We start from the raw sequence: 138,118 nt of genomic DNA on the forward strand, positions 1-138,118 counted from the left end.
TCATCGTACAATTTACGACGAATTACGACATTTATACATCGATAACGAGAGATTTGATATCAATTGCAAAATCATCGTAAATTAGATGTAACATTACGACGAATATACGACGACTTGTATTCGATATACACTTACGACGATTTTACGTCGATAAATAAGTTAGGTGAAGAACATTTAAAACATGTTTACCTAACTAATGTCGAAGAAAGATTTTATCGCATAGTCGACGTAAAATCGTCGTAATAGTATTGTTGAATGTAAAATCGATGTAAAAAGTCGTCGTAAAAGCGTCGTAAAGCCCAAAATTTTGTTATAAATAGATCTTCATTCCTTCTTTCAATCACAACACATCATCATTCAAACATAAGAGCATTCATCATCCTGGAGACCCATTGTAGGTCTCTTAAACTTTAGTATAGTGTTGTAAATCCTGATATATTGGGTTGTCCATTGCTGGAAACCCGAATTAGTAGTTATTTCTTTGCAAAAAAGAAGTAATAATATTAAAATGTTTACTCCATTCACGTGGCTAGACGTGACACAAGAGACCAGCTCTTTTATTGTCTAATCAATAAAAAGAGATAGTATTTTGAGTTTATTTCAAGATGTCTATATACGAGCTAAGAAGCTGGATGTATACGCGAAGATGGGGCGTTGACAGAAGAGTTCAAGAACGGGTTATAAATATTTATGTATCAGGCTACAAATATGGAGAGAACGAAAGATAGCGGGAAGATGTTTTGTCCATGTTTGAAATGCAAGAATACGAGGTATACACTAACCAAAACCGTGTGGACGCATTTATTAAATAGAGGGTTTATGCCGCAATATTTTGTTTAGTATCTACATGGAGAAGGATATGGCAGTAATACTCATGGGAATGCTGGCAGTAGTAGTAATTATCAAAGTTATGTTGATTTTGATGAATCGAATTATGGTCATCAACCTAATCAGTATCAATCTGATCAAAGTCTAGATCATGATAGGATGCATGAGATGGTGACTGATGCATTTCATGAAACGCATACTGGTAATGCTGTTGAGGAACCTAATGTAGATGCCAAACGATTTTATGATTTGTTAGACAATGCTAATCAGCCAATCTACGAAGGATGTAAAGAAGGTCTGTCTAAATTATCGTTGACAGCTAGGATGATGTCAATTAAAACAGATCATAACCTGGTTGAGGTTTGCATGGATGATTGGGCTGATCTTCTGAAAGAGTATCTACCGGAGGATAACTTGGCAGCGGCAACATACTATAAAATACAGAAGTTGATTTTTAGTCTTGGTCTACCTTCTGAGATGATAGATGTATGTGTTGACAATTGTATGATTTTTTGGAAAGATGATGATCAGTTGGAGGAATGTCGATTTTGCCAAAAACCAAGATACATGCCGCAAACTGGTGGGCATAAAAGGATATTGTACCAACGTATGTGGTATCTCCCTATAACTGATATGTTAAAACGACTTTATCAATCTGAAAGGACAACTACATCAATGAGATGGCATGCGGAACATACACAAGTACATGGAGAAGTTGTTCATCTATCAGATGCATAGGCATGGAAACACTTCAATATGGTATACCCATATTTTGCTAAGTTCAAACGGAATGTCTATCTTGGTCTGTGCACTGATGGTTTTAGTCCATTTGGTATGTCTGGTAGACAATATTCATTATGGCCAGTAATCCTAACTCCTTATAACCTTCCTCCAGATTTGTGCATGCAAAGGGAATTTCTTTTTCTAAGTATTTTGGTTCCAGGTCCCAATCATCCGAAGCAAGCTCTCGATGTATTTCTGCAGCCACTCATACATGAGTTGAATCAGTTATGTTATACCGGCGTTCGCACATATGACTGTTCTACGGGAAAAAATTTTACTATGCGGGCTGTGCTTATGTGGACAATAAGCGATTTCCCCGCTTATGGTATGCTATCATGATGGACTACACATGGGAGGTTATCTTGTCCTTATTGTCTTCATCAAACTGATGCGTTTCAGCTAAAACATGGTAGAAAAACTTGTTGGTTTGATTGTCACCGGAGGTTTTTACCGGATAACCATCCATATCAACAAGAGGTTATTTATGAAAAACAAAAGTGTACATGTCTCTCCACCCGTAAATTTAACAGGAGCTGATATACATGCGCAAATCAAGCATTAGGGGGCAGAGGAAACAGTAACGCGTGGAGGAAACTGGCACACTCCTGCAAATATGCCTGAAAATTATGGAGTTCATCGTAATTGGCACAAAAAAAGTATCTTTTGGCAACTACCCTATTGGAAAGATCATCTGGTCAGACACAATCTTGATGTCATGCACATTGAAAAAAACTTTTTTGATAACATCATGCATACAATTATGAACGTAGCGGGAAGAACAAAAGACAATGGTAAGTCAAGATTGGACTTGCCTGATTTATGCAACAGAAGTGAGTTGCATATACTGAGAAACGGGAAAGCACCAGTTCCTGTATTTCAGTTGAGTGCAGATCAAAAGTCAGCATTGTTCAGATGCGTTTCTTCTGACGTTAAATTTCCTGATAGGTATGTTTCTAATCTTTCTAAATCTGTTGAGAAGGGGGTCAAGTTTGCAGGGATGAAAAGCCATGACTACCATGTGTTTATGCAATGATTATTTCCATTTGCATTTGCTGAACTCTTACCCAAAAATGTCCATGAAGCTGTTGGAGGCATTGGTGCCTTTTTTCGGGATCTTAGTACACGAACATTATCAGTTGATGTAATATCACAACTGGCATCGAATATTCCAATCTTGTTGTGCAATTTGGAAAAGATCTTCCCACCATCATTTTTTGATGTTATGGAACATCTTCCTGTTCATCTCCCTCACGAAGCAGAGCTCGGTGGACCAGTTCAATACAGGTGGATGTATCCGTTCGAGCGTTTCATGAAGCATCTTAAGGGTAAAGCCAAAAACCTAGCTAAAGTGGAAGACTCAATTGTGGCGGGAAGCTTGACGCAAGAGACTTCGCACTTCACTTCGTACTATTTTGCACCAAAAGTACGAACACGCAAAAGAGCTACTCGTCGATATGATGATGGAGGAGCTGGCCAAACATATGCAGTTGAGGGTGTACCTGACATATTCTCGCCAATCGGACGTCTTAGTGGAAAACTAAAAGAAGTTTGGTGGTCGAATGAAAAAAATTATCACAGTGCACATACGTATATCCTGCTTAATTGCGAAGAGTTGTCACCGTTCGAAAGGTACTTTTTTAATTACAGAAGAATAATATATTTATATATATATATATCTGTGATCAGTCTTAATTAATTAACTATTTGTTGTTTTCTCAGCACATTCATTGATGAGGTTAAAGAATGCATATCTGGGGTTTCTGAAATTGAAATCAATGATCGTAAAGATCAACACTATGCCCAGTGGTTAAAAGCGCAAGTACGTATATATCCAAATGATCCGGATGATTTTCCAACATTGTTCCATGCAAAATTAAGAAATTAAAGCAAGTTTTTTTCTTATTAGGTGGACCCGAATGATCCGGATGAATTTCCAACATGGTTCCATGAGTTACTACTAGGTCCGATGGCAAAAATAACTATAGCCTCCATGTATCTCACTCGGGGCTATGTTTTTCACACATATCGTCATGGTGCAAAGCGGGCGACAACTAACTATGGAGTTTGTGTGAGGGGTGAAATAGATTTTTATGGAGTTCTGCAAGAAATAATTGAAGTGGAGTATCCTGGATTGTTAAGGCTGAGAATTGTTCTCTTCAAATGTGATTGGTTTGATCCAACTGTTGGAAGAGAGGTACGTTTAAACAAGTTTGTAGTTGTTGACGTGAACAAATCACGACTGTACAACAGGTTTGAGCCATTTATATTAGCTTCTCAAGCAGAACAGGTAACATTTCTGCCATACCCTCAAGTTCGATCAGCATGAATCTTATGGTTACCTGTAGTTAAAGTGGCTCCGAGGGGCAAGATTGTAGGGGTTGAGGATGTTCCACTGCAACAGGATACTTGCGTAGATCTGACTGAACCAGATGTTGATGAGGAGATTTTCTTAATTGACCCTCGAACAGGCAAGTTGAAGATCTTCCCGATGATACAGAAGAAGAAGGTGATGATGAGTTTGCTGAAACCGATGATGACGATTTGGCGGAAGACAACGGTGATGGTGACGAAGTAATAGAGGAAGATGAATCTGATTGATTTTCATGCATCGTATTTAGTGAATGTTTGTTATTATGGAATTTGTAACTGTGTTTGTTTGAATTTTTTTAATGAAAAAAATTTCGATTTTACGACCGTTTCAAGACGATTTTTATAAACCCTATACCCTAAATTTAGGTTTTAAGCCCTGAATGAATAGGGTTTAAGCATTTCGACGACTTTACGACGATCAGTCGTAACATCGTCGTAATATTACGACGATTTTACGACGCGTTCACAGGTCAGTCGTAAAATCGTCGTAATATTGAAAACCAAGATTTTGAATCTTTTATATCTGATTGGTTGTAAGGTATTTCACAAATGTTTTTGATTAGTTATCTTATTTTATATGAAAAGCTGTCAATCTGATCAAAATCAAAAATTTGAAAAAAAACATACATATTTACAAGTTCATGCATGTTTTTGTAAATGTTAAGTAAAAGGTTATATATTAGATTAGATGATTTCAATATTTATTATCTCATGTACTAAATCCGCCATACATGGAAAGTTATGAACCTATTGTTATATGTTAGGATAAAATAAGCTTTGCGTTGTTCTTTATGCAATAAGCCATTTGAAAGATTTAGGGTTTGATAACTTTTTACATAAACATCGTAAAACCGTCATTCTATGGTCGTAACGTAACGTTACGACGGTTTTACGACGAATGTTCCTTAAACTGTCGTTAAACCGTCGTAACGTTGATGACGATCATACATCTGACAACCCCCGGATTGGCTCCAGATTCGAGGTACGAAGTTATAAATGTTGGCATATTACGACGGTTTTACGGCGATGTAGGGTTTAGTCATCGTAAAACCGTCGTAACGGTCAAACGCTGTGAACATGACACGTGTCATGGCATGCACTGGCCCGATTGTTATACAACCAAATCATCGTAAAACTGTCGTAACGTTACGACGATTTTACGACGATTACAAAATCTATATAAGGGACGCGAGTTTTCCTCCTTCGTCGCTCATTCCTCTCTTCTCTCTCTCTCTCTCTCTACAAAAATCTCTCTCTCTCTCTAGCTCTCCCTCCTCTCCCTCCTCTCCAGCCTTAATTTGTAAGTTTTTTTTCAAAATTTTTTCATTATAATTTATATTTCGTTTAAATTTTAATCCTTAGATAAATATAATTAGGAAATTTAGGGTTTAGGTTCGGAATTCAGATAGGACCGGAATTTATAAATAAATGATATAATTAGTAATTATATTTCCTTTAATTTTGTAGATTACTCAGATATGGTTCCTCGGGCAAAGAGGTTTCACTACCGACAGATGGTAGATCCGGACGGTACGGCCCTGTCCACCTCAGCGACAGGGTCCGTCATCCCAGAGTCCTTGAGACACAACGAACGGTTTCACAACCGGTCGTTGTACCACAGCCTGCACCGCCTCCACCACCACCAGCCGAACCAGCAGCCCCAGCACCAGCCAAAGCCTCGATACAGCCTGTACCGTATGCCCAATTTACGGTACAAGATCTTCTACGCCAACCGGGTCGTGAGAGTATGAACAAACTCGATCCGGATCAAGCTCCGGGGACATTTTGGTACGAGATTTTTTTTTCAATTTTTTTTAAACAAATAATATTTATAAGTAATTGAAATTAACTTAATTTTTATTTGCATTTGACTAGGTTTACGACCGACAACGCGGTCGGTCGTAACGTTGCCGACATCATCAAAGAGTTTTTCATACAACCCATACCAGCTAGAAGAAGCTGGATCAGGCAACTCTTGACACTTGGTTCAAGTGTTTTGCGGTAAGTAATTTTTTAAAATTTTAATTTATATTATTATTTTTAATTTTTACAATAATTACTAACTTTTTGTTTTTTTTTCTAGCAAAACTGACATTGGGAAACTTCCGCACACGGACATGTGGAGACGGCCTTCAAAGAGAAGGTCAAGTTCCTCCTCAACAACACCGTTTCCGACTGGAAGCGGAAGTGGGAGGTCGACGGCGACAAGGCCAAGCCGGCGTCAATGGCCGATACCGTCTGGCAGGGTCTGGTCCAGTATTGGTTACTCCGCACAACCAGACTACTGCCGCCAAGTGTTCCACATCCAGGTATTTTAATTTGTGTTTAGATTAAATTAAAATATGTGTTTTCCTCCTTAATACATTCTAATTAATATATTTTTCAGGAACGCTACTGACGATACGGGAAATCGGAAGAACGTTCCGCACACTTCTGGTCAGATTCCTTTTGCCGGGAGACGACTTATGATGGTAAATTTAAATTATTAAGTTTTTGTTTTTAAATAATTAACTCTTATTTGTCTTATTAATAATTTCATTTTGATTTTGTAGGTCGAAGAAAACGGGGGACAACTTCCTCCGACGACGAAGGTCTTCGCCGAGACCCATAAGAAGAGGAACAGCGAATTCACGGATCCTCGGGCGGAGGAGATCTACAACGCCGCATGTGCGCAGATCGAGGAGCGACAGACGCAACTCACTCAGCAGGCGCCTCCGGCGTCTCCTGGAGGTAGCTCGGTCCAATCTACCCCGACGCTGACGGTGGCGGAGATGGACCAGATTTTTGAAGAGGTAAGATCTTTTTCTTATTTAATGTAATTTTAACTTTATATTATACTTTTTAACAAAATTTATTTACATATTTTCAGGTTGCCCCTAAGAAAAAGGGCCGGGTTTTAGGGATGGGATCCATCCGTGATAACCCCACTACAAGAAAACATGGATTTAGCGACTACATTTAGCGACTGAACTATAAGTCGTTACGAGTTCCGACTATTTAGCGACTAATTTGCCTTTATTTAAAAACTAATAGATATCAGAATCGGAGTAGTCGCTAATTAGCGACTAAGATAAACAGTCGTAACATAATCACCAAATAACGACTAATGTAGCGACTAAAATGTAACAGTCGGTAATTTGCGACTGATTTGTGACCGCAATTAGACCAAAAAAAAACAAAAACGTAATTAAACCCAAAATCAGCCCAAAACGTAAACACGTAACCATTTCTTCTCTATCGTTTTTTTCAATCCAGAAACCCTAATCCCCTTTCTCCTTCAATCCAATTTCTCCTTCGATCAAATCTGTTCGAATCTGTTCGAATCTGTTCCAAACCTTAATCCCCTTCGATCGAATCTGTTCTCCTCTCTCTGAATCAATTTCATTTCTTCTCTAAAACAGTTTCCCCTCCATTTAATCGACTAAACCCCTTCTTCCCCTAACCCTAATCGATACAATCGATTTCCTCTCCTCTCTCTCAATCTATTCGCAGATGGGTGCCGCTGGAAGGAAGAGAGGACGAGGAAGAGGAGGAAGAGGTGGTTCATCTTCTTCGCAAGCCAGAACTCCATCCCCTCTTCCTAATCGGTACGATTTCACTCCGGCGAGAACACCAAATCTCCGCCATCACTTGTGCGCACATGCCAACCATCGGTCTCGGTGAGGGATTATCCACCGCCTAATCAGCTTTTCCAGCACTCACAGAGTCAACGCCGGAGCTCGGAGTCTCAACCTGCCAACTCTCCACGGTCTCAACCTCGTACCTCTCCGCCGCCTCAAACATGAAGCTCTACACACTCTCATCACCGACCCTCTCCAATGTCTGAAGAGGAAACTTCTCCAGCGTTTGAAGCTACCAATTCTGAAGCGGATGAAGGAGCCACCTTTGAAGAAGAAGAAGACCTAGTCCCAGCCAATCTCGCGGAGGACCAGCTACAAATCCTCAATGCTATGCTCACTCAACCTGGCAGAGAAGAGTTTACGACAGTCCTCTCTCCAATAAAGAGGCCGAATACAACATGGTATGCCTCTCTCTCTCTCTCTCTTAACTTAGGCCGAATACAACTTGGAACGATAGATTCACACATATATGTAGGATGTGTAGCTTCGTGTAGGTTGGGTAGCTTCGTGTAGGATGTGTAGCTACGTGTGATATGTGTCTTGTTTGAAACTGATGCCTGTTTTGGTTATTACTAGTACATATGTGATATTGTTCTCATCGTGATATTGCATATGTCTGTGTATTGGTTATGTGACATGTACTGGTGCATTTGTTGTGATATTGATATTGCATATGTTGTAACTGATTGTTTCTCTGGTTGTAGGTTTAGTCGCGACAAGTCTTCACTGACCCGTAAGATAACCAAAGTCTTTACAAACAAGTTCGATGGTCCTTTTTATAGCTGGACATGTGTGCCTCGGGAAAGACAGGAGCGGTTCTTTGTTGAATTCGCGGTAATGTATTCCCTTTTTTGTAACTTTGATTCAGTTTTTTTATCTTTTATGTTTTCTCACTAACATCATATTCTCTCATTTTTTTTGTAGAAAACACACACCTGGGATCCCTTAATAACTGGTGTTGTTCAACAAAAGTTTGAGAGTATATGTCAACAAAGGATGAAAGATATGGTAAGCAAAGTAACGACTTCTCGGGAGCAACCTAATTGGATAGGTGATACTCTCTGGAAGCAAATGACCCAGTATTGGAACACTTAAGAAGCCAAAGAGAAGAATGCAACCACATCAGGGGCTCGACTGTCTGAACGTAAGGGTCTTGGCCCTCACATACACGTGTCAGGGCAAAAATCATATCTACAAATCCAACAAGAAATGGTAAGTACTATATCATCGGTTCTTTTGAACTTTTAACTCTTGCATCTTGCATCTTGTTCTTTTAAACTTTTAACTCTTGCATCTTGTTCTTATCATTGCAGGAAGAAGAATTGGAAAGACCGGTGAGTCTTGGTGAAGTTTTCATCAAGACTCACACAAAAGCAGATGGGACCTTTGTAGACCGAAAGGCAGAGAGCGTGGCTGAAAGATATAAGAGGAACTTCGAAGCTAGAATTAGTAACCAAGGGGCACTAGACTCAGATGCTTTAGAGGAGCTAACCGTAGAAGAGGAGAACGACCTCTTTCTCCAGGTAAGTCCTCGTTTTTTGTTTGTTGTTTGTATTTTATAATATAGTGTGATCGTTTGTTTTTTTTTTTTTTGAATCATTCTTTTGTTGTTGCAGTCGACATTCACAAATGAAAGAGGCATTCCATATGGAATTGGAAGCCTTTCACAGTCGCATATCAATGGAAAGAGGAAGTACCCGGGTAGCTCTTCAACATACAAGATTCTGCAAGAACAACTAGAAGAAGCTCAACGCAAAATAGAAGAACAAGCAGCTGAGAATGCAAGGCAAAAGTCCGAGCTTACAAGAGTTTCTGCAGAGCAACAAGCCAAGATCGACAAACTCTCCCTGGTCGAAAGGTATTTGGCTGCAACTGATCCAGGGTTTTTAGACTTTTTGGCCGCAAACAACACCTCTGAAGAGCCAGATGCTGCACCGATGACTTCTGCTCCTCAAACCATTATTCTCCCAGAATCATAGGTTACTCTACCTCTCTGAACTCTTTTGGTCTCCTTTGAACTCTTATCAATGGTGCTCTCTAGTAATCTCTCAGAATCTTAGGCTCTAGAAATTTTTCAATGACTTTGATCTCGTTTTGACTTATCTCCATTGTTGTATATAATAACTCATTTTCCAATGGAAGTTACTATGACATTTGACTTTGTATGTGATCTCTTTTTTTTTTAGAAGAACATATGTAATTTAATGTTTATATGCTTCTTCTTTTCATATATATAGTGTCAAATTATTATGTGAAACAATTTTTTTTATAAAATCTATAAGTGGATTCAAATTACAAGGTATAAAGGAGCAAATTCGTAATACCAAAATGAATTTCATTATGAAAACAGTCACAATGCAGTAGTAAATCAGTCGCAACGTTGTCGGGAATTAGTCGGTACATAGTCGTTAAATTACACCAAATTACCGTTTGAAAATGTAAAAATAGTCGCTGTTAGTCGCGATTGAGTCGCAAATGTAGTCGTTATTCAGTCGCAAAATTACCGACTGATTAGCGACTAATTTACTTCGAGAGGCTTTAGTCGTTAATCAGTCGCTATTTAGCGACTGATTACCGACTATTTTATTTAGTGACTCAATATTGGCGACCAATTGAATTAGTCGCTAATACGTCGTAAATGGACTTTTAGCGACTACATAGCGACTGTTCTTGTGGTCACTAAATCCATGTTTTCTTGTAGTGCCCGGCCGCTACGGCAACTGGTCATGTCCGGGCACCGGATCCGCTTATCCGCTAGGAGATCGATCAGATGCGGACCCAGTACGAGACGAAGATCGACCAGTTGTACGATCTCTTCGAGATTATTGGGGCCGACAATCCGGTGCTCATGGCGCAATTGGACAGGCTGCGGGCAGCTGGAGTTGTCAGATCATCTGCGTCACCTTCTAGGAGGCAACCACCGGTGCAGACGGACGAGGAGATGTTCCGGTCTCTCGAGGTTGATCCTCCTAGAGCCGGGGATCAGGCGCCGGAAGCCTCCAACCGAAGACCCAGGGATCAGGCGGCGGAAACCTCTAACCGAAGACCCGGCAAAGAACATGTGGAGCAGGACGATGCGGAGCAGGCCGGTGACGGGATCGACCTTAGTTTAGATTTAGATCTTTAGGGTTTTTTTGTAATTACTAAAATTAATTTTTATTTGAATTTTAATTAAAATTAAAATTGTAAATTAATTCTTTTTTAATTTAAATTTTAATTCGAATTTAATTTTTTTTTAATTTCATTTATACAAAACGTTGTATAATCGTCGTAATATTATTATTATTATTTTATTAAACCATCGTATATTCGTCGTAACTCGTACGACGAAGTTATGACAATATTATACGACGACTGATACGACGAATATACGTCCGTGTTTTAAAATATTTTACGATTGAATTACAACGAAACTTGCGTCGTATATTTTACGACGATCCTACGTCGATTTTTAACACGACTTTACGACGGTTTCAGTCGAAGACCAAATCGAGACAATCCGATGTAAAGTCGTCGTAAACTGTACGACGCGTTTACGACGATCTTTTTCCATCGATGTTACGACGAAAATAAACCGTCGTAGATTATACGACGATTTTACGACGATTTGTCTATTACAGCGATTTGAAAATCGTCGGTAGTTTGTCGTAATAGCCCTATTACGACGAATTAGCGACGATTTTGACCGTTGTAAAACGGTGTTTTTCTTGTAGTGTTAATTTTTTTAAAAAAATCAGTTAATCCTATGATACTGTGTCCAAAAACACCTACCATAGAGATGGTCTTAGTGTACCACTTGATTTAGGTTTTTTAACTCATCACAATCAATTTTGTAAAGTTTTGAAGTTTTTATTGGAATTCAGGTCATATTAGTTATCTGAAAAAGATTTTGCTCTGAAATATCAGAATTCCACTGATTCGCATTCAACCATTTTTTAGTGACGTTCAACATATTTCTTAATCTTAAAAGTGGGTGACTTAGAATTTTAAAAAAAAAAGAAAAATTAAAGAATAATTATAACAAATGACCATCCCGACAAGACTATTTGCAAAAATGACCAAGAGCAGCAGACGACACTGTTCAATTTTTTAAAATACCCTTTAGCCCATACTCATCTATGCGACTACCTACACTATAGAGGAAATTTTGTCAGATTCCTCAAAAATAAAATATTGATTATAATCTAGACTCTGTCCCTACGTGGCATTAATTTGGGAAACTATTCAATTGTAACACCTTTTCAAACCAAAAATTCATCTGGTGTTTATCTTTCTGGCAACAGAACCGACGTTTACAAAAGACATCATTTCACATATTTTTTATCGGCTCTGGAGACTGTACAAATTTCGAAATCGGGTGAGTGCTCCTTTAACCAAGATGGAACCATTGCTGCCGAAGAGAATATCGCCGCTAGCGAAGAACCAGGCGGCAAGAGAGTTAATTGCTATCACCAGTATGATAAGTGTGCATCTATCTGAATTGGTTGCACACTGATATAGTCACCTGATTTCTCCATCATTGATCAAATTAAATTTCTTTTCTGGTTTTTTTGTAAGGAAAAACAACTTCGTATTCAACTGTTAGAACGATGATGATCCTATTAGATTGATGCTAACGTATATAATAGTGTGTATTTATCTAAATTACTTTTATAATTTTATTATTAGACTGCTAACAATATATATAGAGTGTTATATATATTTGTAGCGTACTAACTACAAAAATAACATCTATAACAATCTAGATAATTTATTATTGTTATCAATCTAACATATTTTTTACCATGTTAACTATAAGGTTAGACATTAATTTATATGTTACGTGCTAAGTATATCAATAACATCTTTAATCATTTATATAACTCATTCTTGTTAGCAATTTAACATATTTTTTATCTAGTAAATTATAATGTTGGACATTAATTTATATGTAACATGCTGAGTATATCAATAATATCTTTAATCATCTATATAACTCATTATTATTATCAATCTAACATTATTTTTATCGTGTATATAATAATTGTTAATCTATATCAAAATATGTAACTTGTTATTATAATGTATATGATACGTCTAGGAAAAAAAATTTGTATGGCTGTAATTTCTTGCATAAAGATATTGTCTACTCTATTTATATTTTAGTCCCCTATAAATTGTACCATATTGTCAGAACCTGCTGTTCATGTTAAGCTTCAGTAAAATATTTGAGGGTAAGATTGTCATTACTGATGACCATGAACACAGTGATAACAATTCTTGGTGGGCCTTTGGTCATGCAGCGAATTTCGTTCCCCATTTGATATATTCACCTAATTCACTCAAAATTAAAAGCAGCACCCTCGAGAACTTTTCTATGGATTGATAGCAAAAGAGGCTTTAAATAAAACTGTTTCAAATTAAGCGGCATTTGACGTTGATTATTATTAATTTAATAAAATAGTGTCGTTTTATAAACTGTCTTAATATCGTACGACGTTAAGTATATTAACTTCATTTTTATAAATGACATTTACTTCTACATCGGAAAAATTGTGTCGGTTTTATTAAATCTAATATTAGTTTAATTCTGACTCAAGAGTCAAACCCTCTCTTTTTGGATCATTTATAAACCGACATATATCAAAATTTTATTTTTTAAAAAATTATTTTTATGCTATTTAATATTGATAATAGTAATTCAAAATTCACAAGATAACTCGAATAATCAAATGTACTGTGACTTTTTAAGTTCAAATTACTATAAATTTGTTTTGCCCAAAAAAAACTCGAATAATCAAAAAACTCGAACAATAAAAAAAACACGAATAATCTAATTGATCAAATACAGAAATCTGTTTTACATAAAATACAAACGTCACTAAAACTATAACATCACATCTGCAATCTTATTATTTGTGTATTCTTCTATTCTCCTCTTCGTATTATTTGGTGCTTTTGTAAGTTGTAACCTTGCAGGCCTGCAATCATACACAAATTTTGGAATTATATAAATAAAATAGAATACAACCTATAAAAAAAATTATGTAGATATGGTTCTTTTTTTTTGTCGTCATGTAGATATGGTTCTTACATGGTCATTTGACACAGTAGACATTTACGAAGAATGTCAGATTCTGCTGGTTGAAATATGTTGTTAAGCTCATATATCCCCACAATTTTCATTCACCTGTAAAAGTAGTAAACTGTGTTACCTTTTTCTTCTTGCCTAATACAATTCAAAGCCAGCTTAGCAAAGAAAATCGAGCAACAGCATCGATGATGAATTTAATGAAGAATGCTAGCAAATACACAAGCACAACCAAAGCCACAACATTCAGATGAGTAGTAATATTTACCATAATTAATCAGCAACATTACTAGGTCCCTAAGCAGACACTACGAAACTAAACACTGATACCATCTCACAAACGTTCATAATCAAATTAAATCATCATTCCATCGGGTTTGACTAAAATAACTGAAACATTCGTGAATAACTTTTTACATACATGTAGTCACATAGCCATTTAGAACCAATCTAAACAAAAACACTTTCTATTGTGTAATGAAAAGGAAACAGAACCAATGGTTTACCTTCTGTCACTTGGCCAAAGTTAGAGAAAGCTTGCTAAAAGGAGTTCCCCCATGAGAGACTTGAAAGCAAATGTACATACACAAAACGTTAAAAAAACTTATCAAATCAAGCAAATGTGCAAGCAACAAAACCAGTAAAAGCAAGGGAAGATATATAAACCTACCACCAACAAAAAAGCTTGGTGACATGTAACGGAGATAGTCAAGCATAGATGTCACTTGAACATTTGAGCTTTGAGAAACCCCTTGCTTCAAAATATCATTAAGCTTGTTGCAGAAGGCCATTTCAATAAACCAAATCAACAAGCCACTACTAATAATCATTTCCAATTTTGAGATGTCTGAGCAGGATAAACATAGAAAACGATAATCAAACAAGCTATAAGCGATAATCTGGCCAGTTCCTCATTGTTCAAATAGATAGCATCTCCTTCGAAGCTTAACGAGACCAATCCTAATTTCAAACTCTTCCACACTGGCATTTCAATTTTCCGCATCAACCTTCACGATTCCCATTACCTTATTCAATGTCTAATGACCTAACGGCGAATCTGTCTGGTCATGTTCCAAGTTAGAATGCGATACCTGAGTTGGCGGTTTTGATGAGCCAGGATGCTCGTTCCGTCTCGATCCGTTAACAGAGATCATCGGTTTTAGTTATGCTTCTCCGCCTCTGAGCTTGATTCCAAACAGAGACTGAAATCAACAAAATCGGAAATCTCAAGCAGCTTAGATGAAGAAGATCGGAAATAGAAGAGATCGGGATTATCGGAACTTTGCTATGAAATTTGTTGTGTAAATTGTCCCACATCGACAGTTGCTATGAAAAAAGAATCTGAGAACTCAATATAAATAGGGTGTTGTGCTCTCATATTTGTACAACGAACAGACCTCTATCAAAAGCCCATTAGGATCTGACTATCTTATTCAAGGAGATCTATCAAGTTAAATTTTGTCACTAAACCGGAAAGTAATCGGTTTTAATCAATTTGCTGGGCGATAAATCGGTATAATATCGGTCTACGGTTTGTTTGACCGATTCGGTTCAGATTTCAGCGATAGGGCAGCGCTGGGCGCCTAACAGGCCGGTAAATTTGTTAGGCACGATATCTTCTGTCTGCCATGGATTCCAATCCTGCTTCTCTCGCTTTGAATCACTCAAAACCTCCGATTGTTGAAGCTTTTAATGGTTCATTGCCCGAAATTAATGATTCTGTAGCTAAGCCTGAATTATTGCAACCTTTATTATCGGAGAATGCTGTTAGCAAGACATTGAATGATAACAAGGATCAATCTGGCGGAGAGGAAGAAAACACAAGCCGGAGAAAACGTCGGAGCCGGTGGGATCCTCCGCCTACTCAATTGGTTAATAACCCTATCACCGAAGGTGGTGGTGGCGGTAGTGATTCCAATACTGGGATGAAGAAGCGTAAGTCTAGATGGGCAGATGATGAGCCAAAACCGGTAATACAGCTACCTGATTTCATGAAGGATTTCACCAGTGGTATCGAATTTGATCCCGAGATTCAAACTTTGAATAGTAGGTTACTTGAGATCAGTAGGATGTTGCAGTCTAGTATGGCTTTAGATGATAGACCGGAAGGACAAAGGTCTCCTTCACCAGAACCTGTGTATGATAACATGGGAATTAGGATAAACACTAGAGAGTACAGAGTGAGAGAGAGGTTGAATAGAGAAAGACAAGAGATCATCTCTCAGATCATTAAGAAGAACCCTGCTTTTAAACCTCCGGCGGATTATAGGCCTCCTAAGCTCCAAAAGAAGCTTTTCATTCCGATGAAGGATTTTCCCGGTTACAATTTCATCGGTCTTATTATTGGTCCCAGGGGGAATACTCAGAAGAGAATGGAGAGGGAAACAGGTGCTAAGATTGTGATTCGGGGAAAAGGATCTGTAAAAGAAGGTAGGCTCCAGCAGAAGAAGGATTTGAAATATGACCCTTCGGAAAATGAGGACTTGCATGTTTTAGTCGAGGCTGAGACTCAGGAAGCTCTTGAAGCTGCTGCTGGTATGGTTGAGAAGCTGTTGCAACCTGTTGATGAGGTGCTGAACGAACACAAGAGGCAACAGCTCAGGGAGCTTGCCACCTTGAATGGAACGATAAGAGATGAAGAATTCTGTAGGCTGTGTGGTGAGCCAGGACATAGACAGTATGCGTGTCCTTCTCGTACAAATACCTTTAAAAGTGATGTTCTTTGTAAGATTTGTGGTGATGGTGGACACCCTACTATTGATTGCCCGGTGAAGGGTACCACTGGAAAGAAAATGGACGATGAATATCAGAACTTCTTGGCTGAGTTGGGAGGAACTGTCCCTGAATCTTCACTTAAACAGAGTCCCACCTTGGCTCTTGGTCCGGGAAGTAATCCTCTGTGGGTTAACAATGCGGGGAGTGGGGCAAGTGCGCATCCTGGTTTAGAGTCAATTTCGGTCAAACCTTCTAAAGAATATGACGAAACAAATCTGTACATTGGGTTTTTACCTACGATGCTTGAAGATGATGGCTTGATTAATCTGTTTTCACCTTTTGGTGAAATTGTGATGGCAAAGGTAATCAAGGACCGTGTGTCTGGTTTGAGCAGAGGCTATGGTTTTGTGAAGTATGCTGATGTCCATATGGCCAATACTGCCATTCAGGCAATGAATGGTTACTGGTTAGAAGGTAAAACACTTGCTGTTAGGATTGCTGGTAAACAGCCAACACCATCTGGACCTCCAGCTCCTCAGCCACCAACTCAAGCTTATCCTCTTCCAAACCAGCCACCCAGTGCCTATCCTTCACAACAATATGCCACTGGTGGGCAACTGCCAAATCCTCCCTACTCAACAGCTCCAGTTCCTTGGGGTTCTCTTGTTCCTTCCTATTCTCCATATGCTCCTCCCCCTCCGGGTTCTTATCATCCTCCCCCTGGTCAACATATCTCTCCTTATGGAATGAACTACCCACCACCACCTCCTCCTCATGTGACACAAGCTCCTCCACCTGGCACCGTTTTTAGTGAAAGCCAACAAAGCTTCCCACCAGGGGTACAAGCAGACAATGGTACTACTGCTTCATCTGTGCCAATGAGTGTTTATAGTAGCTCTTTGCCTGGACAGCCTCCGTACATTAGTTATCCATCTTATTACAATGTTGTTCTACCTCCACTGCCACCAACACCGGCTTTGTCTACTGATCATTCCCAAAGCATGGGTTACAACATCCCACGGGCTAGCAATCCTCCTTTGTCAACATCTGATCACTCACAAGGTCTAGGTAATGCACCTTGGGCACCTAATCCTCCTATGCCACCTTCTGCTGAATATTCGCAGAGCATGGGAAACATACCATGGGCTCCCAAGCCTCCTGTACTGCCACCTGCAGAGAATCCATCCTCTGCTAAAGATTCTGAGTATGAAAAGTTTATGGCTGAGATAAAATAGCATGTGTGTTTAGAGGAGAAACTCCTTAGGGGAGAAGGTAAGATATCCTCATTTAATGTTTTTGTTTTGTTCTTCTTAAAGGTATTGAAGCTCAATTTTGAAATTGAATCTTATAGCATTAGCATATGATAAAAAAAAAATCTTCCTCAAAGTTTTTCTGCGATTTTAAAAATATATTTTCCCAAAATCATTTTTTAGACACTTGTAATTGCAGAATAAACAAAGTCGAGCATGTCTTGCCTTGTTTCCTTCCTTTTTTTCATAAAAGTTTTTATGCTTATGTTTTTTTAATGTATTTCTCTGTTTATAGTTTTGTCACATGAAAACTAATTGTTGTAGCTCATTTATCTTGTCACAGTGAGCAATCACACAGCCTAAAGGTGCACCTATTCTGATATCCGACACTGAAACATAGAACTCTGAAGTTGGATGTTTGAATATTTGTCAATCTAACCTGAAATTTTTTTTCCTCACCACTATTTATCAAGTAACTCCTAATGTGTTATCTGTCCCATATAAAATGCATTTGTTTTTAGTAATTCCATTTGACAAGATCTAAACTGCTTCTAGCATAAGTTCGAAAAGTTTGTCTTTGTTATTGTATATGGCTCATTAACACAAATCTTTGTTTTCTTTCTACTGTTTAATTTTTTTTTCAGGCGTGATGTTTCTTGGAGTTCTTGTACCATGATTTCTTTACACCTTTCTTGTTGGAAGTTTGGGACTCACATCTTAACCCTTGCTATGCTGTTGTGAAATATGCAGAGATTCAGGCTGAAAGCTCCCCAAATTCCATAATTGAGAAAGGCGATAAGATTTTTATTTGTGTTACTGATAATAGTTGCTGCTCTTTTGTAGGACTATATATGTTTCGGGTTCATGTTTTATTTCACAATACTCATATTTACCGGTGACCAGTGTGTTAGATCTGTTTTGAGCTCTCTCTCATTTACTCACAATTGCTTCTCACAATTGCTTTTATCAAATACCCAAATTCAAATTTGATGCAATCATTTCTAGTAATTAATTAACAGAAAATTCGACAATCAGGATTAGCTAGAAAAAAAACCATCAAAAAAAAGAGAGTAAATAAACACTTGAAACATAGTAAGTTTTTGGAAATCCTAAAAATCACTTCTTTAAATGAATTTAGGCAGAGAGAGAATAATTGTTACATTGTTGAGGAACTTACTGACGAGCTGAGTAAGCTGCAAAGGACCAGCACTCTGGGGAATATACATAGCAGAACCTAAATGAGTCTGTTAACAGACACATCACCATGTTCCCCATCCCTGCCTCCAAGTTCATCACGACGACGAAGGAGCTTAGCGAGAAAACTCCAACTTTGTAAAGATGGAAGAGGGAGACAAATGACGACGACGAAGGAGCTTAGCGAGAAAACTCCAACTTTGTAAAGATGGAAGAGGGAGACAAATGAAGTGTGATTTTCTAGGGGTTTGTGCTAAAAATCACACAAAAAAATAAACAATAATAGAAAAAAAATATATTATGGATCAATGAAAACTTGAACCACCATCTGTGGGGATGAACCCACGGCCAAGGGATTAAAAGAAACTGCAAAAGCTTGAGTAGAGGAGAAGGGCAGAGAAAGAAGCTGCACAAAGAAGAGAAACAGAGATGAAATAAACACACGATGCCAAGAAGAAGCAGAAGCTTGAAGAAAGTTCTCTTGTGGCTCCTAAGCTGTAATACCAATAGTTCACTTGGAAAGAAATCACTACCGCAACTTCATCATTCTCTGAAGATCTAAAGATTGGAATAGGAGCTTATGGTGCTGTTTACAAATGTAATCTGCATCACACAATCGCTGCCGTCAAAGTTTTGCATTCAGCTGAAAGTAACCTATTCAAGTAATTCGATCAAGAGGTACACAAAAATCCAAAAGTTTTTCTTGTTTGAAAGTTTTCTTTTACTGACATTTCTTTCTCTCTCTTAGCTCAAAATCTTGGTTCTCTTTTTTTAGGAGCATGCCCTGACCACGGTACTCTAGTCTACGAGTAGATGGAAAACGGTAGCTTGGAAGATAGACTGTTCCAAGTCAACAATAGCCAACCAATATCATGGTTCGTCTGGTTCAGAATCGCTTGGGAAGTCGCATCAGCGCTCGTCTTCCTCCACAAATCAAAACCAAAACCAATCATTCACCGTGTTCTTAAACTGGGCAACATCTTACTTGACCACTACTTCGTCAGCAAAGTAGGAGACGAAGGTCTCTCCACAATGATCCAAGTCGACCCCTTATCAAAAATTCATAATGTACAAACAGACAAGCCCCATTGGAACGTTATGCTATATAATCCTGAATATCAACGAACTGGAATGTTATCTCCGAAATCAGACGCCTATGCTTTTGGTATGATCATTCTGCAGCTGCTTACCGCTCAACCGGCTATAGCACTGATGTATACAGTAGAAATAGCCATGGAGAACAACGACGACGAGGAATTGATACAGATTCTTGATAAGAAAGCAGGTGATTGGCCAATTAAAGAAACCAGGCAATTAGCAGCTTTAGCCTTGTATTGTACAGAGCTCCGTGCTAAAGACAGGCCTGATCTAGAGAATCAGATTCTTCCAATGTTGGAGATCTTGAAGAAAGTAGCTGATAAAGCATGAAACTCGCTTTCTGATTCGTCGAAGCAACCTCCAAGCCATTTCATCTGCCCCTTACTTAAGGTAACAATAACTTGTTTCTTACGTTATCTGTTTACTTGCGAGAGAAGTCAGGTTAGTTTAAGAGAGTAATGTTGTTGTTATGGTATGTTTGCGGGATGTGATGCAGTAGCCATGCGTTGCGACTGATAGGTATACTTATGACCGGAGAGTCATGAGGAGTGGATGAAGAACCACCGTACTTCGCCGGTGACTGATTTGCCGTTACAAAATGTGAACCTTTTGTCCAATCACACTCTTTTATGCAGCCATCATCGAATGGATACGATTCTGACGTAAGAATCAGTAAGGCAAACAAAAGAAAAAGCGTGGTCCGTTTTGGTTCATGTTCTTGAAACTGCGTAGCGTTTTAAGCCTATTTAACCAGCGAGATGTTCTCACAGCCGTTTTTTGCGCTCATTTTATTTTTGTGGGTCAACATAAATTCATTCATTTCTTTAGTAACTTATTACAGTACAAGATTACACCTCCGGTTTGTAGGTCTCAACAAATACACCATAACCATATTGGTACATAATTACTTAACAAAAGATAAAGAAAAGGAATTGAAGCAAAATGATAATGCTCTCTCTTTTGTGCGATCATGTGTATTTATAAGATTGAGGTTTTGGTTGCATTTGGATTTTTATTTTATTTTTAAAACGATGTTTACTTTGTGGAATCGGATTAAAAGTATAGAAATGCATACCATTTCTAAGTGATACTGATTTGGATCAACTGATGGGATGAACATTTTGATCTTAATCCGATTAGCTTCTCGTGATCACAGGGTTTGGTTTTATTTCAGCCTCCATGTCGTCTAGGTTTAGATGCAAACCAAAATCAGAAATCAGTTTTGAACCACTTTTATCTTTGTTATAGATACTGTGAATATGTTTAGTATGCACACAAAACCATATTCAATTGTGTATGCTCAAAACGATAATAAGCATGGAGATATTTTCATCTAAAACAAATCATTTGGTCATTAATGATATGCAATTTGAGCACATATTACATTTTACACATATGATTCCGATATATTTTGGATTTGATTAGTCAGTCAGATTAATATAGAAATAATAAGAAATGAGGGCTATCATCTAATAGTAAAAATACTCATAGTCTAATGATTGGTGTTAGTGTTGTCATTGTGTCATCATCCGGATTCAAACCCAACATAATACATAATACATGTTATTGATATTAAGAAAACAAATCCAAAGGTTTAAAACAAAAAACAAAAGCAATATCAAAACCTGAAAAATAGCATTCAACTTATTAATTATTCAAAATATTCTTCGAAATTTTACATTTTACATCTTTACGCTCTTACAAATAATTTTGTTATCTCTTAACTTCTTACAATACAGTATAACGGAAAAAATATTAATCTGCTGAAACTAATTTTCTACTGTTTCATGGCTATTCCGCAGAAATGTATTTCATGTAAAGCTTTTCAATCATTTGACTTCCTCACGGACCTCACCATTGTACATACTATTCATCTTATATACTTTAAAATATGTAATAAACAATAAGAGAGAAAATGATTGAATGAGTTTTGAAAACGTTTTGTCTTATCCGATAAGTAAACACATATCAAAAGAACATAAATTAAACCGGACTAAAACATGTACTATATTTTATATCTAAATAATGTATATTGATTGACTTTTGGCCAAAAGTCGAGTAAACAAGTTTTGATCATTAACACGACTCAAAAATAATTAATTAGCCTTATAATCACGTTATTGGTTAGATAACTTAAAAATTATTTCACAACCAAATTCACGCGTAGCTTAGCGTGCGTGCAAGTATCCATTTGTTTGGACTACAAATTTGTTACTATAATAGTTTTTTTTTCCGACGAAATTGTTACTATAATAGTTTGGATTTAGGATCTTACCCAAATTTTATAAGAGTTTGTGAGAATTATGTTACATGCATTGACATTTTTTATACATACCATACCACTATACCATCTTAATACATAGAATTTTGAAATGACTTAAAATCTACAGTACTTAAAAATCGAATATCATCATGACACATTTAATCACTAGACCAACATTGATCTTTAAAATCAATTAAATAATAAGAAAAATAAAATCACATAACAAACTTTCGTTGTCCGAAAACAAAAATATATGATTCGTTGTCGAATAAAAATACCCTTATCGTTTTGTAATTAGACATCATTAATAGCCAATAGGATAAGAGAAGAAGGGTGATTACGCCATCAAAGGATCAGTTGTGGATCCCACTGAACATCGACGGATATTCGGATCCACCCAATCGGGTTTTTTCTCTTAGATCCGAACCCGAAACGAACAGATTCTTTTTATATTGACTTTTTCTACACGTCACCGTCCACTCCTGTCGTCGTCTCTTTGCCTTTAAAAGGAACAGTCTTTACCATTCCGATTATTTTCATTTCTTCTCCATTGAAATTAAAATTCGAAGGTTTCTTCTTTCGTACGATATTCCATTAATCAAAATTCGAAACTTGTCCTTTATATATTCCCTTTTCTTCGGATTTCGATTTTGTTCCATTGATTCCTTTCGCCGTGTATTCCCTCTTCGATAAACCCTCATTTGATTCAGATTTTTCAACATTTGGGACTTCTCTGAAGTTCTTATTTGATTCCTAAACACCCAATTGAAATTTTCAGAAAACCCAAATTTCTTTTTTTTCTGAGTGGGTTTTTCGATTGATTCAGATTTTCTCAATTTGTGTCACTTCTCGGAAATTCTCATTTGATTCTTCAAACACCCAATTGATATTTCAGAAAACCCAATTTTCGTTTTTTTTTTCTGAGTGGGTTTTTCGATTGATTCGATTTTCCAGGTGATTCTCCGATGAAGATTTATGTGATATTCCTTGTGGTTTCCTTGTTTTCTTCGGCGTTTTCCGACGAGCCGTCGATTCTCGAGTATCCGTCGACCCGGCACAAGAATCCCGATGACGGCGGCGACGAGGTCGATCTGCATTGCACGAGCTGGAGATTCGCGGCGGAGACGAACAACCTCGCGCCGTGGCAAACGATTCCGGTGGAGTGCGCCGATTACATCAAGGACTACGTTTTGGGTAAAGGCTACGTCACCGATCTTGAGAGAGTCTCTGAAGAAGCTTCGAACTTCGCGAGCTCCGTCGTCGAATCCTCCGGCGACGGCAAAGATATTTGGATTTTCGATATCGACGAGACTCTCTTGTCGAATCTCCCTTATTACATTGACCATGGCTTTGGGTACACACCAAATTATTCACAATCTCTCTCAAAATTGCGTTTGGTTTCTCAATCTTGTTCCTTTTGTTTGATGTTGAGCTTTTGATTCGGGGATTTTTTGCAGGCTTGAGCTTTTTGATCACTCGGAGTTTGATAAGTGGGTAGAGAGAGGAGTAGCACCAGCCATAGCACCAAGCTTGAAGCTTTACCAAAGAGTTTTAGATTTGGGGTACAAAGTTTTTTTGCTTACAGGGAGGAAGGAGAGCCACAGGCTTGTCACTGTTGAAAACCTCATCAGTGCCGGTTTCCAGAACTGGGACAAGCTTATTCTCAGGTATAAGTAACCATACTTAGTCATAGAAACAAAATGTAGCTCTTTGGTTTCTAGGTCATGCAATGTTTAATGCTGGTGAATCAATCATAAGGAGTTTTGATCTATGGATTGTATTGTTTATTGCCCCATTTGCAATCTTTTGTGTGTTCTCTTAAGACATTTTTCTTTCTTTGGACTTTGTGTATTCTATGAACAGATCTCCGGATGAACAGCACAAAACGGCGACGTTATACAAATCTGAGAAGAGGGATGAGATGGTGAAAGAGGGATATAGGATTAGAGGCAATTCAGGTGATCAGTGGAGTGATTTGTTGGGTTCCTCCATGTCTCAACGATCTTTCAAACTTGCAAATCCAATGTATTACATTCCCTGAAGAGTGAAGACAAGGGAGCTTTATTTGAATAACTTGCCTTCAAACACATTTTCTTAAATCGTATATACTTTTACCAGAGAGTAATCAAAACTGTTATTAAAGGTCGATTGCCTCCGCTTGTAAATTGTAAGCAATTTAAATTTATCAATGAATGAGAATGCTTTGTTTTCAGTAACTTGTTTCACTTGTTTCATTGTTCCAAGGAGAAACCGTCAAGTTAGGTTTGTGTATGTATTTCTAATCTTGAATTATTTGATAAAAGCAACACCCTTCTTACTCTGATGTTTCCTCTTTCTGGTGTACTCCAAGCTTGGCCTTAGCCATAATCATTGAGGTATATGCATTTCCCTTAATTTTCTAGATTTCCTAGGTTTGTTTCGTCCTTGATACCAAATGTGTTGCTGGTTGCCCAAAATGTAGAACCAAAGAGAGAGAACAGAGAAGCCATAATTTTTTTCAGGTGTTAATTAACTGAAGAAAGGTTAATATACATATCTATGAGCCTTATTATTTAGATTTTAGATAATGGTATGGGATTATGAAAGATGGAAAGCAGCTATTAGAACTCTTGAAAACTTTTGGGTATATATTCCAAAGATTGCTATACTGTGCTGATGCATAATGAATTAATGATATTATTGATATGATCCGTTTAAATTCCAATCTCTGAAGGCACATGGATATTATGCCTCTTCTTTCTTTACGCAATACTAATGTTTTTTTTTCTATTAGACTATTAACATCACAACCTCGATACATATATTGACTTCACCCTTCTCTTTTTGTATGAAATGGAAAAATAGGTATTTGTAATTATGACTTTCTGTTTATATTCCAAACATTCTCCAACAATCAAGTTTTGATCTAGATGTATGTTCATTTATGGCATATAAATGTGATGAACAAGGATATCACGGGAGAAAAAAAACCTTGAAAAAAAAAGAGAGCTAGACGCTTTTTTTTCTTTTGAGTTTTATGTTGATTTTCTGAGTCATCTGTCAATCAATTGTAGGGTACTTAAAACTTCTCATAAGGTGTCAACTGGTGAAACTAATATTCTGTATCAAGAAGATTCTCGTTGTCGCTTCATGTGATTGATATCTCAAGCACGCTTCTTTAGCATTATGTAGATTTGGATGATCGCTGATGATTTCTTTTTTCATTTTTTGTGTTCATTTTTAAACGGTGCCACGGGTAAGAGACGTAAATATGAGTCTGTCTCTAGTCAACATATGTCGTTGTTACCATGATAGTATTGTTAAATTTTGAATCTCATGGGTGCATGTGGGGTGATTCGGGTTATGTTAGGTATGTTTAATCTTAGCAACGGTTAAAATGAATGTCAATGAAGACCAGTGATCCGACGGTGGTAAGTATTCCCGCCTGTCACGCGGGTGACTCGGGTTCGATCTCGAGCAAACGGTGCCAATTGATAACTAAGACTTTTTAGGTCTTGTGCAAGGGTTATCAATCCCTTTTTATTGTAATAATGAAGAGGTATCAATCCATACTTGTGGTTAGACACTAGTTTAAGATGCTTTGTATCTTAAGTCAAGCGTAATCAATAAATGGGTTTTGGTGTCTAAACCACTTAAAGTGCAAGCAAATGAACAAAAACAAAAAACAAGAGACTTAAACTAAAGCAGAAGCAAATAAACAAACAAGTAAGCAAGATAGATAATCAAATGATGATATAAGCTGATGAAGTAGAGATCTTAGACAAGATAAAAGACTTGGGTGCTTCCATATTAAACTAGTGAGTTAATAAACCAAATGATTAAGCAACTTCATTTAACATGAACTCAATATCAAGATAATCCTCTCATGAAGGTATTAAACTTCTATACTAATCATCTTTTATACTAAAATCCCTTTTGAGAAGCATGAATCAGCAAACATTAAAAATCGGTTCAATGAGTCAATTAAGAGAAGCAAGCTATCATTATCATGATGAAAGACCCTTAAACCTCTACTAAACCTGGTTCAGGTATTTCAGCGAACACTTCTCAGGCGTGAAAATACCTCAGATCTAGACCACATGTGATGTTCATGGATCCAGCATAGAGATTTGTTTAGTAGAAAATAAATGATGCAGATCTAGAACCTAAACTCGCTTATCAAGCATTTCAGCACCCTAATCTATCTATCTAAAACCTCATAATGGAACTACTCACTAATTATGAAGAGCACACTTAATCCTTTGCAAGATGTGATGCTAGACATGATTAAAAGCTTTAATGATGATGAAAAGAAATAAAAGAGAACAAGATCCTTTACGTAAAAACGAGATATCTTATCTCTTATCATGTTTTCTCTTAGAGACTTGCCTCTTTTGTGAAAACTTGTTTGACTTCTTATGTATTATGTGTTCATTTTTAGTGCAAGAGTGGTGTGAAATAATGATGATATGATATGATCTATATATCTATACAATGAAACTAATCAAAAATTTAATGTTTATTTATTTGTTTATGTTTATTATCAATGGAGCTTTGTAGATTTAGTCCCTTGATTAAAGATTTCATAGTTTAATGACACTTCAAAAATGATCAAACTGGATAAAGAAGAATAGATAGGGAAAACAAAAATCTCTAACAGGACAAATTAAACAAATAATAATTACACAGAAGATTAAATCCTTCATAGCTCATCGGCTTTTATCTCGACTGTCGATTATATGGGCAGAGATAACGATTACAAAACAAATCAACAGAACTCTTTAAATCACAAAGCCCCAAATTTTCTTAATAAATATTTGTTATTTTTATCGCTCTTAATTAAGTATCTAAGCAGTGGAAGATTAATCATCACTCATTTTGAACACTATTTTCTTGTATACTTGGAGTACAATGGTATCCTATTAGTAATGAAAACTTTTGTTTTTGTTCACCCAACTCCCACCCCTCCAACTTGGCTCTGTTTTGTGATATTTATTTTCTGGATCATGTAGATTCTTGCTGTCATTGGTTTGATTTTTTGTCATTTGTTAAATCATGTTATAGATGTGAAGGAGTGAAGGGAATTTCAAGCTTATGATGTGATGGAAGCTACTACATATATCAATTAACATAGATCATGTAGACTTTGATGATCGCTGATGAAGCTAATGAAGAAATTTTATGCAATTTGATTAAATGCATTAAACCACTCACTTAGTTTAACTTGTTAAAAATTGGATAACTGTTGGTGGTGTACTTCGCACCCTCGGTTTAATCCGGTATTAATCGAGACCGGTCTGGAGAGACCTTGGTTTACGAATATTAGAATTGAGGTTATATCGGGTGGACCGACATACGACTTTCTAGAAGGTCCATTAAACCCCAGTTTACGAAACTGACCGACCTTTCCGAATTTTACGGAAGATTTCCGGAAATATTGAGGAAGAAAAATGTTAAATCCCATATCGAGAAAGAAAAGGAAAGTTCTTCTCAAACCGCCTTAGAATTTGTATAAATAGGGAAGGACTTCATTAATTCGAGGCATCCGCAAATCAAGAGCAGAGAGACCTTTGAAGAACTTTGAGATCGTCAAGTTTATTTCGAGTTTTCCCTTTGTTAACGAGGTCGTCGACCTTAACTCAAGTTGTATTTTTCCGAACTATCTTATAATAAAACGAGACTTTTGATTTGAATATTACCTCTTTTGTTTTAAATGAGTTCGGCGAAATTCATGGACCTTTTAGCTCGGTTTGAATTGAGACCGGAGATAACTTGATGGGAAAAATCTTTTGTCGCTCTATTCTTGTGCCACTTGGCACAGTTCCATCTTTAGATCGTTTTCTTGTACGGACTTCAATTAGTACAGGCTTTCTAATGGGCCTCAATCCTTTATAAATACTCCTCTTCACTTTCACTTCTTCACTTCTTCTCCACCACTTAAGGTATAAAGCTCTACTTTCTCTCTAGAACTTTCTCTCTCTACCTTTTTTTTAGTTCATCTTTCTTTTATATATATATTTTCTCTCTTGCTCTTCGCAAAAAGAATGAACTGCTCATATAATTAAGTTCGGTCAACTCAACTATGTGAACCAAACTTTAATTGAGTTCGGTTTAATTTGGGTGACCATCCTCCTTCTTTATTTCTTCCACCTCTCCTTAATTATGCTGCGACCACTATTGACAATATTTTTTTCCCCTTTCTTTTTTATTTCTAGAGCTGGGCTTGAATCAATTCTCATTGAGCCCATTAAACTCCACCGACACCTTTTTTTAATTATGCTGCACTTACTCACCATCCTTCTCCTCCTTTATTCCTTCCTTCTTTCTTTAAAATAATAAATCCAACTCCCTTCTTCCTCAATAATGGTGATCTTCCTCCTTTTTAAATAGTGTCGACCTTTTTTTTTTTTTTAAATTATGCTAAGTTTCTTTTTTAATTAAGTGAGTTCGACCTCCTTCACATCGACCTTCGCCCCTATTAGCTGATCTATTCCAAGTGTTGTCTTAATTTTCGAGATCTACTCTTTATTTGCCGAAACAAGCTTCTCCTTCTTTTAAGCCAACCTGCACTTCTTGAAGCTCACCCAGATCTGCACTGCTTCTCTTCACCGACCTTCTCGATTTGAGTTCAGATTTTTCCGACTGAACTACCTACTTCGACATTGTGCACCTCGTCAACATCGTCGGCAGGCTGAGATGGGCTGACCTCCTCATATATCGAGGAAGAACTAGAAGAGGACGGTGAATCAGACGAATCAAGAGCAGAAGAAGCCACACGTTTTCCTTTCGGATCGTTCTGGCTCGGCGAGGATTGAGAAGAGTTGGAGGAGCTAGATGAGGTCGGATCGGATGGAGCGGGTGCAGGAGAAGCCACTCGTTTTTCTGTAGGATCACTCTGGCTCGGCGAAAAATCAGGTGGGCTGGAAGAGCTTGTAGAATCTGACGAACTGGAAGAACTGGTAGAATCGGTCAAGTTTGGAGGCATCTGTGAGATTCGGTGAACGAAGTTTAAAAGACACATCAGGAATAAGGAAGATATGTGAGAGTTCGGTATAAGTAGAAGCAAGGTCGACAAGGAAATAGAGACCATAAATTGGTGAAGAAGAGATTTCTAAAAATACGAACAACTTTACTTGGAAAACGAAAGGAAACAAGGAGAATATTACGGCCAGCTTTTGGAGAGAAAAGAAGAAGTTTTGAAACCAAAATAAGTTGGTCGGCTGTGACGATGAAGCTCGGTTCCACTAACTAAAAGGAGATCACACAGGTCTGCGTTTTAATAAAATTATTTATTAAACTAAGAATTAAAGAAGGTCGGTGAGCATTACCTCGTCAAGAGGAGATCGGCTGTTAAGAGTCTGGAGGTTGGCGAAGAGAGCAGTCCGGCGGGAAAAACCTGAACTCAAATCGAGAAGGTCGGTGAAGAGAAGCAGTGCAGATCTGGGTAAATTTCAAGAAGTGCAGGTTAGCTTAAAAGAAGGAGAAGCTTGTTTTGGCAAATAAAGAGTAGAAAATTAAGGCAGCACTTGGAATAGATCGGCTAATAGGGGCGAAAGTCGATGTGAAGGAGGTCGAACTCACTTAATTAAAAAAGAAGCTTGGCATAATTAAAAAAAAAAGGTCGACATTATTTAAAAAGGAAGAAGATCGCCATTATTGAGGAAGAAGGGAGCTGGATTTATTATTTTAAAGAAAGAAGGAAGGAATAAAGGAGGAGAAGGATGATGAGTAAGTGCAGCATAATTAAAAAAGGTGTTGATGGAGTTTAATGGGCCCAATGAGAATTGATTTAAGCCCAGCTCTAGAAATAAAAAAGAAAGGGGAAAAGAGATATTGTCAAAAGTGGTCGCATCATAATTAAGGAGAGGTGGAAGAAATAAAGAAGAAGGATGGTCGTCCAAATTAAACCGAACTCAACTAAAGTTTGGTTCACATAGTTGAGTTGACCGAACTTAATTATAGGAGCAGTTCGTTCTTTTTGCGAAGAGAGAAAGTTCTAGAGAGAAGGTAGAACTTTATACCTTAAGTGGTGGAGAAAAAGTGAAGAAGTGAGAGTGAAGAGGAGTATTTATAAAGGACTGGAGAGACCTTGGTTTACGAAGATTAGAATCGAGGTTAAATCGGGTGGGCCGACATATGACTTTCTAGAAGGTCCATTAAAGCCCAGTTTACGAAACTAGCCGACCTTTTCGAATTTCACGGAGGATTTCTGGAAATATCAAGGAAGAAAAATGTTAAATCCCATATCGAGAAGGAAAAGGAAATTTCTTCTCAAACCGCCTTAGAATTCGTATAAATAGAGGAGGACTTCATTCATTCGAGGCATCCGCAAATCAAGAGCAGAAAGAGACCTTTGAAGAACTTTGAGATCGTCAAGTTTATTTCGAATTCTTCCTTTGTTAACAAGGTCGTCGAAACTATGACTATTTTAACTCAAATTGTATTTTTCCGATCTATCTTCTAATAAAACGAAACTTTTAATTCGAATATTACTGTTTTACCTCTTAGTGTGATATTATATATCAACAATAACCAATCACACTAAGTTAAAATTGTATTTTTCCAATCTATCTTTTAATAAAACGAAACTTTTGATTCGAATATTAGTGTTTTACCTCTTACCGTGATAATTATATATCAACAATAAACCAATCAGACCAAATTCAATTTTGATGGATCTTTTTGTGAATACATATATTCCATCAAAACCTGGTTGGCTGCTATGATACTATGGAGTTTATTTGCTTTTCAATAATGATAACAATTCTTTAGTGCCTTTTTTTTTATAAATGACTTTGAAAAACCTTTACGAGACAAATACGAGTGCCCTCACTTACACTGAATACATTATTACCATATATCGGGTAAAATATATTTCTGAAAAAAAGTAATATTACCAATTTCATTATGTTAAGCAAATTAATAACTCCTGAATAAAAAATGTAAATTAATAACATCCAAAACGAAACAGGATTAATTTAAACTGTTAACATCCAAAACCAAAAAGGATTAAGGACCAAAGAGTTCTTAAAAATGAGATCTGAGACCCAAAACTCCTCAATGTGTACACTTTTTTTTTGTTTCTACTTAAATAATGGATATATGGGTCTTCAACTTTTGAGCTGTTCGAGATAGGTATTACAGTTGTTCATGGTTCGGGCGTCAAGAAGGCCATGGTTCCACAGTTTCACCATAAACACTCTCCAGCACCTACACAAAATACTCACATTTATCAATAAAACCCACTTTCTTCTCTTGAAACATTTGACAAATTAAACAATGGAGAAAACGAGACTTAATTTACCAAATCAGGTTCGGTGTTCGAATCATGACGGGTCCATGTAATCTCGAGAACGCCTCACATGCCCATGGAATGTGACCATCTGCTAATATTCTGCAAAATGGGTCAAAAACCAGTGTCAAGGTAATGGATGGTTACACATGCAGGAATATCACAAACTGTTACACATGTACTGAGAAGAGATAAGACATACCGCTGCTTCCTCACAAACGAGTTCCACATGTGCATCATCTGCTTCTCATCCTTGGTCACATCAACGAAATCATCGAGCATCTGAAAGAAAGAAGAGTTTCATATAGTAAAAAGAAAAAATCATTCACTGTAATGTAACGGGGAATCAGACAAACTATTTTAGAACCAAGAACAAACAGAGACGTTTCGTTCTTTAACAAGTGTTATATAACCACATTACTCTGGTTTTGATGTCTCTACCATACTACCAAACTACTGAACTTTATCTAGCAGATGCAAGTTAAATGAAAGTAAGCTAAAGCGGGTGAAAATGTTAAATTGTAAAACATACCCTTCTATCTTCAAAATCTGCCACATCATCATCAACTTCATCTTCACTATCTCGGTCCGAGAGTACTTGTTCTAGAGACATGGGCTGCGATAGTACAGAGTATATCACAATCAATTGTAATCTTCATAAGCAAGAGAGCTAGAGAGCTAGAGAAATAGATCACCTGAGCTCGATGAGAGTGGAAGAACTGTCTCTTCTGAAGGAGGCTACGGCTGGAGGAGACAACAAATGAAAAACTCACTCATATGATTTGGGATACTTGTAATACATCTAGGATAGAAATTTCGAAGAATGAACCATGTGTAGTAAAATAGAATCAAAGACAAAAGAAAGACAAACATACTTCCTCAAATCCGACCGTTCTATAGATAGCTTTCTCGTTTTTGCAAATTGCAACATCGTACTTCCATCTGTCGACTGCACATAATCTGGATCACCGCATGATTGCACATCTGCAGGACTCGTGCCAGGAGGAACTCTTTGACCAGACGACTCAGCACCCCCAGTTCTTTCGTGAAGCTTTCCAGGTTGTATTCGGCTCTTCTCACTTCTAGCAGAATGAGCATCTGAAAAGAAAAATAAAAAGCTAACTACTCGTAACTATAAAACTAAGACAGGCTCTCATCGCAAAAGAAGCCAATACCACAAATCCAAGTAACTATTCATTACAATCAAACACATACCATCAGTCTTCTCTAGCACCTCGCAACCTAATCCAAGATGATTCCCCTGCTTTGAGCTTCGTACCTGACTCTTTTGCCTCCTACGTCTATATTTCTTTGAACTGTCATATATTGTAGAAAATTTATGGTTTGGATAACTGACAGCGAAATGCTAGTAAGATAAGTAAAGGCAACAAAATAGGTTAGATAGCTTACGAGAAAAAGAATGGTTGCTTGTTTGGGTCAACACCGTCCTCATTAATCTGAGAAGTTTTTTTATGAACAGTGTTAAGAGTAATCATTAAATTGGAAAAATGAAGGAAATAATAGAATGTAATATAGCACCAACTACTTCAAAAAGGTTTGTCACTCCTATCTGTAATTCAGAACTTTATTCTACAGTCTAGCTTTGATGGACACATAGGTTAAGGGCCTCAGCGATGTTACTTTGATTTTATTCTCTTCATTTCATTAAGGAAAATAGCAGAGATCATAATGTGGCAAATAACTATGAAACATTCCAGTTCTCCTATTTAACCACTCAAAAGTCAACAACTCATTGAGGAGACTAGTTTGGAAATTGAAATTTTCATAGCCTAAAAGGTCTACAGCAGAGACACTAATGGACATAAATCAAACAAACAAGGTGCTCTTACCTCGGTGATCATTGTCTCCGTCTTGAGAGAGACATTTACAGCCTGATATTCTTCATTTACCTATAAACCAAGTGGAGCAAATTAGTGGCACTATTAAAAAAAAGAAAATTCTAAAAAAGAGCAATAGCTAACTGAACTTTGAAGTTACAAACCCAAAACTCGAAGTTGAAGAGATCATGGGTTGCTGGCAAGTGATATCTTAAGCCCTACAACATGATTGAGAACAAAAGAAAACATTGCATCACTAAAAAGACTAGTTATTACAGCTGTATCTTTGACTGAGAGGTATGAATGAGAATGGAAATGAAAAAGTCCACCTTGAAACTGGCACATTTTACTAAGCACAATGGACATGTAAAGTCTTCAGTTACTGCAAGAAAAAAAGCAATAGAATCCAAAATGTAATGTGCAACACGAAAGATAACACATATAATATGATATATCCAAATAAATTGGTACGAAACAGGTTAGTGATTATACAAAAATTACCTTCAGTCCTCTGCAATTTGTTGTTATAGTATCTGTAATTGAAAACTACATTCCCTGTTCTCAACCTGTGCGAGGAACGTAGCAGAGTGACTTAGAGTCAACACGAAGAGATAGACATTATAAACTCACAACTATTGATTAAGGGAGATAGCAGACAGGTCAACAGAGTGTATACAATTACAACCAAAAAAAAAAAAAAAATCATAATGAGATGAGGTACGTAGACTAAACTGACGTTACCTAACAATTTGCAACAGTGAAGACGAAGCGATGTCATTATATGAAAATGAACTATAAGGAGATTTTTCCGTTGCCCCAACCTCTTCTGCAGATATGGTGACTTGCACTTGCTGCGGTGAGCTCTTCAAAAACAAGAATTATAAGAATTGTGAGATACTGTTACATAATAGTTTCAGAATAACAGATGGAAATATAGCAAAGTGAGAAAAATTACCGAGGTGAGGGGATTGCTGGGAACCTGAATCGAGACACACTTTTCCTCACTCAGAGACTTTAGCTGCAGAATTGGACAAGTTTACGAGTAATATTTCATTTATATGGTCAAGACTGTAAACTTACAGCAAAAATAAATTCACATTAGCAATTGATTGCAATTTACTTTTTCAAATTACATGAAAGAAGTTAAATCCAGAGTCCTCATCTCACTACAGGGAATAAGGAGTTGTCGAAAAGAGAAGAGCATAATCTACTTAAAGAGTCTATTAAGAAAATGATTGAGGAAATATTACCTTTATGAAGCAAGGCTGCATGTCAACAAGAGAGACTGAGTCTACCCTCTGTCCCAAATCCATGTTTGGAGATTTCTTCCACGATGCATAGAGCGATTGCAAAGGTATTTTGCTCCATAGACAATGTCCTCCTATATTTCCTGCCAGACAAAAAAAAAGAGACTCTCATGATGATAGAGTTAGAGAAGAACGAGACGCTCAGGAACTCTTATAACTAGAGTCAAAGCATCCCTGATTCATTTTGTTATGAAACAGGACTGACTGACTGAGGTTTCTATATGTCCACATTATGACATGTAAACATATGGTATGTCCAAATAGACACACCCCCTTTTTAAGTTAAAAATGTAAGATCAATGAAGAATGCAAATACCTGAGTGGATCTTGCCTGAATCAATGCCAAACTGAGAATTTTGCGCACCAGCTACAAGAAAGAAAACAATATGATCAGTTTATCTGGATACTTTACATATATGAATTCCTTCAAATAATTCTGTACACCAGTCAATCTTAATTACCAAAGCTGATAAATAAGATAGCGAGTGATCCTGATTTTGCCTCCAACGCGAGTCTGTTCATATCAGGGAGAAGAAAGTTGGCTTGGGCTTGACTAACTCCATCAACCCCCAGGACACCAGTTAGAATACATGCTCGGCTGAACCTATATACTGCAGAATACTATAATTTGAGAATTTCAAAAAAAAAAAAAGAAGTTAGCTATCAAAAGATAAGTTACAAATGAAATCAGATAAATATCAATCCAGTTTTTTCTGAGGTTTAAACGCCTACCTCGGCGACAGGCTTAAGGGAAACGAGTCTTGCCAACAGAATATACAGAGGGAACAGTTTTTGAGTTTGTACCCCTGCATCTATAGTGCCCGAAAGGAACACAGTCATTTGTATTCTGCACAATAGTAAACTATTCATTACTATCCACCAGTGGGTAAACTCTTAAAAAAAACATCTTCCCAAACAATGGTTGAGGTATAATCTAGTAATTGCACAACTGTAATGGAGATTCTGAACAAGAACAGAAAAACAAAAATTTACCTCCTTTTATGTTTTGCTTCAATCTGATAATGCAAACATCGCTGAAGAAACAAGGGCTACAAGGGAGAAAGAGAGATAAATGGTTAGGATGGTCTCTAGCAAGAGAACACATGCTTGCTTATACGAAACGAAATACACGCAAACTACACTTCCATGGGAATTATCTACATCAAAAGTAAACCAGAAACTGAGCTATATGTCATCACACATGGTTTATACACATTCCTCTACAGAAAAGAAAACAAAAATAGGAGACAGGCAGGCAAAGAAACACATACATTCCCTTTATAACGCCGCTGAAGAATATTGTAGAGTTCTACAGGCTTGCAATAGGCAGCGAGGCTCTCTTCAGCAGCGATCTCTTCCTCTTCAGAAATATGCACACGGTGGTCTTCATGGCACATCTGATCTGTATCTGTGCTTCTTGAACAACTGCGATTCATACACCACCAAATTGTCAACTATTGTACCAAAGAGTCCATAAGCATACTCAGTATAATAGAGATGGTCTAGATTTCACAATGCCAATACATAATATAACAATTTGGGGGAAAATGGAAAAAGGAAGATCCATTCTTCAAAGATTAAAAGAAAAGCCTTGAGCTTTGAAATTAGTATAGTGAAAGAGAACATACGAAGAGGTTTCACGAGTGACGAGAGGAATGCCTGGCATTCTCGCTACGAGATCATCACAAATACCATCACAGACAACAAAATGCTTCAGCTTCAACCTGCGAAGAAAACAAAAAACAACAAAAGAGGGTCATTTCATGATTTTAGAAGCAGAAAATCAATTTCACGCGATTAGCAGGAAACGAAATGGGTGAAATTGAACAGTGACCTCGAAACTCCTTGAAAATGAGTTTATCGGACTAATTCAAAAATTCGGAATTGAGAGCAAATAGGAGGTAGAATCTGGGAAGGAAAGCTTCGAATTGCAGAGGAGATTCAACGAATTGAAAGAAGAAGGTGAGGATCAAAACAAAAACAAAAAAGCCCTAATTTTTGAGAATTATCTTAACGCGGATACAGAGGAGCGCTTTGGAGCAATAAAGAAATAGTGACATTTGTGGAGCTCAAAGACAGTAAACTTTTTTCTCTTTTTATTTAAGAAAAATGTCTGATTCTTACCAACTCTCTGACGTGAAGATTTTGTTTCGGAAAAACTGTCTGAATTGCTCTCCAAAAAAAGTTTTAAAGTGGTTATCACTAACACTTTAAATCTTCAAAGCTACTATTATCATTAATTTATATATGGCGGCTCAAATTCAAAATCTAATTTTAGGGTTTATAAAATTAGGTTTTTAACGTTTTTAGTATAAAATCTTCTAAATGCAAATTTAAAATTTAGTTTTAAGATTTATATAGAATTAGTTTTTTCACGTTTTTTAGTATGAAATCTTCTAATTTATAAAGAAATCGTATCAAAACTTAACTTTGAAATTGACAGCTATTCATATTTTAAATATATCGTGTATGAAAAGTTTAAAATATTGATAACTGCCAATATTTAAAATTTTTTGATGCTGTTTCCCTTTTTTAATACTAAGTAAAACTATAATATAATTTTATTTGGATAAATGATAAAATGTTAAATGGAAAGTGCATACAATAAAAAATATTGAAGCATTTGGCATCAAAAAAAAATAACTAAAATGGTTCAAAATGCATGTGGCATGGTAAAATAAAAATTTTAACCTATCGGGCCAATATTATGTTATACACACATTTTGGATTAGAATTTTTACTATATGTTAATTGAGAACTATATAAAAAAGTTTGAAGAACCGATCTTTTCATTTAATCAAGTGGTCTCTTCTAGAAAAAAGTCAGTTTAAGTATATCATTGATGCAATTTGGAAGGTTGTTTGCTAATTATACTTGTGAGATTTGTTTGGTACTGAAAAGTGGAAATGAACTGGTTTTAGGGGAAAAACCTACCTGAGCTGGTCACATGTTTTGGTATAACAACTCTTCTCTTGGCTATAGTTTGCTTAAGATACTAGAGAAGTTTTTGAGTTGACAAATTGCAAACGCCAATGAAATACCCTGCAAAATGCTTAAGAGCTTAAGGAGGAACCTGAAATTGTAGAGAAGTCGAAGTACAACGTATTGACAAAGTCTTTTGGACTCGTGTTTTGTGCAAGTTACATGACACTTTGCTTCGTGAATATATCAGGTCCAAGTTTTCTGAATCATAAAAGTTGTTTATTTCTTTTATATAGCTTTGAGGATCACTGTTGTGTTAAATTTGGCAGGAGCGTAGGCATTGGCTGATCGTAGAAAAAAAAAAGGCTTTCAAATTAGAGAATCAGCTCCTTATTTTTTTTATACATCAAGACTTGGTTCTCCTAAGGTAATAACCACTCTGAAAAGAAGGCTAACATTATGAAGAAAGAACTAAAATGTGTCTCTCAAGGGATGTTGGTGTGACCGTATGACATTATGGTCTTGTCAATTTTGGCAAAAAGGAAGACATATTTTGACCGTATGGCAAACTTGGACCGTAGTATTATGTGTTAGTTAAAAACTATATTAAAAAACATGAAAAACTAATCTTTTTTTATCAAATCAGATGCTCTTTCTTAAAAAATGTCAGTTTAAGTATATCATTGATGCAACTTGGAAGGTTGCTTGCTAATTAGGCTTATAAGATAAGTTTGATACTGAAAGAGCGGATATGAAATGGTTTTGGGGGCAAAAACCTACCTGAAGTCACATGTTTTAGTATAGGCAGAAGCAACAACTCTTCTCTTGGCTATAGTTTGCTTAAGATAATCTTGGTTTGTAGAGAGAGAGAGTGTTTGAGAGTGAATCACTTGTTATGGTAAAAGCAGTAGCCAAGCCTTTTAGAATAGCCAAAGCTTCAAAGCATATACCAAATAAGAAAATTGTTTAGACCAATCATTACTTTCAAGAAAAGGCAAACCAATCAATGTGCCGATCTTATAAACAAGCAAACTTCTATATGTTTCCAAACAAGTGTGTTGTTAATTACGATTTACTAATGTGTGTTTGAGTTAGATAAAAAAAAAAAGTGATACAGAAGAGCGTCTTTAGCAAAAAATATATAATGATATTTGTGGAGCTCAAACACTGTAATTTTTTTCCTTTTTTCTTTTAAGAAAAAATGTCTGAATCGTACTAACTCTCTGACGTGAAGAGTTTGTTTTGGGAAAAAATGTCTGAATTTCTCCAAAAAAAAATTATAAGTAGTTGCCACTAACACTTCAAAATTTTCAAAGCTAAGATTATCATTAATTTATATGACTGCGCAAACTCGAAATCTAGTTTTAGGGTTTATAAAATTAAATTTTTCACGTATTTAGTATAAAATCTTCCAACTTATATAGAAATCACATCAAAATTTTGAAGTTGGCAGCAATTCATATTTTAAATTTATCTTATATAAATTATCGATTACTGCTAATTTTTTTTTAAAAAAAAATTGATGCTATTTCCCTTTTTTAACACTAAAACTACATTATAATTTCATTTGGATAAATGACAAAATGTTAAATGGCAAGTGGATACCAGTAAAAAATACTTCACAAGATGCATGTGGCAATGGTAAAATAAAAATAAAAATTTTAACCTATCTGGCCAATATTATGTTATACACACATTTCGGGTTTGAATTTTTGGTATAATTTAGTACTATATGTTAGTTGAGGACTATATAAAAATGTTCAAAAAACTAATCTTTTTATCTAATCAAGTGGTCTCTTCTAGAAAAAAATCAGTTGAAATATATCATTGATGCAGCTTGGAAGGTTGTTTGCTAATTAGACTTGTGAGATTGGTTTTGGTACTGAAAAAGTGGATTGAAATGGTGTAGAGGCAAAAACCTACCTGAGGTCACATGTTTTGGTATAGGCAGAAGCAACAACTCTTCTCTTCGCTATAGTTTGCTTAAGATACTCGAGAAGTTTTTGAGTTGACAAATTGTAAACGACAATGAAATGCCCTGCAAAATAATTAAGAGCTTAAGGAGGAACCCGAAATTGTAGAGAAGTCGAAGTACAGCGTATTGACAAAGTCTTTTGGAATCGTGTTTTGTGCAAGTTACATGACACTTTTGATTCGTGAATATATCAGGTCCAGGTTTGTGAATCATAAAGGTTGTTTATTTCTTATATATAGCTTTGAGAATCATTGTTGTTTTAAATTTGGCAGGAGCGTAGGCATTAGCTAATCATCGAAAAGAAAAAGACTCTCAAATTATAGAATCAACTCCTTATTTTTTTGTACATCAAGACTTGGTTCTCTTAGGATATTAACCACTCTGAAAAGAAGGCTAACATTATGAAGAAAGAACTAAAATGTGTCTCTCAAGGGATGTTGGTGTGAATAGTCTTGTCAATTTAGGTAAAAGGAAAGACACATTTTGACCGTATGAGATATACAGTACTTTGGTCTAATTTTGGCAAAACTTGGATCGTAGTACTATATATTAGTTAAAAACCATATAAGAAATTAAAGAACCGATCAATTCATCTAATCAAGTGGTCTTTTCTAGAAAAAATGTCAGTTAAGTATATCATTGATGCAACTTGGAAGGTTGCTAGCTAATTAGACTTATGAGATTGGTTTGGTACTGGAAGACTGGAAATGAAATGGTTTTGGGGAAAAAACCTACCTGAGGTCACATGTTTTGGTATAGGCGAAGCAACAACTCCTCTCTTGACTATAGTTTGCTTAAGATAATCTTGGTTTTTCAAGAGAGAGTGTTTGAAAGTGACTCACATGTGTTTTGGTAAAAGTATTAGCCAAGCCTTTTAGAATGGCCAAAGCTTCAAACTTCAAAGCGTATACAGTACCAAATAAAAAATTGTTTAGACCAATCAGCACTTTCAAGGAAAGGCAAGCCAATCAATGTGCCAAACTTATTAAAAAAGCAAACTTCATATGTTTGAATTAGATAAAAAAAAGGTATGTTTGAGATATTGATGTATAATCTATAAATACATATATATATATATATATTATTGATGGTTTAAATAATTTGATACGGTGAAAGTGAGACCAAATATATCAATGTTTCAAGATAACTTGTAGATCAATTTTGTTTTTGGATTGGGATTCAGTTATTCGAAAATGAAAATGAATCTGTTTATTAATCAAATTAATATGTAATTTGATTTTCATATTGATTATTTTCGTTTGGGTAAAACTTCTTCCACTTTAGTTTTTTTTTTCTCCCTTAGCAAACATTTCTGTAGCGGCGTAAGTTAGCCTCTGCAGTATCTGGCCGAATAGGCGCTAACGTGGACGAGTAGCATCCCCATCATCAATCAACAGAAGCCGGAGAGGGTTTTTCACCTAGGGTTTTAGATTTCGATCATTACACTCATTCAATTTCCTTCCTCGATCGACTGAAAACCACAAGGGCTTTCTCCAAATGTTGCCCAGATTGAGTCGAGCTGTTACTCAAATCTCAAAGCTTCGATCTTTATGCACAAATGGATCGACGCAAAATCCCTCCTTTTTCTCGCGCTATGGGTACGCGACTGTAGCTCCGGCGGCTGAGAAGGATTTCCCCAGCAAATCTCCGGTATGTTCTCAAATCCCAACATTTTGTTTACCCAGCTGAGAGATCTCGTACCCAGAACTAGCTATTACTGGTTTCATTTTCAGTCTATGATCGATCATTTAGTGCTTGATTCTATTGATGTTCATGTCGCAATATAGGATTCGAAGCTAAGCTCGTTTATAAAAATGTCTGTTTGATGCGGATTGTTTCTATGTTAATAGAATTGCAATCTTGAGCATCAGCTGAATCTGGACTATGTTTGTAGTTTTGTTGGATCTATTTAGGTTTTACCTGTAAGCATTTACAACGAAGATGGACTTGGATTCACCTCTTTTAATGTTGGAGTTTCCATTAGTATATAGAGAAATCTATTTGTTATTTAGATTCATGCTCTTTCTTCTACTGTTCTGCATATTATGACGAAAAGTATTTGTTCTGTGGTTGACAGATAAACTTGGATAAGATGTTTTTGTCAAAGCCATGTTCATTGGCTCTGCCCAAAGACTCTCCTCTCAGAATCGATGAGCCAAACTATGAAGGGATTCGTCGTTTCATACTAAAGCTGCTTCTGTTCTACAGCAAACAGAGCATATCTATCCGTGGTGCAAACGTGATCTACAAGCGGATCGTTTCACAAGTCGACAAACCTGCTATATATGAGGGTAATTTATTTGGTTTCCAACACAATAGAACACTGAAGATATGTTTATCTTTTTGTTTCAGACCGAATTTATGTAAATACTTTGTGTGCTTTGTCTCTGCTGCAGTATTCAACTTGGAGAAAACATTCAAAATAACGTATTCGTTGCTTGTACTTCACATGTGGCTTGTTTTACGCCGCTTGAAAGAAGAGGGAAAGGAAGGTGTTGATATTGGTCAACATGTGTATGAGATCTACAATCATGATGTGGAACTCAGGGTATCTAAAGCCGGGGTATGTGCTAGACTTGGTTTTGCCTGATTGTGGCATCCAAGACAAATCTAATGTTCTTAGATTCCTTAAAATAAGATCGTCTTAATCATTTTTGAAAGTGCAGGTTAACTTGCTTCTGCATAAGTGGATGAAGGAACTAGAGAGAATCTTTTATGGAAACGTTGTTGCCTATGATTCTGCGTTACTTCCGGAAGCTAAACCAAATGAACTACAAATCAAATTATGGAGGTAAAAAGCTTCTGTAACGCCGTGCTGGTAGAGATTACACAGCCAAATGGTTGAATGTGTACATGTTATGGCAGCCATAGATTCATGTTTCTCTCAGGACCTGAAAATGGAATTGGATTGTAGGAACATATTTTCTGACGATGGAATCACAACACCTGATGAAACGGATTTAAAAGCAGCAAAGGCATGACTTCCCTCTCTCTACATTTCTCACAAACACACACATACACATACATACAAATTTAGGCTTTGTGTACCAAACTGTTTTGAGATACATAGCTTGTGTGTGTTTCAGGCCATGGCAAGATATGTCCGGAGAGAAGTTGGTTCTCTTTCTTTAACAGGTGCTTATACTAACTTCCCATTATCTTATAATGCTTTATTGGCTGCAACATACAAATCATTTTGCTTGTGTAGTTAGCACTTCGCACTTGAAATAGACATGCCTTTCCTATAATGTTCTGTTTTGTGATGCACAGATAAAGAGTCCATATTCTCTGGAAATTTCTCCTTCACCCCATTGGAGAACAAAGCCCCTGTGACTTGAGTGAAATAGATGAAGCTGTGGCGCTTTGCGAATCAATCTTTCATTTGTTTCTTTTTTTGTTTCAATTTTCTAATATCTACTACACAAAGGAATATGCTGGTTGTTAGCATATAGATGATCACGAGCACATGGTGAAAGTTAATAAGATTACTGAAGTTAGATCATTTGCTGTTATTGGTACATTAATTTGTAAACCGCAAAATATCAGAACTATACTACCTTGTTCTGTCTGCTTCTCACGATGATGTCTCGAGGTTTAGTTTCTCTATTCGAGATCGTTCATCATTACTATTGCCACACTATGATCTCTGCTATTGTCCTTAATGACTTGCCTCATTTTTTAATCACAATGACATCGCTCTGATGTAGAATAAAGTTTTTGGAGCATATACAAGTTTTTAAAATTTGAATTAGCTGCAGTTTTCTTTAAAAATTATGATTTCTTTTAAAACTCATAGTGAAAGATAATATTGACGATGATGTGGTAGATAAAAACCAATTTACAGAACATGAAGACACCGTAGGTACTCCAATAACAAAACATGAAGGATCAAAATAACAAATGTTTCAAAGAAAGAACTAACAAAGATGAAGATTGACAACATACACTCATGTTATTATTACACGTAACGTTCCAAACACAAACGTTGGAGAAAAACAAAGAAAACAGATCAAACGATGGATGAGAAATTTGATGTGGAATTCTCGTTTTATCTGATATTGAATTTTCAGAGAGCTTTTTGTTGGTGTTGTTGTTGGACTCCAATGTTGTGCTGCCCAAATTTGGTGTCTTGGCCTCTGCTCCCAAACTTCATTCTAGCACTCTCTATCCTCTGATCCGCTCCAGCCCCCGTCATGTGCCTAAACACATTCATCATATTATCATTCTCTGATTCTCCGATATTCAAAAACTCTTCACCTATATTAGTGTGCATTACAAGCTAGGTTTTCAAAACGTATAGGTCACGTCACATTACCTGTAAAGCCAAGAGAAGGCGGTAATGGCGGCTATGCCAAAGCCACCAGAGGCTAGGAATCCGGTGATGATGAGAACGACGGTGATCATTGCCGGGACCAAGACAGGGCTGAAAATGACAAGTAGAGGAGTAGCCACCGTGAGTGCGATCACTGTTCCGGCGAGTGTTAAGCCGGAGAGGACAAGGAGTGATCCACCGGCTGTGACGGCGGTTGCTGCCTTCACCATCTGCCTCGCCTTCGGATGGTCTCGCCCCTCCGGGAAACTAGTGTCTCGGACTATTATGTCTTGGTGGGTTCTTGTTTGGTCCGCCATTGATTCTTTTTTTTTTTTTTATGATCGCTTGATCCAACAACAAAAATGTAAAAATAATAAGAGATGGTATATATATAGTAATATACATTTTTGGGAGTAAGCAATGATGATATATAATATGAAATGAAGAAGATGGGACCGGCTTGAGATATGCAACGTGTCGAGAGTGTTTTCATGCAGCCGTTGCATGTGTTAAAGAGAGTAAAGATGGGTTTGTTTTGCGACACGTACTTTTTTTTGGCGGTTTTTGTGTTTTGATCGTTGTTTCCTAGCTCTCGTTGGCGAATATAGGACAAAACGGAAACACAAAATGGATCGGGACATTAAATTGTTGTTATGGGCTTGATCTCCACGATCTATAAATACAAAGTTTTTAGTCATCTATACAACATAGCTTAGCCCATAGAGAGTAGTGGTATAGGCGTATACAGCTCGTTGCCTCTAAGAGCAAAAAGGGCTTGAATATTCGAAATACGATTCTTTGACTACCGTTGGATACTTGGACATGTCGTGGTCTAGTAAAAATCGTAAGCTTAAGTCTCTAAACTTTAATAAATTGGACTCTCCGGCCCTGCTTACAGAATGTTAAAGCTAGCTTAGTGAGGTACTTGAGCTTGATTTTTAATATAAGTTTTTGTTGTTACAAGTATGTGTGTTGTGACCCATACCGAAACTAAATTATGAACAAATTTTAGCAACAAAAAAGAAAAACAAAAAATTTGCAAAAGCAGGGCCGGCCCAAAGCATAGGTGAAGTAGGCGACGAATTGGGACATCCAATTTACGGAGGCATATTTTGGTTAATTTTTTTTAAGTATACATAAATAAACAAAAATTTAAAAGATTTTTTTATAAAATAATAATATTTGTAATTTTTTTTTGTAATGTTTATGGACTTTTCTCTAAAAAAATATTGGTTAAGGACAACAAATTATATTTTAGAAAGAAAATAGAATTTGCAGACTTGAAAGTTTCTCAACGAATGGTATGCAGACATAGTTGGCGATGATCTGTTTATGGAACTAAAAATTCTCTGAGAATTAATAGCAAATGAAGTTGAGAAGCTTAATGAAGCGCTTGATTTTTTGAAACAAATGGAGGATTGTTATCAAAACACAGAAGTTTCATATCGCATATTATTGACAGTTCCGGTATTGGTTACTACTTGTGAAAGAAGTTTTTCGAAGTTAAAGCTGATAAAGAATTATTTGCGATCTTCTAAGAGCGATTAAATGGGCTAGCTTTGTTATCTATTGAGACATCTATGGTTGAAAAACTCGACTATGAGAATTTAATAAACAATTTTATAGGGAAAAATGCAAAAAAACCATATTTCAATAATAAAATATTAGTTTTTTTGTGTTTTTGTATTTTTTATAAACTATTTATAGAGTTAAAATATTTTATAAAATTTTAATTTATTTTTCTTGTTTTGTATTATTATTATTTTGAAAAAAAATATACTTTAAATTATAGATTAAAGTATTTAAATTAATTAGTTCGGCTGGCAAACAGATCCCTAAACCACTTAGTATGAGAATTTGTTGGATTTTTTTTATTAAGATTGATTATATATTATTTTTCATTTCATTATGAAAATTTTGGAAATCTACTTTTTGTGATAGACTAAATTTTCAAATCTTGACCATGAAAATTTAATCGGACATGTCTCCAAAAAACACAACATGCATGCAGGAAATTCAAACTTTCATTGTCCAAAATAGGCAAGTGGCTCTTCATAAGTCATAATTCTACACTTCATAGCTTAGCCGTGAAATAAACAAAAATCAAGTAACAAAATTATAGCTTCAAACAATTTTATAAAAAGATCGGTTACAAGAAAAAATAAAATTAACAAAAAGATAAGTCTCAAACAGTGCAGCCAAAAGAGCAATTCTAAATTTCCAACGACCCAGTAAGTAAATCAACGCAATAAAGTGTCATTTTCTGTTTCAAATTTCTCTTAAAAAAAACAATTTTTGTTAATTTGTGTGTTTCGTATATGAAGAAGCCTGGAAATAGACACTAGCTTTAACAATGGGCCCTCACGATAAAAGACAAAAATACACAATATCTTTAAAATAATAATTTAGAGACTCCACTTGCCACACTCCAAAACAAAACCACAAACTAAACAAGTCAAAAGAATTGAAAATGATCCTTCCTCTCTTCAACCTAAGAAGCTAACTACGAAACTTCTCACTTCACTCATTTTATATAACCCTCCAATCTCAAAATCCAAAAAATTCACAAACAATCAAAAACCACAAAAACAACACTCCACTCTCAGTTTCAACTTATGGCTTCTTCTTCACAACAAGAACATGACCAATCAGCTTTAGATCTCATAACTCAACACCTCCTTACCGATTTCCCTTCTATAGAGACCTTCGTCTCAAGCATCAACCACTGCACCTCCTCAACTCTAAGCCAACGCAAGCCACCTCTTGCCACCATCGCAGTTCCTACTACTTCACCACCGGTGGTGGCTCAAGAGGATGATCAAAGGCATTACAGAGGCGTGAGGAGAAGACCGTGGGGTAAGTACGCAGCTGAGATCAGAGACCCAAACAAGAAAGGTGTTCGTGTATGGTTAGGTACTTTTGACACAGCCGTGGAAGCTGCAAGAAGTTACGACAAGGCTGCTTTTAAACTACGAGGAAGCAAAGCCATTCTTAACTTCCCACTCGAAGCAGGCAAGCACGAGGACTTTGGAGACGATGGCAACAACAACAACAACAAGACTGTGCCTTTGAAAGCTAAGAGGAAGAGACAAGTAATGGATGAAGAAAGCCATGAGAGCAGCCATAAAGCTGTGAAAAGGGAAGAGACGGAAGCTCAGGGTGAGGCTTGTCCGTTAACGCCGTCAAATTGGATGGGGTTTTGGGACGGAGTAGACGGTAATGGGATGAGACTATTCTCTGTGCCTCCGTTATCTCCTTATCCATCTCTTGGACACTCTCAACTCGTGGTTAAGTAAGCTTCTGGGGTCATATGGGGAAAATTCCAACATTAGGTGACATCAGCAACTTTGGATTATATAATATATCATCCACAAGAAAAGCCCAAAGAAGACAATAATGACAAAACTTGTTAATCTTAAGGATTGTATTCAATAAACCTCATGGAATGAGTTAGCTTCTAGATTGGTTGATTGTAAATACTTTGCTATATTCATTCATTCTTTTTGAATGCAAATTATCTCTACTAAAGAGAATGATAGTTTTTTTATAGAACAAAGAGGAAGTTCAAACTTACAAGACCATACTAATGAATCCAGACTGTGTCGTCGTCTGAGAGAACAGGCACCCACATGCAGATGCACCTTGCTTCAACCCTATAAATTTCACAATAGAACAAAAAAAGCTCAGCAGGTAATACAGTAGATGGCAACATATAGTTTGATACCAGTTCTTGATGATGGTGAACTGAATTCTTACATGCCGACTCCAAGCGAAGCAGGACCTACCTCCAGGAGATGTAACTGATAAGATATCTAGACAGTACCATGGGCAAAGGTTCCTACAAAGCCAAGAGAACTACTTTGGAACCACTGGGATACATTGAAACTAGGGTGAATACACGCTGCACAACATCAAACCAAGTGGGTCTTCAACCAACAACAGAGTTCCATTTCAGATCTCAAATCTCTCCTCTGTTGGACATCGTAGAATTTCACAAAAGAATGAATATCTATATATAAACACATACATGGTCACAAGCACGCAACCGTTATACTACAGGCAACCATTGAACTGAAGCATATAAAAGAGTAAGGCAACAAAAGAGAAATACAAAATCTAAGCCATTGCTTTTGTGGCCCGCTCCACCAGAGCTTCTGCTTCCAGATGTAATTGATTGTAAGGTCGTAACATGTTCACATCTTACAACATGATATGACTATTCCAAGTCACCAAAACAAAGGAAACAACCAGAGGGGAATATGAAAGATATGAGAGTGAACTGATTGCAGTTTAGTGCTTCAGCCTGGTTGTTAGGACGTTGATTACCAAGTGATAACGCCAACTCAGTAGGAATCCTTCCAAGTAGAACGAATAATCGAATATATAGGCACAAAACTTCCGTTCTTTAAGTACTCTATTTTACACTTTCATTGCATAATATTGATGAATACATGAAACAATGAATCGAACAATATTTTCTTCGTTGGTAAGACCATGTATCACGTGATTTGCATAATTGACGTCTTGCTACCTGCAATCACAGAGAAAATGAGATGATATCATAGTATAAACAACTACATGACATACCGTCCAACTGGAAAACTGTTGCTTACCTATGAAACTCGAGTCCTTAGTTGTATGAATTTTAATGATTTATGCATGGAAATGATCGATGATATGCTCTATGACATCTGCTCCTTCTATATGCATAGTTTCGTTTTTAACCTGTAAACGGCATAAACACGGGCTATTAGACTTCATATTTTTTACAAGAATGAATGTGGAGATCGAACTCATCTGAATGAATTGACAGTAATAAGTATTAAACGCTTATGAGGGAGGATAAACAAATGTTATATCTTTAGACACGTGAGGAATGGCGGGAGAGAGTGAGAGACCTGTATAACACTATGGGCAGCGAATCTCTGCCTGCTACTATGAAAGCTAACATCAACTTTTTCCCAAGAGACAGAGGAGAGACCTTTGATCATTTCTTCTGAAAAATCGAAAAGGCACCACGTTACTAAAACATCATGATGTACCTGTACGTTAACTCTGTACATGAATATAAGAAAGCAGAAGCACTACTATTAACTGTTTGTGTTTAACACTAACTTCTTTTACCAGCTAATGAGAATAATAGTATAGAAAACAGAAATAGAAATAAGAAGAGCAGTGAACAATAAATTCTACAATAGAACTGACAAACGCCTAAACGGCAGTGCGCAAGCTGACCTTCTATGTCATTTAGATGATTCTCGCCTTCTGGTATGTCCTCAGCATCACATGACTTGCAGAGTTCTTCGTAAACAATATGAGGATACTTCTCGTTCAGAGAATCTTCCCACTGGTAAACAAGAAATTCTTCAACTATCAGAGAACCAACATATCAAAATCCTGAACTAAATGAAGTAAAATCCAGTCAAGAGTCAGATACCTTAGGCAATTCACTGTCACGTCTAATAGATGCCGTCTTCCAGCCAACGATGTCTATTCAGATCTCGTAAAGGAATAAAAATGTAATGGCACATGATAAAGAGCATATTACTACAAGTAACACAGACAGGATACGATCATAGCTGACATTTGAATAAACCACCCGCCTTTTGAAGGCACGCAGTGCAGATCTGTAAATAGAGGAAAACATATTCTAGTGAGAACATCTTCGAGACATGATTAAGTGAACTAACTTGTGAAAAATGGGGCATACATGAAATGACAGTCACCGGTATCTTCCACCATGCGTCGAAGCAAGGGTGGTTTTCCCTCTTCTTCATCTTTCAAGAAAAGATGACGGCCTGTTCTTTTAAATATCCAGTGGATAATGAGACCTGCAACTTTCTCAAAGGAGGAAACACCAAAGAGAAACGGAACCTGGAAGCAAATACCAAATTGTTCTAATCCCATGAGAATAACATCCGGTCATAAGTGGAATGGTAATTCAATCGTACAAACAGATTTCTATGGTTTCAAGAAAGCAACTGTTAAGTATATCTTATATACATGACTATACATTATAACATAGTGCCAGATTAAAAGTAGCTTTATTAAGATATCACACAAGTCATGCTTTCTATGTTTACTCTTTTTGCATTCACCAGAATCATGTTATGCAATGAATTTTTGTTTCAATCTCAAACAATTTGTAAAGACGATTTAGCAAAACAACTCGCTACAATAAATGCAACACGCAAGCACATAACCACAGTTACCTGTCTATTACCCATTGAACCCAAATGTGGTGTAGCAACAGTGATGAAATTCATAGCCTCGAGGCCGCAAATTGTGCCTTCGGAAGTCGCTTCACTACTGTCCCCTGAAGAGCCTTTCACATCTTCCTGATTAGCTGGCTTGTACAGCTTCCCAATAGCATATCTTGCTGCAAGTCCTCCCAAAGAATGTGCAACAAAGGAGATTTTACGGATGTTTGGTCTTGTTTCAATAATTTCACGAACCTGACCACATGCAAGAGTGTCATCTTATCACGCATTTTGTTTCTTTAAATAGGAAGAATGTGTTTCTTATTACCTCAGATGCAAGACGTTCACCCATTACATCCACACCATCAAGAGTAAGCGCAGACGCGTTTTTCTCACTACCTGCTTAAACCAGAAAGATCATAAGAATCTTGGAGCAAGAAATAGAACAAACAGAACCTAATTAGTAGCCTAAAGATTAGGCAAAAGGGACCAGTAACTATATAATATATCGTTTATTCTGAAAAAGGAAACTAATCCCTAGTTATGCAAAATTTCCTAAAATCATCACTAATCAGAACCATTGAGTAAAAGCAAGTCTTTCTACTTACAGTGAACAAATACTTTGTCTGGCAGCATTTTGACGAACTTTTCGGCTCCAAATTTCCAATCGTCCGTACTACAGAAGCAAAACAAGGAGATAAACATTACAATTCTCGTCCCAAATTGTATAATTAACAAGAGAAAGAACAATTCTCATTACTGGGAAAATCTGCGAACTGCAGAAATCAACATAAACGAATGATCAATAAGCAGCAGAGTCAGAGAGAGAGAGAGAGAGAGAGTATTGGTTCTTACCTTCCCATGATGCCATGAACCATAACAACGAGGTGATCGGCGGAAGAAGAATCGGAATTTTTACAACTCCAGACGTCAAGGCTCCCGTCGACAAACTCCGCCGCGCAAACACCGTCCTCTTGCTTCTCCATGGGATCAATCCAGGTCAAAAACAAACAATCAAATTCGATCAGATCAGATCCGATTACAGTAGCGAAACCACCTCCAATCGCCCAATTAAGATTGTGGATTGAGAAAACGACAAAGAATGGTGGGGAAAAATTGAGAGGATAGGTTTTGTGGTGTAACAGTGGGAAAGTGTGAAGTGGAAATGAAGAGAGCAAGAGAAGATAGACTTGCCAGAGAAGGAAACGAAAATCGAAGAAAATGTAACGTGGAAGAAAGGAATCGTGTGAATGAGGTCGGATTCGAGAGGGAGATTGCCGACTTCTTACCCGGGAACAACCCACAAAAAAATCGCTTTTTTTTTTTTTTTTTGGGGTAAAGATAAGTTTGACTTTGTTGAACCAAAACAAATTCTTTTGACTTTTAACAGTTAGGCTCTGATTGGTAACCTGCGGAATAGCAGAATTGCGTTTTTAAACACAATTCCGCAGGTTTTTTTGCCAATCGACAAAAATCCACGTAATGAAAAAATACACATAAAAACGCGGAATGCGTTTTTGCTTAACAAAAATACAAAGAAAAAGTCATTCCGCAAAAAAGCGACTTATAAGTCGCTTAATCTATTCCGCAAAATTTTTTCCACAATTCCGCCATTCCGCAGAAAAATGTATGATCCATGCTTATAGTTTTTTTTTTTTGACCGAATGATTAATTTTTCTCCGATATGTTGGTTTAGTCTTTTTTAACTTTGGTTCAGTATATAAATTAGAAAATTGTGAATAACATAATACTTTTTTCCGTAGTTTTTCACGGATTCTCTTCATCTAACATGATATCACAGCAATCTCTATTCATCTTTCTGATTTCACATGTTTTTATTTGATTTATGTTCTATTTCACCATTAATAGTTGAATCAATCTCAAATCTGTAATTTTTTCAACATCAGAAGCTCCCAAATCACTCATGTGAATTTCGTCTTGGTTCAATTAATCAATTAAGCTTTGACCTACTACTATGGCAAAACAAGGAAGGAAACTACACAATCGTTCACCTACACCGACCGTTTCTGAAGTGAATGGATCTGCAATGAAGAATAAAGTTGGATCATCTTCTTCCGATGGTCCGGAATTGGTCGCACCTTCGATTTTTCTTGGATCTGCGAATCGTGCAACTTCTAGTATGATTTCTGTTGGAATGGAATATTTAGATAATGTTCATAGTCCATATTTTCTGCATTTTGCCGATCATCCAGGTTCTCTATTATTTCACACATACTCGATGGTTCAAACTACAATAACTGGTATATTGCAATAAGAATCAGTCTAGATACAAAAAATAAACTTGCGTTTATGGATGGATTTCTTCTTAGGCCAGACACTACTGATAGTTTGTTCACAATCTAGAGAAGTTGCAATAGTATGGTTAAGGCTTGGGTGATGAACATAGTGAACAGAGAAATCTATAACAGTATTTTGTACTTCGAAGATGCAGCCGAGATGTAGAATGATCTGTATTTGAGAATTCGTGTGAGTAATCTTCCTTGGAAGTATCAGCTCGAACATGTCATTTACACTCTTAAGCAATGCTCTGGGGATTTGTCTACTTACTACACAAAGAAGAAGACTCTTTGGGAGCAGCTTGCAAATATTAAGTCTCAGTGTGCAAATAAATGCAACTGTGAAAATGTCAAGGAATTGTTGGAAGATGCAGAAACCAGCAAGATTATCCAATTTCTGATGGGGTTGAATGACAGCTTCGCTAACATCAGGGGTCATATACTGAACATGAGGCCTCGTCTTGGACTATCTGAAATCTACAATATGTTGGATCAGGATGACAGTCAACGTGTGGTTGGTCAGGGTAATAAATTCTCTGGTTACTTTTCAAGTTCAAGACTCAAGTTCAACTGATCCTTCTCAAATCTTCTTGGCTCACGGTAATTTCAAGAAACCAAAGTATTCACACAGCAACTAGATTGGACACACTGTTGATCGCTGCTATAAGATACACGGCTTTCCTCCTGGTCATCCTAAGGCCAAGCCTTCACACACGGTTGGCTCTATAAACGTTGCATCTCTTGGTAGTGTTCCACAATTTTCTCAAGAGCCACAGATGGATACTTCTAAGGACAGTTTCGAGACTATGACTAAGGACCAGATACAAACAATGATCTCCTACCTCAGTGTCAAGCTTCACATCCTGGTGTTACGCCTTCATCTGTCGGTACTTGTGCTTCACCTTCAACTTCTGCACCTGTTATCTCCTTGGTAACAGGTACATTTCTGGATTTCTCCAATCATAAATATTATGACATGCTTATTTTCTCTATATCTACAGCACTAGAAGTGTTTCTTAGAGCTTGGGTAATAGATTCAAGGGCAACTCATCATGTTACACATTATAAAGACTTATTTACCACCTTTAGATCCCTAGATAGTACCTTCGTCACTTTCCCTAATGGATATACAATTAAAATAGTGGGCATAGGATTCATTCTTGGGTGATGCTATTTCTTTGCATAGTGTGCTGTATATTCCAGAATTTAAATTCAATTTTCTGAGTGTCAGTAAATTCTAAAGTTAGTTTTACTGCTGATGCATGTTTCATTCAGGCAATTACTCGGGATTGATGATTGGTCAAGGTAGTCAAATGAGAAATATCTATGTTCTGAATTTCAATTCTGCAAATGATAAGATGTCTTTAGCAAATGTTTCAGGTATTTCTACTTCTTATACTAGTTTGCTTGTTGATTCTAAGACTTGGCATATGAGATTGGGTTATCCATCTCAGTTCAAGATAGATTTACGTACTTTCTGATGTATTGAACTTGAAAAAAAGAATAAAGATATTGAAAAGACTTCTAGCTGTTGCCATGTTTGTCAGCTTTTTAAACAGAAAAATCTCTCTTTTAAGTCTCAAAATAATATGTGTTCTCATCCATTTAAGTTACTTCATATCGATACATGGAGTCCTTTCTGTGTGCCAACTACTGATGGTTATAAATACTTTCTTACGATAGTAGATGACTATAGTAGAGCTACTTGGGTGTATCTTCTTCATGCTAAATCAGATGTCTTGTCTATATTTCATGCATTTACTCAAATGGTTGAAACTCAATATGCAACGAAAGTTACATCGGTTATATCAGATAATGCACATGAACTTAAATTCACTGAACTGTATACATCTAAAGGTATTGCATATCATTCCTGACCTGAAACACCTGAACAAAATTCTGTGGTAGAGAGAAAGCATCAGCCTCTATTGAATATTGCTAGAGCCCTTTTGTTTCAATCTCAGGTTCCATTAGAACTTTGGGGGGGGGGGGGGATTGTGTTCTTACGGTAGTGTTTCTCATTAATAGATTGTCATCTTTGGTTCTAGGTAATAAATCTCCTTTTGAGAAGCTTACGAATAAGATTCCTGAATCTTATAATCTGAAAAGCTTTGGTTGCCTATGTTATAACTTAACTTCTCCTAAAGGTCGAAACAAATTTGAACCTAGAGCTAGAGTCTGTGTTTTTCTAGGATATCCTAATGGTTACAAGGGGTATAAGCTACTAGATATATAAACACATTCAGTTTCTGTTTCAAGGCATATTATTTTTCATGAGGATATTTTTCCTTTTGTATCATCTACCATCGCAGATGATGCAAAATATTTATTTCCTTTATTACAGACTCCTGCTTCCATAGATGTTCATTTGCCTCATGTGCAAACATCGTCCGATGCACATCAATCTGATGTGTCATCATCTGAGACTTTTATTCCTTCTGGGTCTAAATCTCGAAGACAAACACATTTACCCAAATATTTGCAGGATTTTCATTGTTATAATAATACTCTTACTAAAGTAACAACTCCCTATCTCATCACAAACTATATTTCTTATTCCAATTTATCTGAGCTTTTTTGTGCCTTTCTTAATACACTCACAAACACTCCTATACCAGAGAAATATTTAAAAGCCAAGGATTTCAGGTATGTTGTGATGTTATGGGTGTTGAGGGTGCTATGGAACAGACTCACACTTGGTCGGTTTGTGAACTACCTCCAGAAAAAGTTGTTATCGGATGTAAGTGGGTTTATACGGTAAAGTATAATGCAGATGGTTGTATCGAAAGATACAAAGCCCGTTTGGTTGCAAAGGGTTTCACCCAACAAGAAGGTATAGATTTCCTTGACACATTCTCACCTGTTGCCAAACTTGCCACTGTGAAGTTTTTTTGGCGCTTGCTCTAAAGTTGAAGTGGCCACTTCATCATATTGACGTGTCAAATGCTTTCTTAAATGATGACTTGGATGAGAAAATCTACATGAAGCTTCCACCTGGATATGCTAAGCTTAAAGGGAAAACAGTTGCACCAAATTCAGTGTGCCGCCTTTGGAAGTCTATCTATGGTTTGAAGCAAGCTTCTAGGCAGTGATTCATCAAGTTTTCTACCACTTTAACTAACTTGGGATTTGAGAAATGCTACATTGATCATACACTATTCATTAAACAATGGCATGGCAAATTTCTTGCAATCCTTGTTTATGTTGATGACATAATGATAGTAAGTACTGATGATGAAGTGATAACACCGGATTTTGACCATTTTTATGGATCACTTTAATATCTTTTACATGTGTTTTTTACTCCATTTCCAAATGTTTTTAAAGGATTTCTATGTTTTCGGATTTTAAAAGACTTTTCAGGTAATTTGGGATAAAGAGGCACAAATTGGAACAAAAAGACTCTTTTGGATAATGCAGACCGTCAGAACTCTCATTGAGGGACAAATACCTTCTCACCGTCTGATCACCATCAAAATTGGACAACTTATAGAAGAATCAACCAGATTTCAAATGCACTTAGTTTAGAGACATTCCAACGGTTGGATCTCAAGATATTCCATTAGCCTCGGAGCCACACGAAGACGGCCAGCAAGTCACGCAACCGCGGCCAACAGCCCATTTCCCGCGGTCAGAAGCCTCCTGACCGCGGCCAGCCACCTAATCCCCGCGGTCATGTCACTCCCGACCGTGGCCATCAAGCTCCGAACTAAAGCCCATATTTCTGAAGCCCAAAGTCATTCTCAGCCTCAATTCCGGAACCCTAGAGACCATGGAGTATTGAAGACTATAAATACTTGTCATTTAGGTCGTTTTTAGACACCACCCTTTATAGTTTACAGAAACCCTTTCCTTTAGCCGTTTTTATGCGATTTTTGTAGAAGATTGTTCAAGTCCGAGTTCTTCAATAGAGAAGCTTTCTTCATCTCTTTTCTTTACTGTTTTTCATTACTTTTATTAAAACCAATGATGATGTCGACCTCAGCCATGTCTGAGTAGATCCCGAGTTGGGCTTAGGGTTCCCGAAAGGGGCTCTCATAATCGATTAAGACATCTAGGTTTATAGATCTGAGATTTCGATCTGTTCTCTGTTTATTCTTGTTCTTATTGCATGTATGCTTCATTGATCACCTAGTATCTGATCTAGATAATTAGTGTTGTGAAAGTTTTCATTAAGTATCAGCCCTAGAATGAAACAGGCGATTTTTCCGTAGGAGTGGAAACCTACCTGCGGCGAGATCGTGAGTATTGACGAGTCTTGTGCAGCTCTTGTGTTCTCTCCCTTCCAGGGCCAGAGTGGAAACCTACTGGTCAGGGTTGCGAGAAACAGTTGGTTATGATCACGACAGTGACGTAATCATACCGCCGTACTCTAGCTCTAGAACCACCTATATATCGATATCCGTCAATCCCAATCTATCTACCCTAGTGTCAAAACCGATTATGATCCCTTAGAGTTCCCGAAAGCTCAGTGTTTTTAGTCATAATTTACAAACCAATCGATTTTTATTTGCTTATTTAGATCTGCATTTCAATAGCTTTAGTTCAATATTTTACTTGTTTTACTTGCTTTCCATTCAATTTTTCTACTTGCTTTCTAGGATATATTCATTTGCTTTCTTTTGTTTTAGTTTAATTCGTGACAAACAACCAACCTTTAAAAATCAATCTAGTCTAGACATAAAGTTAAAAACCGTAGAAGAATACCAGGCACACAAATCTCTGTGGATTCGATCCCTAAATACTACAACTGGTTAGGTGTGCACTTGCGGCTTTCATTTGTTTTGTTAAGGGTAAAACTTGTTCCCTCACGCAGTTGACACGACATCAAGTTTTTGGCGCCGTTGTCGGGGATTTGTTTGCTGCCTTTTGCTATTTTTCTTGTTTTAACTTCTGTTCTAGACACCTGATCTCTAGTTCTTTCTTAAAGTTTTGCTGAATTATCTTTCCCTTCTTTTTTTTTTCTCTGAATTGCATGAATACCAGGCGCAGACCTGTAGAAGACATTCCAATTCTAGACGAGATAGACAAACACAAAAGAGAACTTCGAAGACTTAGACAAACGCAAGGAATGGCCAACGACGACCAGCCTGGAGATCCTATTAATCGAGCTTTAAATATGGACCAAGATGGGTCCGAACATGGAGAAAATGAAGAGAATGATCACAGAGGAGGTGATCATTCTCGACAAGATGGAGAGGAGGATGAGGTTCCTCCGAGAAACCACCAGAACCGCGAGAGAGAAGAATATGAAGACCTTGATGCACCCATCAATGCAGCCGATGGTGACCACCAAGGAATGCAGCCGAATGGGCGCGTTAACCGTCCTGTACAGCCAGCAAATCAACACTGAAGACAAGGCAGGAACCATCGCATAGCTGATTTTGATGACCTACTCAAAATTTTCAGAACCTATCTGCAATTCAAGTTCCATTTCCGAACCGGAATGAGTTTGAAGTCAAGCCTCATATCATCTCATTGGTGAAGCAAAACCAATTCCATGGAGTTCCTTCTGAACACCCAATGGACCATATCGAGCTCTTTGAAGAAATCTGCAGCATGATGAGAACAAACCAAGTTCCAGCAGACTATTTAAAGTGTAAGTTGTTCCCTTTTTCATTAGCAGACAAAGCTCACCGATGGTTGAAATCTTTGCTTGTAGGATCGATTACTAATTGGGAAGAATGTAAAACTGCTTTCCTGAACCACTTCTATACTAAGTCAATGTCGAACCAGTTGAGAACAAAGATCTCAAGCTTTCAACAAGGACCGACTAAACTTTCTATGAAGCCTGGGAACGTTTTAAGGAGTATGAACGTGATTGCCCTCACCATGGATTTCTTGGATCAAGCCTGCTAAGTACATTTTACAGATGTTTGCAACCAAAATACAAACTTTCACTTGATACAGCTAGCAATGGAGATTTTTGACAAAAGACGATATCCCAAGGAAGAGCCCTCATCGAAAATTTGGCTCAAGCCAATAGCAATGATTGTCCTGAGTACGATCGATCGACGAAGCAAACCGGAACAGACAACAAGGAGATAACCGAGTTGAAGAACATCATGAGCCAGCTTCTGAAGAGCAACAATCGCCCAGTCCATGCTTGTGAGACCAAAAATGACGCAGAAGATGAAGGACCTAGTGATATTGATCACATTAATCAAGCCTTTCAAGAAGAAGATGTGAACTATATAGGAGCGCTAGTACCATATCAAAATCGCTTCAACAATGGCTTCAACAACAACTTTCGGAATGCAAATTACAACAATCTCTCTTACCGTAATCCAAATGTGGAGAATCCTCAAGATCAGTACTACCCACCTCAGCAGAAATCCTTCCAAAACAAGTTCCAAGGTGGGAACTTCGGAGGAACAGGACCATATCAACCGCGACAGCCATATAACTACCCAGGTACGAGTTTTAACAATCAATTTGTACAACAGCAGGGAGTCACGACGAACCAGCTAGCTTCACAAATATGTAGACTTGAACAGTCCATTCAACAGCTCGTTATAACGAACGAAAAAAGCATCTAAAGACGTGCGTGAAAGTTGACTGCATGTACAATGACTGAACGGGAAGTTTGAAGCTTTATCTTCGCATGCCAAAAAGCTAGACGTGCAAGTCGCCCAAACAGCCGACTCTATGAAGAGGCAAAGTGGAGTTCTTCCAGGAAGAGTTGAAGATAACCCTAAGAGGTTTTGCAACGCCATAACCACATTGCCTGAAGAAGAGGCCAGAACCGATGAAAAGAAAGAAGAAACCCCAATCTTTGTACCACTGTACAAGGATGTCGATGCGAAGCAGTCACCATTTAAGGTACCTGAACGATCACCGTTTCAAAGGCTTACAAAAGCCGACGATCCGGGACGTTTTGTTTTTGAATGTTTCATTTCAGGAATCAAATTTGCAGACTGCCTGTGCGATTCCGGAGCCAATGTCAACATCATGTCAAAGACATTTGCCGAAAATTGGGCATAAAAACCTTAAGGACATCGACGGTTAAAGTTATTTTTGGAGATTCAACTCAAAAAGATACTGAAGGGGCGATTCATGATCTACAAGTTCTAGTGGGAGACAAGATTGTTCCAGCAGATTTCCAAGTCCTGGAGATGGATAAAGACAAGGAGAGGCCACTCATTTTCGGGAGACCATTCCTAGCTACCGTAGGAGCAGTAATCAATCACGCAAACCGGCACGCTGTTTTCTTCAATGTGGATCGCAGAAGGTACTACCCGACTATCCTAGATGATTTTCCAAGCAAAGGAAACATGCCAAAAAAGAAAGAAAAAGAGAAGCCGAAAGCTTTTGCAAAGATCAAGATCATCATTCCACCGGATGCAACAGAAACTAGTGAGGACCAAATCCATGAGCTGATCGAAAATACAAAAAGGGTTTTAAACAATGTTAAAGTCCGAAAGAAGAGTAAAAAGATGGCTCCTCAGGAAGAAGAAGTAAAACCTCCAGCGACCGGAAATGATAAGGGCACATCAAGTGGAGTGCCATTCAAATCAGCATGATCCTTCATGCCTACGTCGAGCTAAACGACTTAAAACAAAAGTGCTTAATGGGAGGCAACCCATTTAGGTACTCTTTCTTTTAGTTTCCTTTTCCTTTTTACAATTTATGCTTTCTTTTTCTTTTTAGTTTCAGGTATTTTATATAACAAAAACACACAAAAAACCAGAAAATTAGAAAAACCAAGAAGAAAGGATAGGTTTTTAGCTGCTCGGCCCAGCAAAGACCAGAAAGATGGACAAAGGCCGCAGGAGAAGGAGCCGCGGTCGCGACCGACCTACCCGCGGCCAAGGGTGTATCGACCGCGGCACCGTGAATGTGACCGCGGCCGAGCCCTCAATCACCGCGGTCGCGCGTCTCCTGACCGCGACTGTTGGTCGTTGAGGTGACGACGCGGATTTCCGCCGCTTTTCGAAGTTTCCGGGTGCTACCTGGTGTTTTCCGGTGTTTCCCGGTGTTTCCCGGTGTTTCCCGGTGTTACCTGGTGTTTCCCGGTGATTTCTGGTGATTCCCGGTGATTCCCGGAGCATTCCCGGTAAAGCCCGTTAAGATTTTCCGTAAGTTTTAAATTCGTTTGCGTGCAAGACAAGAAAGGTAAGTTCCCAGAAATTTTCCGTTTTTGCTACAAAAACGCTTTTTAAAGAAAAAAAATGCACTTTTTGGATCAAAACTCCTTCTTCTCTTCTCTTCCAAAAGGTTTGGAGATTTAGGAGATAGAACACCTTTTTCAATTCTTAAGCTTTTTAAGAGATTCTTGGCCCAAACCTCACTCTTTTTCAAAGCTGATTTCAATTCTGCCATCAAAACTCTCTTTCCAGCAAGAAAAATGGAACAAACCAGATCCCGAAGAAGCCGTCGCACTGGTGACAACTCTGAGGACATTCCCGACGATGCCACTCTAGGAGAGTACATCCTGAACCAAGCCAGACCGAGAAGAAGAAACTATGTGATGAGATTACTCCAGCACTCAAGAGAAACACGAGCAGCTCCTGAGCCACTACAGATTCGATACATTGGCAGGGAGATAAACCCGAGAGTGGACTATGCAAGACGTTTCAAGAAGCTGAACATCAAACCTACACCTTGCATTGATTATCATACACTTGAGATGCTTGGAATCAGAGAGGATGTGATATGGTACATCGATGCACTTAAGCTGAGACCCTACATGGAGCTGAACCTTCCGACTTATCCTGAGCTAGTCCGCGAGTTCTTAGCAACTATTACACTCCACCACACAAAGAGGAGGAACCCCAGAGCATCAGATGGCATCTTGTCATTCTCTATCCGCGGACAGCCTTACTCGTTCACCATTTCTGAGCTTTGCGAAGCTCTTAAGCTTCCATACACCGATGGCATTTACCTTGAAGATGAACCCGATTTTAACTTGTGGAGAGAGATGGGTTATGGAGTCTATGATAGCGGGAGATCCAAGTCAGCCCTTCTTACTCATCCTGCAGTGAGAGTTGTGCACAAACTCTTAGCACACACGATTTTCTCTAGAGCCAACATGGGATGTGTTTTGAAGACCGAGCTCATTACACTTCAGATGCCGTTTATGGACGATCCACGACTTGCCTGCTTTGTCTGGATCATAGCACAGAACATGGTAAAGGTGAAGCATGATTTACATGGTTGCGAGGACGCTACTCTAGCTTACGAGAGTGCTATTACAGAGATACTACAGGCTGTAAAATTCGATTTTTCATCTGATGATCCACTTCCCGATGTCTGGTATGACCTACTTTATCTCTCTCGCGATCACACTATCTCTCGTGCCGCTTTCGATCCAGACAGGTTTGGTTACAAATATTGCACTGGCACTGAGGAGCACCGAGTCAGCTTGCCTTCACCATCAGTTCCGAGATTGTGTAACGGAGGACGTCCACGACGGACTGCCATCTTGACCTCGTCTACCATTCACCATTGGCCAATACATAGTGGCCAAGGTAGTGGCCAAGGCAAAGCGTGATGCAGCTGCGGCCCGCGTTCACTTTCAGCCATCTCTTTCGACTGACCACACCTCATAATCTACATCATCGCACACACACTCTGATCTGGAGCGCAAAGTTGAGAGACAGGGACGACGCTTTGAGCGCGTTGTCACCTTCCTACAGGAGCAGCACCAGTTCGCAGCAGACACATCGGATGATAAGTGATTGATCAGCACTTCACTACCATCACGGTTCTATCATAATTTTCTTTTCTTTTATCTTATTTTATTTCGCTTTTATTCACCATCTTCTCACCAACTTTTTCACACTGGGGACAGTGTGATTTAAGTCTGGGGGAGGATGCCTATCCGTACTAATCATTTTCTTGTTTTTGCTTTTAAATTTCAAATACTTTTTAAATTTTAATATGTAACCTATTCGACATTAAGTATATTTTGAGGAATGTTTGACGCAAAACTATGATGATTTAGACCTGCACACTTCTACACTATGCATGATAGCTCATTTGTGGTTAGCACTAGACTAGGCGGTAGCTAGAGTACTTGCACTACGAACTCCCACCAGAGGACTTCTATTCATGGAGATTCTTTCTGACAGGATATACTAGCTCATTTTATTTGACCTTAATATTGATTTCTAATTTTCTTATCATTGATTTTAGGCAAGCATCGATATACACATCTAGGACGTCTTTTACCCTCACTTTTACCAGTCTTTGTCGTCCTAGATGACCAGTTTATCTTCATCTGGTACCATACCCTAAACCCAAAACCCTTGTTTTCAATCCTCATGCATTCTCTCTTTAGTTTATATCAGCAGATATGTGCAAAAACGTCGGAGAGAAGAGGAGTGACGCAGTTTTCAGTCACTCACAAAGGAGACTGAATGGAATTGGGAAGGAAGAGTATCAGAAACCTCATGAAGCTTTACAAGACAGATATTAACTGGTAATTTCGTGCTCTCTAAGACTCTACATCTAAAGGTGTTACCTTTCTTCAAAAAAAAAAAAAAAAAAAACGAATGAAAAGAGAGAGGGAAACAAAAAGCCTAATGAGTCTTAGATTGTCGAAATTTGTGGAGCAAGAAGCATCTACTAAGCATTTATAGAGCTATGTATTTGAAAAAATTACAAAAATCTAAGTCTGGGGGAGTTAGGAGAGAACCTGAGGAAGAAGACCAGGAATATATGGCAAGAAAAAAGTGACTGAAAACTGTGGATACCAACAGCTTCACTCTCTCTTGCGGTTTTGCATAATATCTTGCATTCTCCAGATCTTCAGGTAACCCGTAAACACTTTAATCCTTACCCCTAGAATAACCTTTTTGACACCTAGCATAGCTTGCCTTGCCTAGACTTTCTTTGATGAGAACCACCGAGATTTTTAATGAATGTTAGGAGCTAGTTGACTGGAAATTAGAACTTAGTGCATAGATTTCCGCATGACGGATTAACAGACTAGTTATGCCTGTATTGCTAGTGAGAATTTTCTAGGCTATTCCCGATTGACGCATACTGATTGATATTGGTCTAGAAGTTTGGTTTCTGAGATTTTGTTTAGTTCCTGCGTTTTCAAACCTCTCGCCGAGATTTAGCCTTTGTTTTGTTTGAGGACAAACAAAAGACTAAGTCTGGGGGAGTTGATAACACCGGATTTTGACCATTTTTATGGATCACTTTAATATCTTTTACATGTGTTTTTTACTCCATTTCCAAATATTTTCAAAGGATTTTTCTATGTTTTCGGATTTTAAAAGACTTTTCAGGTAATTTGGGATAAAGAGGCACAAATTGGAACAAAAAGACTCTTTTGAATAAATGCAGACCGTCAAAACTCTCATGGAGGGACGAAGACCTTCTCACCGTCTGATCACCCTCAAAATTGGACAACTTATAGAAGAATCAACCAGCTTTCAAATTCACTTGGTTTGAAGACATTCCAACGGTTGGATCTCAAGATATTCCATTAGCCCCTGAGCCACTCGAAGACGGCCAGCAAGTCACGCGACCGCGACCAACAGCCCATTTCCCGCGGTCAGAAGCCTCCCGACCGCGGCCAGCCACCTAATCCCTGCGGTCACATCACTCCCGACCGCGGCCATCAAGCTCCACACTAAAGCCCATATTTTTGAAGCCCAAAGTCATTCTCAGCCTCAATTCCGGAACCCTAGAGACCATGGAGTATTGAAGACTATAAATACTTGTCATTTAGGTCGTTTTTAGACACCACCCTTTATACTTTACAGAAACCCTTTCCTTTAGCCGTTTTTATGCGATTTTTGTAGAAGATTGTTCAAGTCCGAGTTCTTCAATAGAGAAGCTTTCTTCATCTCTTTTCTTTACTGTTTTTCATTACTTTTATTAAAACCAATGATGATGTCGACCTCAGCCATGTCTGAGTAGATCCCGAGTTAGGCTTAGGGTTCCCAAAAGGGGCTCTCATAATCGATTAAGACATCTAGGTTTATAGATCTGGGATTTCGACCTGTTCTCTGTTTATTCTTGTTCTTATTGCATGTATGCTTGATTGATCACCTAGTATCTGATCTAGATAGTTAGTGTTGCGAAAGTTTTCATTAAGTATCAGTCCTAGAATGAAACAGACAATTTTTCCGAAGAAGTGGAAACCTACCTGCGGCGAGATCGTGAGTATTGACGAGTCTTGTGCAGCTCTTGTGTTCTCTCCCTTCCAGGGCCAGAGTGGAAACCTACTGGTCAGGGTTACAAGAAGCAGTTGGTTATGATCACGACAGGGACGTAGTTATACCGCCGTACTCTAGATCTAGAACCACCTATATATCGATATCCGTCAATCCCAATCTATCTACCCTAGTGTCAAAACCGATTATGATCCCTTAGAGTTCCCGAAAGCTCAGCGTTTTTAGTCATAGTTTACAAACCAATCGATTTTTATTTGCTTATTTAGATCTGCATTTCAATTACTTTAGTTCGATATTTTACTTGCTTTCCATTCGATTTTTCTACTTGCTTTCTAGGATAGATTCATTTGCTTTCTTTTGTTTTAGTATAATTCGTGACAAACAACCAACCTTTAAAAACCAATCTAGTCTAGACATAAAGTTAAAAACCGTAGAAGAATACCAGGCACACAAATCTCTGTAGATTCGATCCCTAAATACTACAACTGATTAGCTGTGCACTTGTGGCTTTTATTTGTTTTGTTAAGGGTAAAACTTGTTCCCTCACGCAGTTGACACGACATCATGAAGCTGTGATTGTGTTAAAGCATCAATTAGAGTCCCATTTCAAGTTGAGAGATCTCGGTTCTCCTAAGTTCTTTCTCAGGCTTGAGATTGCAAGATCTCATGACGGCATCTTAGTCAGTCAAATGAAGTATTGTTTGGATCTTCTTGGTTCTAATGGTTTTTTCAGGTTGTAAACTATCTGTTATTCCTATGGAGCCAAATCAGATGCTTCGTAAAGATGAAGATGTGGTTATTGAAAATCCCAAATATCGCAAACTAGTTGGCAAACTCCAGTACTTGACGATCACTAGGCCAGACATATATGTTTTGCTGTTTTAAAATTAGCACAATACTCATCAGGCCCTCAAGTTCCACATTTAAAGGTTGTTCACAAAGTATTTCGGTATCTCAAAGGAACAATGGGACATGGCCTTTTTTATGCCGCGGATGCAAAATTAGATCTTTGAAGTTATTTTGACTCAGACTAGGGAGCATGTTTGGATACACGAAGATCTGTTACTGGATACAATGTTTTTTGGTGATTCATTGATCATTTGGAAATCAAAGAAGCAATCGGTTGTCTCTATGAGCACAGCAGAAGCTGAGTACCGTGCAATGGCTATGGCTGCCAAAAAGATGATTTGGTTATCCTATTTACTTCAAGATTTCCGAGTACCGTTTACTCCTCCTGCTTTTTTTTTATACAGACAATACTTCAACTATGGGTATTGCAAACAATCATGTGTTTCATGAATGGACGAAACACATTGAATTTGGCTGTCACAAGGTTTGGAAATATATTGATTCTGGATTCCTGAAAAACATGTATGTGAAGACTGATCAGCAACTTGCAGATATGCTGACTAAATATGTGGTTTCAGCTAAAATTTCATGACAACATTGACAAGATGGAGCTTATCAATATTTTTCCAGCTCTATCTTGAAGATGAATATCAATTGTGTAGACTCGGTTCAATTGTATAATTGTTAATACCTATTAAATTATATTGGTTTAGTTTTTCTTAGTGTTAGTTTAGTATATAATACCATACATATATATATTTAATAGAGCCAAAATATTTTTTTATTGAAGACAAATATATTTAATAGAACTATATATATTATATTTAGTATAAGGATAACTAATATTATTGTTAACAATTTACACTAATTATCTTTTATTGGAATCAGTTGCTCCCAACTCATTGTACATACATAGATTAAGAAAACTGTAAATAACAGAATACTTTTTTCATTGTTTCCATGGATTCTCTTCCTCCAACAACTATGTGTTATTTTTTTTTTTAAATAGCAGAGATTAAACAAAAACAGAACTAATTACTAAACGTAACCTTTATATTACAATTTTTTTTTTCTATTTAAGATGGACACAAATCTAATTTCACTAGATTAATAAAAAAAAATACGATGTCTATAGTTCTTCAAATGCTACAAAATAATTGGAGGAAAATATTAAGAGTAAAGTAGTGTTATTCAAGTTCTTAAACTGTGGTTTGCTTTTCATATTGACAAAACCATTGGTTCCAATTCATTTGACAGCTTCCGCTTTGTATTTTTATATAAAAATCAAGTAGCCATTGTTAAAGAACATCGTACCAATATGATTCAGAGTTCTTATGATTTTACCAAACTTAACCACTATATTCCACTACTGTCCTCATGGTCGCTTCGTCCAGATTTACACGTTACATGGTACATTCGACCAGTTCAAAAAATTGAGTGTTCGTTCACGCATTTACGGTCAAATCAAGTTAACCATGTAATCATATCTTGATCAAATAACGCAAAATATATTCGATTGTAATTTTGTAATAAAAACTCATTTTGAATCATTTCAATTTGAGGAGTCATATAATCTAAATTGATGATTGCTGTTATGTTAATTTCAAGTTTATCAGTATCATTTACGCCTTTAGCAAATAAAATTAAGGGGGTTATTAGGAGTTAGATTTATGAAGATTTTAGTTGATTTTAAAAATCATGAGATTTGTCAAATTTTTAAGAGTTTTGTTGGATTTATAAAATTTAGAGAGAGTTCTATGAATTTAAACAATCTATTAATTTTTTTTTAATATAACAGATTTTGAGAATCTAAAGGATATAGGTAGTATATTTATGAATTAAATTATAAAAAATCATTATACCAATAACACTAGATTATAACAGAATCATAGAATCATTAAAATACAAACTTTTTGAATAACAATGAATTTTAATTAAATTATAAAAATCATCATATCAATAACAACTGATTTTTATAATCTCTAAATAAATAACAGAGAGAAATCTATTAAGAATGTAAAAATCCACAAACCAATAACTATAGAATCTTAAAATCTAAAAATCTTTATAAATCAACTTTCCAATAACAAGAAGTTTTACACATCAATTTCTGTTTGTTAAAACTTAAAAACCAATTTGCTTTATAAGTTATCCGTAATTTATTCGTATGTTCTTTTTCTAAGCCACGATTTGCATACAAGATTTCACTAATCACACCAAAAATATACATCACACCAAAAATATTCATCACACCAAAAATATACATCACAACGTTTGATGATTGCATCTAGTACCATTACAAATAAGCTTTTTCACAGGCAATAAAAATTCCAATTTATATAAAGTCCCCGAATCCAAACATGCAAGTATCCTAACGAAACAGCTTTTAGCTTCAATGAAATCAAATTTATAGACAGAGAGTCAGAAATCTCGTGTAGAAAATCGACGCTCATCGCGTCTACAAAACGCTAGCGTTTCGATGTAATTTCGATTTCATCAATCTCAATTAAGCTTACATTTGTGGTTTTGAATCATGTAAATTTAAGGATCATCTTAACCGAGAATATATACAAATCACTAATTGTCCTGATAGCTGTAAAGTTAATTTCAAGGTTATCAACATCATTACGTTTTAGCTAATTTAATTCAGATGATTTCTACAGTAAGCTTAGATTTGTGAGGGCAGATTCAGAAGCTAAACTGTTGTAACATCGCTGATGCACATAGCATCTCTCAGATCAAGTGTTGGATTATAAAATTGCTTCATCATTATCACCATCTAAATGCATCTTCACGATAACTCTAAATTGATTAAAAAAAAGAAAATCAAACTTTTAAAAGCAATCGAGAGGATAAAAAAGGAGATCACTCAGTGGTGGCTAGTGATTTTAGGTTCGATTCTGCCAGCAGTTCTCTTCAGCTGAACTCAGAAGAGGGAGCTGTGTATCCTCATCGTGATCTCCATAACTCAATTCATCAAAACTTAAAACCAATTCAAAATTAAATCAAAATTTCCCGTGAAAATCAAATTATTGAAAAAACAAAAACGCATTTTCAAGATTCAAAAAACCACAAGAATGAAGAATTGATTGGAAAAAAAAAGAGAAGGCTCAGTTCAGCGGGATTATCGACACAGAAACGAATCTCCAATAAAGGAAGAAACGCCTAATTCCGGTCTGTTGAGCTTGAAATTTCCGAGTCGTCACTGCCTTATTAAAATCGATTATCGAGAAAAACTTAACAATCATAAAGAAAGAACGATGAAAACCAGAGAAAGTTTCGCGAAAGAGAAAACCCTAGAAGCCTAGATGCATTTGATGAGTCACCTCAAGGCGATTGCTAAATACTTATAGTGAACGTAATTAGGGTTTAGCTAGGTCTTGGATGGAGTTTTGTGTAGGCCCATTTTCGGCCCGTTAGATTTTTCCTCTATGTGCTGCTTTAAATTCGGATCGATTTAATTTGGTTCTTTTCGAATGATTTTGGTTTAATTTGGTTATTTTCGGTTTGGCTTCGGATTAAAAATACATTCGGTTATGTGTCTCTTTTGTATTTGCTCCTTTTCCTTTGTTTGTTTTTTTTTTCTAACTTACGGGCGATGGAAGCATTGCGAGCTACTTACGGAGACTCTTCATCGGACTCCGATACCGACGATTTTACCCCGCCGAGTTCCGTCGCTGCAAATTCCGGCGAGAAATCAACCTCTGTGGAGCACGAGAGGGAGCCGATAACCCTACCTCCTCCACCGCTTTCGCTTCTAGATTCCATTGGATCCACAGGTGATGATACTCACTGATTGTTTACTCTGATTGTTGATTCATACGATTCGCTCTCATCACGTTTCTGAAAAATCTCTTTGAGCTTAGAAGGTTCGCTAGATTTCTTCGCAACAGAGCCTGGGGTTCGAGTAAGGAACTTCCCTCATGTCGATGGCAATTACGCCTTGCACGTTTACATCCCTGGTAATCGCATTTTTCAGAAATCCAAACCTATACTCGAGAATTTATTTGATGAATCATTGAATTGTATGTATCACTTGTCTTGATTTTAGTTTCTATACCTCTATTGCCCAAGAAGGAGATTGTCTGTTTTCTAAAGAGGGTTGCATCGGCTGTTCCTAATCTTCATTTGGTGGAAGCTGATGTTCCACTTAGCATCCTGTGCAAGGATGATCAGAAGCTTGAGCGTGCCTTGGGGAGAGAGTTTCACATAAGCTTGGGAAGAAGCGTTCCTCTACGTGTTCATCAGATTAACTCAGTTGTTTCTTTGCTTAGACAGAAGCTTCAGTTTCACAAAAGGTAAAGATAATTTTTTCTTGTCTACCCATATGAACCAACCACTGTATATGATTGGATTTGTGAATTGTTTTCTTGACAGATACTGGATCGATTTTAACAAGTGGGAAGTCTTTGTGAATGACGACTGTACTCGCTCTTTCCTCTCTTTGGAAATCACCACTTCTGGACTATCTGAGGTTTGCTGTACAACAAGATTTTTCCTTGAGTGGTAGCTTTTTGCATACTCAAGCTTTACTTATTCTCATATGTTTTAATTCAGATATGTAAGCAAATTGATGCTGTTAATGAAGTTTACAAGCTTCACAATCTGCCAGAGTTCTACAAGGTTCCATTTGCTTTTCTATATAGTTCTTTACAGCTTCTAGTAAGCTTGATAGTGTTTACTATTCACCAACACTTAAAACATCGTGTTTGCTTCAACTTTTAACTTCAGGATCCGCGACCGCATATATCCTTGGTCTGGGCGTTGGGTGATATTAGAGCTTCTCTAAAGGGAGCTGTTGACAGAGAACTGAGTAAGCTTAGAGCTGGTGGTTGCTTGCAGAATCGTATCTTCACCACTAAGTTTTGTGGGATCGAATGTAAGATAGGAAACAAAACACACAAGATATGTAAACTTCCAGATGAATAAATAAAATCTCGATTTCTCCGTGGTCGAAAACCTTTCAGGTATGCACTTGTAACAACAATAAATAAACATCCAGATGAGTTTCTCTGTTTATCCTAAATCCATAATAATATCATTCATAATGACAATGGTGGTTTCTGGAAAATGCAACAACCGGTCCTTGTTATTGGGAAAAGATAGATATTGATCTTGCTTTTATATTACAAATCATCTCCATGGAATAATCTTTACTGAAATAAATCGCCAGATTTTCTGTAACATGGAGTCCAAGAATTGATCGAGCATGCCAATAGGCTTCTCAAGCAACCTCATCAAACCTGGGGTGGTAGCAGCGAGGATGGACGTGATGAGAATGCAGTAAAGCTTGACATGATCAGGCGCAATGCTGGTCATGGCTGTGTTGTGCGAGAAGTACATAGCCATCATACAGACCTGAAGCTGGAACCGCAATGGGAACCCGAGGGTGAGAATGTTGAGCATAGAAAGTGAAACTGCAAACCCAATCGTGTTAAAGAACACAAACAAAGTGAAAGCAACTCCATTAAAGGTCCCCATGATAGATTGCCCTGCTATATGAGCTTGTTGATATGTTGTGTTCACGTTCGTTGTGTTCTGGGAAACAGCAGGTATGTGGCTATCTTGCCATGTTCCACCTGGTGGAGTCAGGCTGGCTTGAAACGTGGCTGTGGCTACTAGTGAAGCCACCACCAGTAACGCGCTACGTGCTTCTGATGGTGAGTCTCTGTGCTTTTTGAAAGTGAAGTACTTAACGAGATCTTTGTGGCTTTGTGACTCCGCTTGGCATGTGGAAGTTGAAGTGGTTCTCTCGACATTTGTTGTACCGACCTCTCTCCCTCTTTGAGCCCCTGATTCGATGAGTTTCTCGTAGATTTCTCTATCGCCAGCTTCGCTAGGAAACATAACCAGCAAATCCAGTGCAGAGAGACCCATCTTGTTCATAGCATTCACCTCAAATGTTCTTGACTCTTCTGGTATTGCCTGAACCAACACTTCAATCACCTGTAAGGTAAAGATAAACAGATTATGATTCTACACTAAGAGAACTATTTAACCACAAAACAACATAATTCTTCTTACCTGGCGATTTTTTCTCCAGGTCGCTAGATGAAGAGCTGTGTTACCCTTTTCATCTTTCTTGTACAACACGTCAATTCGATTCTTCTCCGTGATCAACTCAACAATGGCTATAACTGCACCGATCTCTTGGTGCAGAACACCAAGATGCAAAGCAGTTTGACCTTGAACCGTCTCGTCTTCTAAGCAATCAACGCAGCTCGACACAATCTCTCTGATCACATCGGTTTTCCCTCTCATCGTCGCTACATGAAGTGGAGTCTTTCCATCTCTACCTTTTAGCCGGCAAAGCTTCTCATCAAGTCCCAAAATGGTCTTCACAGCCTCTACTTGACCAGCTGCTGCAGCCGCATGAAGAGGGCTGAAACCGTCTTTTTCCAAGTCAAATACAAAGCCTGACCGCTGCCGGAGAATTTTCCCGGCGACGGCATACTCTTCACGCCTGGGATTAAAAGAGTTATGGAGAGGATCAGGCACGATCTCCTTTGGTAAATGAGTTTCAAAAGCATCCATTTTGGTGATGATGCAGAAGAGAGATAGATAGGTTTATGATTTGAATATACAATGAAGGTGTGTAGTGTGTACCATTAAGACAATCGCTTGAAATTATTCTATTACAAAACTACCTTTGACATTTGACTTTGTGGCATATGAAAAATTCCTTAAATGAAACAGATGGTTACAAGTGTTCAGCGGTTTTGCATTTTATATCATTTGAATTGTATTAATTTGACCATCATTCATATATATGTGCAAATCCATATCAGCTTTAGACCAATAGAAACGAAATCACAACAATTTGAGTAATATGATAGTTTCTTGGGTATGAGAATTAAAACACCAAGTCAGATCTTAGGCGAATTGACTTATAATATATGTTCCAACACTGAGCATGTGAATAAATTCAAGACAAAAAAAGAGTAGTGATTATGTTTTGCGTGAACACTGGCTATTTTGCCATAAATCTTTCCATTCTGCAACTTCTCATTGAAATTAAGAAGAGACAGTTTTAGTTATTATGGTAAGAGAGAGTTAAAAGAAAAGAAAGACAAAAAGACTCCTAAACCCTATAAAATCACTTCAATCTCTCAAGTTTTTCTCTGTGGTCCTGTGGATAACCCTTTTCTTTCAGGGAAATTTCACATTACTCTCATATCAAAATCATTACCCACGATGCTAATACAACTCTTGAAAGTATTTGAGACCATTTCGCTTCTAAAGACCAGGTATTGCCTCGAGGTTATACTTTTCTTCAGCTTTTTGAGTTTCACCTTCTCGGCTCTCCTGCGTTTTCGGCTTCTCCAACTTATCTAGAGTCTGGAGATACATATATGATGAACTTTGACGGATTTTGCTGCTTGGATTGCTTATTTGACTAGCAAGAAACCGTCGGATTAGTCCCCTCAGAAACGGAGCCAATGTATCAGGTTCATATTCTAAATAGTACATAATTCCTCCCATACATCCACAGAATAAAGCCACCTGTTTTCATTGATTCGAAAAATTGGATAAGAATTCAGAGCTCTATTGTTAAAGGGGAAGAACAATTGTGGTTAAACCGTACCTCAGCGTTTTTAATATCGGGAAGAAGGTGGCGGTTGATAAGTATCTCCCACAGAGAATCTCCTGCTCGTGGAAGAACATATAAAGCAAGTTCAGAGCGTCTCGGTTTTTTCTCCAGCATAACCGAAAGTGCTGCTACACCACCCGCAAACCAATACACGAGCTTGTGGTCCTTGGACGCAACTTTTCTATGCGCACATATGAAAGCCTAGTGCAAATGGGATTCAATCATTTAACCACATACAATTTGGCTGTGTGAAATGAAAGGAGACGATCATATGTACCTGAAAAATCCCAACAAAAGCAGACAAGAAGGAAGTCGATCGAACTGAATCTCTGATTGCATGCCAAGATGTTTGGTAAGGAGAAGCCATGAACTGAAAGTGTAGGAATGGCATTAGAAAATACAATTTTATGTCTGACTAAAGCATAAAGTATAAGGAAAACCCTTACCTTTTGTAGGTGAAGCACAACATATGGGACAAATGTCAGGGAGAAGTATAATGGGAATGTTTTCTTGAATGTAGCTGACATTGCATTAGCGTTTTGGGCTAGACACGAATTAGTGTTTGGATGAATAGCTGAACAAGGGATGATAGAAGCAAACTCTTCCACCTTCACGTCACTGGCTTCGTTTTTACTAGAAATATAGTCTGATATTGAGGCTACATCGATTGGACCACCTCTGCAGCATTCTCTTACAGCCTGGTAGACAGGTCTAGCAACTGGACCAGTCTTCTGAATAAATTCTCTATATGATTTCGGCAAGGTTTCAGGACGCATTATAAACGCATACATAACCTGCATCGGTCTCATAGCAAAAAATTAGCTTGGTGTTCATAACCAAGACTAAATCATATTGAAGAGGATATGTATGATACATATCTTTTCTTTTCCACGCTACAACAAGTCAATAGATGAAGTTACACGAACTTCTACACTAGATATCTTCAACTATTCAGACTAATAGTACTAAGAAAAGAAGAAAGGAACGAAGAATTTTTGATTACCTGGGAACAAGCAAGAGAAAAAAGTAAAGAATCTCCATGTCTCCAATGGCTTCCCCAAAGATGAAATTTGTTTTTTGACTTTGCGGAATTGTAAGCCGCCTGTTCACAAGGAGAAAGATCAGACTCCTAAAAATACATCTTGTGTAGTGATATTACTCGTAAGACAGACAATTCGTGATCATTAATTGTACCTGGCCTAATCTAGCCAAGAGGTATAGAGCAAGTGTGCGCCGCTGGTTGGAATCATCTAAAGCCAGGACAGACAAACCCGCAATTGAACCTGCTAAGACTCTGCTCCACCCTTAACCAAAGTCATAATAAGGAATATACTTTTCAAGCACTATGCACAAGCAAACAGCAGAAGCATATAAGATAGGAGATACAACAATACAAACATGAAATAAATAGCCAACATAGAGCAATATCAGAAACTTACGAATTCAATGGCGTCTCCTTCTTTCTCCATTTTCTCAGAAAGCATCTAAGGGCGTGATACGAGCCGGTAAAGCCACCAAAAAGTAGACCAATACGACATGCTTCTTCCCTAACTATCAAATCTTTCTCCGAGACAAGTTGCTGCAACCATTGTTCATGTTTATCAATCACAAATACCAAGACTTATAGGGTGTTCTTAGTAAACGATGAGCTAATGGAAACAGATTCTTTTAACACATCTTAGACGAAAAGCAAGATAGCCTGGAAATTAAAAATCTCAGGTGTATCCATTGGCCTAACTCGAAAAAAATCAACCGTGTAATGGCAATGCTTGATCTACATGATGAGATTATAAAGCTTGTGTTTAAGATTTGAACACCTTAGACTCTTCATAGCAACATTTGAACCATTTTGGAACCGCCTCAAATTCTCATGTCGAAGTCAATGACCCATTGGTTCTAATTTCAAAAGAATTCGATTAAATGAAACGCTAACGTAAGAATCTAATCCTCTATCCAAAATCCATAGAATCAGCAACCATGAAATTGCCACAAAAAGCAAAACTTATCTATCCATTTCCTCGTTTACACTCACCTTCAGATCGAGAAGCGAGGAATAAGACTGCCCCCTGGCGAGCTTGAAAGCGCGAAGAAGGATTCCGATCCCAACTCTAACGCCATAGGAGAGGAGGAAGCTCTGGCAGAGATTCCCGATGGCATTGGCGACACAGGAGACGTCTGCGTGATCACAGAGCTCCGCGTTAGATCCACGCGCCGCCGAGCGCTGTCTGCGCTGAAGCTCCACCATGGCGTCGCGTAGCCTCTCTTCCGCCTCACGAAGCCGGCGTTCAGCCTCCGAGCTGTCCTGTGACAGAGGGGAATTCTGCGGAGGCGACGAAGAGGGATCCAAAGCCGGCTTGGAGAACGACGAAGGCATCTTTTGAAATCAAGGAATTGAATCGGAAGCTTTCAAGCTCGCAGCTAAAAAATGATGCAATTTCAATTTCAGAGGAAATGGAATTTCAGAACGGAAAGAAAAAAAAAGAGATATGTTGGGAGTAGTGTGAGGAAGAAGAAGCGATGGGGATAGGCTATGCCACGTCATCATTTATTTATTTAATTGTTGTTTTGGGGGTCAAATATATATTTGTTTCTTTTAATGAGAAAAATCCAAAAAACCCATTATCTTACACGAAAATCCGAGAGGCTAAAAAATGCAATTGCGATGTATTACGGACGTTCATTTGTAATAGTGTTGGATTTCTCTTTAGTCGTCGATCAAACCGCGATACATAAATAAGTCGACATATAATTACATAATAATGCTCAACAGTGGACACTAAGTCCGATTTTCAGGAGACGACTCTAAGCTCATCTCCAACCCGGCTCCATTTTTTGCTGCAAACTCCATTTTGGAGTAAATTTCACTCCAATCCTACTCCATTTTTGACTGCAAAATAGAGAAAAAATAAAGATTGCTCTATATTTGGAGTAAATCTTTATTGTACTCCATTTTGCAGCTATATTTTTTTATTTACAATCTGATCCTTAAAATATTAAATCATTATAATTTTATACTTTTTATCAACACAGTATTATTTTCGACATTATATATGGCTATATGCATTTTTTTCAGATATATACTTATATTTGTATGACACATATCACTTTGACTTTTATATATATATATACATATATAAAATTAAAAATGGTCTTTATGTATGTATATATATATATATAACTATCAGTTTAATAATTAAGTTTTTATTTTATGATTCATGTTTATAAGATTTTTTGACAAGATTATAGGACTTTAATAGTTTAAAAAAATATAAAATAGACAATCATAAATATTTGAACACTAAAATTTTTATTTCAAAATATTACAACTTAAAATAAACTGAAAAATACACAACAAGTGCTAAAATCAAAGATAAACATAAAAGTTTAACACAACAAATACAAACAATTTAATATTCTGCTAAATCGCTTCCTGATCCACCGATATTATTAAAATATTGTCCAAACGAAGTTGATGGAGGAGGAAATTCTTGATTTTGTTGTTGAGCATTCCGCTTTTGTAAAATTTTTGTTTGTTTGCCTTGAACATATGCATGAATATTTGGATCTGATATGGAACTCATGTCATAAAATAACATTTTGTTTTCCATCTTCAGCTCTTTCAAAGCATAGTTTTTCTGTTGAATCTCCAGATGATCTTGTCTTTGTGCACTTGTCTTCTTTAATTGCCTTCTTCTAAAGTGTTGATAACTGATGTTGTTTGATCAACAAGTTTTCTTTTATTTTTGGATTTCTTGATCCCCATTGGTCGTGGAGAAGGAGATCCGCTAGTAAGCTCGTCGGTATCATCTAAGTTTAAAGAAAATGAAGACAAACCTGGAGATGCTTGTGTAGGAGAATCAATGGAATTTCCAGACTCGAACGATGTATACTCGGCACGAGGTGGGATTAATATGCGTTTAGGATCGGCACCATCTTTAAACTTTTCAAAGTTTTTAATAATATTCCAAACATGTTCAAATTTCCAACCTGTTTTGAACTTTGGATCTTCTTGTAGCATTAGTTTGGCTTGACTGAATTGCATATCAATAAAAAACAAAAATGTTACTATTCAAAAAGTAGGAATACAATTCCTCTACAAATCAAAAATAAAACATAGCCTTAAATTTCTTATGTTTTTATGATTTTATGTAATTTTTTATTTAATAAATATTTTAATTTTATTAAATTCGTAAATTATAAATATTTTAGATAAAATAAAAATAAATGGGTTCTTTTGTAACTTCTAAAATTTATAGGTTATTAAAAGTAAAAGAAAAATAGAATCTATTAGGAATATTCTTTTTTGGAGTAAAAAATGGAGTCATACATTGGAGCAAAATACAACTCCATTTTGGAGTAAAAAATGAAGATTTACATTGGAGATGGTCTAAGTTCTACAACTAGAGTGACCCGACCAGACTAGTTTGATCACGATTTTGCAAGATGGATTATGTAATTTTTTTCTTCTATAAAAGAAAAAAAAAATAATTTTAACGTCACTTAACCTAGAAAAATTAAACCAAAGAACTAGAGACGATTTAAATTTTAGTTTTTCTAATTATGAATTTGGTGTATATCTTAAATATTTATGGATTACTATTTTATTCATTCAAATAAAGATTTTTTTATTTCTCTTTTTATAAATATCGTAAACCGCTTGAAATGCGATTTCTGCAGGTTATTAATAAAGACAAGTTTATAAGGAAGTTTTCAGCCTTATGTAAGGAGAACCGTTCGTTGTGGTCCCATGCTATATGGATTCAAGTGTAGAAGCATTAATGCATCTGGTCACTTAAAATTTGTTCTTGTAATTGTTCTTTTAATATAATCAAAAAGATTTCAGATGGCCAGAAAAAAACCAAGAGAGAGAAAATTGGATACAAATAATCTATTTACCAGATCCGAAACTAAATTATATTTTACTTTTTTAAAATTTTTCGGTCTTCCGATAAGTTGAGTTTGTAAGAATTTAGAGTAATTAACGAAAATTTTTGAAGAAGAGTCTACAGAATATAATGAAGTAAAGGGAGAGACAAAAGAGAGAAAGACTGTCCATTAATGTAAAGAATCTCCATTACAACTCTTATATAGACAAACAAAAGGACTTAAAACCCTACCTCTATATTACTGTTACAAGATAAAGACAAGGGAAAGAGATCCCAAGATGAAAGTGACAGATCTGTGCATAAGTCACATGTGGTTTTAAGCTTTTAACCACTTCTCTTTGACTTTGTCTTTCCCTCCAACGTTCATATTAACTCAGGAAACATCTTCTTGGACTTCTTATTGGGCCTGAGAGCTTCTAGCTGGATCAGACAAAGCACCGGCCTCATTATTTTCACACTTAGCCATATGTTCACCTCGGTATTGATATTGAGAGATCATACCGAGGCACAATGTCTAAGGCTCTTAGTGGTCTTCTCAATACTCCCCCTCAAGCTTAGCCATATAGAGATCATGACTAAGCTTGAAGACCCATAAAGCATTACCTCATTAAAACCTTGACATAGAAAAACCTCATGAGACAAAAACCATGCCAAGGAAAAAGAGTATAATGTTTATGGATCAAGGAGCTTGAGACTAGATAAGAGCGATGTCCACAAGTCCTAGTTTGCTGTAGATATGCTCACAAACTTTAAGACTTGCAGCTTTGGTGAAGATATCCGCGAGCTGGTCTTCACTTCGAGTAAAACATGGAAGTATCACTCCTTCACTTTTTTGCCGAACCTTGTGGCAATCCACCTCAATGTGATTGGTTCTTTCATGAAAGACTGAGTTGTTTGCAATGTGTATGGCCACCTGGTTGTCACAGTGGAATGTCATTGGACTTGAGGACTCAATGTTAAGATCTTTTAGTAGAGCTTTGAGCCGCATGAGCTCATTAGCTAGCTTCTTCATTGCCCGGTACTCAAATTCAGCACTTGAGTCAGACACCACCTTCTTTTTCTTTGTTTTCTAAGTTACCAAGTTGCCTCCAATGATTATAAAATAGTCTGTTGTAGACTCCCTATCATTCCTGTCTCCAACACAATCAGCATCGCAATATCCCACTATCTCAGTGCTATCATTCTTTCCCATCCAAATGCATTGGCCGGATGATCCTTTGAGGTATCTAAGAATCCTTTCCATCATGCTCCAATGGTAAACAGTAGGCTTTTGCCTGTGCTGACTCACCTGATTCACAGCAAAGCACAAATCATGCCGAGTAAGGGTTAAGTAGATCAACTTACCCACAAGCCTTCGGTACAAAGAAACATCTTTGAATGGCTCATCTGAATTCTCCCCCTTTTGATTGACCTTTTACCCATCCTCAAGAGGAGTTTTTACAGGTTTAGCTTCAAGAAAACTTGTATCATTCAACAAATCAAGTGTGTACTTTCTTTAATTCAAGAAGAGGCCATCTTCAGATCGTCACACTTCTATCCCTAGAAAGTACCTTAGAACTCCAAGATCTTTGATATCAAAATCTTTAGTGGATTAAGTACCTTTAGTGTCATTCCTGGAAATGATGATATCATCAACACAAACGAGAACAACAACTATACCTTGAGGACCTTGAAGTGTGAAGAGTGTATGAACTGATTCTGACTTTCGAAACGCATGATCTCTAAGGGTGAAACTCATCTTGTGATATCAGGCTCTTGGAGACTGTTTGAGACCATAGATGGCTTCCTAAGTCGCAAAATCTTGCCGGAAGCAACAGAGTCTTCAAGACCAGGTGGAGGCTTCATATAGATCTTTTAACTCCCCCTGAAGAAAATAATTTTTCACGTCCATTTGTCACAGTTCCCAAGACAGATTAGTAGCCAGAGAGAGCACCACTTGCACAGTTTTGAGGTTGGCCACCAGAGCAAAAGTGTTTGTGTAGTTATCACCATAATTTTAGGTGAAGCCACAAGCCACAAGTCTAGCTTTGTGTCTTTCTATATCCCATTGCTTTTATACTTGATTGTGAATACCCATTTGGAGTCCACAGCCTTTTTGTCTGGTGGAAGATCAGCCTCATCCCAGGTATGATTGTGTTCCATAGCTCCCTTTTCATCTCCAATTGCTTTAACCCATTCCTCTTTATCTTTGGCTTCTTCTTAGTTTCTTGGGATAAAGTTGAGCTTTACTTTACCAAGAAACGCTCGGTGATCAGCAGGAACAAGGTCAAGAGAATATTTCAGTTGAGCTGGATGAGCAACCACCTGATTGTTGTAGTAGACCCGAGTGTTAATCCAGTTGGAAGGATCTTTGATCAATCTTGTGCTTCGTCTTTGAGGAGGGGCTTGTTCCTCTTCCAAGGGAGCTGGCTATACTGGTGCTGCTACTTCTCCAGGGTCGGAGGAGGTCTCACTAGCATCAGTTTCCAAGTTCTGTTGTTGAGACGGTGGAGTCTCTTCATGATTATGATCTTGAGGCTCTTCTTGCACCAGATCACTCTCATTACTTGAACTTGGATTTGGTGTTGAATTGTTAGTGTTTCTGAGATGATCTAAGAGGAATCTGAGGCTGGTGGCATAGTCACCTGGAAATCTTGACAGATATTTAAGACTATCCCAGTGTTTGTTGGTGTAGTACCCTTGATGCTCAAGAAACTTGACATCCCGAGACACAATGGTTCGACTAGCCATAGGGTCATAACATTTGTAGCCCTTTTGTGTTGTGGAATATCCTAGAAAGATACACTTGGAGCTCTTGGCTTCTAGTTTGTTTCTGTTTTCACCTGGTACTAGTACAAAACAAACACAGCCAAATACACGTAAGTGATCAATAGATGGTCTAATGTTGTTTAGTACCTCAAATAGTGATGTGTCTTTCAAGACTTTGGTAGGAATTCTGTTGATGATAACAAGCGGCTAAGAATGCATCTCCCAAAAATCTCTTTGGAACATTGGTGTGAAACATCATTGATCTTGCTATCTCCATGAGATGCCTGTTTTTCCTTTCGGCCACACCATTTTGCTATGGTGTTTGATGCATAATGTCATGATTTGCAAGGTGTTCTTTGAATCTATGGCTAGTTTATTCTCCACCATTATCTGATGTTTATACTTTGAGCTTAGCATTAAAATGGTTAGTAATATAATTTTGGAAGTTCAAAAATGCATCAAACACGCGGTCTTTTGAAGGAAGCAGAGTAACCAAAGTATATTTAGATTTTTTATCAATAAATGTGACAAAATACTTGTTGTTATCTCTATATAATTAACACGGTGAGGTCCAAACATCAGAATGAACTAAGTCAAAGCAGTTCTCATAGATAGTAAATGATTTTGGGAAGAGAGTTTTACAGTGTTTACCCAAAATACATGCTTCACAACTCGAATGATCAAAAGAGACATGAGGTAACATTAATTATAAAGCACGAAAATGGGGATGATCTTGTCTAGAGCGCCACATTGCATTCAAACAAACAGAAGAACATGAACTAGAAGACAACAAATCATTGGTGCTTGGTGATAAATCCTCGAGGACATAAAGCTCATCTTTAGTTCCTCCTCGGCGAAGCACTTTTCCATTCTCAATATCCTGAAAATAAACATCATTAGGACCAAATATTTCTCTACAATTTAGATCCGTAGTAGTTTTTTCACAAATAAAAGGTTTGATGTGACTTTAGGCATGAAAAAGGCCTTAGAATCCTTGTTAAACAATCACAAATGACCAATTTCTTCTACAGGGATCTTATCACCATTAGCTATAATCACATTTCCTAAGGCAGGTTCTATTTTATCTAACAGATTCAGGTTACTTATCATATGCTGTGAGGCCCTTGAATCTATAACAAGAGAATGCTCGGTTTATGAGAATAGAAGGTGATACCGGATTCTTTTAAGGAGGCAATGGCTTTGATGACAGCTTCCAGATCGGCCTTCCTCACGTAGTCACCAGATGCCGCCATGGCCACCCCATCTTTTAGACGTAGAAAAACCGGCTTGTCTGTGTTTCTCCGTGTGTTCATAAGCCACATTACTCCCTGAGTCCTTGAACTTGCTCGGCTTGAGATGTGGATGAAGGATGTAACTTCCCTGATCCGCAATAGGGTCGCCGGGACGGACCATGGCCGTGAAGCGGGAAACAATGGCCGAGAGTTTAAGGAAAACATGAGCCATGGTCCAGAAAGACGGGTTAAGTTCGTTAACGTGGGACTTAGCCAGGAAAAAGAGAGGAAGATAGCTCAACGAGTAGGATTGAGCTAAGACGAGCTGGAAGGGGTAAGCTAAGCTAGCTGGATCAGCTGCCGGGAAACTCAGCTCAGCTGGGAAGAGTGTAATACAGTTGGTCCAGCTGAGTGGTAAGTGAGCTGGCTGGACTTGGGCGGTTATGGCCGAAGGGTTGCAAAGCCTATGCGTCCAATCAATGCACCCGTTCGGCCAACAACTCGCGCCTGCTCGCCAAAGCGGTTACCGCAAGGGAAAGTCTATAAATAGACCCCTTGGGCCATATTTTCGGACACGCACAAACAGGGAGAGAAACTCTGCCCAAATTTCTACCAAACTGTGAGACTAAGGCAATCCGAGAAAGGGAAATAACTTGACCGGCGGTGAGGAAACCGACCGGAGCGGCTGGTGCGGGTCGCGGACGAAAGAAGAAGGAAAGGAAACGCGGCAAGAACAATCGACCGCGGGAATACTAAGGTGCGTTCGATTAGTAGATGCGTATAGTTAAACTATCGCACCGCCGGACGAACCGAATGATCGACTCAAGTATGTGCTAGGCCGATCAGACGGTAAGTCGCGGCTAAGGCGATAAGGATCCACCGAACGTGTCTGACGATCGGCCAAAGTATAGGCTAGGCCGGTCCGATCGCGAGCCTTGGTTGGATTTATAATAAAGGTCGCCGGCCATGGAATTGAGATTAGGCCGGCGATGATGCGCGATGAGTTCGTATGGATGTAGGCCGGATCCGGTTGGTGCGACGGTTGAGCGGCTTGGGAGACAGAACGGATCTCGCCAAGACTCGGCCTATCTAAGGCTGACCCATGATCCGGAATAGAATAGTTTACCGTGAGTTATAGTCGGGTCGAGAATCATAAGCATGAAATGCATACATGTGCATAAATAATACTGAGCCAAAATAGCGAGTACTTATGATGTTGGTTTACAGGAAACGATGAACGCGGAAAGGAAAGAGGATAGGCGCGCAGACCGTTTAGCCAAGGATGATGGGTGGTGTGATAGAACAGATAATTAGGATCATGAGAACTTATAATAGCTTATATGCAAACTCTTAAGTTGTATTGAATCTTTTATTATATCAATAAAATATCTGTTCTCTTACTTGTATATTACATATTGACTCTAATTTAGTGAATCTCAGAATACACATATCGAATATGACTTAAACAAAGGACTTGATCCTAAAATTGGACTGATGGGGTCGGAGCCGTATAGCGGTTCGACCGGGAACAACCTCCACGGGCTTAGAGTCTGGGATAGGGGGTTTCAAGTTGGTATCAGAGCATGCTTGCTCCTAGGACGGTTTTGTTGGGTTTTGGGTACACCACTCATCGGCTAAAGGGTCTCGCGCTGGGATGTTGCTTAGGCTTGTCTAGAAATCTTGGTAATAGTTAGGATGAACTAACTAAACGATTTCTGCAAATGGGTAAAAGCAACAAGACGGTGAAAAGTAAAAAGAATAAGGAGACGGCCGAAACAAGTCAGGCCAATGTGGCGGAACAGCCTGCTGTCAACCCCACCGGACCTGAGGCTGGGGAAAGAGAGAAGAACAACGAGAAAAGGCCGATGGTTGACCAGGATGGTCATGAGACGATGAATCGTGAAGATTTTGCCGAGACGTCGGATAAAGGTGCTGGGAATAAAGAAGGTGCGGCGGCTGGAATGGGAAACCAGACCGCAGTACCTACGCTTGCGGAGATGTGGCAAACACTCCAGCTTATAATGACGCAACTGACGGTCCTGAGTCAGGCTGCAGCACCAGCGGGAAACCTGTCCGATGGGCAATCCACAAGGATCCGTACGGCCATTCCAATCGTAGCAGAGAAGGAAGGCATGGCTGCGGAGGTGGTGGAACTCGACTCATCACCGACTAAGCCAACAAAGAAGGTGGACTATTTGGTCGTGTTGGATCACGTGGCGAGGCTTGGAACTAGGCAATTCCGGGGTAGTTCTGACCCGATTGAGGCGGATGAGTGGAGAAACCGCCTAATCCGAAATTTTCGATCCACAAGATGCGGAAGATTACAAGAAGGACATTGCGGTCCATTTTCTTGAAGGAGATGCGCACAATTGGTGGGTATCAGTGGAACTCGACTCATCACCGACTAAGCCAACAAAGAAGGTGGACTATTTGGTCGTGTTGGATCACGTGGCCAGGCTTGGAACTAGGCAATTCCGGGGTAGTTCTGACCCGATTGAGGCGGATGAGTGGAGAAACCGCCTAATCTGAAATTTTCGATCCACAAGATGCCCGGAAGATTACAAGAAGGACATTGCGGTCCATTTTCTTGAAGGAGATGCGCACAATTGGTGGGTATCAGTGGAAAAACGCTCGGGAGGAATTGATACTCTGCCGAGTTCGAGGAGGAGTTCAACCAAAAGTACTTTCCTTCGGAAACTTGGGATAGACTCGAACAGCAATTCCTGGAATTAACACAAAGAAATCGGACTGTCCGGGAGTACGAGGTGGAATTCAACCGTCTGTGACGGTGTGTTGGAGGGGAATTGGTGAAGGAGGATACACCGATCCGGCGTTTTCTCCGCGGCTTAAGAGGAGATCTCCGAACCCATTGCTCCTCACGCACCTTCAGATCGGTTGCAGAATTAGTGGAACGGGCTGCGGCTGTTGAGTCCAGCATTGAAGAGGAAAATAAGAAAAGAGCCCCGACACGTCCCAACCTGGCGAGTAAGATCGTGGATAACAGGAAACGGAAATGGGATCAGGTCGGTGAAGGCGGTCAATCCTCAGCTAAACAAAGGGAATGTGCGACTTGCGGAAAAAAGCACGGGGGTACATGCTGAAAAATGGTTGGAGCATGTGCCAAGTGCGGAAGCAAGGACCACACGGTTCAAAACTGTCCGCGGATTGAGCAAGGGCAGCTCAAGGTTAAAAATGAGGAAAGATCCTGTTTTTTTTTCGGAAAGGCCGTACATTTCAAGAAGGAATGTCCTAAGCTGCAAGCTGAAATATGGATGGAACAAAAGGGAAACCGTAGCGGGGACACACAGCAAGCTAGGAGACAGGCTGTGGCACCCCGGGTGTACGAGTTGTCCAAGGAAATTGATGAGGCCGGAAGTTACAATGAGATCACTGGTAAGTTTCCTAGCCTATTCAATAATTTAAATTTCGAGCATGACATTGCATCGGGGTAGAAAGGATAGGGAACTTAGCATTTAGGAAAAATGTGTAGGGATCCTATAGATAGGCGGTGTGTCAACACACGTCTTATTTGATACCGGAGCTACACATAGTTTTGTGAGCCCGGAAATGATAGGAAAAGGCAGGTTTTGTAGAGAAGCTTGGAAAGACTATGGGATAGTCAATGCTGCAGGTGGTCAGGTCATGTTCTCGCAGGAAACAGTCCATGACATCTCGGTAATGATCGGGGGTGTGAACCTACCGGCGGACCTGGTCATAGTCCGACTCAAGCCTCACGAAGTGATATTGGGATTGGACTGGCTGGGAAAACATAAAGCAACGCTAGACTGTTGCCGGGGACGGGTGCGGTTCGAGCGGGATGCTGGAAAGTTGGAGTTTCAAGGAATTCGACCAACTTCAGGGAGTTTGATTGTCTCAGCAATCCAAGCAAAAAGGATGTTAGAGAAGGGTTGTGAGGCTTACTTGGCCACAATCACGTCGGCCGAAGTGGACAAGGGTGCCGAGATCAAGGAAATCCCGGTAGTAAATGAATTCGCAGATGTGTTCTAGGCCTTAACAGGTTTACCACCTGACCGGTCGGATCCATTTACGATAGAACTTGAACCGGGAACGACCCCACTCTCGAAGGCGCCTTACCGGATGGCTCCGGCAGAGATGGCCGAGCTTAAGAAACAGTTGGAAGAGCTATTGGAAAAGGGATTTATCAGGCCAAGTAGTTCACCATAGGGAGCACCGGTTCTATTTGTTAAGAAGAAAGACGAAAGCTTTAGGCTGTGCATCGACTACCGAGGGCTTAACCGAGTAACTGTTAAGAACAAGTACCCATTGCCTCGGATAGACGAGTTGTTAGATCAGTTGAAAGGGGTGACCGTGTTCTCAAAGGTGGATTTAGCTTCGGGATATCATCAGATTCCCATAGAGCCTTGGGATGTGCGGAAGACGGCCTTCCGGACTAGGTATGGCCACTTTGAATTTGTGGTTATGCCATTCGGATTGACGAACGCACCAGCAGCCTTCATGAAGATGATGAACGGGATTTTCCGTGATTGTCAGGACGAGTTTGTTATCATTTTCATCGATGACATTCTTGTTTATTCAAAAGACCGGGATGCGCATCAAGGTCATTTGAGGGCGGTGTTGCAGCGATTAAGGGGTCAAAAGCTATATGCAAAATTGAGCAAGTGTAGCTTTTGGCAAAGGAGTATTGGGTTCCTAGGACATATTGTCTCAGACCAAGGTGTATCGGTGGATCCGGAGAAGATCAAAACCATTGAAGAATGGCCAAGACCCAAGAACGCCTCGGAAATAAGGAGTTTTCTCGGTTTGGCGGGATATTATAGGAAGTTTGTGAATGGATTCTCGAGTTTAGCCTAGTCATTGACGTGGTTGACCGGGAAGGATGTGAAATTCACGTGGACGGAGGAGTGTGAAAAGATTTTCGCCGGGCTGAAGGAGAAATTAACAAGCGCACCGGTCCTAGCCTTACCGGAAACAGACGAACCATATGTGGTGTGGATGAATCTATAAATGGGCTGGGATGTGTCCTTGTGCAAAAAGGCAAGGTGATCGCCTATGCATCAAGGAAGTTACGGAAACATGAAGGGAATTATCCATCCCATGACTTGGAAATGGCGGCAGTAGTCTTTGCACTTAAGATATGGTGATCTTACCTCTATGGAGCCAAAGTGCAAATCTACACCGACCATAAGAGTCTGAAGTACATCTTCACACAGCCTTAATTAAACCTAAGGCAAAGGCGGTGGATGGAACTTGTGGCGGATTACGACTTGGATATAGCTTACCATCCTGGTAAAGCTAACTTAGTCGTGGATGCTCTAAGCAGAAGACGGTCCAAAGTGGCTGCGGGAAAAGAAGCGGAGATGCTAGTAAACATGATTGGGACATTGCGCCGTAATGCCTTGTCCACCAAACCGGAACCGTTGGGCTTAGGGGCGGCAGATCAAGCTGACCTGCTTACCCGGATTCGGATTGCACAAAGAAAAGATGAGGTCTTGTGTAAGGCTGTGCAGAACGGGAAGACGGAGTACCAAACCTCAAACAATGGTACGATTGTGGTTAATGGCCGAGTATGTGTTCAAGAGGTGAAGGAGTTAAAGGAAGAAATCCTTACGAAGGCGCATCAGTTTAAGTTCTCGATTCATCCTGGACTTAACAAGATGTACCAGGATCTGATACGGTATTATCATTGGGTTGGGATGAAAAGGGACGTGGCTGAGTGAGTGGCAAGATGTCCTACTTGTCAACTAGTAAAGGCGGAACATCAAGTCCCGAGTGGGTTGCTACAGAGTTTACTTATTCCGGAGTGGAAATAGGACCATGTAACGATGGATTTCGTGACTGGTTTTCCCCGAACAAGGACCGGACGTGATGCGGTCTGGGTTGTGGTGGATCGATTAGGGACAAGAGTGAAGATGAGTACGGCTTACCATCCGCAGACAGACGGTCAGTCAGAACGGACCATACAAATCCTCGAATACATGTTACGGGCTTGCGTTCTGGATTGGGGCGGGTCATGAGAGAAGTATTTACCCTTAGCCGAATTCGCCTACAACAACAGTTTCCAAGCCAACAACAGTTTATATGGACGGCCGTGCCGAACACCACTTTGTTGGACCCAAGTGGGAGAACGGAGTGCAATTGGACCGGCTATTGTGGAGGAAACCACGGAAAGAATCAAGTTCCTAAAGATAAAAATGAAGGAAGCCCAAGACAGACAGAAAAGCTATGCGGACAAGCGTCGGAAAGACCTTGAGTTCGCGGTGGGCGATCTGGTATATCTTAAGATGATAACATTCAAAGGAAGGGCTCAGACTTCCAAGAGAGGGAAGCTTGATCCGAGGTACATAGGAGCATTCCGAATTGTGGAAAGGGTTGGGGCAGTCGCATACAAGTTGGATATACCACCGGCGATGGAAGCATTTCACAATGTTTTCCATGTATCCCAACTAAGGAAGTGCTTAACAAATCAAGATAAAGTTCTGACCGAGATTCCTTTGGACCTTAAAGGGAATCTGACCGTGGAAATAAGACCAGTCCGAATCATTGACAAGATGGAAAAAGCAACAAGGAAAAAGATGATTCCGATGGTCAAAGTCATTTGGAAAAGTAACAGAGTGGAAGAAGAAACTTGGGAAACAGAGTATCAGATGAGGGCTGATTATTCCGAGTGGTTCGAGGAATGGAACAAGGTTCTACCCCTTAGTCCGGATCCGGGGACGAATCCCATTCAAGTGGGGGAGACTTGTAACGTCCCTGATCCGCAATAGTGTCGCCGGGACGGACCATGGCCGTGAAGCGGGAAACAATGGCCGAAAGTTTAAGGAAAACATGAGCCATGGTCCAGAAAGACGGGTTAAGTTCGTTAACGTGGGACTTAGCCAGGAAAAAGAGAGGAAGATAGCTCAACGAGTAGGATTGAGCTAAGACGAGCTGGAAGGGGTAAGCTAAGCTAGCTGGATCAGCTGCCGGGAAGCTCAGCTCAGCTGGGAAGAGTGTAATACAGTTGGTCCAGCTGAGTGGTAAGTGAGCTGGCTGGACTTGGGCGGTTATGGCCGAAGGGTTGCAAAGCCTATGCGTCCAATCAATGCACCCGTTCGGCCAAAGTGGTTACCGCAAGGGAAAGTCTATAAATAGACCCCTTGGGCCATATTTTCGGACACGCACAAACAGGGAGAGAAACTCTGCCCAAATTTCTACCAAACCGTGAGACTAAGGCAATCCGAGAAAGGGAAATAACTTGACCGGCGGTGAGGAAACCGACCGGAGCGGCTGGTGCGGGTCGCGGACGAAAGAAGAAGGAAAGGAAACGCGGCAAGAACAATCGACCGCGGGAATACTAAGGTGCGTTCGATTAGTAGATGTGTATGGTTAAACTATCGCACCGCCGGACGAACCGAATGATCGACCAAAGTATGGGCTAGGCCGATCAGACGGTAAGTCGCGGCTGAGGCGATAAGGATCCACCGAACCTGTCTGACGATCAGCCAAAGTATGGGATAGGCTGGTCCGATCGCGAGCCTCGGTTGGATTTATAATAGAAGTCGCCAGCTATGGAATTGAGATTGGGCCGGCGATGATGCGCGATGAGTCGTATGGATGTAGGCTCAATCCGGTTGGTGCGACGGTTGAGCAGCTTGGGAGACAGAACGGATCTCGCCAAGACTCGGCCTGTCTAAGGCTGACCCATGATCCGGAATAGAATAGTTTACCGTGGGTTATAGTCGGGGTCGGGAATCATAAGCATGAAATGCATACATGTGCATAAATAATACTTAGCCAAAATAGCGAGTACTTATGATGTTGGTTTACAGGAAACGATGAACGCGGAAAGGAAAGAGGATAGGTGCACAGACCGTTTAGCCAAGGATGATGGGTGGTGTGATAGAATAGATAGTTAGGATCATGAGAACTTATAATAGCTTATATGCAAACTCTTAAGTTGTATTGAATCCTTTATTATATCAATAAAATATCTGTTCTCTTACTTGTATATTACATATTGAATCTAACTTAGTGAATCTCAGAATACACATACTGAATATGACTTAAACAATGGACTTGACCCTAAAATTGGACTGATGGGGTCGGAGCAGTATAGTGGTTCGACCGGGAACAGCCTCCACGGGCTTGGAGTCCGGGATAGGGTGTTTCAAAGGATCCAACACTTCTCCTTAGTGTGGCCCTTCTTCTTGCAGTGCTCACAGTAGGAAATCTTCCTATCTTCCTGCTTGTAGACACCTTCATTTGTTGTGAGGAGCTTGCTTTTTTCACCAAACAAACCAAATGTGCCTTGCTCCTTTTGGATCCGAGCACATACATCATCAAGACTTGGAAGTTAGTCTTCTCTGAGTATGTGCTTAATGAGATCGTTGAAAACAGGGTTGAGTGTGAGTAGGAGACCGAACACCTTGTCTTGCTCACGCCTTTCATTCAGAATAGCCAGATCGAGAGTGGCCGGCCTTAGCATTTCAAGTTAAGCCCATAAAGACCTAAACTTTCCAAAATGCTTCGTGAACTCCAAATCTTCCTGGCTAAAGGCATTGATGGGCTTCTTAACTTTGAAGACTAGGTTAAGATTGAAGAAATTTGCGGTCTCCACAGATCCTTTGCGGTCTCCACATATCCTTTGCGGTCTCTTAGTAGGAGTAGGGTTCGAGTATGGCCGGTTCAAGTGAGTTTTGAATGAGACCAAGAACAGTTTGATCTTCTTGGAACCACTTCACCTCTTCAGGAGTGGCTTCTTCTTCCTTCTTGGAATCTTTGGCAGCTTCTGTGGAGGCTTCTTTAGTCGCTTTAGTCGGCGCTTTATCCTCCAAGACATGACTCCAAAGGCCACAGCCACATAAGGCCGTTTTTGTGGTTCTAGACCACAAGAGTTAGTTTTCTCCTCACAGAGTGACTGGAATAACAATCGATTTGGTGTTTTTCATGGTGAAATTTTCTGGAAGTGAAGAGAAAAAGTGAAGGACTGATGGGTAAAGCTCTTAACCGGAGGGTAAGAACTCGGAACAGAGAAATGAAAAACAGAGAGAATGCAAGTGATTCTTGAGAATATTAAGAGAGATTAAGGAGTATGACGAGAATGAGATTAAGTGAAAGAAGCCAGAGATCTACGCTCTGATACCATGTAAGAATTTATAGTAATTAACGAGAAATTATGAAGAAGAGTCTGTGGAACATAACGAAGTAAAGGGAGAGGCAAAAGAGAGAAAGAATCTCCATTAATGTATATTGTCATAGGTTCTCTTACAGCTGTTATATAGACAAACAAAATGACTTAAAACCCTAGTTCTATATGACCGTTACAAGATAAAGACAAGGGAAATAGATCCCAAGATGAAAAGTGACAGGTCTGCGCATAAATCATAGAGAAAACCATGGAAGTATAGGGCTGTTTTTACTGTTTGTCTTCCCAAAAGGGCCCTAAGGCAATTTTTATTTTCAAAATTGCCATTATCGAAGTAAAATAACTAAAAATTTCTGATTAAATCCGATTTGGTAAACCAATTACACAAAATTATAAACCAAAGTCCAATATCATAAACCGAAGTAAAACCAAATGTATAATTTATCGACACCCTAACATTTAAATTAAAAATTAAATTTGGGATCCACATCTGGACGTAGTCCATCTAGCATCTCCGGCAATCCATCTCCGATTAACCATCCGATTGACCGTTGTAATGACGCAGAAAGTAAAAAAATCGTTAAGGCGCAACAACACTGTGCCTCTGGTGTTGAGGCGAGTGCTCCGGAGTAACTCGAAGACAGCTCCGACGGACCACTCGCCCATACCGCCCATGCCACCGCGACGGAGTGACCGGGTTGAACATCCCATTCACGCGAGTCGTCTCAATCCACGCCGGCGGTGTAGATCCAAAGTACAATTTGCTCCTCTTCTTCTAGAATGGCCTGCTCAGAATTCTAAAAGTAAGTTACGTTTATGAACTTCGACCTTGTCTTAATTGTACTGGCGGTTTGTAACTCAAATTAAGATTGAAACGGGGCGCCTGATTGGCCTGATATATTTATTAGCGGTTATGAACTCTAGTACTTATGTCTATATATTGAATTCAAACGGTTGGATTACTCTTATATCATCTAGAAACAGTTACAAAAGTTTATATAGGAATCCATACGAATAGGGTAGTTTTTCCAGATCTCTGTTCTCTCTTTCGAACTCCTTCGAACTCTTTTCCCTCAAACTTTTTTCCTGGTTTGCATTTAACTATTTATCCAGAATATTATATCTTTCCTGCATTTCGGAATTGTTGTTTTGGTTCAAATACAGGAATGGAAGACGGAGAACCTTCGAATACAGGCATGGAAGATGGAGAATCTTCAAACAATATTTCGGAAAAACTACCAAAAAGGGTCCTCGGCGATGGTTGCTATCCCGTTGGTGCTCGGTTGAACATATATTCAAAGGCCAATGTCATTGGCCTCCTTGTCGAGGTGTTAAAGGATACTGAAGATCTTGAGAAGCTACTTCATTCCCAGTTTGGAAAGTTATTCCATCTACCTGTTGCAAGATGTTGCAACAGCGCCAAACTAGTCCATGCCCTTCTATCACGACAACTTGTGACCACGAAGAAACACGAGATTTGGTTCCTCTTTTGTGGACAGCCTCTGAGATATTCGATACGGAAGTTTAAGGAAATCACTGGATTGAATTGCAATCCCAAACCTGATAGCACAGAAGAAGATGTCGGAAAGATAGGAATCTGGAAAGACCTGTTCGGAAGAGTGAAGGCTATGAACGTGTTTGATGTGCTTGAAATGCTAAAGGACCCGGATCTAATCCGATGGAAACGGCTTCCATTGGCCCTAATCGTTCTTGTCGACGGTGTTCTGTTTTGCAATAACAAAAATCTGGCCCTCACCGAGAAATACGTTGAGATGTTGACTGACTTGGATAGGTTCATGCTGTATCCATGGGGGAGGGTATCCTTTAACAAAACAGTATCTCGTTTCAAGCTCCGAAGGCAATCACGGATGCCGAGAAAAGGGAGAATCATGTAACACGATTGTGCCGTCAACTTAAACAGAAAACCAGTGCATGCTATGGATTCCCTCTATCACTACAACTCATGGCCCTCCAATCTATACCAATGTTGGTTTCCAAAATTCCTCAACCTGATAACTTGAAGACATTCGTTGAAGATCCCGAAGGTGTCAAAACGTTATCACAGTATTGCATCTTGGGGACATACTTGCCGTGGAATCCGACTCTCTGGTAAATTATTTGTAGTCTTATATTTAGTACTATTTGTAGTCTTATTTTGTAGTACTTGTCTTAAAAGATAAGTGCTCTGTCATTTTGGTTGGTAATTTTGCAAATGTTTTTTTTTGTCTTAGTTGTCTGTCAAACAGATGGTAGTGGATGATGGTGACAATGACCAACAGAATGATTTGCGTTGGGGAGATGAGGTAGAGGATGCCGAAGTTGCATTCATGCAGGAACTCATGGCCGAGGGGTACAAATTCACACCTTCGGATTTTGCAGTGGGACCGACACCTATCATGGATATTAGTGATGCAGAGGACGAGGTTACCAATAAACAGGAACCTGAGCCATCCACCCGACCGAAGAAGAAACTGAAAACTCATCAAACTAAAAAACGTAAGATGCAGAGGAAGAGAGGCAGGGGCAAGAACTCTTCTAATCTATCAGAAGATGAAACCCCTGAAAGTGGACAGATTAAAGATCTTAAAAGATGGATTAAGTCATAATAATTTGCTCCTTCGTAAGATTAAGACAGAGTTGGACAAGAGATTGGGCATATACCAACAGGACGAAGAAGATGACTATGTACACCAGTCAAAAGAAGATGAGGAACAGGATGACGAAGGATAGAATCCAAAAAAAGATGGTCAAAAATCGGATGAAGATGAAGCCGAAGATGGAGGTGAAGAAGGAGGTTATGATGGTGCACAGTCTAGCGTACGCCATGATGATGGTGTACACCCCGAAGATGGTGTACACGAGAAAGAAAGAGATGATGAAGAAGGGACCTCTACTTACTACGGCGGCGACATTATTCTCCCAGGGACCATGCGTACTTGAAGACTCCAGAAGCTCCGACGAAGAACCCTGAACCTGAACAAGCCAATTCAGGAACAACTCGTCCACCTCCTTACTTCGTTAATCTGGATGAAGATCCACCTTCTGGCCTCAACGAGGTGAGCTAATTGTTTAGTCAGCAGCTGACTCTATTAAGTTTCATAACGTGTGTGTATTGTGCTATGTTTTTTATGACTTATTCAGGTGGATGGTGGTAGAACAAATTTGGTGTCAGGCACCTTAGTGGTCTACAAACCTCAGACTCCTCACCCATTGAGCTACGCATATAAGAAAAATGAAGTGCAGACAGATGCGCAGGATGCACAGGTCAGACATTAAAGTTGTTCATATGATATGCATGTGTATACAGTAGTGTTTAGGTATACGCTAGGTATACGATTGATATGTTATACGCTCTATTGTTACGGTGGTGTGTAGGCTGTGGCTAATGAGGACGACTCAAATGCGGGGAAAGATTACCATACTGCACCTGAGGATGCAAGTGATGCTTCGCAGAAGACCCCTTGTACTCCAAAACCCTCACAAGAAGTTGAGGGATCGTCTGGTGTAAAGAGAAAAAGTGGAGGAACAGGAAGAGGAGGAAGAGGTAGAGGAACAGGAAGAGGCGGAAGAGCTAGAGGAAAACGCGCACGCGTACGGTCGGACAAGATTCGAGATATTTACACAGCAGATTCAAAGGTGAAAGCTCTATTTGTATCCAGATCGAAAGCTGCGTACAAACCACTCGAAACAGTGGAACAAGACCACTTCAAGGCATTCCAGGAGTTATTATCGCGTGAAAGAAACATGTAAGTTATATCGTATCGAAAGCAATTTATCCTTAAACTTTCATTGTTATCAATTACCAATTGCTCTCATTACAGCGACTTTTGCATTGTCACTGGTCATACTGTCAACAATCAATTCTTCCTACAAATTGCGAAGCCTACTGAGTGGGTTAAAACGATGGTAAGTATATAGTTAGTACTTACTCAATCTTTAATTATCTGTAATATATGTTATTTATGTTTTGTTATTCGTCAGCACATGCAAGTCATAATGGCCATGCTTTGGAGACGTAGAGGTGAAATATACTTGAAAGACAGGGTAGCATTTGTAGACACCTTGTTCATATCCATCATCGGCAACTACTACAACGATTTCATATCTGGAGACAAAAATTAGTATGACTGGGGGAAAACCATTCAGGGCATTGTATTGGGAAAACCTGCAAAGTGGGCTAATCAGTGGCACAGGCAAATGTTTCTACGGTTTGTGGACGTTGTATACGTCCCGATGAACTGGGGGTCTGAGCATTGGGTGGGCCTTGTAATTGACTTTAAAATGGGCAACATAAAGATTTTGGACTCATTCATCAGACATAATGATGAAGCGGCTGTGGAGCAGTATATGGCACCCGTGTGTCAAAGTATGCCATTTATATTGAAGCGTTATTTGGATAGCAAATTAACGGAAGGCCTACGCACCACCCCTTACACATGGAGTCGTTTGGGGGGCATATATCAGAACAAAAGATCCGGTGACTGTGGGCCATGTGCGGCCAAATTCTTAGAGATGCATGCTGCAGGGCTTGGAGTGGAGGATATGGGTTTGATAACGGACGATGACGTTGACAGGTTAAGGGAGAAATACGCCATGGACTCATACGAAGAGTTTGTCGGGAATCCGGCTGTTGCCAACGCTTAGGACGAATGGTGAAGTTTAATGTTGAACTTGACAATTTATGAAAGTTTTATTTGTTGGATTATATGTTTGATAATGTTTAGGATGTGAGTATATTTCATAATTTATATGCTTATAATTTACTTTACTTTACTATCTATTAATTGGTGTGTCTATTCGTAGTTCGTGGAATAATTTCGTATCCGTACACCAATATGCGTTTAGTTGTACACCAATATGCATCAAATAGGAGTACATCAAGAAAAAAATGTTTATACTTTACTTTATTTTAGTATTTATTAATTGGTGTGTGAATATTTTGTTCCCGGCTTAATATGTATCTGTACACCAATATCCATTTAGGTGTACATCAAATGGGTGTACAACAAGGAAATTTTTGGTTTATCCACTAATTTTACAAACTCATTTACAATCTTAACGGTAACCGCATTTAATGTATACGCTCATTTAGTGGGATTTTTTAATTATTATATATATGCAACATAAACAACCGTTATCCTCACAAATCCTAAACCGCAGTTATTCCATCTCCATAAACAACCGTTTTCATCACAATTCAACCTCACAAATTAACTATGGCACCAAAGAGAGGGCGATATGATGCGGATATCCGTGATTGTCAATCCCCTCTGATGGCGCTTCCCGACGAACTATTGGAGAAGGTTCTCGCATACAGTTTCAACTCCGTCCAACAAATTTTCACACTGAAGCAAGTTTGCAAACGGTTCCAGGCCTGCACTTTAACCAAAAATTTTCTAGCATCGGTTGATCCCGTGGAATTGGAGATGCCTATTCCCGAAGATTTCGATATGCCTTTTATCGCGTTTTGGGAATTTCCCAACTTGTTGAGGAGGATGTATGACGCACGCAATCCGGGTTTGCTGTTCATGAAGGGGATGCAAGACTACTTCTGCCGTGGAGACAAATGTGGCATAAAACTCATCAAGGAATCTGCAGATATGGGATACGAAACAGGTATTTACATGTATAGCATGTATATGAAAGCAGTAGTAACGTTTGGGTGATACACTTTTGTTTTGAACATCACCTGAAAAAAATCAGTGTTATTAGTAATTGAAATCTTTATTGACTAAATCCAAAACCCTAAAAATACAGCAATTTAAGAGAGCAATGATATGCTTCATTCCTTACCCTAGGTGGCACGAAAGGGTAGTCAATTGGAAAGTGAATGTCTAGTTTGAAAACACCATTCTCATAGGGTGAACCTTTAGGGCCCGTTATGATAGCTTCCCAGTGATACAAGTCCTCACCCACAGGTCCTAATGAAATCGGCAAACACTAATTAGGTAGACGATGTAAAAGACCGATCCTCAAATACTAAAACTAAACTAAACCCCTATTTTCAAATGAACCATCAAATACCTGTACTGAAACATGGACTGTTTTTCCTCTCCAATTCCTTCAATTGCAATGAGATCACTTTGGCAGAGTACATTTTTTGAAACTATTAATTTTCTGGGTAATTAACTTTTGCTGTAATAAACTTTTTCTGTCTCCGGAAACTTGTTTCACTGAAGAAGGCAGGGGACAGTTTTTATAGAGGACGACAGGAAAAACATTATAAAGTAAACAAGGGAAACGAGTCGGTCAAACGGTGCAACGAGTTTCAAAAAAGGTACTTAATTAGTTTTTGTCGTTTCCAATTAGATTTTTTTGGTTCGCGTTTATTCCTCATGTTTTCATTATAGCGATTTTCAAAAACGTAATGACTTGATTTTTGAAAAAAACCGTTTATTCGTGCTGTCCTGTCCTACAATGTCAATCCGAAAAAACGATCATTGTCCGTTTTCTAGATAATGTTTTCTTTCTCTGCTATAGAACCATGTCTTTGATAATTTTTTTTACCATGTCTTTGATAATTATTTTGATTCCCTTAATAAGATAAACCCTAAACCCTACATCGTAAACCCTAAGCCCTAAACCCTAAACCCTAAACATAACCCATAACGTGCATACACCTAAATTTATATGCGTCACCATATAAATGTAAACTTATACATAAGCCATAATGCGAATACACCATATGATGTAAACTGATTGATGTTGTCCAAAAACTGTGTCCACAAACTGTGTCCCTGTACACAAACTGTGTCCACCGTCACATGTGTACACAAACTGTGTACACCCTGTCCACTAAACCCATAACGTGCATACACCTAAATTTATATGCGTCACCATATAAATGTAAATTTATACATAAGCCATAATGCGAATACACCATATGATGTAAACTGATTGATGTTGTCCACCATCACAGTGTACAGAAACTGTGTCTACCGACACAGGTGTACACAAATTGTGTACATGTCCACTAAACATCATAAATTTCATAACAAATATAACATAGTTCATGCCTTTCCAAGTTTAAATATAGGGAAACATAGTGTACGCTAGAAACAAACCCGAAAAACAAAGCGAAATCACAGTGTACACAAACTGTGTCCACCGTCAAGGGTGTACACAAACTGACTGTGTACACCCTGTCCAGTAAACATCATAAATTTCATAACAAATATAACTTATTTCATAACAAATATAACATAACAAATATAACAAATATAAATTTCATAATAAAATTGAGAACAAATATAAGTTTCCCTTTCCAAGTTTAAATATAGGGAAACATAGTGTACGCTAGAAACAAACCCGAAAAACAAAGCGAGATCCCCATAAAAAAAACAACAAGAGACACACAAAAAAAAATGTGGCTCGCTCTTTCCTACACACAACAAAAGACACACAAAAGCCACACCCGGTCAACCCAATGGTTCCTTGCATTTTTCCCGGTTATGGCCGGCATTTCCACATTTCGCAACCTTCAACAGCGTATATCACTAATCAGTAATCAGTAATCAGTATGACTGGGAAAAAAATAATTGTTTAGTGTACACTAACCTGAGGATACTCTCCTGCTGAAAGTTTTCTCTTCGTCGTAGGCCTTCCTGATGGACGTTTTGACTTAGGTGGCATAATATTAAGGTCACGCACCTCTGCTGGGATACGAATGTCGTCAGGGTCGGGCACTGGTAGGATTTTGCCACAAACTGTTGCACTCCAAATTGATTTCTTAAGAATTGGATCAACCAAACTGCTGTACTCCACTTGCCGAAGCCTAGCCGCGGCCATTGCATGTCGGCAAGGGTATTTCAATGTCTGAAACTCTAGACATGAGCATGTTTTGTTTAGGAGATCAACAAGCCTCCGTACACCGAACTCAGAACTCACTTCAACCTCCCACAAAGAAATGCCTTGAACCGATAGTGCAGCAGCTTTTTGCTGCTGCAGGTTCATTAACTTGTCAACCTCTTCTATAATGTCACCATCCATCTTTTGAATTTTCTCTCTTCTGCATTCAAGCCACCTACTTAACATTCGCCTGATAAATTCTAGCATTGCAACGATTGGATTGTCTCTTGCAGCGAATAGTGCATTGTTCAGAGACTCTGCAATGTTACTGGATGTCATATTATACCTCTGACCAGAAAAGTGTGATCTAGTCCACAGCGCAAGAGGGAATTTTTCCATGTACTCCCAACAACGATAATCCACATCCTTCAGCCTTGCGTATAGTTTCTTGAAATCAGAAACTGTGAACGCTTCTCCAGCCTTTCCGACCAACCCTTTCTGACCGGAACCTTTGTATTTACCGTGAACATTTCTCTGGATATGGACAAGACATGCACCGTGGTGTGACTGTGGATACCATTTCTTTTTAGCTTTGGCAATTCCACCGTGCCTATCCGAGATAATAGTAAGATCAGAGGAATCTGGAATTATTTCTAACAACTTCTCAAAGAACCACCTCCACGTCTTGTCAGACTCTGCATCGACAACGGCGAACGCTATTGGAAATACCTGGTAATTAGAATCTTGTCCACTGGCCGTTAATAGGCAACCCTTATACTTACCAGTCAGGTGAGTCCCATCAACAACAACTACTTGTTTCAAATGTTTCTATCCAGATATACACGCAGCCAATGCCATAAATACAGACTTAAACTTGGTTATACATTTTCCATCTTTTTCATCTCTCTCGCTCTCGGTTGACAAATGCGTTATGGTGCCGGGGTTAGCATACTTGAGCACATGGAGGTAAATCGGTAATAATTTGAAAGAAGTCTCCTCTGTTCCGTGAGCAGAGTATATAGCCAGCTCCTTAGCTTTCCAGCATTTCCAGTACGAGGCTGTAATATTATATTCGGAGAGAACAATCGCAGGTAGCTGACTCGCACGTGGCCCAACTATTGCATTCTCATACTTAGACTTCAGCAGAGCCGACTTTAGAAGTAGCATGTTTAGAAAATTTCTTTCTTGTATCCGGATGGCATGTATGCTTCAAACACGCCTTCCTCACCTCATACAATGCAGACTCGCCAACTTGACACCCCAACACTCTCCAATCACATATCTTTGATGGACATTCGGCGACTGTGTACTTCTTCGTATGCTTTTTGAATTCGAACGTCACTATATTCTTCAGCGCATTGATGGCCAACGTGATTTTAAAGTGTTCCTTGTTCCTGAACTTTTTCCCAACCCATATCTCTCCATCTTCATTTGACAAATCAAGTTCATCGAAATCCCCTCCCATTTCATCAGAGACTGGTGCCACATCCGGAAATCCATATAGTTCTGTACGTTTAATCGCTTTCTTCAGCTATGCACCGCCATTCTGACGCCCCCAACTGACATCACCTGTCGGAGTCTGCACAAAATCATCATCATCTCCATGGGGAGCCACAACATTCTCACATACAGTCCTCTTTCTTCCAGGAAAATGAATAGGACTCTTTGTTAAGACAATGGAGTTGTCCATATGGTTTGAATCACTCGGCTCACTTCCGCGAGTACTTCCACAACCCCCTGAACTACCAGAGTCATCCTTATCCTCATCAAATCCAGGTTTAGAATGGAAACCCTTACCATCTGCTAGTACGTAATCATTCCACCAGTCAAAATCATAATCCGGATCATAATCATCATCAGAGCCGTGTGCGTCATCATCAACATCATCGGCTTCCTTCTCTTCCGAATCTCTCGCTTCGTCTGATTCCTGGGACATTTTTAATTCCAACTCAGGGTGGTCAACAGAGACAGCGTGACTTGGAACATCAGGTTTTACATTAACGGAGGTGTTAGTGCTGGCCTTAGCCTCTACTTTCTCTGATTCCTGGGACATTTTTAATCCCAATGGATGATGGATAACAGAGACAGCTTCAAGTTGTACACCTTTGGAGGTGTTCATTGCGGCCTCTGCCTCTACTTTCTCGGCATGTGCTATCAGCAAACAATCATCGATATCTTCATCATCTGCTTCATCATCGGGTTCACTAGACTCTGCCGAAGAAGAGGCTATGAAGTTTGTTGGCCCTAAGGACTTTCGCTGTTCCCTCGCTATTTGAACTTCAAGACTTTCCTTCCGTTTCAATCTCACCATTTTACCATTTACTGACTCCTTGAATGTGACAAATAAATTCACAGACTTGTCAGACTTATGCAGCGAAAGGAAGAATTTGTACTCTCGAGGAGTAACTATTACACATGGACAACTCCCATCACCATTAAGCTCAGCTAGAACATCATCAAACCAGTAGGAAATCTCCACTGAAACAACTCTCGGGTCTAATCCGAACTCATGCGCAATCAGATTTCTCAAATCATCTGGTCCGGACACATCTTTGCAATTTATGCACCTTCCACGACGAGATATGTCCATTTTGAAATCCCATTCTCCTGTATAGTACCTTATCCACGTTCCCGCCATAACAAGAATGAACGCATCCACTGCAATTCGCGAACACCATATCTAAAAAACTACTGGCAAATAACAGACACCAGTCCGAAAAAAAATTCGAAAATAACAATGACAAATCTATGGGTGTACAATAATAGGATTAAGTAACTAACCGTGGTTGTTGTCCTCTTGATCATCGCATAATTTCCCCTTCAATTTCAACATCTTCTGGAAAGGGAAACTAGGTTTTCTAATTTGGTTAGGGTACTTTGTTTCTTATTTTAACCAAATTTATCTCCATTATCTCTAATTAACCACAATTTTTCCCGTCAAAATTAAAAAGAGAATGGGAAGGGTAGTTTTGCGTGTAATGAGTTGGGTAGTTTTCGGCCCATAACCGAGGCCCAGTAAGGTGGTTTTGGGAATTTCATTCCGAAATTCGAAATCAGGCCCAAAAAACGACCCAATCACGCGCGTGAGTGCTCTCTTCCCGGCTGTTATGCGCGCGGACGTAGACTACGCCTGGAACCCACGATATTTTCTGCGTCTGTCTCTCTCTAAGGAACAGACTGCTCTGTATCTCTCTCTCTCAGAGAGAAGGGTAAGTTTGGCATTATGAAAGTATGTCCCTACCCTGACTAATTAAAACTTAAAACTACCATTTTCTCAAATAAAAACTTAAAAACGTCCTTATTTTCAAAACAACCCTAAATCATATGTGGTTATAAGCTTCTAACCACTTCTCTTTAACTTTGTTATTCTCTCCAACGTTCATATTGACTCAGGAAACTTCTTATTAGGCCTGAGAGCTTCTTGCTAAATCAGACAAAATGCCTTATTATTTTCATACTTAACCATATGTTCGCTTCGTATTGATATTGAGAGATCATACCGAGGCTAACTATGTCTAAGGCTTTTATTGGTCTTCTCAATAAAATTGTCCTTATTCTGATTAGAATATAGAGAAAGTTTTGGTAAGACAATCTATATTGTCTAATCATCTAGACCATATTTTTCAAACATTTTTGGATATAAATGTCAAATTTTATACCATTTTGGGGTTTATACAAGCAATCCAAAAAAATAAATAAAAAATCTGTTAGTTTGTCTGACGCCTGCGGTTGTAGCGGCGACCTGCGACCAAACGCAGAACTGATCTCTCCGACTAATCACATTAATTCAAGCCACAACGCTGAATAAATTCAACGAACAACAATCAGCTGGAAGCCGCAGCCGCAGTTACCTGCGACAGATAAACAAACAGACCCAAAATGTAGATAGAGAAAAACCCAAAAGCTACTAAACATTTAATTTTCTCTTCTAAGGTATGATGAACACATCCCATACTAATTGGATTTGGTTTAGCTTAAAACTTGCTTAAACCCAAAACGAATAAGTAATAACAAGGGTACGGGTCTTTTGAAGTTAGAATTGGGTTTAGATTGATAACGACCACCTCTAAACATAATTTCTAAATATCAAAAGAAAAACCAATGAAACGAAAGAAGCAAGACGACGACTACGACGCCGTAGAGAAGCCCGTCTCTTCCGCCATCGCCACTACCATGAACACTGAAATACTTTTGCAGACATCTCCGAAACTCTCACAGAAGCAAGACTACATCTTCCATGGCGGTAAATAAACGAACCTCAAATCTCTCTAAATTCAACTAATTTTCTAGGTTTTTCTAATTGCTTTGATTTTGTCTGTGGCAGGGAGGCGCCATGTGAGGCCGTACTACTTCGAATTCATCTCTCATGTAAGTAATTTTATCTTCCTTATAGCTCTAAAGTCACAGGGGAGATATTGAAATTTGGTTCGATGCAGGTGAATAAACGCTGGACGGGGAAAACAATTGTGGATTTGTTCGCTGATGAGTTTAAAGGAAGAGCTCGTGAGTATTATGTATGTTCCTGCTCATGATTTTGTATCTGAAAGTGAATTGGTAAATGTGATTATCTTATGATTTAGCTCAAACATTGTTGCCAGGTTGGTGCTGTCAAATGTGGAAGAATTAAAGTCGATGGTGAGATTGTACCAGTTTCATATATTGTGAAATCATCGCAGAAGATTACTCACTTCGTCCACAGGTTGTCTTTAAAGCTAACTTGTTCAGGTCCAAACTTAGAAGTGTAGCTCAGGTTTTGTGATTGCATTGAATGTATATCTAAATTTTAGAAATGTGTGGAAGGTTTCAGGCATGAACCACCGGTGATGACTGATGATGTAGAGATCCTTGTGAAAGAACCTGATGTTGTTACTGTCTGCAAACCAGCTTCTATTCCTGTGAGTATTCCTTTGTATAATTTTCATTTCATGTGGTCTTTGGAGAGGAAACATGTTGTGTGCTCGTTTGCTGGAGAATGTGTGAACTGCGTTTTGCTCCGAATGATTGAATTAGTATATATCAAACGATGTGGATACAAATTTTTAAATTATATACATAACATGCTTAAATGCCTTTGTGGTGTGTGATTGCTATTTTGGTGACAGCGTCGATCTTCTTCTTGTTTTATAGGTGCATCCATGTGGTCAATACCGCAAGAACACGGTTGTTGGAATCCTTGATGCTGAACATGACCTGGGCACTCTATTTCGTATCCAGCACAACATCATTAGACGATGATGCTTAGTCTTAGTTTACCATTTTCCAAAATAATACAATACGAGCTATCCTTGCATCATATTACAGCTATACATCGATTAGACCGTTTGGTTTCTGGATTGCTCATCATAGCAAGAACTGCTGCAAAAGCTGATTTTTTCAGGCAACAGGTACTCGTTCGAATTGATCCCATTTTGCTTGGCTATACCATAACTCATAAGATGCTATTGGCTCTGGTTATAATCAGAATGTCATAGTTAGTAGTCATCTTGGTTGTTTCAGATTGAGGGTGGAATGGTGAAGAAACGTTATATTGCAAAGGTTATTGGCGTGTTCCCAGAAGATGAGGTCTGTAGTCCTTTTCACGTTATTGATGATTATTTTGGCTGTTTGTAATTGCCAACTATATACTGGTACACGGAATGATACTCACTACGGTACTAATGAACATTAAAACTTGATTTATGGCAAGTGATAGCATCCAAATCTCGAGATTTACCAGCTAATCTTGAGAGAGTTATCATATGGTAAATACCTGGGACTTTTGGTTGGAAAGCTTATTTGATGCATCTGCATGGCTTTGATGTGTCAGAAAATAGTCAACGCCAACATAAATTATAATGGCAGCGAAGGAATAAGCACAGCAGAGGTAAAGCCAACATTACCCCTCTAGATACAGAGCATAAAGTTTTCCATTTGAGATTTATAAGTAAAATATTGGAATGTGTATGATCTACGCAGGACGCCAATTCGAGTGGTGACGATAAGAAGGTGAAGGGGAAGCCTGCGTGTACCAAGTTCACTAGAATCGACACAAATGGGACTCATAGCCTCGTCTTGTGTGAACCAGTGACAGGGCGAACTCATCAAGTAAGCTAGTGATGATTATACGTATTACATAATGCCGATTTTATCAGCCATTATACATATTATAGTGGTAAAAACTCAATCTTTACATCTTACTAACCATGAGGAGAGTAAATAGAGAGAGTTAGGCCTTTTTGGTGTTTCTCATTTCGGTTTTTTGGTTATTGGTAGATACGAGTGCATCTACAATATACAGGGCATCCCATAGCGAATGACCCGCTTTATCTCCATCGACACGTGGATAATCTTGAGACCAAGATTGCCAAAAGAATTGATGCGGGTGAGAAAAAGATGGTCTCCCCAAACGACTACGTGTATTCCAGCGAAGATTTCAGCATCGACCCAATGTGCACGAACTGCCCAAAGTTGATCCCACAAGGGTAATAAAGATAGACTATCAAACCACCATCGTGTTCTTATTGTATTTGAGCCAAAATGTTGTCTCATGTTTCTAATTATGCAGGTACGAGGAGCATGACGAGGCTCTTTGGTTGCATTGTGTTCGATACTCTGGAACGGGATGGGAATACGAATGTCCTTATCCTTCTTGGGCATCGCTTTAACCAGATTTATTTGTCATTTCGTAGACAAGAAGATGTAATTGTTATCACCAACATTTTTGGCAACTTTATTGTATGCCTGGAAGAATATCAAGTTGTATCATTAAATTTAAAGATCCTCTCATCTCACTCTCAGACTTTACGCAATAGGTTCTGTGCCATTATCAGCTGAAACCGTGTACAAAAAGAGAACCACTTTGGAATTGGATTAGAGAGCCTAATAGCAAAACTACGTTACATATTAAGTATGAAGCGATTTGTAGTTGTGCTTCACATCTTAGTGTTCAAAACCTTTGCCGATACTCTTACCTAACCGCAAATTAATTTGATTTTCACAAGGCTTTTCAAAAACTAAACTTCTTCTTCTTCAGTGAGGCCTGTAGTTGTTAAGTTCATTTCTGGAATGCAAGGATCTGTCTATCAAACCCTTTGCTTGCGCCGGACAAGCTTGATGTAAGGTCTTCCACTGTCCTAAACCCAATCTGTGCCAAAACCACAACACAAGTACTTTGAACGTGAGAATCCGACCCTAAAACTTCCCACCGAGATCAAATGACAAAAAAAAAAGAAGCCAACAGTACTTCGCTGCACACAATACTGATCTACACTTTACCTGAAACTTTTGATCTAATTTTGAACAACACGACACTATGCATGGCATAATTTATAGATCAGGTAAGAGTATAGGCAAAGTAAGGAAGTAAATGGAGAAGAAGAAGAGTACCTTATCAAGAAGAATTTCTTGGAAACGATCTGGACGTAAAACAATATTTCGGTAATTCATTGCAGTTGTCTGCAATTACAGAAGACAAACACAGATTAAAACTCTATATATAGAACTAACTTGTGCACTCTGAAACAATAGAAAGAAACTTTGTGTATCTACACACCACTGAGACACGACGATTGTTTTCATAAGATTTCCAAGGCTGAGGTTCCATTACAAAAATACCACCCTGAAAAGCAAAGCCAACAGTCAATTGCTGCGCATATGAGAAGAGAAAATGGACACATTCAAGTACAATGTAGTTACCGGGTTAAGAAGGCGCCAAATCTTTGAAAATAAGGTTATCAAACCGTCGTCACCCCAATTCAAATGAACCCATTTTGTCACACTCAAACTGCATCAAAGAGCAAAGATGCCATCAATAAAACTGTTTGTATTTGGATTAACTAAAGATGAGACCTCCTTTAGGAAACCGTGAGATCAAAAGGCTTAGTGACATAAGATTCTTTAGCCGAAAACCTCAGGCAAATATTGTCTCAATTACAGTAGTTGAGTCTCATACGTATTTTGTGGTATGAGCATTACCAACAAAATGGGTAACTTTCTTATGTTGCCAATTCTCTCAAAGAAGAAGAAGCCAAACATACGAGTGAAAAAATGGGCAAAGAAGAAAGGACTTTACCATAGAATAGTATCATAACGATTGTCGTCAAGATTTCGAGTTTGAACAAAGTTCTCTTTCTGAAACGAGACAATCTGAGACAGGTTTCTAGTTTCTTGGCTGTCTGTCTTTGTCTCACCATCGGAGAGAGATACAGATTGCTCCTTCAAACCCTCTGAGCTAGATTTCTTTTCATTTGGCATAGCAGAGTTCTGCATTCTGACAAACTTCCTAAGATGCCAGTGAGCATCCTCAATTCGACCTTCAACCAAAGGAAATCTAGTTCAATGCACAGGAAACGATTACTTAAACAAGATAAAAGTTATGAAAGCTTCCAAAATACGTATCAGGATTAAAGTATCTACTGTTCTGTGTTTCACTAGTTCAGACTTAATATGAGATACTAGATTCAATCAAACTAATACATTTTGTGCAGCCTTGAATAACAACGTATGTAGTTAACAGTTTAATTCATTTCCTACATAGAAAAAAAAAAAGTTGGAAGATATTATGACAACTAATAGTTCTTACTTAAATCAATATCAACTCCAAGAATGCTCCGGCAACCAAACTTCTTAGCTGAAGAAAAAAAAAAGAAAAACCAATATATCAGATAACAATACTTGAAAAATGTAGATGCCAACAGCTTCAATCTATAACAAAGAAAAAAGAAACCTTTTCAGTGCTCTTGAAAAAATGTGTGAACAAATTTATAAGAAGCATAAGAAAATTTACCAATATGGATAGTCATAATCCCGCTATTGCAGCCAATGTCAAGACAGTCTTTGCCCTGAAACCATTCTTTCTTCAACACTTTAAGCCGAGGATCCTCATCCATGTCATGGCCAATCTAACACATTTTAAGTTTTGTCAAAAAGAAGACCCAAAATCAGATACTTAAAACCAATCACAGAAAACACTCTAAAACATCAAAAAAGACGAGCAGGCTCACTCTGTATCCATAGTAGTTTCTGTAGTTTCCGAATGGAAAAACCTCTTGGCTTTTCTTCTTCTTGCTTGGATTCCCTTGTTGCCCTTGTTGTTGCTGCTTCTGATTCTGCTTCTGCTTCTCTTCATTAGTTACTACTTTCTCAACACTATTCTCACTGCTTCTTTTCCTCTTCTGCTTCTTCTTCTTCTGATCGTTGTCCCGAGCCATTCTTTCGCTCACACGCCGCCTGTTGATGAACACTGGGAAATTGTGCGGCTGGACAAATCTCGCGGAGCTAGGGTTTCTATGTTACCGCGATCAAATCGCCTAAGAGAATATTCGAAGACGCTTTGCTACGGAAGTTTACTGGAGAGGTCGATTAAGCGGCGCAGCAAGCGAGGAAGAAGAAGAAACGTCGTTAAAGGTTTTTGGGATTTTTGTCAAAGTCGAAAAAAGGGTTTAACGTGACTCTTAACTAGTAATTCTCGTTTATTTTGGAATTATTATTTTCGTAAACCGACTATTGCAAATATAGAAAGTTTCATTTAGCTGTAATGATATGCTCAAGCCTTTTGTTGAGAAATTAATTGGCAAAGAGTAACTTTGTTATGGGAATTACGAAAACCCAAAGAAAATGCCAAAAATTGCACCAATGAACCATACAATTCAAATTTTACCACAAACACAAACCTTTAAAAAAAAGGTTTATAAATCAGATTTTTTTTTCAAGTAGTGTGGAGGTCATTCTCAATAGAAAGCTTTTATGAGTTTATGACTAAAGTGTTGAAAGATAAAAACGAAAGGAACTCAAAATGTTGCTCTTCTCTCATCAAAATATTGTACAGAAATTCTAAACATAATTCTCTTCTTCTTTGCCTCTTTAAAATTCTTCAACATCATCTCTTGTTAATCGAAGCAACTTTTGCACACGATGAACCAGGCTGATGATAAAAAAGCACTTCCTGAAGCAAAAAGGCAAGCTGCTAACTTTTAACACCAATTTTGCCTTTAATCAGTATGGTCTGTAACGCATGGCCCGTCTGAACCTAGGAACTCTCCTGCATAAATTCACAATTTTCAACATATATCATTAATGATCTCTCTAAATACATAGACACTGAATCAAACAAACCGTTGCTGGTTAAAAGAGAGGAGGCAGAGAAGTTTTAAGAACGTACCCATAAGCATATGGAGGATAAAATGGAGGTCCAGGCATGAATCCCCTCATGGGTCTAAAGGGACGCCTTCCTCGGAATTGCTTCATTCCAGGGACGTTGGTTCTCTTAGCAGATACCTGAAAATGGATTAAACGAAGTTTTGTAATGACAATTATCTTTAGGTACAAGACAATTAAATTAACTACATGGTCATTGAGCGAGTTTGTACCTTTATCTGACGACCATGCAGTTCTGACTCGTTCAAAATAAGAGAATTCTGAACGGCTTCTACTTCCACAAATTCGACGTAGGCAAAACCTTTAGGTTGGCCAAACTTATCTGTCAGAATCGTAACCCTATTAACTGTTCCACATGATTGAAAATGCTGCTGGACTTCCTCTGGAGTACATGCATAGTCCACCTAACATACACAACACACCAAAGACACAGGAAAGCTAAAGAATCATCGCGGACTAACACATCATAGATAATGATAAAAGCAAAGATGGAGAGAATAGGATTTAAGTATATATTTAGCAGGTGTAATTACTAGAGATTAAGAGAATCAGCCACCAAATTTCATTGATACCACAACAATATAAACAAACTTCTGTGAAAACGATTCAAGCATATACGAGATGGTGGAAGCCTCACATTGCCAACATATATTGAACGAGAATCCACTTCCTCCTTCTCAGCTGCACTAATACCACTTGAAGGGTCTTCATTGATATGCAACAAAAAAACAAAAGGGCATTGACCTGATTAGCTCTAAAGAGTATTCTTGCCTAGAAGACTACAATCGATTCTGCACCAAAACAAGAAATTACTAAATTCTTAATAGATTCCTTGATTTACTAAAAGGTTCCAAGTTCATAATCAACAAGACAATCTCTCTCAACCTAATCTGTCAAAGATTGAAGCTGAAATATAAGTTCAGATACGAATCAGCACAACTAAAGATAAGAACAAACCTTGACCAGAACCCATATCTTTCTCAGCTTTGGCTTGCATTTCACGCAAAGCCCCAGCTTCTTCCTCGATCTCCTTAATTCGCTTCTTCATGTCCTCTAAATCCTACCCAACCATACGAGCAAAAACAAAAGAGTAAATAAATACAGTTGGAAACTTGAAAAAGGATCAATTAGATAAAATCAAAAGCTGGATCGAAGAAACCCCAATACCCTAGAGCTAGAACCAGGTTCAAGCTCCTCATCTCCGGCGGCTGCGCCTTCTTCTCCGCCGTGTTCTTCATACTCCTCCGTATCCATCTCTCCTTCTTCCTCCTCAGGGATCTCTCCACCGTACACCTCGTGCTCTTGCTCATCGTGCAGCGGCATCCTCCTCTCTCTCTCTATCTCTCTATCTCTCTCTCTCTCTCTCTCACTCGGCGACTGTCGTTAAAGCGAGAAAACAAAAGCTTCGGAATTTTAGGGCTTGAAAATCGAGCAAGAAAGGGGAAAAAGGGTTGTTCGTAATAACAGATATCCAAAAGGGGTAATTTTGGAATAATCAAATCTTAAAAAACAAAAGTATTGGACCTTACAATGGACGTGACGTGTTAAGTGGACCCTACTTTAGCTTTAATGTAGGTCCCACTCTTGATGACATGGCACCTCATCCTTTCATAAACTAAAGAAGTGTGGTCTGAAATCGAAAAACTGAAAATTCTATCTTTTCCTCTGTAAAAACAGAGCAAAACGACGACGACGACGATGGCTGCCACGTCATCTCCGCCGTGTCATATCTCCGTCTCATTCCTCCGTCAACTTCCTCCTTGCACCACCGTTCAATTCTTGGGTTTCTCACCGGCGATTTTGACCCACCGTAAACTCGGCCGGTTAACGGTAACCCGGAATAATCTGGCGCAGGATTTTCTGGGCGATTTCGGGGCTCGAGACCCTTACCCTGAGGAAATTGCGAGCCAATTCGGAGATAAAGTGTTGGGGAACCAAAGCACTGAGCATAAGATTCTGATTCCTAACGCCTCTGTTCTCTCCCTCTCGCAGCTTCAATGCTCCCCTGTTTCGCCTTCAATGGCTCCTTTATCTGCCGAAGATGCCAAAACTCTCCTCCATAAGGTCAATTTTCGCTGAAAATTATTTTTTTTGGTTCTAAAATGTTCGAGTTTTGATTTGACAAGTTCGTCAGTAATCAAAATGTTGTGAATAAAGGGGTTTAACGTAACGACTCAAAACTTTGAAACCTTCTTTTCTCAGTAGAAGCTTCTTAGGTATCTATACAAGTCCACTCATAGTTATGTTTATGGAATTTTTTATGCGATAATGTTCTCTATCAAATTGACTTTTGAAATTACAACCATGACATTTCACATTTGTAATAAATCTCAAACGAATATCAAGTTCCAGAAAGTTAGAATTGTGTGACTCAGGATAGGAATGATGGTTAATAGATTGAAAAAAAAGTTAGAAGTGTTTGTAAGGGTCATGTGTTGCTCTTTCTTATTGCCTAATTTTTTTTTTTTTTAAATGGAATCCATGAATTTTCAGTCATAGTTTATGAACTAGTGTTCACAATGGCAAATATTATAAATCAATCTGAAGTTTTGTATGTCATAGTTTGTTTATAACTAAATGAACTCTGTGTTGTTTGCCACAAATCACAAGAATTGTGTTCATAATCATATATGTTCTACTAGATTTGGATTCACCGTGACTACTCTAATGATGTGCTATCTATATGTAAATGTTTCAGGTTTTGGGATGGAGTATAGTAGAGGACGTAGCAGGCGGTTTGAAGATAAGATGCATGTGGAAAGTGAGGGATTTCGGGTGCGGTGTTGAGCTTATAAACAGGATCTCTAAGGTTGCTGAAGCTTCTGGTCATTACCCTTCTCTCCATTTAGAAAATCCTACCCAAGTTAGAGCTGAACTATCCACTGCTTCCATTGGTATGTCAAATCAAAACAAAACAAACATTATCGTACGTTGGAGCTTTAGTAGTTTATAGGTTTCTTAAAACAATTTGTTTGTTGTTTATTATTGGATGAACAATACAGGAGGTTTAAGCATGAACGATTTCATAATGGCGGCCAAAATAGATGATATCAAGACTTCTGATCTTTCCCCTCGGAAAAGAGTTTGGGCATGAAACACTATGCTTCTTTTTTTTTGTTCTTTCTCATTTCATTATTTTGTAACAGTGTTTTATGATATATATCTTGGGTTCTCTATATTCCTTCATCGTGTATGGATGGTCCACATGTCAACTTATATAGAAGCTATGTATTCATAAACATCTTGGATAGCATTTGACATAAAAAAAACAAATACAGTATTGAGATCGAACAATAAGGATCCAAAATGAAACTTGAGAACATTAAGAAATATTTCTAATGTGTGTGATTCACAAGACATATAAAAGGACATATGATTTATTCATCAATCATTAGAAGAGAACCTCTGATGGGCCAAGCAAGTAGAGTTTGAGGGAGAGCTGAGAAGAGGAGGCCAGGGACGACTTCCCCGACCACGAAGAATGACTCAAGCCTAAGCTGAGGGGATATAAGAACTTTGAGCCTCTATGGCTCGAACGGTCGCTGAGATCCGAGCCATGAAGTCCCAGGTGCACAACACAACAAGCGTTGCGCCAGTAATTAATCGTATGCTCAAAGAAACCCAAAGAACACCATTTATGGCTAAGATCACAAAAGCAAGGATCCCCGAGCTAGGCAAGGTCATAATTCTTTTTTACGAGAGAACCACAGATCCAAAGGCGCATATCACGGCCTTCCGTATCGCAATGGGATGAGCCTTCACAAAAAATGCAGCAAACCTGACCGAGCAGAAGAAGGATGCTGGCTTCTGCCTCTTGTTTGTGGAACACCTCAAGGGAGCTGCACTGGAATGGTTTTCCAGGTAAGATCACAATTCGATTAACACCTTCCAACAACTCTCCGCTCTATTCCTTAAGCAATATTCGATGTTCATGGATCGGAGAACTTCTGACACTGATTGATGGACATTATCTCAAGGACCAAACGAAACTCTTCGAGATTACATGACTCGATTCGAAGCAGTTGTTTCCAAGGTAGAAGGAGTAAGCGAAAAAGCTGCCCTCGCAGCATTGAAAAGGTCACTATGGTACAAAATAGATTTCAGAAAAGAGATCGCTCTGCATACGCCCCTCATAATCCAAGATGATTTGCACCAAGCCTCCGACATCATAGTCAACAAAGAAGAGATAAAGATCCTAGACAAAAAATACGAGGCAGCAAAGACAGCAATCCAGAACGTCACCACGAAACCACACCTTAGAAGAAATGTCCACAACAAAGAATATGTGCACCGTGAAGAACCTGAGACCAGTGATGCCCATAACTACCAAGTAGGAAGGAGTGCATGGAAGTTCCGTGGGATACATGGACAATGAACTCCAATGGTTACGAAGAGACATACAACTTTTCAACCAGAAAATTTGGTGATGCCGTAAACCTGAATGATTTCGAACAAGGAAAAGAGGACGAACAACATGATCAACCGAACCAAGGTGATTCCTCTAAGTGAGGAAGGAGATATGACGAGGAAGCACAGCCGGGTCCTCAAAGTATACTAAAAACAGGTGGATTACAATACTTTTTCAACACGGTATCGTCAGTCAAACAAAATTATCACTAAGCTACACCAAAAATGAACTACGAGATGGCTTGATCCCTGCAAAGGGTATGTAGGAAGTCTATCTTTGGATGGGTTTAGCTGTCCCCATTCCTAAAAAAGAGGGGTGAGGGAAGTAGGTACATATACATATACTTACACATTTTTGTTAGATTTCGGCTCGTTGACCTAGCTATTACTAGCTTTCGTTTTGCTTTGGCTAGCTTTTCACTTTCTATCATTTTACCTTAAATTTCTTTATCATTTTGTTTCGGAAAATTTTTCACTTATCTATTATTTTTTCTATGACAAAACCTCGTTACTATCTCGCTTCGGGAAAAACTTTCCATACTTCGGAAAAAAGCTTTGCTTCAATAAAAAATACTCGTATCTTACTTTTTGACGTCTAAACACTTACAGACTAGACACCTCGTCTCGCTGCTGGCCACAACGAGACAACAAGAAAAAAATTCTCTAAATGGATTTTTTACCACTTTTCCTAATACGAAGGTGCAAGAGACATCTTCTACGGATCAAAATAAAGCACGCTATATAAATCTCAGACTAAACACATCGGTTGCACCAATTCACTATCGTATTCGGGAATATAAGTCGAGACTACATTACATTCCCTAAAAATCAAAGTGAATTCTAAAAACCTGGCTAAACATATATATCAGCTCGGAAATGCCGGTCCTTAAACATATTGTGAAAAAGTTTTCACGCACGGGTTCGGAAATCTATTTCAGCCCCCACCTCGTCACCAGAAAAAATTCAGCCTAAATACTTCATCATAAACCGTACAAACACTTCAGCACGACTGCCGAAAAAACAACAAAAAAACACTATCTTCGTGGTCATATTATACCGAAAAGACGAGTTCCTAGACTCCAACGTGTCACACTTTCTTTTAAAGTCCATCAGCTTGTTACGTCACCAGAGCTTGCTTGTACACCAACTCCTAAAATATATTTGAACTCGTCAACTCTCGCTCCAATAAACAAGATCTATCTTATATCCGCACAGCTACATACTTACGTATGCTCTTGGCTTGGCAAGGAAATATGAGATCAAAACTATCTCACCTCAGTCCAGCAAGAAACAGTGCGATTATGGCATACTCACTTTGGCTCGACCAAGAGAGATGTCCATGGCATCCTCAGATTGGTTCGGCTAGATTAAAATATTATCTCATCCTCACCTCAACTCACTCTGCTCTCGATTAGCTTGACAACTTTCACCTTGGCCTGTCGACTAGGAATCATCTTGTCTTTTCACCAAGGCATAATCTTGCCTCGTCTGCTAGGCGTCATCTTGTATCTTCGCCTAGCCATCATCGGCTCGTCGCCTAGGCATCACTTCACCTTGTCGCCTAGGCATTATCTTGGCTCGTCGCCTAGGCATTACCTCGGCTTGTCGCCTATGCATGATCTTTCTTCTTGCCTAGGCATAATCTTGCCTCGTCGGCTAGGCTACATCTTGTATCGTCGCCTAGCCATCATTAACTCGTCGCCTAGGCATCACCTCACCTTGTCGCCTAGGCATTATCTCGGCTTGTCGCCTACACATTATCTCGGCTCGTCGCCTAGGCATTATCTCGGCTCGTCATCTAGGCATCAACTTGCCTTTTTGCCTAGGCATAATTTTGCCTCGGCATAATTTTGCCTCATCAGCTAGGCATCATCTTGTATCGTTGCCTAGCCATCATCGGCTCGTCGTCTAGGCATCACCTCGCCTTGTTGCCTAGGTATTATCACGGCTGGTCACCTAGGCATTATCTCGGCTCGTCGCCTAGGCATCATCTCGCCTTTTTGCCTAGGCATCATCTTGCCTCGTCAGCTAGACGTCATCTTGTATCGTCACCTAGGCATCACCTCGCCTTGTTTCCTAGGAATCGTATCGGCTTGTAAGCTAGGTATTATCTCGGTTCGTCGCCTTGCCATCATTGTCTCGTCGCCTAAGCATCACCTCGCCTCATCGTCTAGGCACTATCTCGCCTTGTCGCCTTGGTATCATATTACCTTGTCGGCTCGACATCCTTTCGCCTTGTTGGCTTAGCATCTCTTCAACCTCTCTCCATTACCATCTTGTCTTGATGACAATAGCAATTAGACAACTCGACCTGCTCGACACTTTTTCAACAAAACAATGAAGGAGGCTTGTAAATAGCAAAAGATCCTAATAGCAGCGTGTGAAACCTGTAGCGTTCACTTCTCCTGACTAAGTCCAGTAACAAGCCGCATCTAGATCACACATCTCGGCGTAAAACTCTTACCCAAAAATATCTAACATGCCTCGACATGAACTCTTTCCAAAAATGCATCGGCGTTGACTTTCTTACACACGCCTCGGCGTTAAATTTCTTACACACGCCTCGGCATTAACTTCCTTGAAAAACGCCTCAGCATTAACTTTCTTACATAAGCTTCAGCATTAACTTCCTTGAAAAACGCCTTGACGTTAACTGTCTTACACACGCCTCGGCGTTAAATTCCTCAAAAAACACCTTGCTCTTAACTTTCGACAAACGCCTCGTCATGGACTTCGTTTCAATACACCACCGAGGCGACATCACTTTCTCGTCATGGCTCAGTACAGCTCGATTGCAAGAAGATGAAGTTTGCCGTACTATGGCTCGACATAAACATGGCATTATGGGTTGGATATCCTCGGTTCGGAGAGATAAAATATATATATCTGACAGCTAACCTTGGTCTGATAATTTTGACCTCGTCATCTTCGCCCCCAAAGCTAACAAGCACGGGGGCTAATTGTTGGGGTTGGATTTCACCCCGACAAGTTTAGCTATCCAAAAGATGACTAAGTATAAAATGAAGGATACTAGGCCCATTCCACTAAACAGACCCGAGCCGCGACACAAGTTGAGCTGAGCCGCACCGCGACAACAAGCCCAATCAAGACGAGCTGCACCGTGACAACAAGGTTTAGTTGGGCCGAGCCATGCAGCAGCGTTATGACGAGCCGTGCTGGTCCTCGCTGCGGTAGTGGGCCGAGCTGAGTAAGGAGAAACAATTGAATCGAGCCCAATGTTAGATTAACAGGCTGAGCCAGAGGACAAGCAGCATTAACGGGCCTAGCCAAGAAGGTGCGAAGCCCATTAAAGCAAGCACGATGTCTAAAACCTAGATGAAGGTTTAAGGCGATCGCTGGGCGAAGAAATAAGGAAATTTTTCGAGAATCTTTCCAGAGATTCTTGGCTAGGTGGTTTATAGAACATTTGTATAAATAGTCGGTGTATTTTATCCACAATGTAACTTTTGCAACCCTAAGTAATATGACTAAACACTTTTCACATCAATAAAAATCCTTTTTTGATCTTTGTGTTCTTGCGATAAACCTTAGAAATTTCGGATTCCTCTAAGTTTCTTTACAAGTTTTGATTTTGCGAGTTTTTGCTCACAAAACTATTATTTGCAAGATCAAAAATCTTAGGTTTTCGTCTCCACAGGAATTGTCCTACGTGGCATTAATGAAAAAATATTATGTGTCATTTTAATTTGTTTTGATAGGCCGATCATTAATTCTACGTGTAAAAACCTGTGACAGGGCTTTTTATTTGATAATGGGCCAGCGATTTTGTTTTCGGTCAGAGCCACCGATTCTGGTAATGGAGCACTGACGTCGAAACCCTAAACCCTAAAGCATATATCCTACTATATATATCCGTATCACCTACATATATTTTACATACAACAACCATCTCCTAAGGTCTAGCAATTTTTTATAAAGCTCGTCCACCTATTTTTTACAAATACTGTACATTTTTTGTATATCCCGATTTGGTTTAAATTATATCGTTTTTTTAGTTGGTTGTTATTCCATGCTAACTTTTTAATCGTTTTGTTCTGATCGGGATTCTTCTATGCTAACCGGTCAAATATCTATGCTTTTTTTATTGTGTTATATATTACTATGCATCACAGCTATCTTATTTTTTTAACTCCTGTTTTAATCTCTATGCGATTAGTCATTGAGATATCATATTTTTGTTTTTTTGTTTTGCTTTGTAAATCTATATATAAATTTTGTTGCTCTAGTATTAGATATTCGTGTTCCTCTTTATTAAGTTTTTTCTGTGGATATATTTGAGTTATTGTTCGTAAATATAGATTGACCTGAGCTTTTTTATTGTATTCCTTGAACATAGAATTCATCCCGCAAACTATAGGTGATTGGTTCGAATTTTTGCAATCACATATTCAAATAATTAATCTAACAGGTACTTGTAAATAAATTATTAGTACATTTTTTGGTCAACAAATTATTAGAACTTCTAATTTGCATAATTGATATTCGTAAACTCTCTAATTTATTATTTTGATCTTTTTAGAAGGTTCAAAACCATAGAAAAGAGTTTTCTTTGTGTGTATAAATCCTGTTTTAGTTTAGGTTTGTATTATTTTTTTCTGGTAACATATTTGTGAATGGATGTTATATATTGTTTGACTGTTGTTTGTTTCTCCTTGAATTCTACTATTTTATATTGTTGTTTATGTTTATTTTTAATTTTAAATATAATTTTCTGATTTATTTTCATGGTATCTTGTGTGGACATGCATCTTTAAGTAAAAAAAGAGTAATCAGTTCGGATTAGTTTTAGTTTTATTATTTACTAAAGATATGTAACATGAACAAAACAAGGTCTATTGTTTTATAATTTTCTCATTGTTTTCTGCCCAAAGGCAATTATGTCGTTTCTGGAAAAAATATTTTATAGTTTTGATTTTAACCCAACATATTCTTTTATCAGAAAAACATTAAATTACTCTCAAGACTAAACCTATCAGACATTAAAGCAATATTTTTGTTGGTAAGTCGATGAACGGGAATGTGATGTCTCATAACTTCAAAGAACAAAGGAAAAACAGCTGACAACGAGTCTAGATTCAGTATGACTAGAATCTTTACTCATGTCAAGTTCTTGTATTGATATATAATAATCGTATTGAGAACAGAGTGCAAACCAATTACAAATGGCACCATCCAATTGGTGTTGAATTATATTATGGTTAATCTTCTACCCACTTCTTAGTTTCATTGTTTGTTGATGAACTCATTAATTTTTTTTACCCATGATCAGAGATAAAACCAGCTGAAGGAAGGATAATCACCAATACAGAGGAAGAATAATGTTTGCTAGAGAAATATTGGTTCAGATTTAGACTTCTAAGTGTTCTTTTTTTTTTTCTATGGAGAGTTTCAGATTTAACCCATATTTCAAAGTCAAACACCAAACTAAACTCTTTTTTTTCTCTCTCCAACTTTTGCCGTTTTCTCACAATTTTATCCTTCCCACTTAAACTATTAACGAAAATGCCATTATACATCTATTATTTCAATTTTTATTTAATTTGGCTAAAGTCTCCTTGGACCTTCTAAAAACCTTTTTATTACGAGAATGCCATCTTCTTCAATTTCTTCAACCACCATGAACAACCATGAAAATAGAATAAATGCTTCTCAACCAATTTTAAAGCTGTAATAAGTAAAGATTTGAGCTCATTCACTCATAACCTTCCTAATTCTTTCATAATTTCTTCTCCAAAACATCTGGGCTAAGTTACAATGCCAAAAGTCATGCATTTTTGGTGATTTCTGGTTACTTAACATATGGGATGCTTATTTTTGGTGAAATCCTGAGTTCTGGGTGCTTAAAAGAACTGTAGCCGAGCTCAATTTTGTTAAAGGTAATCGTCGCACTTCAATTTCTCCATATTTCAGTTTTCATATCGCGAAAGTAGACTTCTCGTGAAGTATACTGAAGTCTACTAGTCAACATAAGGTTATTTTTGCAATTGACTTTTAAAAGTAGACTTCATTAAACCTCACGAGAAGTCTACTCGATATCCTTTGAAAACAAAAAAAAAGCATAGTAGACTTCATTTGAAGGCTTAAGAAGTCTACGAAAGAAAAGAGGTTATTTTTGTAGTTGACCGTATTTTGACTTTTTAATGTAGACTTCTTTCTAAAGTCTACTGTTTACGTCTGCACAAGAAGTCTACTTTTGAGTTACTTTTGTAGTTTGACCAAAAACGTATAGGTCATTTTAGTGTTTGACTAAAGTTTTTTAAAAATTAAAAAATTCATAAAACTCCGGAAAGCTGCAGTAGACTTCAGAAAGAAGTCTAAAAACTGTAGACTTCTTTGGGAAGTCTACTTATATTTTTCGGTCAAACTTAGAAGGAATCTTTTTTTAAGTAGACTTCACAGTGAAGTCTACTCAAAAAATTCAATTGCAAAATAACCTTTTTTCCGTAGACTTCTATTGAAAAAGTAGACTTCAAAAGTAGTCTGTCTGAGAAGTCTACTCGTACATGAAGTCTACTTTGTTAATCAATGCATCGGTCAAATGCTAAAGTAACCTTTTTGGCAGGAAGTCTACTTCTGAAGTCTACTGAAGGAAAAGTCAACGAAATGGTCAATTGCAAAAATAACCTGTTTTTTAGTAGACTTCTTTAGTAGACTTCACTATGAAAAAGTAGACTTCTTCGCCAGTCTACGTTTGAAGTCTGCTTTAGAAGTCTACTTATTGTAGTTTTTTTAAAAACGCGTTTTAGGCAAATTTATAAAGTAATTTTTTTATTTTTTGGATTAGAAATGCTTTTTATGAAGTGATTGAACTACCCAGTGAATTTCATTTCATTTCATCGATATTTATTGTTGAATCAGAAGTTTTGATTTTTAAGCTAGTTAGCTTATTAAAGTAAACTTCTCTAGCAGTCTACGGATGAAGTCTGCACACGAAGTCTGCTCGGTTTGGATATGTTTATTAAAGTAGCTTATTATTAGGTTTTTTTTTTGAATTTTTAGGTTTGGATATGCGTGTTAGCAAATGGTTGAACTACTCAATGATTTTCATTTGATTTAAGTCAAAATTTATTGTGGAATCGATTTTTTTGATTTATAAGCTAGTTATCTTGTAAAAGTAGGCTTTTCCAGCAGTTTACGGATGAAGTCTGCACACGAAGTTTTTTATATAGAAAAATTGTTACTTATGTATTTGCAATAATGTGATCATAATTTTGCTTGCTAATATGATTTCTTTGTGTTTTATCACAGAATATGATTTATAGAGAACGATGGATGAGAACTTGTGTATTGCTTCTGTATTCTGTTTGCAAGATAACAGTTATAGTACACACTACAAAAAAAATTGTTTATTGCAACAAATAATTACGTGGCAAGCATTAAATTTTTTTGGCAATGTAGACATTTACCACAAATTATCACGAGCATAATTTGTGGCTATAGAGTTGTTACAAACATATTTTTGTGGCAATTTTTGGCAAAATTACTACAGAATGCCACAACAATATTCTCTGATTAATTAGCCACAACTTATCCAGAAAATATTACAGGCAAATTTGCCACAGGTTAATACAAAATAATTGTGGCCCAATGTAACGAATTACCACAAAAATTGTTTTTTTCACAAAGCAAGATTACTGCAATATAATATGTGGCAATTTGTCACACATTGCCATTGATTAATTGTGGCAATTAGTGTAAATGTTTCAAAAAAAAATCAATTAGAATTTAATAATAATCGTTAATACAAAAACACTGATATAATAGAGACATGATTTCTATTAGAACAAAAGTCATTAAAATTACTATTAATCTAAAAAACAGAGCTATTACAAATGACAAAGTTTGTTAAGGTTATGGTTTGGTAGATCTCCACCGATGGACTCTGGACAATCTCGGTTATTGCTGACACCAAATGGTTGGATAAGCTGAAGCAAATCATTATGTTGAACAAGAAACAAAATCGAGATGCATAATTTTCTAATTAACTCATTGACAGAACAAGAACAAAAAAACAATAGAGAAAGAAGAAGAAGAAAAGGGATTTTACTTCAGAAATCTCATGTCCAGCAATGTGAAGATAAATAACTTTGGAAGATTCCGCCATTTAGAACCTGCAAGCCAAAGAAACGAAGCATTTGATTGCCATGGCAATATATGAGATCCCTTGCCAATCATGCAATCTCAGAATTATAACAAGGATGAAGATATGAAAACGTTTCAATATAACTGAATTATAAGAAGCGCTTAAGTACTGAAAGATGAGTTTTATACTCAATGACTCGATGTACCTGATTAGGGTGTAAAGCAATTGTGTCGAAATTGTGTTCAATGGCAGTCAAAATTCATGTTAAAAGGAGCAAAACAAAACCAATACTCAGTGGAGACCAAACTTTAAACGTTCTGTCTAAATTCAGATGTTATATTAAAAGAAAACATTTTGGATACCTGATCCTTCCATGCTTTAAGTGAAACGTCAAACTTTGCATCAAAATCATGAGCATCCATGGGTTCCATCTCCATCAAGTTCACCACAAACCTCCATAGTTATCTTCTTTTCCATTTAAGATCTTCTGAGCTCCAATGTCCATGCTGAAAGCAAGTCACATCACAATAGGCATACCGCAAAATTTACAACAATTTTAGGACACGTAAAGACAAAATCAGAGAATTCAGGACAGGAAGAGAACTCATTTAGGTAACACAAAACCAAGAGAACCCTTCCGAGAGAATCCCTAACAATATCTCCGACAGCTTCTTCACATGCACTGCGTACTCTTCGTTCACATCCCTAACACAGAAGCAGAGTACCACGACGATTACGATTACAAACTTTTGGTTAAAAGATAGAAACTTTTTAAAAAGATAGAAACTTTTGGTTAAAAAGATAGAAACTTTTGGTTAAAAAGATAGAAACTTTTGTATAATACCTGTATTCAGGTGGATTCTTGGGCCAGAATCTGTAATTAACGCAAGACGGTGGCCAGTTTCGGTGGAAGAGATGATCGACCCATGCTTTTTTGCCTTCTAAATCTTTCTGCAGCTTCGTTCCGTATTCTTCTATGTCTTTTGAATCCTCCGGTTTCGCGACGGACTCATTCTCCGACGAAGGAAGCTTGAAGAACTTTCTTCCGACTTCCTGCAACCGTCGTATCAGCTCCGTCGGAATCCCGTGGTTAACGACCTGGGATATCCCCCACTCTTCGCTCGCCTTCACCACCGCACGCTTAGAGATCTTTTCACCAACGGATCTGGCGAAGTTGGAGGCTGTTCGACAGAAAGAGCGACATCCAACGGTGCGAGAAGAGTCAGATGAGTCTAGCTGGATGGTGAGAAGAGAGGCGAGAGAGGGGAGCACGAGCGGCGAGAGAAGCAAACAAGAGCGTCAAGCGATGCGCCATTTAGGAAAGAGGGGGAGAGTTTTTTTTTTCACTAAAAAATTAGGGTTACACGAGAAAAAAAAATTTTAGTTAAGATATTATTTTTGGTTTAATTTTGGTTTAAATTTCGATTAGGTTAATTTATTCGGTTTAGTAGACTTTAATATAGAAGTTTACAACTTTTAAAACCTAAATAATAAATTTTCTTCTACTTAATTTAAAAACCTAAATTTCTATTTAGCAATATGAAAAAATAATTTTTGTACATTTGGGTTACGATTACGGAATTTATGAACGTAAATTTGATACCAAAGTAATATTTTCTAAATTTTAAAATTAAATTTACAGATTTACTTACTTAGTAGACTTCATTTCGATAAAATGAAGTCTACTATTAGACTTTTTTCTCTCTTTAGTAGACTTCGTCAGGGTGTAAACAGTAATTAGGACATCCGTTTTTTGTTTACTCATACAATAATGGTCTTTTCACTATCCTTTAGGTTATTTCTGCCAAATGTTTTTTCAGGGGTTTACTTTTGTATTCAAAGTCTAAGTTTTGGGTTATTTTTAGCAAAAACCCCTTCTATTTAAGAATAATGACATGTGTTTGTTTGTAAGGGTCATGCGTTGCTCTTCTTATTGCCTAATATTTTTTTTTTAAATGGAACCCATGAATTTTTAAAAATCATAGTTTATGAACTAGTGTTTATATTGATAATATTATATGTAAATCTGAAATTTTTTTTTTTTTTTGAAATGAATGTTAAATTTATTCACACCAAAAAAACTGTTTTACAATGACTGCTTCTTTGTTTTGAGAAATTTAGAGCTTTAAATAGAGAAAAAGAAAAACTATTTTGGAGAAGCTACTTGTGATAATAGCTAAAGGCGTGCAAACCAACGAAACATCCCGTCTTCGTATCTCTTGTCTCCAGCCAGCCGAATAGCACTGAACCGATTTCACATGTTCTTATCAAGAAGATTGATCATTTGCTGTGGTTGCGTGTGATTTTCTCCATGCCGCCGACGGTTGCGTTCGCTCCATATATGATATATTGCAGACTGGAAGATGTATCTTGTGATGAACATCTTGATATGATCCGTATCAGAGGTTTTGATCCTGATGAGCAGAGAGTCCCAAGCCGTTGAGTAAGATGTTCCTAAAAGTTTAGAGGTGAGAGCTTTCCAAACATTAGAGGAGTAGTTACATTCGAAAAAAAGATGATTTCGAGATTCCGGAGAGTGATTGCAGAGAACGCAATTTCCCTGATTCGTTCCTCCCCTACTCGACATCCGGTCTGCCGTAGATAGTCGGTTCAAAACAGCCAGCCAAGTAAAAAAGAGTACTTTGGCGTGGCATGTTTGAACCAAACTCCCTTGTGCCAATCCACCAGATTATGAGCCTCTCGAATATGATTCCAAGTGCTCTTTGTTGAGAACTTTCCCTTGTATCTGTTCGCCGAAGCTTTCCAAAGGTAAATGTCTTCTCCCTCCTTTCGATCCCTTTTAACAACAGTAATAGCTTCTTCTATCTGATTCAACTGCCCTGTTCGATGTCTCCTTCTGCGGTGGGATCTAATCACTGCAGCGACGGTTGCATTTTCAGGGATTCCCAGTTCAATATATCTGCTAGAACCTGTAATATCAATCAATCTCCCCATTGGCGACCAAGAATCGTACCAAAATAGAGAATTTTCACCGTTATGAACCTCCACTTTGAGAAAATCCTTTGCTTTATCCCGATATTTGAGCAGGGTTTTCCACATCCACGAACCTCCAGATGTGTTGTCTTTTACTAACCAGACTGATCCTTGCCTGCAAAGAGTGCTTTTAATCCAATGAACCCACAACGACGGTTGGTTCGAGATGATTCTCCAGAGAAGGTTTAAGCAGCTCACTGTATTTGCTTCTTTGAGTGGTCGAATTCCAAGGCCTCCCTCTGCTTTCGGTCGACACACAATGCTCCATGCAACTTTTGCCTTGTTTGTGTTCAAGTCTGGTCCAGACCAGAGGAAAGCAGCGCAAAGTTTTTCTATATCTTGTATACATCCACTTGGGAGTTGAAATGCGGCAATCCAGAAATTCATGATACTCTCAATAACAGACCGAAGCAATTGTAGCCTACCTGCAAATGAGAGATATCTTCCTCGCCAGGATTGGAGTTTCAGTCGAATCTTGTCAATTAACAGTTCATATTCAGCCTTTCTCATTTGCTTCGTTGTTAATGGTAGACCCAGGTATCTAACCGGAAGCTGACCTTCAGTAAATGGGAAGCTCTCCATGATAGAGTTGCGAGTGTGTTCTGAAACTCCGGCCAAATAGATAGTGGATTTTTGAAGACTGATTTTAAGACCCGATTTCACTGCAAATTCATCAAAAATCTGAATTGTTGCCTCTATTGATCGCTGGTTTCCTTCAATGAAGACCATTACATCGTCTGCAAAACATAGATGAATAATTTGAATACCCTTGCACTTTGGATGATATCCAATTCTCCTATCCATTGCTGCTTTGTCCAACATCTTCGACAGAACGTTCATGCAAATCACGAATAAGTACGGAGAGAGAGAGCAACCTTGCCGCAAACCTCTTTTGCTATTGAAATAGCCTGCGAGTTCCCCATTTACTTGAACGGAAAAGGAGGCTGAAGTGATGCATAACTCAATCCAGTGTATGAAATTCTGTGGAAAATTTAGAGCAGTAAGAGTGTTCAAGATGAAATCCCATTGAACAGAGTCGAACGCTTTCGATATATCAATTTTCATAGCACATCTTGGGGAAATATTCTCCTTATGGTAATCTTTGACCAGTTCTGTCGCAAGCAGTACATTTTCCATAAGCAGTCGATCTTTGACAAAAGCCGATTGATTTCCACCAATAAACTTAGGCAGCATCATCTTCAGTCTGTTCGCAAGAAGTTTTGAGATTACCTTGTAGATGACGTTACAACACGATATAGGTCGATAATCTTCATCTGTTTTGGGAATAAGCGCAAGGATCGTCGAATTGATTCCCTTAAGCAGGAAACCTTTGGTGAAAAACGACTTTACGGCAATGATAAAATCATGTCGAATAATCGGCCAGGCTGATTTGAAAAATTCACTAGTGAAACCGTCAGGTCCCGGAGACTTGTCATTTGGCATGGAAAATAACACTTTTCTGATTTCTTCACCGGTGACTGCCGTCTCAAGATACTCTCGGTCAATATCTGAGCATCGGAAGGCAAGGAGAGATTGCAGGTTCTCTATCGTCTCACCTTCGTATTCTTCCGGAATATGTGTTAAGAACTCTTTAAAAAATCTCTCTTCTTCAATTTTGATGTCATCCTCAGATTTTAAAGTGTCACCAGCTCGATTTACAATCTCCCGGATGGAGTTCCTCATCTTGCGAACCTGGGCTGACTTATGAAAGTAAGAATTATTTCCATCTCCAACTTTAAGCCAGTGGACCTTTGAGGTCTGTTTAAGAAAATTCTCTTCAAGGTAAGACAGATGTTGCCATTTTCGAAAAGCTGCGGCCTCTGCTTCCATTTTTTCTTGAACTGGATCAAGCAGAGTTTCAGATTGCTTCTTAGTTCTTACACAGAATCTCGTGGGCTTCCTTGGTTCTTTTTGGCAAATTACCCAATTTCTCCTTACCTAACTCACGGAGGATTGGCTTCATGGCTTTTAACTTCTTGGACATGTCATAGCTTGTTTATAATCAAGTCAAGTGTTTTTGTTTTGTACAAATCACAAGCATTGTGCTCATATTTATATATCTTCCACTTGCTTTGGATTCACTGTGTCTGTGACTACTCTAATGATGTGCTATCTTAAGTTATGTAAACTTTTTAGGTTTTGGGATGGAGTATAGTGGAGGACGAAACGGGCGATCTGAAAATAAGATGATATCAAGGCTTCTGATCTTTCTTCTCGGAAAAGAGTTTGGGCATGACAAACTTTGCTATTTTTGTTGTTCTTTCTCATTTTCATACTTCGTAATAGTTTCGTTTGATGATATTTTCACATGTAAAATTATATAGATGCTTATTCATCATCATCTTGGATATCATTTGGCATAAGAAAATAATACGGATCTAACATAATAAGGATCCAAAAAGGGAGCTTTGAGAATATTATAAAATATATCTAATGTGTGATTCATAATGATAGCATTTGGCTTAATAAAAAAATTGAGATCTAATATAATAAGGATCCAAAATGAAGACTTTGAGAACAGTAAGAGATGTAAGTAATGTGTGTGATTCATAAGGACATGTGAAAGGACAAATGATTTATTCATCAATCAAGAGAAGCAGTTCTACTTCGGACTATATGAAAGTCTCTTTAAGATGTTATAATTGACTGAAACATAAGAAATGCAACATTATCATTAGATCTTTGCTTTGTTTATTTTCCTATAACAATCTGGGATTAACCCTAAATTTGACATAATGTCTTACATAGCTATATGTAATCCTACAATGTAGTTGGAGGGCCAGCAATTCGGGAGCATTGTTGCTTTAGCATAGGAGGGAAAAACGGATTGAATGGAAGATTCGGTGTGCAGTTTGCTTCGGCTTCTAGAAATGCTTTACAACAAGCAGGACCTATGTTACCAAATTTGCCAGTTATTATGGACTGAGAGATTTCCGCAAAGCATCCTGGAATATTCATCAATGTTGACAAACATTTGGTTATGTCGGGCATTCCTGGCATACCAGGACTCGGTTGGAATGGAAATGGAAACGGAAATGGAAATGGAAATGGTAGCTGAGGTAGTTGAGCATTCACGGAAGCTGCAATGCATATAGCCACTATAAAGAAACATGCACTCTTGATCGACATGATGGATATATTGGGGGTTATGAAACAAGAAAAAAAAAAAGAGAAGACTTAGAAGTCTAAGAATATGATTTTGTTAAAGTCTGTGTTTTGTTTGATAAAATTAAGTGATTGGCTATTGATCTAATTTATAGTGGAAAAATGGAGTAGGGATATTAATTAGTAAATACTAATTAGCCTAAGGAAACGTATTTGAGTTAGATATTTGAACGTACTATCGTTTTAACTTTGAAAAGAAAAATAGTAAAAAAAACGTTTGATCAATGACTATGATGCACATTGGATTTGATAGACATCAAGCACTTTGACTACTTTTTCCTCTTACCATTAATGATGTTTAGAGGGTCGACAATATATTGTTTTCTTTCCTAATTGTAACTGTTTTGTTTATGAACCGTTCATCTCTTCGCTTTGATACGGACATACGGTCCATGTATATAATTCGGTTTCATTGACTTGACAGTATGATACCAAAGAACTACTAGATGAACAAATGAAAGCTAAATCAAATATAAAAATCAGATTTTCCCTTGCCAAAATATATATATTTCTGGTGAAATGGTTAAAACTATTATCAAATTTATCAGTATCTTATTATAGAGTGTAACAATGAAACTTCTGCAAGTATAAAATCACAAATAGCTAGGCAATTCATTTTGTGATCCTGAGAAATGATAAGTGATTTGAATTTAGTCCAACTTAATTAAATAAAATGGGGAATATCGCATTTATAACCATCAAAGTACAAATCACTAACACTTTATACCTTTGAAATTTTTTCACTCTCATTCTAAACCATCAAAAGGAAAAATATTACTTCAAACAATCAAACTAGCTCTCGTAAAAAATGAGGAATTTCGTGCTTGACTGATTCCGTTGGTATGCCAGTATAAGAATTAAAAACAAAACAAACATTCTCATACGTTTGGAGCTTTTGATAATTTATAGGTTTCTTCAAACGATTTGTTTGTTGTTGACTTGTTGTTGTCTATTGGATGAACAATACAGATGGGTTAATCATGAACGATTTGATAATGGTGGCCAAAAGAGATTTGATGATATATCCCTTCATTGTGTATGGATGGTCCACATGTCAAATTTTATAAAAGCTATGTATTCATCAACATCTTGGATAGCATTTGGCATAAAAAACAAATATTGAGATCGAACATATTAAGGATCCAAAATAAAACTTGAGAACATTAAGAGATATTTCTAATGTGTGTGATTCACAAGACATATAAAAGAACATATGATTTATTCATCAATCATAAGAAATGCAACACTAGTATTAAGAACTTTGCTTTTTTTTTTTGGTACCTATAACATTCTCAGATTAACCGTAATTTAGAAAGAAAAATATAGTTTCACATAACAATTTGTAATCCTAGAGTGTGGTTGGAGGACCGGAAATTTGTGAGCATTGTTGTTTTAGCATAGGAGGGAAAAAAGGGTTGAATGGAAGATTTGGTGTGCAGTTTGCTTCGGCTTCTAGAAAAGCTTTACAACAAGCGGGACCTATGTTACCAAATTTGCCTGTTATTATGGATTGAGAGATCTCCGCAAAGCATCCTGGAATATTTATCAATGTTGACAAACATTTGGTTATGTCGGGCATTCCTGGCATGCCAGGACTCGGTTGGAATGGAAATGGAAATGGAAGTGGAAACTGAGGTAGTTGAGCATTCACAGAAGTTGCAATGCAGATAGCCACAATGAGAAAACTTGCACTCTTGATCGACATGATGATGAAGACTCAGAAGTCCAATAATATGATTTTGTTAAGTTTGTTATATTTGTTTGATGAATTTAAGTGATTGGATATTCGGTCTAATTTATAGGACAAAAAATGGAAGCAGGGATACTTATTACTAATCAGCTTGGTTAAACGTATATAAGTTACAAAACAAAATGTACCATCGTTAATAATAAAAACAGTAAAACGTTTGATCATATGCACTTTGCAGTAATAAAGCATTTTGACTACTTTTGTATCTTACCATTAATTATGTTTTGCGGTCGATAATAGATCTGTTTTCTTTCCTAATTGTAACTGTTTTGTTTATGAATCCGTTTATCGCTTCCCTTTGACACAGTCCATGTCTTTAATTTGCTTTGACTGACTTGACAGTATGATACAAAAGAACTAGATGAACATATGAAAGCAAAAGCAAAGCTAAAAAATCTGAATTTCGTGCCAAGATAATTACTTAATTATCAAAATTATCATTATAATAAATTTAAATAGAAGTGTGTAACAATGCAGCTTATGCAAGTATTTAATCACAAAAACAATTTGATACGTATTAGTTATTTCTTAAATTTCCTTTTATTATTGGTACTGTTTCTTTTTCTTTATTTTCCTTTTATAAACTGCTGCTTTTTAGGGTTTTAATAGATATAGGAGTTAAGTCTTGATTGTAAGAATCATCCAAGGAAGAGATCTTTGGAGGGTTTATCAGTTGAGGGAAGATAACATATTTCTCTTAGTTGTTCTCTTTGGGGTTTTCTTTACTCTGTTTCTGTTTGCCATTATTTTATAATTGCGTTGGTCATTCAATTCGATTCTATTTTCAACAGATCATGAAGAAACTATAAGTAACTACTTTCAATTTTAATTTAATCCAAATTAGAACAGAAAAATCACATTTTTAAGCATCAAAGTACTGATTACTAGCACTTTATATTTTGAGATATCATCACTCTCATTCTAAATTATCAAACTAAGACAAATCTTACTTCAAACAATTAAACTAGCTATCGAGAAAATTTAAAGGGATTGCTCACTTTCTTTTTAATTAAGAATAATGACATGTGTTTGTAAGGGTATATGTGTTGCTCTTATTATTGCCTAATTGATTTTGTAAATAAAACCCATCAAAATTTTTTCAATCATAGTTTATGAACTAGTGTTCATATTGATAAATATTATATATGAATCTGAATTTTATATATGTCATAGCTTGTTTATAATCAATTGAAGTGTTTTTGTTTGCACAAATCACAAGCATTGTGTTCATGATTATATATCTTCTACTTTATTTGGATTCACTGTGACTACTCTAATGATGTGCTATCTTAAGTCTCTCTATATGTAACTTTTCAGGTTCTGGGATGGAGTATAGTGGAGGACGAAACAGGCGGTCTGAAAATAAGATGATATCAAGACTTCTGATCTTTCTTCTCGGAAAAGAGTTAGGGCATGACAAACTTTGCTATTTTTGTTGTTCTTTCTCTTTTTCATACTTCGTAATAGTTTCATTTGATGATATATTCGTTAATTGTGTATTGATGGTCCACATGTAAAATTATATAGAAGCTGTGTATTCATCATCATCTTGGATATCATTTGGCATAAAAAAGGGATCTAACATAATAACTAATAAGGATCCAAAAAGGAAGCTTTGAGAATATTAAGAAAGAGATCTAATGTGTGATTCATAATGATAGCATGTTGCTTAACAAAAAATCGAGATCTAACCTAATATAAGGATCCACAATGAAGACTTTGAACAGTGAGAGATGCAAGTAATGTGTGTTATTCATTAGGACATGTAAAAGACAAATGATTTATTCATCAATCAAGAGAAACAGTTCTTCTTCGGATTATATGTAAAGCTTTAAGATTTTATCATTGACTGAAACATAAAAATGCAACATCATCATTAGACCTTTGTTTTTTTTTTTGATTTTTCTATAACATTCTGGGATTAACCCTAATTTTGAAATAATTTCTTACATAACTATATGTAATCCTACAATGTGGTTGGAGGGCTGGCAATTCAGGAGCATTGTTGCTTTAGCATAGGAGGGAAAAATGGATTGAATGGAAGATTCGGTGTGCAGTTTGCTTCGGCTTCTAGAAAAGCTTTACAACAAGCAGTACCTATGTTACCAAATTTGCCAGTTATTATGGACTGAGAGATTTCCGCAAAGCATCCTGGAATATTCATCAATGTTGACAAACATTTGGTTATGTCGGGCATTCCTGGCATACCAGGATTCGGTTGGAATGGAAATGGAAGCTGAGGTTGTTGAGCATTCACGGAAGTTGCAATGCATATAGCCACTATAAGGAAACATGCACTCTTGATCGACATGATGAATATTTTGAGGATTATGCAACAAGAGAAAAATAGAAGACTCCAATAATATGATTTTGTTAAGTTTGTTTGTTTGTTTTTTTTTTTTGTTTAATGAATTGAAGTGATTGGATATTTTGGTCTAATTTCTAGGAAAAAAAATTGATCAGGGATTCTAATTACTAACTAGCTTGGCGAAACGTATATAAGTTACAAAACAAGTACCATCGTTAAACATAAACAGTAGAAACGTTTGATCAACGCAGTAAACTCAGTAATGAAGCAGTTTGACTAATAATGTTTTGGGGTCGACAATAGATCTGTTTTTTTTCCTAAATATAACTGTTTTGTTTATGAATCCGTTTATCGCTCCTTTGACACTGTCCATGTCTGGAGTTTGCTTTGATTGACTTGACAGTATGATACAAAAGAATTATCAAAATTATCTTTATAATAAATCTTATTATTTTTGATTTGCACCCATGAGAGAAATTTGTGAAGAATAAGGAAGCTTTCACTTTTTTTCTATTTCACTTATCCTACGAGTGAAGAATAAAGAGACAAATAATTTAGCACAGAGTGTATGGGTCCATCTTCAAAATATGATTTATGTAAAATCGATATTATCGGTTTGGATTACCGTACCGTTCTAGGTACTGTTAAAAAAAAATAATCTTATTATAAATGTGTAACAATGTGAGTTACGCAATTTGATACATAATAGTTATTAGTTAACTTTCCTTTAAATCATTCTTATTGATTCTTTTTCTTTATCCTTTTCTAAACTGCTGTGTTTTAGGGTTTTAATAATATACTAGGGATTAGCCATCGCTGTAGCGTAGGAAATATATATTTTTTATAAAACTCAATTTTTTTATAATATATATTTTTGGGCTGAATTATAAAAAATGAGTTAATCCATATATAAAGTCTTTTTTATCAGAAAAAGAGAGATTATGGGATCACCTAAAATATACAAAGAAAAAAATTATGCGGTTTTGGTGACCAAGTATAATGATAATATTAATTTCTTCAAACTTTTAGTTAAATATTGAATGATTTTTTTTCCCATATATGCATTCTCTCGTAGATTAGATTTTTTTTCTTTTTCATATTCACATAATGTTGATTACATTATCTCGTAGATTTTTTCTCATATATGCATTCTCTCGTAGATTAGAATTTGTTTTTCCATATTCACATAATGATTATCATATTGTATTATTTTTTTTCTCATATATACATTCTCTCATATATTAGATTTTTTTTTCATATTCACATATGATTTATTTTGTAATGCATTCTTTCATAAATTAAATATTGTTTTCTAAAATAATTTTGGCCCAATTTAGTATTACGTAAAACCTGAAGTTTTAGCCCACAAAATTTTCAATGGTCCAGTTAATTAATGTATTGAGTTTAGTTATATAATATCTTACATATAAAGGTTAATTTATATAAAATATTCTGTAATATCTTACAAATTAAAGTTCATTTATATAAATAAATAATCAAATAATAATATAGAGATATAGGAGTTAAGTCTTAATTATAAGAATCATCCACGCAAGAGAGAGTTTTGGAGCGTTTATTGGTTTATTAGTTCTCCTTGGTGTTTATTTTATTTTATTTTATTTGCCATTAATTAATAAAGATTAAAGGTGTTTGTCTTTCAATTCGATCTAATTAGAACGAAAAAAATTCTTTCAGTTTTAATCCAAATTAGAACTGAAAAAATTATATTTTTAACCATCAAAATACAAATCACTAGCATTTTATATCTTAGGATATTGTCACTCTCACTCTAAACCATCAAACTTCTAATGAGGTTTAGGGTCGACAATTATTGTTTTTTAATTTATTGTAACTGTTTTGTTTAGGAACCGATTATCGGTTCGCTTTGATATGGTCCATGTATGTAGTAATTTGGTTTGATTGACTGGACAGTATGATATAAAAGAACCACTAGATGAACAAATGAAAGCAAAATCAAAAGTTAAAAATCTGATTTGCTCTTAATTATATTTTCTTATGAAAATGGTAGTATTATCAAATTTACCAGTATCTTAGTATAGAGTGTAACAAAGCATTTTATGCAAGTAAAAAATCACAAATGGCTAGGCAATTCATTTCGTGATCATGAGAAATGATATGTAATTAGTTTTAATTGTAATCCAAATAAACATGGGAAATAGGCCTGGGCAAAAAAAAATTGGATCCAAATGTCCGATCTGGTAGAGACCCTAAAAAATCCAAAAGAAAATCCGAACTAAACATTAAGAAATACCTGATTGGATTGATAACACCGTATTTTGACTACTTTTATGGATCATAATTGTAGCTTATGCAGATGTTTTAACTCTGTTTTCAATGGTTTTTAAAGTGTTTTCAATGTTTTAGAGTTTCAGAAGACTTTACAGGAAACTTGGGCAAAAGATATGCAATTTGGAACAAATGAGCAATTTTGGATAAATGCAGACCGTCAGAAGTATGACAAGCGATGAAGACCTTCTCACCGTCTGATCACCCCCAAAATTTGAGACAAGATAGAGGATCCAACCAGCTTTCTAATGCACTTGGTTTGGAGACAATCCAATGATTAGATCTTCAGATACTCGCGATGCAAGAATGACAGAAAATGCAGTTCCAGAAGAGAGCATTGGCCGGGACCGCGGCCAACACCTGTTTTCCTGCGGGTAATGCCACCGCGACCGCGGAATTTGGTCGTTCACTTTCCAGACGACTTAATTAAAGCCCAGATCAATTCCTTTCGTTATTTTTGAAGCCCTAAGTGTCCAGGACCACCCCGGAAGATATAAATACCCTCTTTAGGTCATTCTAAAGAGAGGAATCGAAAGAGAGACAAACTTAGAGAGAGAGAGAGATAGAGATTTTCGTGTGAGAAACCCTAGGAGGCAGCCGTCTCAGAAGAAGGAGCCGCCGCTGGAGGAAGCCATCGCGCCCTCATCTGCTTCTCTGTTCTTCGTTTTTCTCCATTCTTTTCTTTAATTTCCTGCAACTTTCAATACTCTGTGATGATTGTTTACAATATGTTTGAGTAGTTACCCAGTTGGGTTTAAAGAGATTTTTCAAAGGAAATTTCATGTTTTTTTGCTTATGAATCGATAGATTTAGGACTTATAATCTTCTAGATGTTCTTCGTTTGCCTTTAATCTTACTGCGTGATTCTCTGCTGGCCACTTATAAGCCGATCTGATATGATATGTTGCGAAAGTTTTCATTGATTGTCTGAACTAGGGTGAAACGAGCAATGATTCTATAGGAGTGGAAACCTACCTGTATTTGAGTTGTGAATGTTGATGAGTCTTGTTCTGTTATTGCATCTTCTCCCTTCCAGGATCAGAGTGGAAACCTACTGATCAGTGTTGCGAGAGATAGTTGTTTAGTGCTACGAAAGTAGGCTATTCATACTTCCGTGCCTCGAGTTCTAGAATATACGTAGTTGATTACCTTTATCACTTGTTTAAAATCGACATAGCTTAGTCCATGAACCCCTGCGAATTACCCTTGAGCCCCAACGTTTGTCTTTTATTGTTTACAACCTTCGATTTAGTTTGCTTTTCATTCGCTTGTTCTTTGCTTCAATTCGCCTCTTGTTTAATCGCTTACTACTTGCTTTACTTGCTTTCTTTTTTCAATTGCTTTTACTTTCTTTGCTTTCTAGTTTAGAGTTAGTGACAACCAAAAACCCAAAACCAAAAACCAAAACCTGTTTAGTTCTAATCTGATTTAAGCATTGCCGTGAATTCGTACTGAAACAACTAAATCTATGTGGATCGATTCCCTAAGTACTACAGCGCACATCTGTGAACTTGCAGACATTTAGGGGTTATAAATTTAAAACCTGAAGCTAAGTAAAACGAAAACAACAACCCCGCTTTTGCTCGACATAAAGTTTTTGGCGCCGTTGCCGGGTACTTTGATTTGTTTCCCAGCTTAAATCCATTAAAACACTTGTTTACTTTTACTTTTTCTTTTGAAAATTTTCAGGTTTCTCTGCGATGAGAGACCAGGAACTCTTGGTGATCCACCATATCGTGTGGATGGTGATCCAAGCGATGATGACCTGACTGATGATGAGTTTGAAGAACCGATTTATGATGACAATGAGCTAATCGGATCGACAAAACGTGAAGACGATGATGAACTGATTGGAAGTTTTTGATTCACTCGAGAAATTCTTGGGAGATCGAAGAGCTATTCAACCAGCCTTACCAGAGGATGGCAAAACCGAAATTAAGGTACCCTATATCCATTTAGTTCAACAAAATCAATTCCATGGTTACAATTGCGAACACCCGATTGACCATATTGAGACGTTCGGAGAATTATGTGCAACCATTACAGCAAATGTGGATTACCACAAGTGTAGTCTTTTCCCATTCTCTCTTAGAGATAATGCCAGCAAATGGCTAAAATCTTTGCCACCTGCTTCACTAAAAACGTGGGCAGCGTGTAGAACTGCTTTCCTAAATTGTTTTTACACTAGAAATCGTTCAAATCTCTTAAGGAACAAGATAAGAACTTATAAACAAAAAGAAGATGAAGATCTTTTAGATACTTGGGAAAGATTTAGGGAATACCAAAGAGATTTTCCACACCATGGATATACCGAAGAATACCTGCTGGGTATCTTCTATCGCGGTATAACTCCAGAGTTCCGACACTCTTTCGACACAGCAAGTAATGGAGATTTCTCAACTAGATCTGTAGAAGATGCTCACGTTTTTATTAAAAATTTCGCAAACAGCATCCGAAATCAAGTAACCTTTGGTAATTCTGCACTTCCTGAGAAGAAAGAAGAAAGTTTGGAAGTTATGAAGTGTCTCCATCACATAATGAGTCATCTTGGGTTGCAACAACCAAATAAGGTACATAATACGTGTAACTTTGACGGTTGGGACAACCCAATGGATTCTTATGATCAAGGGATGGTGAACACTGCAAAAGTCTATCAAATTCAAGATTTTCCATTCGTTTCTGATCACCGCGGGTCCATTCATCCGGACCGCGGCAAACCAAGCTTTCACCGCGGTCGTGATAATGCTGACCGCAGCCAAGACCTGTTTCACCGTGGTCGCGAGCCTTCTGACCGCAGGAAACTGTCTTCCGAACTTGCCTGGACATCACCTTCCGAACCAATCTTGGCTATTCAATCTAATCCTGTTCCATATTCTTGTTTTCCCTCTTCTGAAGCTGAAAACCTAAACCAAAAGATTCTAGAGCTTGAAAAATCTAGGTCTCAAGAGATTAGTGATCTCAGATCTGAGCTAAAAACGATGCAAGAGGATTTCAATGAAAAATTTTCCACCTTCCTTAGCCTAATGATCAAAACTAATTCTAAAAACTTAGATAAACCTGAGGAGCAGCCAAGTGAAAATTCTTTCGAAAGCTCAAGTGAAGCAGATCCCTCCGATCATGTGAAAGCTATCACACTTAGGAGTGGATTAGCTTACAAAGAGCCCAAATTTCCTAAAGATCCCGAAGATGAGGAAAAGGGTAAGGAAAAGGAAAAAGAAAGAATCACGAAGCTTGTGCTGAAAGAGAAAGAATCAAGAAAAAGAAAGAGAAAGAAAAAGCTAAGCTGAAAGAGTTAATTGATCAGTTAAATGTGAGATTACCTTTCGTAGAAGCTTCTGCTATGATTCCCGCTTTAAAAAAGTACATGAAGGGTATTCTAACAAATTCTTTAACTCTTGAAGAAGGCGTTATGATGATAACCCATGAATGTAGTTCGATCCTGCAAAGCCGAATCTCTGAAAAGAAAAATGATCCTGGAAGCTTCGTACTTTCATGCACCATCAATGATGTAGCTTTTGAGCGTGCTCTCTGTGATTTAGGATCTAGCATAAACATGATGCCTCTTTCAGTAGCAAAACGTTTAGGACATCACACTTTCCAGCCCACTAAAATTTCCTTAGTATTAGCTGATCATACTGTTAGACAACCTGTAGGTATCTTAATTGATGTTCATGTCGAAATCGAAAAATATTCCATACCAACCGATTTCGTAGTTCTAGAACTAGAAAGAGAACCTAAGGATCCACTTATTCTTGGAAGACCATTCCTATCTACAGCCGGAGCCATAATCAATGTTCCTGAAGGAAAAATTGACCTTCATATAGTCGGTTTAGTTATGCAGTTTGACATGAACAAAAGTTTCGATAAACCAACTTTGGATGGCAAAATTTGTTGGGTTGATGAGTTAGACGAAATTATTGAGGAAGTCTATGAAGATCTGCTTCTAGACGACCCTGTAAGTGTCACGCTTTCACCCTCAAAAGATGAACGAAATTTCCTTGAAGGAATTTCAAGTGAATGCGCACGTATGCTTGATAAATCCGAAACTTATAGGAAACCTCTGAACTATCTAGATCTTAAGGACCAAACAAACATTCCTACACCTCCTAAAGACACTGCTGCAGCAATTAATGATCCTTGGAGCGAGCTTAAAGCCCCTAAAGTTGAGCTTAAACCTCTTCCCGTCGGACTTAAGTACGCTTTTCTTGGACCAAATTCTACTTATCCTGTCAAAATAAACTCTGGTTTGACGGAAGAAGAAACCACAATGCTGTTGATTGAGCTGAGAAAGCATAGAAAAGC

The 138,118-nt window shown here is 38.0% G+C and overlaps 18 protein-coding genes, 1 long non-coding RNA gene, 5 other non-coding genes and 1 pseudogene across 28 annotated transcripts; 8 read left to right on the plus strand and 17 right to left on the minus strand.

The window, feature by feature from the left end:
- Positions 1-13,425: 13,425 nt before the first annotated feature.
- Positions 13,426-14,984, minus strand: LOC112086696. Its single transcript, XR_002899568.1, has 4 exons — positions 14,342-14,984; positions 14,178-14,236; positions 13,675-13,770; positions 13,426-13,561 (listed from the first exon to the last, which is right to left on the minus strand). It is a non-coding gene; the product is annotated as an uncharacterized LOC112086696 (long non-coding RNA).
- An 89-nt stretch (positions 14,985-15,073) lies between these two features.
- Positions 15,074-18,607, plus strand: LOC18018667 (splicing factor-like protein 1). The gene is made up of 2 exons (XM_006401933.2): positions 15,074-17,658; positions 18,281-18,607. Exon 1 carries the CDS (start codon positions 15,300-15,302, stop codon positions 17,619-17,621), a length of 2,322 nt encoding a protein of 773 aa, XP_006401996.1. The 5' UTR covers positions 15,074-15,299; the 3' UTR covers positions 17,622-17,658; positions 18,281-18,607.
- Positions 18,608-19,271: 664 nt separating this feature from the next.
- On the plus strand, positions 19,272-20,705 carry LOC112086539 (annotated as a pseudogene).
- Positions 20,706-22,747: 2,042 nt separating this feature from the next.
- Positions 22,748-24,403, plus strand: LOC18018669 (acid phosphatase 1). The gene is made up of 3 exons (XM_024156070.1): positions 22,748-23,545; positions 23,649-23,858; positions 24,055-24,403. The coding sequence occupies exons 1-3, from the start codon at positions 23,157-23,159 to the stop codon at positions 24,230-24,232; spliced, it is 777 nt and encodes a 258-aa protein (XP_024011838.1). The 5' UTR covers positions 22,748-23,156; the 3' UTR covers positions 24,233-24,403.
- A 6,672-nt stretch (positions 24,404-31,075) lies between these two features.
- Positions 31,076-36,660, minus strand: LOC18018670 (polycomb group protein EMBRYONIC FLOWER 2). Of its 3 annotated transcripts, none has more exons than XM_006401936.2 (22): positions 36,442-36,660; positions 36,236-36,331; positions 35,879-36,032; positions 35,601-35,656; positions 35,340-35,454; positions 35,069-35,228; positions 34,924-34,974; positions 34,551-34,690; positions 34,256-34,318; positions 34,042-34,163; positions 33,802-33,866; positions 33,630-33,682; positions 33,465-33,518; positions 33,313-33,372; positions 32,873-32,919; positions 32,678-32,778; positions 32,338-32,560; positions 32,158-32,206; positions 31,995-32,078; positions 31,665-31,744; positions 31,475-31,564; positions 31,076-31,380 (listed from the first exon to the last, which is right to left on the minus strand). In XM_006401936.2, the coding sequence occupies exons 2-22, from the start codon at positions 36,271-36,273 to the stop codon at positions 31,281-31,283; spliced, it is 1,905 nt and encodes a 634-aa protein (XP_006401999.1). In that variant the 5' UTR covers positions 36,274-36,331; positions 36,442-36,660; the 3' UTR covers positions 31,076-31,280. The 3 variants fall into 3 exon arrangements, with proteins under 3 accessions (XP_006401999.1, XP_006402000.1, XP_024011585.1); XM_006401937.2 differs by having other exon boundaries at positions 33,450-33,518; XM_024155817.1 differs by lacking the exons at positions 35,879-36,032; positions 36,236-36,331; positions 36,442-36,660 and having other exon boundaries at positions 33,450-33,518; positions 35,069-35,218.
- Positions 36,661-40,843: 4,183 nt separating this feature from the next.
- Positions 40,844-43,110, plus strand: LOC18018671 (ubiquinol-cytochrome-c reductase complex assembly factor 1). The gene is made up of 7 exons (XM_006401939.2): positions 40,844-41,154; positions 41,582-41,795; positions 41,901-42,067; positions 42,171-42,295; positions 42,419-42,479; positions 42,591-42,639; positions 42,775-43,110. Exons 1-7 carry the CDS (start codon positions 41,002-41,004, stop codon positions 42,840-42,842), a joined length of 837 nt encoding a protein of 278 aa, XP_006402002.1. The 5' UTR covers positions 40,844-41,001; the 3' UTR covers positions 42,843-43,110.
- Positions 43,111-43,302: 192 nt separating this feature from the next.
- Positions 43,303-44,219, minus strand: LOC18018672 (oleosin 14.9 kDa). The gene is made up of 2 exons (XM_006401940.2): positions 43,820-44,219; positions 43,303-43,703 (listed from the first exon to the last, which is right to left on the minus strand). Exons 1-2 carry the CDS (start codon positions 44,131-44,133, stop codon positions 43,571-43,573), a joined length of 447 nt encoding a protein of 148 aa, XP_006402003.1. The 5' UTR covers positions 44,134-44,219; the 3' UTR covers positions 43,303-43,570.
- A 2,120-nt stretch (positions 44,220-46,339) lies between these two features.
- On the plus strand, positions 46,340-47,374 carry LOC18018673 (ethylene-responsive transcription factor ERF105). Its single transcript, XM_006401941.2, has one exon. The coding sequence runs from the start codon at positions 46,432-46,434 to the stop codon at positions 47,110-47,112; it is 681 nt and encodes a 226-aa protein (XP_006402004.1). The 5' UTR covers positions 46,340-46,431; the 3' UTR covers positions 47,113-47,374.
- A 16-nt stretch (positions 47,375-47,390) lies between these two features.
- LOC18018674 (putative lipase ROG1) lies at positions 47,391-51,332 on the minus strand. Of its 2 annotated transcripts, XR_002899564.1 has the most exons (12): positions 50,872-51,315; positions 50,625-50,692; positions 50,345-50,415; positions 50,029-50,271; positions 49,527-49,690; positions 49,388-49,443; positions 49,254-49,306; positions 49,052-49,163; positions 48,715-48,812; positions 48,430-48,541; positions 47,573-48,347; positions 47,391-47,469 (listed from the first exon to the last, which is right to left on the minus strand). XR_002899564.1 is itself a non-coding variant. In XM_006401942.2 (11 exons), the coding sequence occupies exons 1-10, from the start codon at positions 51,000-51,002 to the stop codon at positions 48,470-48,472; spliced, it is 1,068 nt and encodes a 355-aa protein (XP_006402005.1). In that variant the 5' UTR covers positions 51,003-51,332; the 3' UTR covers positions 47,536-48,347; positions 48,430-48,469. The 2 variants fall into 2 exon arrangements, 1 of the variants encoding a protein (XP_006402005.1); XM_006401942.2 differs by lacking the exon at positions 47,391-47,469 and having other exon boundaries at positions 47,536-48,347; positions 50,872-51,332.
- A 6,715-nt stretch (positions 51,333-58,047) lies between these two features.
- LOC112086916 lies at positions 58,048-58,152 on the minus strand. The gene has a single exon (XR_002899770.1). It is a non-coding gene; the product is annotated as a small nucleolar RNA R71 (small nucleolar RNA).
- Positions 58,153-67,978: 9,826 nt separating this feature from the next.
- Positions 67,979-68,072, minus strand: LOC112086999. The gene has a single exon (XR_002899848.1). It is a non-coding gene; the product is annotated as a small nucleolar RNA snoR31 (small nucleolar RNA).
- An 89-nt stretch (positions 68,073-68,161) lies between these two features.
- On the minus strand, positions 68,162-68,259 carry LOC112087008. Its single transcript, XR_002899856.1, has one exon. It is a non-coding gene; the product is annotated as a small nucleolar RNA R30/Z108 (small nucleolar RNA).
- A 141-nt stretch (positions 68,260-68,400) lies between these two features.
- LOC112086988 lies at positions 68,401-68,509 on the minus strand. The gene has a single exon (XR_002899837.1). It is a non-coding gene; the product is annotated as a small nucleolar RNA Z107/R87 (small nucleolar RNA).
- Positions 68,510-68,857: 348 nt separating this feature from the next.
- On the plus strand, positions 68,858-70,350 carry LOC18018675 (U6 snRNA phosphodiesterase). Of its 2 annotated transcripts, none has more exons than XM_006401943.2 (6): positions 68,858-69,075; positions 69,163-69,258; positions 69,348-69,594; positions 69,674-69,770; positions 69,854-69,919; positions 70,028-70,350. In XM_006401943.2, the coding sequence occupies exons 1-6, from the start codon at positions 68,895-68,897 to the stop codon at positions 70,223-70,225; spliced, it is 885 nt and encodes a 294-aa protein (XP_006402006.1). In that variant the 5' UTR covers positions 68,858-68,894; the 3' UTR covers positions 70,226-70,350. The 2 variants fall into 2 exon arrangements, with proteins under 2 accessions (XP_006402006.1, XP_024012392.1); XM_024156624.1 differs by having other exon boundaries at positions 68,889-69,075; positions 69,166-69,258; positions 70,028-70,246.
- A 79-nt stretch (positions 70,351-70,429) lies between these two features.
- LOC18018676 (ankyrin repeat-containing protein BDA1) lies at positions 70,430-71,984 on the minus strand. The gene is made up of 2 exons (XM_006401944.2): positions 71,321-71,984; positions 70,430-71,242 (listed from the first exon to the last, which is right to left on the minus strand). The coding sequence occupies exons 1-2, from the start codon at positions 71,828-71,830 to the stop codon at positions 70,430-70,432; spliced, it is 1,323 nt and encodes a 440-aa protein (XP_006402007.1). The 5' UTR covers positions 71,831-71,984.
- A 265-nt stretch (positions 71,985-72,249) lies between these two features.
- Positions 72,250-75,366, minus strand: LOC18018677. The gene is made up of 8 exons (XM_006401945.2): positions 74,920-75,366; positions 74,327-74,466; positions 74,082-74,181; positions 73,891-73,989; positions 73,334-73,681; positions 73,165-73,257; positions 72,882-73,088; positions 72,250-72,799 (listed from the first exon to the last, which is right to left on the minus strand). The coding sequence occupies exons 1-8, from the start codon at positions 75,259-75,261 to the stop codon at positions 72,533-72,535; spliced, it is 1,596 nt and encodes a 531-aa protein (XP_006402008.1). The 5' UTR covers positions 75,262-75,366; the 3' UTR covers positions 72,250-72,532.
- Positions 75,367-102,653: 27,287 nt separating this feature from the next.
- Positions 102,654-105,417, plus strand: LOC18018680 (RNA pseudouridine synthase 7). The gene is made up of 12 exons (XM_006401948.2): positions 102,654-102,890; positions 102,972-103,015; positions 103,084-103,161; positions 103,246-103,346; positions 103,455-103,542; positions 103,775-103,853; positions 103,949-104,031; positions 104,144-104,209; positions 104,454-104,510; positions 104,603-104,731; positions 104,900-105,108; positions 105,192-105,417. The coding sequence occupies exons 1-12, from the start codon at positions 102,749-102,751 to the stop codon at positions 105,289-105,291; spliced, it is 1,176 nt and encodes a 391-aa protein (XP_006402011.1). The 5' UTR covers positions 102,654-102,748; the 3' UTR covers positions 105,292-105,417.
- Positions 105,418-105,431: 14 nt separating this feature from the next.
- Positions 105,432-108,032, minus strand: LOC18018681 (probable RNA methyltransferase At5g51130). Its single transcript, XM_006401949.2, has 8 exons — positions 107,629-108,032; positions 107,412-107,526; positions 107,208-107,255; positions 106,698-106,938; positions 106,322-106,409; positions 106,179-106,244; positions 106,013-106,081; positions 105,432-105,770 (listed from the first exon to the last, which is right to left on the minus strand). Exons 1-8 carry the CDS (start codon positions 107,833-107,835, stop codon positions 105,681-105,683), a joined length of 924 nt encoding a protein of 307 aa, XP_006402012.1. The 5' UTR covers positions 107,836-108,032; the 3' UTR covers positions 105,432-105,680.
- Positions 108,033-108,316: 284 nt separating this feature from the next.
- On the minus strand, positions 108,317-110,199 carry LOC18018682 (polyadenylate-binding protein 1). The gene is made up of 6 exons (XM_006401950.2): positions 109,949-110,199; positions 109,739-109,841; positions 109,419-109,486; positions 108,994-109,185; positions 108,786-108,901; positions 108,317-108,665 (listed from the first exon to the last, which is right to left on the minus strand). The coding sequence occupies exons 1-6, from the start codon at positions 110,102-110,104 to the stop codon at positions 108,620-108,622; spliced, it is 681 nt and encodes a 226-aa protein (XP_006402013.1). The 5' UTR covers positions 110,105-110,199; the 3' UTR covers positions 108,317-108,619.
- Positions 110,200-110,404: 205 nt separating this feature from the next.
- Positions 110,405-112,067, plus strand: LOC18018683. The gene is made up of 3 exons (XM_006401951.2): positions 110,405-110,845; positions 111,480-111,675; positions 111,784-112,067. Exons 1-3 carry the CDS (start codon positions 110,480-110,482, stop codon positions 111,873-111,875), a joined length of 654 nt encoding a protein of 217 aa, XP_006402014.1. The 5' UTR covers positions 110,405-110,479; the 3' UTR covers positions 111,876-112,067.
- An 8,837-nt stretch (positions 112,068-120,904) lies between these two features.
- Positions 120,905-122,591, minus strand: LOC18016603 (flavonol synthase/flavanone 3-hydroxylase; the record flags this gene model as incomplete). Its single annotated transcript, XM_006401952.2, has 3 exons — positions 120,905-121,320; positions 121,655-121,997; positions 122,137-122,591. Coding segments are annotated over 2 exons (552 nt in total), but the record flags the coding sequence as incomplete, so codon positions are not given.
- Positions 122,592-127,046: 4,455 nt separating this feature from the next.
- On the minus strand, positions 127,047-127,415 carry LOC112086540. The gene has a single exon (XM_024155508.1). It carries the CDS (start codon positions 127,413-127,415, stop codon positions 127,047-127,049), a length of 369 nt encoding a protein of 122 aa, XP_024011276.1.
- A 1,384-nt stretch (positions 127,416-128,799) lies between these two features.
- LOC112086541 lies at positions 128,800-129,156 on the minus strand. Its single transcript, XM_024155509.1, has one exon. It carries the CDS (start codon positions 129,154-129,156, stop codon positions 128,800-128,802), a length of 357 nt encoding a protein of 118 aa, XP_024011277.1.
- Positions 129,157-131,194: 2,038 nt separating this feature from the next.
- LOC112086807 lies at positions 131,195-131,512 on the minus strand. Its single transcript, XM_024156689.1, has one exon. The coding sequence runs from the start codon at positions 131,510-131,512 to the stop codon at positions 131,195-131,197; it is 318 nt and encodes a 105-aa protein (XP_024012457.1).
- A 4,504-nt stretch (positions 131,513-136,016) lies between these two features.
- On the minus strand, positions 136,017-136,124 carry LOC112086970. Its single transcript, XR_002899819.1, has one exon. It is a non-coding gene; the product is annotated as a small nucleolar RNA R71 (small nucleolar RNA).
- Positions 136,125-138,118: the final 1,994 nt, after the last annotated feature.

The sequence above is a fragment of the Eutrema salsugineum genome, unplaced genomic scaffold (genome assembly GCF_000478725.1).
Source record: "Eutrema salsugineum unplaced genomic scaffold, Eutsalg1_0 scaffold_2, whole genome shotgun sequence".
NCBI classification, from domain to species: domain Eukaryota; kingdom Viridiplantae; phylum Streptophyta; class Magnoliopsida; order Brassicales; family Brassicaceae; genus Eutrema; species Eutrema salsugineum.

What these genes read in the sequence shown, in the direction of transcription:
- LOC18018667 (XM_006401933.2), top strand. Translation starts at nt 15,300, where the DNA reads ATGGATTCCAATCCTGCTTCTCTCGCTTTGAATCACTCAAAACCTCCG.
- LOC18018669 (XM_024156070.1), top strand. Translation starts at nt 23,157, where the DNA reads ATGAAGATTTATGTGATATTCCTTGTGGTTTCCTTGTTTTCTTCGGCG. An exon ending in TACATTGACCATGGCTTTGG is followed by an intron (nt 23,546 to 23,648) that starts GTACACACCAAA and finishes GATTTTTTGCAG; the next exon opens with GCTTGAGCTTTTTGATCACT. An exon ending in TGGGACAAGCTTATTCTCAG is followed by an intron (nt 23,859 to 24,054) that starts GTATAAGTAACC and finishes TTCTATGAACAG; the next exon opens with ATCTCCGGATGAACAGCACA.
- LOC18018670 (XM_006401937.2), bottom strand. Translation starts at nt 36,273, where the DNA reads ATGCCAGGCATTCCTCTCGTCACTCGTGAAACCTCTTC. An exon ending in GAAGCAAAACATAAAAGGAG is followed by an intron (nt 35,455 to 35,600) that starts GTAAATTTTTGT and finishes ACTATTGTGCAG; the next exon opens with AATACAAATGACTGTGTTCC. An exon ending in TGCAGCCTTGCTTCATAAAG is followed by an intron (nt 34,319 to 34,550) that starts GTAATATTTCCT and finishes CCAATTCTGCAG; the next exon opens with CTAAAGTCTCTGAGTGAGGA.
- LOC18018671 (XM_006401939.2), top strand. Translation starts at nt 41,002, where the DNA reads ATGTTGCCCAGATTGAGTCGAGCTGTTACTCAAATCTCAAAGCTTCGA. An exon ending in CTACAAATCAAATTATGGAG is followed by an intron (nt 42,296 to 42,418) that starts GTAAAAAGCTTC and finishes ATTGGATTGTAG; the next exon opens with GAACATATTTTCTGACGATG. An exon ending in CGGATTTAAAAGCAGCAAAG is followed by an intron (nt 42,480 to 42,590) that starts GCATGACTTCCC and finishes TGTGTGTTTCAG; the next exon opens with GCCATGGCAAGATATGTCCG.
- LOC18018672 (XM_006401940.2), bottom strand. Translation starts at nt 44,133, where the DNA reads ATGGCGGACCAAACAAGAACCCACCAAGACATAATAGTCCGAGACACT. An exon ending in GCCTTCTCTTGGCTTTACAG is followed by an intron (nt 43,704 to 43,819) that starts GTAATGTGACGT and finishes GAATGTGTTTAG; the next exon opens with GCACATGACGGGGGCTGGAG.
- LOC18018673 (XM_006401941.2), top strand. Translation starts at nt 46,432, where the DNA reads ATGGCTTCTTCTTCACAACAAGAACATGACCAATCAGCTTTAGATCTC.
- LOC18018674 (XM_006401942.2), bottom strand. Translation starts at nt 51,002, where the DNA reads ATGGAGAAGCAAGAGGACGGTGTTTGCGCGGCGGAGTTTGTCGACGGG. An exon ending in GTTCATGGCATCATGGGAAG is followed by an intron (nt 50,693 to 50,871) that starts GTAAGAACCAAT and finishes TTGCTTCTGTAG; the next exon opens with TACGGACGATTGGAAATTTG. An exon ending in CTGCCCATAGTGTTATACAG is followed by an intron (nt 48,542 to 48,714) that starts GTCTCTCACTCT and finishes TGCCGTTTACAG; the next exon opens with GTTAAAAACGAAACTATGCA.
- LOC18018675 (XM_006401943.2), top strand. Translation starts at nt 68,895, where the DNA reads ATGGAAGCATTGCGAGCTACTTACGGAGACTCTTCATCGGACTCCGAT. An exon ending in AGATTCCATTGGATCCACAG is followed by an intron (nt 69,076 to 69,162) that starts GTGATGATACTC and finishes CTTTGAGCTTAG; the next exon opens with AAGGTTCGCTAGATTTCTTC. An exon ending in CTTGCACGTTTACATCCCTG is followed by an intron (nt 69,259 to 69,347) that starts GTAATCGCATTT and finishes TCTTGATTTTAG; the next exon opens with TTTCTATACCTCTATTGCCC.
- LOC18018676 (XM_006401944.2), bottom strand. Translation starts at nt 71,830, where the DNA reads ATGGATGCTTTTGAAACTCATTTACCAAAGGAGATCGTGCCTGATCCT. An exon ending in CCTGGAGAAAAAATCGCCAG is followed by an intron (nt 71,243 to 71,320) that starts GTAAGAAGAATT and finishes TTTACCTTACAG; the next exon opens with GTGATTGAAGTGTTGGTTCA.
- LOC18018677 (XM_006401945.2), bottom strand. Translation starts at nt 75,261, where the DNA reads ATGCCTTCGTCGTTCTCCAAGCCGGCTTTGGATCCCTCTTCGTCGCCT. An exon ending in AAGGAGACGCCATTGAATTC is followed by an intron (nt 74,182 to 74,326) that starts GTAAGTTTCTGA and finishes AGGGTGGAGCAG; the next exon opens with AGTCTTAGCAGGTTCAATTG. An exon ending in CCGATATTAAAAACGCTGAG is followed by an intron (nt 72,800 to 72,881) that starts GTACGGTTTAAC and finishes CAATGAAAACAG; the next exon opens with GTGGCTTTATTCTGTGGATG.
- LOC18018680 (XM_006401948.2), top strand. Translation starts at nt 102,749, where the DNA reads ATGAAACGAAAGAAGCAAGACGACGACTACGACGCCGTAGAGAAGCCC. An exon ending in ATTACTCACTTCGTCCACAG is followed by an intron (nt 103,347 to 103,454) that starts GTTGTCTTTAAA and finishes GGAAGGTTTCAG; the next exon opens with GCATGAACCACCGGTGATGA. An exon ending in CCAAAGTTGATCCCACAAGG is followed by an intron (nt 105,109 to 105,191) that starts GTAATAAAGATA and finishes CTAATTATGCAG; the next exon opens with GTACGAGGAGCATGACGAGG.
- LOC18018681 (XM_006401949.2), bottom strand. Translation starts at nt 107,835, where the DNA reads ATGGCTCGGGACAACGATCAGAAGAAGAAGAAGCAGAAGAGGAAAAGA. An exon ending in GATTATGACTATCCATATTG is followed by an intron (nt 107,256 to 107,411) that starts GTAAATTTTCTT and finishes TTTTTTCTTCAG; the next exon opens with CTAAGAAGTTTGGTTGCCGG. An exon ending in TTTGGCGCCTTCTTAACCCG is followed by an intron (nt 106,245 to 106,321) that starts GTAACTACATTG and finishes TTTGCTTTTCAG; the next exon opens with GGTGGTATTTTTGTAATGGA.
- LOC18018682 (XM_006401950.2), bottom strand. Translation starts at nt 110,104, where the DNA reads ATGCCGCTGCACGATGAGCAAGAGCACGAGGTGTACGGTGGAGAGATC. An exon ending in AGATATGGGTTCTGGTCAAG is followed by an intron (nt 109,487 to 109,738) that starts GTTTGTTCTTAT and finishes ATATCAATGAAG; the next exon opens with ACCCTTCAAGTGGTATTAGT. An exon ending in TATCCTCCATATGCTTATGG is followed by an intron (nt 108,666 to 108,785) that starts GTACGTTCTTAA and finishes GAATTTATGCAG; the next exon opens with GAGAGTTCCTAGGTTCAGAC.
- LOC18018683 (XM_006401951.2), top strand. Translation starts at nt 110,480, where the DNA reads ATGGCTGCCACGTCATCTCCGCCGTGTCATATCTCCGTCTCATTCCTC. An exon ending in CCAAAACTCTCCTCCATAAG is followed by an intron (nt 110,846 to 111,479) that starts GTCAATTTTCGC and finishes TAAATGTTTCAG; the next exon opens with GTTTTGGGATGGAGTATAGT. An exon ending in ACTATCCACTGCTTCCATTG is followed by an intron (nt 111,676 to 111,783) that starts GTATGTCAAATC and finishes TGAACAATACAG; the next exon opens with GAGGTTTAAGCATGAACGAT.
- LOC112086540 (XM_024155508.1), bottom strand. Translation starts at nt 127,415, where the DNA reads ATGTCGATCAAGAGTGCATGTTTCTTTATAGTGGCTATATGCATTGCA.
- LOC112086541 (XM_024155509.1), bottom strand. Translation starts at nt 129,156, where the DNA reads ATGTCGATCAAGAGTGCAAGTTTTCTCATTGTGGCTATCTGCATTGCA.
- LOC112086807 (XM_024156689.1), bottom strand. Translation starts at nt 131,512, where the DNA reads ATGTCGATCAAGAGTGCATGTTTCCTTATAGTGGCTATATGCATTGCA.